We start from the raw sequence: 144,179 nt of genomic DNA on the forward strand, positions 1-144,179 counted from the left end.
TGCCCACACCCTACCCTGACTTTCCCAGAAAACAGGCAAGCAAGCAAGGGGCAAATGTCACGGCCAAGCCTCCCGCCTACGGCTTCCAGCCTCCTCAGATCCCAGCACACAGCCCCGCCGGACTTCCCCCGGAGCGGTCTCCAAGAGTGGGCACTGCGTGATCTGATTCACTCCAAATCTGGCTGTCCCCCAGGAGTGGGGTTTGGCCGCAGGGGCTCCCCGGCAGCGCCAGGCAGAGGCTGAGCAGCAGCAGCCGCCTGCACGCAGAGTTAGGAGCCAGCCTCCGCCACCGCCTCCTCCTGCCGGATCAGAGTAGGCAGCACAGCCAGTCCCTATCGCTGTCACGCAGCCAGCAGCGGGCCCCCGCCCCCCCGCGCGGCCCCGGCCCTCACACTGTTATTTGCGTGACTGACCCGAGCCGCGCGGGAGGGGAGGGAGGGCCCGGAGAGGCGCTGGTGGAGAGGGGGAGGCCGGGCCCGCCCGCTCCTTCCCCTCTGGCCGGCTGCGGAAGCCCTCTCCTCCCCATTGGCCACACGCTCGCGTCCATCACTCCCGCGAGGCGCTCGGATTGGCAAAAGGCGCACTTCTGGAGCGAGGAGGGCCGAGTGACTCCGCGGGTCTCCGGCACCTCCTCCTTCCCTCCACCCCACACTTGAACATCCACCCACCTCTCCCCACCCCCCACTCCACTGCCCCCGCCCCGCTAGCGGCAGTGTCCTTAGAAGACTCATTGGGCCAGGGGTGCAGCCAGCCGCTTAACGAGCCGCGCCGCCATAGGTCGAGGTCCACGCCCGTCGGAACGACGGGCCTCGCCATTGGGTAGCTCCGCTCCGCTCCGCCCCTCAGCTCCTCACCCTCCCGTCGCCGCCTCCCAGCCCAGCTCTCTCTCGGCCCCCTAACCCCGCCCGTCCCCGCCGCATCTCCCCTGTCCAGCTGGGCGGGGATTGCTGTACGACTCTGTAAAGTCTGTGAGTCACTGCACAACCCATCAATCCAATTAAATGTCTTGAGCGAGCCGAGCAGGCGGTGCTGCCGCCCGCCGCCGCTCGCCCCGCCGCGGCCGCCCCTGCTCCTGCTTGCAGCGCCCCTCTGATCCATGGCTGTCTGTCTGTACTTGTTACGGTGTAACATCCTCCTCCTCCTTCTCCTCCTCCTCCTCCTCCTCGGGAGCCGCTGCAACTTCCCCTCAGCCAGCCTCCTCCTTTGCCTGGGGACTGCAAAGGCATGGGATAGACCCAGAGCCTCTTCCCTCTGTCTCCCCTCCAGCCCTCGCTCAATTTTCCCCACTTTAAATTAAAGTCTGTTCCTCGCTCCTCGTCGTTTTAGAGATTTATTGGTCGGTCTGTTATTTCCTCTGATTTTATTTTCCCTCTCTGGGGCAGAGATCGTAGGGGCCGGTGGGTTTATTTTAGGGAGGGGGCGCTCCATCACCCCACCCCTCCGTTTCTCCTCCCTTTTCGGCCGTGACTTGATTTCCCCGCTCTTCTGCGCTCCCACCCCTCGAACTCACCGTCCTGTACTCGAGTGACGCACAGACACCCCCCGCCCACAGCCCAGACGTCCCCTCCCTCGCTGCCACCCCGACTCGTCTCGGAGCTGGACCGGGTGCCGACTTCTTCGCAGAAGGGTGAGTGCTGTGCTGGGTTGGGTGGGGAGGATCTGAAAAAATGTGGTAGCCGGTCCACTGTTGGGGAGGGCAGGGATCAGGTTGTGGGCTGCAGGTTCCCGGTCCGGCGTGGATTTAAGGTGGCGACTCCCTCCTTTCCTCCCTCCCTCGCTCCCGCTTCCCCCGCCCCTCAGCTCCTTATTCACCAGCCTTGCTGTATATCTAGGTATTGCCAGACTTCCACCATCGGGGCATTATAACGCTTATAAAACATTTGGTAATGGCATGCTTTCTGTCTTTAGGATGCTTAGAGAGCAGTGATAGCCACCAATGTGATCTGATAGATTCTATCACCTGCAAAAAGTGTAAAAGGGACGATGGGTATGTTTTCTTCTAATTCAAAGTTAAACTTTTATTCAATAAAGGCATGGCAGGAAGGTATTTTTAATTTTAATGCGTGGCGGTAGGGCAGCGATAAAGCAGAGAAAGTCAGATTGTCTAGTGGCGTTGCTTAGTGTTTTTATTTGAAAATAGTTTTATGGGTTCCCTATTGAAAAAATATCAAGTCCGTATCAAAGGTTATGAAGTCTTTGAACCTGTTGGAGGAAAGCAAGGTAAGATGGAAATCCAGCTTGACACTTCCATCTTTAGCTCACCTCTGTTCCAGGGAGGCATTACAACACAGAGTTTTAAATTTCTCAGTCACTGGACACAATGGGGCATGTTAAGGATATGAGAGAAATATGGATTATTTCTCTTTTGATATCCATCTTTTATGTACTTGATTGCTTGTTCAGTAGTGTCATACTACAGAATTTTGTAAAATTTTAACTTGGTTTCTTGGTTGTCCATAGCTCAGAAGTACAAATACCTGTCTATATATGCTTTATGAGGATGTTGCCATATGCATCTTTCATATTTTGTTTGAAATAAAAGTAAAAATTATGAGAAATAGTTGCTCAGAGTTGGCTTCTGAGGTTGCTTTTTAGAATTCAGCCGTTTTAAAATGGTATTACTCTTTTTGAGTCAAGTTCTGGACTAGTTGTCCACAAGATTCAAATGAGGCCAAACCAAACATGTTTTGGAATATTAAAGTACAGGAAAGGCCTCTTAATAGTTCATTCTCTCCTTCTCTTTCAGAGTAACCAGAATAAGTTGTTACTAAATTTAATTTTAAAGAATAGACTGTTCCTGTACCGAAATCTGCCAAGTTGCTACAGAAAGATTTCTTTTTAAAGAGCAGAAATGTGTTTATGATCAGCCCAAAGTAGTAAAGATGAAAAGTGACTTAAATGTAAATGCTGTCTTAAAGAAATGCTTGTCATAAGCCCCATAACCTTCCAGAGTGTTTCAGGAAGACTTATACAAAGCCTTTTTGAATTGTTTAGTAAATTTTATCATGTGACCTTTTTTATGAGTGTAAGACTGAATTATTGAAAGACCTCATAGCACAAGGGAGCCATGCTGCTAGAGTTTGAATCTTACCACCATCCCTCACTGGCTGTGTGACCTTGGGGACGTTTCTAACCTGGCTTTTGTGGGTTTTGTCCTGTAGATGGAAAGAATGACTTCTCAAGGGGTTGTTGTAAGGTTGCATGAGAGTACATGTCACAGAGCACACCAGGTTAGCTACCCCATCATCACCAGCCGTCTTAGAGAGGTGTCTAGTGTAGTGGTTAAGAGTAGGACCTCACGCTGGTTCATGCCTGTAATCCCAGCACTTTGGGAGGCTGAGGTGGGAGGATGGCTTGAGCTCAGGAATTTGAGACCAACCTGGTCAAGATGGTGAGATCCGGTCTCTACAAAATAATTAAAAAAAAAAAAAAAAAAAAAAAAGAGTGGGACTTCCAGAACCAGATTTCGTAAGTTTAAACCCCAGCTTTTCCTCATTATCTTTGTGACCTTGGCCAAGTTAGCCTCAGTTTTCTCATCTGTAAAATGGAAATAATAGCACCTACTTCATAGGGTTATTGTGATCGCATAGAATGAGTTAATATATGCGAAGATCTTGAGTAGTCTTTGGTGCATCTTTGCAAGTTTAACTTTTATGTGCTTTGCATATCTTGAAATATGAATATGTTTTTTAGACAATTTTTTGTAAAGATAAAATTATTGTTATCAATAAAATAATCAAAATTTTTATCAATATGCCTAATGTTTTATGGGATTTATACTTTTAATCTAGAGTTTGTATGACCCTTTAAGAAATAGAGCTACTGGACCAGGCACAGTGGCTCATGCCTGTAATCCCAGCACTTAGGGAGGCTGAGGTGGACTTTGAGCCCAGGACTTTGAGACTAGCCTGGGCAACACAGCAAAACCCCGTCTCTACAAAAAATACAAAAATCAGCTGAATGTGGTGGCACATGATTGTAGTCCCAGCTACTGAGCCCTGGAGGTGGAGGCTGCAGTGAGCTGTGATTACTCCACTGCATGCACTCCAGCTTGGGTGACAGAGATCCTGTTTTTTTTTCTTTTTTCTTTTTTTTTTTTGAGACGGAGTCTCACTCTGTCACCCAGGCTGGAGTGCGGTGGCACAGTCTTGGCTCATTGCAACCTCTGCCTCCCAGATTCAAGCAATTCTCCTGCCTCAGCCTCCCGAGTAGCTGGGATTACAGGTGCGCGGCACCACGCCCAGCTAATTTTTGTATTTTTAGTAGAGACACAGTTTCACCATGTTGGCCAGGCTGGTCTTGAACTCCTGACCTCAAGTGATCCACCCCTCTTGGCCTCCCAAAGTGCTGGGATTACAGGCATGAGCCACTGTGCTTGGTAAGACCCTGTTTCAAAAAAAAAAAAAAAAGAAATTTAGCTATTGAATGAATTGAGTTGATCCCCTTTCATTTAAACTTGCATAATAGAATGTACATACCTCTATTATAAGTGTAATACATACCACACATTTGCTGTTATCTGTGGTTTTCCCTCCTGTTAAACAGAAAGCTCTTTGAGGGTAAGAATAGTATTTCATTTATAATTTAATCTCCAGTGCCCAATACCTTGTATTTAAATAAGCTTAATTAATGCATGTGAAATTAATTAAATAACGCTACTCTCATGTTTATAGTAGTTGAGTGACATTATAAGTGATATTGTAGAGAATACTATTATTTGTATTATTGAATCGAATTTTCACTTTCTCAATTTGCAAATAGAGAATAAATGAGAGGAATTACAGTATAATTTACTTTTCATTATGGAAGTATTTTTTATTTCCAAGGTTAAACAGAAAATAGTCTGAAAAGTATGCCTGTCGTATCCTTCTTTGATACCTGACATGTCCAGTTTTTATCATAATATCTGACTCCCACACTTTCTGTCATTAAGTTGGATGTTGTTAATAATTAATATGAATTATATGAATTAGATTTGGAATGTCCCAAAAATGATGACATGATGTTATTATCTGTTACAGATTAATAATAATAATGTATCAGCCTAATCCTGTGAAATTTAAAATGGCATCATTTCCTTAGGGACCACATCCTTCTCTTTCCATTCAAGAATGAAACTTTCTCTTGAGCAGTCTTAATAAATAATTAGCTATTGAAATAGCTGCACTAAATAGTGTGGCAGGAATCATAAAGGAAGCATATGTAATTAGTAAATAAAACACACTTTAAACTTTACCATACGCTTAATATGGTTACTCAGTTGGGGAATATATTTTTCAAAATAAGCAAAGTTCATGGGGCATATCACCTGCCTCATTTATAGAATCATTCTAGTTTACTTGTCAATAAAATCCAGTCTAATTACTGAGCCCTCTGAAGTTATAAAAAGCCAGAATTATCTTTCATTAGAGATCCTTAGTAATAAAATCTGAATACTAATCTACTCAGAATTGTTACAGTGTTCCATCACATTGTTAAAACTTTTCAAACACATATATGGAATATCTATTACAATGTGGGCAATTTTGTGTATATAAATCTTCGTTTAACCAAATCATCAGTTACCCAGTTTAGTTGAATATATTACATTTTCATTGGCTAAAACAATTAATTTAGAAAACTTGCCCTTTTTTGTTTTGATACATTTAAAGCAGCTAATCTACAGTGAAACTTCAAAAAATAATAATTTATAAGCACTTAGAAACTGTGCTTAAGTGTTTGGTATGCAAGATCGAAAGTCTCTTTATTTTTCACTTGACACATTTTAGCATGCCATTTATTCTATAGGTCACACCTCTTTCTTTCAGCTTTTTTTTTGAGGACATTTGGGTATTTATTAGTATTTTACAGACATATGCAATTTCTGCAGGTTTTTTTTTTAAACAATGTTTGTTGTGTACAATTATTTGGAAAGAAGAGCAAGGAAGGGTAGAAATAACCTTTGAGGCTTGCGATTTCTATCCTTGTCTTCTAACATTAGGAACATGGATAACTATCTATACACTTTGTCAGTAATCAAAAGGAGAAGAAAATAACGTATGCATTATCTTATGGCATAAACTCAGAATTAAGGTCCATGAAGTTCTATACTGAGTGATGCTACTGATTGGCGTGTGACCTTGAGCATTACACTTAACCTTTACCACTCTCCATGAGTGAAGGCAGTTACCCTTTGCTCACTCACAGAGGAAGTTGTAGGGGTCAGTTGTAAGTGCTTTTTAAAAGCATTTGAGAAGGACACAATGCAAGCAAATACAAAGTAAACATTAGCATTTATAAATGAATGTTTGTTCATCATTATTTAAAAATTGTGACCTTTCAGATTTTTTACCTAATGGGCATTTTTCCTTTTAATTTTATATGTGAAGAGACTTCTTACTAGTATGTTCACAAAAATATATATATGGTACCTTTTAAAGAAGCAATGAAATTTGGTTTAGCTGAATGGGGTTTTAAATGTTAACACTGAGATTTTGGTACATCCTGGGTTATAACAGATGTTGATATTTTTGAGAACAAACTTCAGGTATCTGAGAGTTAATACATTTTATTAAGTTAAAGTTTATAAAACTTATATTTGCATTGCAGGAAAACATGTTCAGACTTAGATTCCATTAGCAGTGTATTCAAATAGAAAAATTAATCATATTATTTACTTTTAAATTTCAAAAGGATTACTTGGCTGTAGGACCCATCTTGTTTTATTATTTATTTTTATTTTTTTGAGAAGAATGGAATCCCTGGAAAGGACCCTTCTTTATACTAATTTTTTTTTTTTACCTTGAATGCAGTGAAATATGCATTATTTCAAAATATACTGGCTTGGAGGATTTAATTTATTTCAGCTAATTTTGTATTTAGGAAAGCTAGGGAAGGCCCGTGTGGAAAGGCTGCATTTTAAGAAACTGTGTCCCTAACAATGAGTTAGGAATTACTAAAATTTAAAAGTCAATGTATATAATTAGCATTATATACATTCCTTTGAATTCAGTTTTATGTCTCTGTGATTATTAGCAGAATTGTCACAACCTCATGATGTTACTCACTTTTTTAAAGCGAAAATGAAATTCTAGTGTACTCAGAATAACAACTATCAAAACAAATAAGGCATGTAAAGAAATATTTGTTCTAACTGACTTTAAGAAGAGTGAATAGTGATCCTCAAATGTGAGGTTTCTAAGCAGAAAGCAACTTTAAAAAACATATTGTCCTTACTGTTCAGTAGCCAACCCACTGAAACTTAGAATGATCAGTTTTCTTTTTGAATTTAAAGTTCATATTGATGTTTATAATATGTTGTGTGTTGGTATGTATAACTCTGTGGTATTGAATATTTACCTTTAACATATTAAATAAAATGGTCAAACTAGTCTACCTTTTATTTAAATTTCATCTGTTTTTCACACCCTTCTTTTTATTCTTACATTGTATTTCAGTTTTCTTAATATTTCCACATTTGTCTTTTCTTTTTATGCAGCATCTTCATTTTACTCTATCCTGTCTGCCTCCCAAGAATCATAGGAATTCTTTTTCCTTGATCATAGCAGATTTTTTTCTGTTAGCTCCCTTTGCATTTGCCTCTATATAAGGTATGGAGTAGGAGTTTTTATTTATTTCAGTCTGCTTTATGAGACTGATGGAAAGACTTTCTCTATAGAACATTTGTTTTGCCTTGTTTCGGAAGATGAGCTCTCTAATCATCTTATCTACACAAACTTAAGGGACCACGTCATAAACCTAAGACCAAGTTTTAGCTTGTGTGAGGTGGTAACAAGGGAAAACTGTAATATGTTTATTATTTACTGATTTTCTATTAATCTATTTTATGTGGAGGAGCCCAAAGATTTTTTTCTTTTCACATTATCTTGAAATGTTTCATCCAAGCTTTCTTTTTCATTCCATGTCTGGTGCCCTGGTGAGCTTTGGAGATGGTTTCTGCCATGATCATCGCCACCTGACAACGAGGAGGGTGGCTTGCCTAAGAACATCACATTAGCCGGGATGAGCAGCTCCTTTTGTTTTGTTTTGTTTTGTTGTTGGCTCCTTAAAGCCAGGCAGAACATCAGACCATGTCCACTGTGACATTTTCCAAGGTTCACCATTGTGGAATGATTAATGGTCCCTGGTGAAGTAACCATCGGCTTCATTGTCTTCTATGGCTTCAACTCAGATGAAATGTATCCCTTTGAGTTAACTTTAGTTTTGATTTTAAGGGTTCTTTTTATCCAGAAAATCAGAGTATTAAAAAAATGTATTTTTAAACATAAAAGATTTACATAAAAATCCTGTAAGAGTTTTCGTAAGGACCAAACTTCATTGATCTGGAGAAAATACTTAATAGTTTCTCAAAATATCTGACATTATTTAGACATCGGTAGTAGAAAAGCTTTAAATTTGATTAAACAAAAATAAATCCTCCTTTTGATTTAAAAAGCAAGGTCTATTTTTACTTTTTAAACAATTTGAATACAAAATTAGATAAACTGAGTTTTGGAGTTGATTAAATAAGATATTTCCCAGAAATGGTACTTTATAAAATCTATGCCTCATGGAAGAAGTTTGATCTTTTTTTATATATATACGTCCTATTTTGGGCTTCTATTCATTTACTCATTCAATTAATTCAACAGATATTTATTGGGCACTTACTATGGGTCAGCTACTCTTATTAAACACGTATGATATAGCGGGGAAGAAGAGGGATAAATATGCTTGCCTTTATGGAAATTCCAAACTATTTTGGGGGTATTTACAGCTTGTTATCTACTATTTGGAGTAGTTATAATGAAACATTGTACAATAATGACCTGAAAAAAATAAGGATTCTTTACATGGATTTTATGCATGCTGACTTGGTATAAAAGGAATCCTAAATCTGAAAACACAATTTCACTTAAATGGAAGTGAATTAAAAAAAATTAAATTTTTATTTGAATTTGAGTGGAAATATTAAAAACAATAATGTCAGTAGTTTCCAACAGAAATCATGAATCATCCTCATTTCTGAACCCTGGAAAACCTTACAGTGGACAGAATCTGAAATTTCTCCTAGGTTTTCTTTATACTTTTGTTTTATCCTATTGCTTTGTTTTCTTTGTAATAGAGCCTGAGAAAAAGGGTAACACTGAAAATTGCACGATGGAAATGGAGTCGTCTCTGCTATATTGCACAATTAGCAAGAAAATTTTAAGTTTTCTTTGTCTAGTATACATTAAGAACTAATTTTTTGTTTCTATGATTGTACTATGTAATTTCCTAAACAAACAAATAAATAAAACCCTTAGGGTTCATTTCCACCTCAAATATTAAAGTAGATATACCTAAGTATCTATGCAGTGCAAGTAGCACTAATACAGTATAACATATAATGATTTTCATTAATTGTTTCATTTTTATTAATATTTAATACATGTCCCAAGTGCTTGGGGCTATCAGAGACTAACAATAAGACATGGCATCTGCCTATAATGGTATTCACAGTCCAGTTAGAGACAAAAGAGCTCCATATGAAAATTAAATCATTTATATTAGGCAATATGTAATTTAGCTTAATGGGAAGTCTAGGGTGGACCACTACAGTAAGCCTAGTCTTGCATCAAGTGAACTTACCTTCTAGAAGAAGTTCTAAGTGGCCTTCCTGGGAATCCATCCTTCCTTTTAAGTCTGGGCAAAAATGGTTAGCAGGCTTTCTTTTTGTCCTTGGACACCTAAGGGTACAATAGTCCCTGCGCTAGCTGTTGCAGTGGCTCAGCAAGAGAGGGGAGGAAAAGGGAATGGAGCACACATTCTACCCATTTATTACATTCACTAGCTATCACCTTGGGAAGCAAAAAGTGCTCCTGAGAATAGAATATATGGACACAGTATGGACATATTTTAGTTTCTTGAGAATAAAAATTATTCAAGACTGGGCACAGCAGCTCACACTTGTAATCCTCGTGCTTTGGGAGGCTGAGTTGAGAAGATTGCTTGAGGCCTGGAGTATGAGACCAGTCTGGCAACATAGCGAGAACCCTGTCTCTGCACAAAAAAGATTAGCTATAGGTGGTGGTGCACACCTGTGGTCCCAGCTAGCTTCTTGAGGGGCTGAGGCAGAAGGATGGCTTGAGCCCAAGAGGTCAAGGCTGCAGTGAGATGATTGAGCCACTGCACTCAAGCCTGGGTGACAGAGTGAGAAACTGTTTAAAAAAAATTATTTCATAGCTTTGAGAAGCCTGATACATCAATATGGGCCCCATGGACAAGGGAAGTTCCTAAAAAAAATGGAAGAATCACTGGAAGGGGAATAAAACGTGGGTTGGAGGCTTTTGACAGTTACTGAAGACGCTTTCTTCCTCGGTTTTCCCTAGAGCAGCCCTGCCTACAAGATGGGTGTCCTCCAGACCTAATATAACAAATTTAGGAAGTTTGCATATATTGCTATGATTTATAGATATAATCTCTCTAAATTGTTTTGCTTTGGAATTAGCTGAAGTTCCTGATGTCTGTGTGTATTTAAATTCTCAAATGAAATATTATGTGACTGTGGCTTTTGTTTTCGTTTTCTTGGATATTTGAAAATAGTAAGAATCTCTGTTTTTATAGTACAGGTGTTTGTTCATTTGAAGCTAAATCTAAGATAGTATAATACAATGTATGCTTATCTCTTATATTTAAATTAGGGGAAAAAGGCTGGGCGCGTTGGCGCATGCCTGTAATCCCAGCACTTTGGGAGGCCGAGGCGTGTGGATCACCTGAGGTCAGGAGTTCGAGACCAGTCTGGCCAACATGGTGAAACCGCATCTCTACTAAAAATACAAAAATTGCTAGGCGTGATGGTGCGTGCCTGTAATACCAGCTACTCGGGAGGCTGAGGCAGGGGAATTGCTTGAACCCGGGAGGCAGAGGTTGCAGTGGGCCAAGATCGTGCCACTAGACTCCATCCTGGGAGACAGAGCGAAATGCCGTCTCAAAATAAATAAATAAATAAATAAATTAGCGGAAAAAAACCCCGGAGTTTCAATGTTTATCTGTTAATAACAGTATTCGGATACTTATGTGGATACTTCTTTTTAAAAAAAAAAAAAAAAGATTATCTGTATGAAAAGTTTCTTTTCCTGAAAACTATTTCTCCTAGAACCATCAATCCATATGATTCAAAAAGCCACCAAAGGTGTTAATTTTGTTAATTATCTAGAAAGTTGTGATGGTTTTGAGGGTGTATACGTATGTCACAGCTTATTAAATTGTACATTTTAAATATATGCACTTATTATATATCAATAAAACTTTTTTAAAAGCCAACCAGATTGTAAGGTATATTTTCAGGATAAAATACTTATTATCTTTGGGAGGCCGAGGCAGGCACATCACCTGGGGTCAGGAGTTCAAGACCAGGCTGGCCAACATGGTGAAACCCCGTCTCTACTAAAAATACAAACAATTAGCCGAGTGTGGTGGCGGGCACCTGTAATCCCAGCTACTTGGGAGGCTGAGGCAGGAGAATTGCTTGAACCCAGGAGGCGGAGGTTGCAGTGAGCCGAGACTGTGCCACTGTGCTTTAGCCTGGGCCACTGAGTGAAACTCCGTCTCAGAAAAAAAAATACATATATATATATAAAATATGTATTTTTATATTATATATTATATAATATACAATTATATAATATATATTTTATATGTTATATATATACACACACATTTCTTAAAATAGGTATTTTCTTTTTTTTGAAACGGAGTTTCGCTCTTGTTGCCCAGACTGCAGTAAAATGGCGCGATCTTGGCTCACTGCAACCTCCGCCTCCTGGGTTCAAATGATTCTTCTGCCTCAGCCTCCCGAGTAGCTGGGTTTACAGACACCCGCCATCACTCCTGGCTAATTTTTTGTATTTTTAGTAGAGACGGGTTTTCACCATGTTGGCCAGGCTAGTCTCGAACTCCTGGCCTCAGCCTCCCAAAGTGCTGGGATTACAGGCGTGAGCCACCATGCCTGGCCAAGAATTATATTTTTAAAGTTTGTTATTTATGTTTTATTTCTTTATTTCATCCACCCTTTATTCACCTGTATCTCATACCCCAGAAACACATATTTCAAGTAAGAAAGACAAATAGAATTAAGGAGGTCTTTGTGCCCATTGAAACTTAGATATAGGACCTTAGAGAGCTTTTTACCATATGTAAGACTCACTGGAGTATCTTTAAGTAATTTGCCCAAATTTGAATTTGGAGAATTGGAGTTGTGTATTCTTCAAGGATTCCTTTTCTTATAGTTTAACAGATTGTGACTTTGGCAGGGAGTAAAGAGCATGATTTTAGTGAGTCTTTTTCCTCCTCTTTTCTTTCTTTTTTTTTTTTTGGAAGAGGTTAAATGGCTTAATGCTTTTTAAATATTCCTTTGTCTCCCCTGCATGTTATACATTAAATTTTGGCATGTTGGGCCATAGAATCTGTGAATAGATTTGTTTAGGGAAGAACCAGGTTTGTTCCATTATTCTTGCCTGTATTGTCTTCAGCACAGTACAGATACCTTAATATAAGTTTGTTAATTGGTGGCTTAATGTTAATCAAACATTCCTTATGTTGCCCAGTATATATATCAGGCAAATTTCTGTATGTATAATATCAGGAATTTTTTTTTTTTTTTTTTTTTGAGATAAGGTCTTGGTGTGTTGCCCAGACTGGAATGCAGTGGTGTGGTCACTGCCTACTGCAGACTCAACCTCCCAGGCTCAAGCAGTCCTCCCACCTCAGCCTCTCGAGTAGCTGGGACTACAAGGTGTGCACCATCACTCTTGGATAATTTTTATTTTATTTTATTTTTTGAGATGGAATTTCATTCTTGTTGCCCAGGCTGGAGTGCAATGGCACAATCTCAGCTCACTGCAACCTCCACCTCCCAGGTTCAAGCGATTCTCCTGCCTCAGCCTCCTGAGTAGCTGGGATTACAGGCACCCACCAGCACACCCGGCTAATATTTTGTATTTTTAGTAGAGATAGGGTTTCACCGTGTTGGCCAGGCTGTTCTGGAACTCCTGACCTTCAGGTGATCCACCTGCCTCGGCCTCCCAAAGTGCTGGGATTACAGGCGTAAGCCACCACGCCCAACCAGTTTTTAATTTTTTCTTGTAGAGATGGAGTCTCACCAGGTTGTTTAAGCTTTTCTTGAACTCCTGGCCTCAAGCAATCCTCTTGCCTCAGCCTCCTGGAGTGCTGGGATTACAGGTGTGAGCCACAGTGCCGGGATGAAGCTTCTTTATTGTTGGAATTAATGCCTATGTTAAATTTAGAACATTAGCAAATTTTCATGAATTAAAAAATAATCTAGAAAAATGATCAGAGTTGTGTTTCTGGGGTTGGGGCTATCAGGGCATTAATGAGTGATTTGAAAGCTCTAGCTCTTTTTACAACACTAGCAGGACACGTTGGAATCACCTATGTCCAGGTCACAACCCAGAGGTGAGGCCCTGAGTTATTGTAATGTATAGCCACACTGTGCTTTATGATGCTGTCTCTCATACCATATTCCCCCATACCCAAGCTTTCTATCATAGAACTTTTCAGACATGTAGAAAACCTAACAGAATAATTCAACAAACACCCATATTCTCTCTACCCAGATTCAGTAGTTATTAACCTTTTGCTGTATTGGCTTTATGAGTCCGTCCCTCTTTCTCTGTATGAGAACTTTTTTCCTGTACCATGTGAAAGTAAGTTTCAGACATCATGAGTCCTTACCATTAAATACTTCAGAATATATGTTCTGAGAATAAGGACATTTTCTACATAACCACAATGCCATTATCACCCCTAGGAAAATTGGTAATAACTTGGAATGCTTTTCAAAAATTCAGTTCATTAAAGACATATGAATTTATATCCTACTAAAAATTAAATGCATATAAAGTGAGAAGTTTCACAGAATATGGAATTCTGGAAATTTTCTGGTAAAGATATGCATTTCTTCTCTGTGTTTGCAAGTGAGGCCACTACTTCAAACATTTTTATGAGGTAAACACATTTTCTATGTTTAGTGAGATAAAATCTTTTCTAGCTCTCCCAACTCATGATCATAGCAATGAGAAGAAAGAAACATTTCTCAAAGTTCATGCCACAATGTGGTTTAGTGGAAGAAGTTCAGTCTTGAGTCAGAAGGAACAGTGTTGGTTCAAATAGTTGCTCTGCCCGTTCACTGGAGGTGACCTTGCAGAAGTGAAGTTCTTTTATCAGTTAAGATGCTTTTAGAAACTGCCCTCGAGCTCACTGGAATCGTCAGGAAATGTATTCTTTCACAAAAAAAAATTCAGAGGCAGGGCAGGCTTCAGGGTTGGTCAGTTCTGGAGCTCAAGTTCTGAGTGTCTTTCTGCCTTGCCAGGCTCCTTGTTGGCTCTGACTTTGTTTCAGCTCCTTTCTCCAGCTGGTTTATAGCCATACATCACCATATTCAGAAGTCAGAAACCTGTCCACAGGGATGGACTGTCAGTTTTCCTGTCTGGGCATCTCTGCCCACTTCTGGATCAGTAACTGTCTTCAGAGAGCATTCTGCCCTGGATGGCTTGGACTAACCTGTAACCCTACACCTAAAGCCAGGATGGCGTTCACTTAGGGAGAGGAAGGGAGGAATGGATGTTGGGTATGTCTCTAAGACTTCATTTTCTTTGCTGTAAAATGGGAACAATGGTATCTACCTCTATGCTTATTACTGACATAAAATAAGTAAAGCAACAAACACAAAGTTGATATTTAATAAATGTTAATTCCTATTCTTTCTTCTCTCCTTTCAATCTTATATAAAATCCTATCTTCCACTGATGCTGCCACCCTCCATACTGGTAAGCATTTGTAAGTGACTCTCCCTTGGCTGGTCTCCTACCTGACCTCTCACCTCACTATCTAGGGCATAGCATTTTATGTGAGCTTTGCAAATTGGTCAGACCTTCCATTAACCTATCTTGCCCATCTTATTTTTTTCTTATATATTTCTTTTAAATTTTTTCTATAATATATCCCTAGAAACATGTTACATAATTCAACTTCACTTGATATTTTTCCAAAACCAAGGAAGGGAAATTGTTAACAATGTGTAGAAGGCCAGGCATGGCAGCATGCACCTGTAGTCCCAGCTACTCTAGAGGCCAAGGCAGGAGGATCACTTGAACCCAGGAGTGTGACGTCAACATGGGCAACATAGCAAGACCCCATATTTTAAAAATAACACTTAAAAAAACAGTGTGTTGTACATATTTATCAAATGTGAAAAAAAAATCTCTTCAGCTTTGCTGTCCATAAACACAGAGTTGAAATAGATTTCCCCCTTTATGAAAAGAAAACCATGATGACCCATGAAAAGGTAAGCAAAATAAAATGCTATTTGAAATATAGTAACTTGTTTGTCCAGGATAGACCAGGTCTTTGATATTTTAGGAAAATCTAGACTCACCACAGTAGTGTAGCTGCTCCAGTTTCACAGAATTTCCTTTAGAAAAAAAATCGTGTCTAATTCCAGCCTGGCCAAGATGGTAAAACCTCGTCTTTACTAAAAATACAAAAATTAGCCAGGCATGGTGGCGGGTGCCTGTAATCTCAGCTACTCGGGAGGCTGAGGCAGAAGAATCCCTTGAACCTGGGAGGTGGAGGTTGCGGTGAGCCGAGATTGCACCACTGCACACTTGCCTGGGTGATAGAGCGAGACTGTGTCTCAAAAAAAAAAAAAAACTTTGTGTCCAATTTACCAATAAATCTTTTTTGGATTCTTTGGTCTTGAACCCTCTCATACCTACTGCAAGAGAGAGCCATCTTCCAAAGACATGTTTTCCAATACTCTGTGCAGGAACAATGGAGGGTCTTTGTTCAGGCATGCCCTTTTCAAAATAGAGAAGGACTATCATATTTTTCTTGCTATGGTATTTCTAAAGCACTTCTGAAACACCTGTGACTTCCTGCAAAATTGCCACAACCCAATTACATGGGATGTTCTTCCCTTTTGAATTTTCTTCCAAAATGACAGGATCACTCTTGAAGGAAAGTTATTAATCCCTGTTGACCCCTGTAAGTAGAACATTTAACTCTGCCGTCCTCCAATGCAAGAGAATGGAAGAAGGGTGAAAAGTCTGGTCTCTCTCTTGACTTGGAAGATGCCGAACCCTGGCCTGTTCCTTTCTGTTACTTTTTTTCAGTGTCTTTAATTTTTAGATTTAGTGTTGAGGTAGCTATTGATCTGTTAGGCTCTGTGAATACTGAAAATACTCAGATTTTGGATGGTTCAATCCATAATTCAGAGCTTCTGCTGGCATGAATCTTTTCAGCCAGAGAGATGTTTTTTAAAGGAACTCTTTAAGTGTGTGTTGATGATTCTAACACATCTCAGATTAGGTTCTATAATTGTAATGCTGCACAATGAAAGCAAAACTCTGAGATAAATTATAATTTTATTAAAGAAGCCAGAGAATGGGACATTGTGGCTATAATTTTGTTTAAAAGTGCTGAGTTTTGAGAATATAAAAATTTGAAATTCATATTGCATTCCTTGAAGTGCTATTGGTTATTTTTAAGAAGGATGAAATATGATTATAACTTACGAAGCTTGGTTTCATTTGAGCACATTTTAAATGTTAGTGCCTTGCAGAAAAGTTTTGTGGACAAGATTCCTTTTGCTGTGTAACAAATGCTTTTACTGTTTAGCCAAGGTTTGTAACTAATGGCTCAGAGGCTGAAATGAAAAGTGAAATGTCTGTTGTTTCCCATCTAATAGCTTGATTTTATTTTTATTTCCACTACCCAGTGTTAAAAAAAGAAAGCCAAGATCAAGATCCAAAAGCTCAAACAAACTAACATTTAATTTCCCAACTAGAATAAGACTGGCCTTGCCGTGATGTGAAGGTCTTGTATGGGAAACGTTTATTCATGGCTGTGCAGTTGACCATACTCAGTGCTGGATCAGGGTGTATTCTTGTCTTCAGATAATCAAGCAGGTAAAAACCAATCGAGACTAAGCAGTTGGACTGACTCAATTTCTCTTTTTCCTGTCTGTTGAGAAATGTTTTAACTGTGTTTCTTGCCCCTACTTCTTGGTCTACCTGAGAGAATGGAACAAAAGTCTAATTCAGTGGATTGGAAAGCAATGAAGAGTCCAGAGTGTATTATCTGCCACTTATTACTGAAGGTTTATACTCCAATGATAGAGCAATCACTAGCGCTTTGTCTTTGTGTTTGCTTCTTTCTTGATTCTGTCATTCCTGTGTACTTTCTTGGAGCTTCTCATGGGCAAGATCTACAACTTCAAGTTGTGTGCGATGGATTTTAAGGGCAAACTGCCATAGTTCCAGGTCATTTATTGTTTTCATTTTTCTCGAGGAATTCTTATTCTGACTGAAAACTGCAGGATGACCAGTGAAAAACTGTTGACCAGCTGAGGAAAATGTATTTACAATAGTAAACTATTTGGAAAAGAGATTATACTTGGAGAAAATTTGTCTGTACTTTGGCCAAGTCCCTAGACGTAAGCTTTATTGTGTACCAGGTCATGGATCCATCTTTCCTACCTTAGCATGAAATCCACGTGGTACAAAGACACTCTTGGCTTCTCAGCACTGTTGTGTTCCACTGCCACTAATTTCACGTTACCACTAGTGTAGTGATTACTGAATGGTAAGTACACTAGGTTGACATGGGTCATGAATATTTGGTTTTATTTTTTGCAGTACTTATGCATCTTAAGAACAATATGTTAAAAATGGAAACTTTTTCCATGTGGACTAATTTAGGGTTATTAATAGAGTTATACAGGCATTTGACCACTCGTTTTTCTGTTTTGATCTTACATGATGATTGGACAGGGAGATGGACAAAGAAGCATTGCATAAAAGAGATCACTTTCATGATGGAGGAGAGGTGCTTGTTACCACTACCTTTTGTTTATCTGTGCAATCTACAAATCAGCTCATATGGCCTCTGACAACTGTTCTGGTGACCTAGGTTCATGTATTTTGGAGAAACTGTGACTTTTATTACTGAATAATTATGTGAATGAGGAGTTTTTTTAAAACGGATTTCCCATTTCCTAAAATAGAGGCCTTTTCTTTAAGATTCTTTTGCTTCACTTTATGTTAGTTATTCGTACACTTATTGACATTGTTGGTGTGAGAATTACTCTTTTAAATTGTTCTTCAGTTCAAGTTGTTGACATTCCAGCTAGCAGTATCCCTACCTCTCACCTTAGGAATACAAAATGAGATGCACTATGGAATATTTAAATCTTAACTTTTGAATGCTAGATGCAGGTATCAGTTAAAACTCATTACACCATTATATGATGAGGGAAAAAAATAGGCATTTTTAATGACTAGGAAAAAGTTCTTGGCAAAGAAAAGTTCTGTTTTGTTTAGTCAGTTACTGAAATGGAACTGAGTCTTTTTTTTTTTTTTTTTTTTGAGATGGAGTTTCACTCTTGTTGCCCAGGCTGGAGTGCAATGGCGCTATCTCGGATCACTGCACAGTCTCGGCTCACTGCAACCTCCGCCTCCTGGGTTCAAGCGATTCTCCTGCCACAGCCTCCCAAGTAGCTGGGATTACAGGCATGCACCACCACGCCTGGCTAATTTTATATTTTTAGTAGAGACAGGGTTTCTCCATGTTGGTCAGGCTGGTCTCAAACTCCCGACCTCAGGTGATCCGCCCGCTTTTTATTAGGTGTGTCTTTGAAGCTAAAGTGATTCAGTGCTTACAGTCACCTATGAGCGTTCATGTAGTGAGTTCTCGGAACCCTTTGTGCTCCTGGAGAGGCAGTTTATGTAGCAAATGTGTAGTAAGCAAGTGTATTATGACTTTTCTAACTATCACACCATTGAGCACATGATGCTTTGATGTACTGGAGTGCAGCAAGCAGTTTCGCCATGGGGTGTCAAGTGGAAACTCGGGCCCTTGGTCAACCCAGTTATAAATGTCTATTCTTCACATGTCCTCCTATTTTCTTTGTGTGCATTTATAATTGGTTTTAGTCATCCTGTCAATTTGACAAACAGAAAAGGTTACAAAAGTAAAGTCCAAATAGCCAGTTTCAGAATTTTAAGTAAAAGTTGGATGGGGCAAATATTAAGAATAAGGGTTCCCGTCAATTCAGTTTCTCTTACTATTCCTCTTACTGATTGCCTTGACTGACAAGTTGACTGCTTTACTTTATGTGAGATTTTATTCTTTTAAAGATAGAGTTCATGAACTTTGTACTGGCTCCAAATGTGTGAAGCTCTGCTCTAATCATTGCTTTGTTCAGTCGATAAAATTCCTGCTCATTTAGAGCATTCCTAACTGAGACTATTAATGCTCCTGCCTGCCGCCTTTTTGCTATCATTGTTTCACATCATCATTGATTCGTGTATTCAGGTGTCTTTTACCACTTAAAGGAATGAAGCTGATGACAGCCATTTTCAAGTATAATCTGAAACTACTTCCACATTTTTCTACAAAGGTGTTTGGCATCTGGGTTAGCACTTATGTTGGGGAGGAACCCTGGGATAGATGGCCCTTTAGGTTTCTTGATGTGTTTAGGATATGTGGCCAATGTTACTTGCTGGCACCAACCCTGAAAAAGTTGAACTGGTGTCATACTTTTTATGCTCCTGTTACGTCTAACTATAAAATGAAGGAAGTGCTCATGGCACTTCCCCCTTATTTAGTGAGTTCTCCTCCGCAGCTCTCGGAGGAGTTGGCCAGGGTCCGGCTGGATGCGCAGTCCACGTTTCTGTTCTTTTCTAGTTCCTGTAATGTAATGTTGCATAAAACTTTCACTTGTTATCTTCTTCTTTTTTTCTTATGTCCTCCTAAAAATTGAAAAGTAGTATTTGCTATTATCATCACCATTTCTCAGACACTGAGAATAAGGCCCATCTTGGCTAAGTGTTTGACCTAGGATTATATGTAATGAACTGCAGAGCCAAAAACAGAACTTGGGATTCTTTCTGGGCTTCATTTTATTCCTGAGCCATCGTTTCTCCTTTTTTCAGCTACACTTACAACAGGACCAAAGAAACTAATTTCCAGGGACCAAGAATATTTCCCACATCTCTTCTTCAGTGTTCCAGTGTTAGGATTTACACGAGATTTATTGTCTGAGGTAAAGTTTCATTGCCGGTTATAAACACGATCTGCTCCCATATTATTCCTGATTTGACTGCTATCCCAGAAGGTGATGGATAGTTGAAGAAAGATTATAATGAATGCAGCCCCTATTTTCTTTTTTGCCCTTCTAAATTTGATTTAACAGGCTGCTTTCTGCCAGGAAATTTCATGAATGGGCAAATGTTAATAAGCCAGATTTTTTTCCCGTTTATAGTAATAAACGTAACAAAATATCTCCCCAAAGTGGATTCAGTTAGACTATGTTAGTACTTGAGTGAGTACTTCCTGAACTTATAGGAGGAAGCAACTGCAACCACTCTGAAAATGAAGTGGTTCCTATAAAACTTGGTTACTGCAGTCTGAATATATTTCATGCTTTGAAATATTTTGTCTGTAGTTCTTTTTGTTAGTGAATGTAGAGCTTGAGGAGAGTTCTGTAAAAACTGGAATCAACTGTTTTGCTTTCAAAATGCTTTTTAAAAATCAAACTGAGGATAAATTTGCTGAATGACAGGTTTTCCCCACTTTCAGAGTAACAAAAGTGAAAGTTGCATTTTGATCAATTTTGCTTAGTCTTCTTAGTGAAATCGTAAGATCCAAAGTACATGCTGTTGTGCACACACCAAGCAGTTAAGCAGTTTTGTTGTTTTAGTGCCGCTGAACGTGAACTGGTGCATGTCCACGCATGCCACACATAAAGAGTCCATTCTTGCTCACGTGCAGCCCAAGAAGCCTGGCCATAGAGGTCTTGGGCTCAGTGGAAATTGGCAGCCTCTCTTCTCCTGTAAACAACAGCCTGACGTCACCCCATGCAGTGGTGATAGCAGACCCACTTCAGAGATTCCCAATTGACAGAGCTGTGGAAGGGCTGCCTTTGATCATCTTCAGTCATGCTTGAGTGAATGCAATGCAGAGAAATTTGTTAATGTCAGAAATACTGGAGTAGCCCTTTAAAACTGTTTTTAAAGTACTTATCTGTGAATTTTCACATGTAATCCCAACAACAAATCTATGTGATCAGCAAGAGAATTGTGGCTGTTCCCATGTTAGAAATGTGCCAATTCAAGTCCAGAGAATAAAAAAGTTAGTAAGTGGTGGTGGAGTGACTGAAATTCAGGCCTTCTAAACCCTGCCTTGTCTCTCTTTCCACTATATTAAATAATTTCTGTAGAATAGTAATTGTTAATTGTTCCATTCTGTTACTTCCTCTCCCATCTAAAACGTGTGGGGTGATGATTTATGACTTTTCTTTTTTTTCCCCAGTCAAGACATCTGTGCATTAACATCAGATACACTCTTTCTGCATTTGGGAACTCCTAGACAATAAAGTAACCCACTCCTCTGCTTCTGAGAGAGCCTTTGAAAAATCTAACATAAGCCTACACTCACAGCTTAATTGGAAAGATTTATTAACAAGATGATCCTGTTGCTCATTTGGCTTCTGAAAGCTACATAAAATTGAGAGGATGAATGGTCGTAATTCTTTTGTGTTGTTAACTGGAAGAGACAAAACCAACATGAAAGGACTGCTCTATTAGTTAGAAATCAGAATTTTATTGGGGGAGGAGGAGAAAGTTGAATAGCCACTGGTGAAAATATAACTTATTTGTTATATAAAATAGTTGTCTTTTCTCATGTGCCCACTTCTGGTTTATTTTCAGGCAGTTACAAAAAGTAGAAAAAGAACTATTACCTTCCATGATTTATATAGTTGCATATATGATTTGGGAATACTTCAGGTTGTAGGTAGCTCTTGGTTTTCTGTTTGTGACTGAGTTAGTTTTTCAGGGTGACATTAAGAATAGGCAGGAAGAGTGCTTAGATATGTGTGGATTATCCATAGTGAAGTATGTGGACCTTCTCTGCTGAATGCCCAGAACTTGGAGCAGCTCACCTGGGAGGTGTATGTTTAGGGAATACACATTTATGTTGATTTTAGTTTACCCTAGACTGAAAATGTATTAACATCCTATACATTAAAGCAAATGTAGTTTTAAAAAATAAAAGGCTTTTTAAAATGTACTTTGGCAGATAGCAGGCACTCAAAAAATGAGTTTTAAATAAAGCTGTGATAATCAGAAGTTAATTATTTAGCAACCTCAGTAAGCTAGCATCTATACAATAGTTGACTAAAATATACCCAAGAGAAAAAGTACATTTGGGCTGGGCGCGGTGGCTCATGCCTGTAATCCTAGCACTTCGGGAGGCCGAAGTGGGAGGATCACCTGAGGTCAGGAGTTCGACACCAGCCTGGCCAACATGGTGAAACCCCGCTTCTACTAAAAATACAAAAATTTGCTGGGCGTGGTGGCATGTGTCTGTAGTCCCAGCTACTCGGGAGGCTGAGGCAGGAGAATCACTTGAACCTGGGAGGCAGAGGTTGCAGTGAGCCAAGATTGTATCATTGCGCTCCAGCCTAGGCGACTGAGCAAGACTTCATCTCAAAAAAAAAAAAAAAAAAAAAAAAAAAATTGGGGTGAAAGAAATGTATCTTACTGAATAAAGTAAAACAATCTAAAAGGGCTATTTATTTTGCATTTTATTGCATTAAATGGAAAAAATGTTTTGCCTTCAAACGATAATACTAAAATTACAGCAGGCTGAAGGAATAAAGTGTATAGAACATTCTTAAAGCCTCCATTTATGAAGAAACAAAGAAAACAAGTCACTGCCTTCTTACCATCTTTCTCTTTTTTCTGTGAGTGACAAAGAATAAGGAGCAACTAACAGCTGCCAGCCAAAGTCTCTCACTTCTGTTCTGCAGTTAAAGTCTCAAAGTCTGGGGCTGCTGTGAGCATGGAGTGATGCGTGCAGGGAGCGGCCCGTGCAATGCATTGTGCTGGCCTTGCTGGAGCTGCCCATGCAGGGAGCAGGCGTGCCATAAGCTACTCACGCAGGGAGTAGCCATGTAGGAGCTCAAGCAGAGGGCAGCCCTTGCAGTGCTGTGGGCACCTTGTGGAATGCAGTGCAGAAATCAGCCAGTGCAGCATGCATGCAAGTCCGGGTCTTCCCCAACACTGCCCTTGGGGAAACCCACACCTGTTCTTACAGGAATGGCAGTAGGGGGTCTGCCCAAACCAGCTTTAAGTTAAAAACAAAACAAAGCAAAACAATTCCTAAAGTGCCCCAGCTTATCATTTAACAGGCAGTGGAGTTTCTCAGCGCTGCCTGAGGTTGTTTGTAATTGTAAACTAATAGTAGTAAGGGCAGAGGCCAGATGTTAGATAACCGAAGTCAGTGGTAGACCAGCTGGAGAGCCACGCTGGGCTTAGATTTTAACTCTTAAGTTGTCTTGCTGTCCACTCCACACATAGATATAATATGAGCAGAAAACAAAGAATTTCAATTTTAATTCTTCGGGAAAACATTAGCTTTTTATTTTAATAATTCAGAGTTTGTTCAAAAAACCATTTTGGCAGGTTGGTACAAGGAATAATACCATCTGTATTTGTATGGTGCCTTGAAGTTTGTAAGTGCTCTCATGAACATTATCCTATTTGACACCCACAGCCACAACCACCTTGTGAGGTATTGTCTCCCATTTTACAAATGAGGAAACAGACTTCTGAGAGTTTACAGCTTGTCCAGGGGCATACAGCTAGTAGTCATTAGAGCCATCCTGCTCCAGTATTCCCTCCACCATGCAGCCAGCACTTTGATAGCATCTAGCTTCCTGGTCTTCCCAATCTGTCACTCTCATATTTACACAGATAATCACCATCTAAAAATCTTCCTTAGTGGCCATTCCATGTTACTCACAATAAGAACATATATACCATCGAAGGGTAGCTTCTTGATTGACTTTGAAGTCAATAACGGAATAAAAGAGGAGGCTTGTTATTTCTTACTTAGAACCATGCTGAATGAACCTTAGGGACCATTTGGTTCAAATATATATGTATATCTAAATCTAGAGTAAAGCCCTTCATAAGGAAAGTGAAACTCCAGTTAATTGCAAAGACTAGGGCCCACTTCCTCAAACTCAGACCATTGTGTTCTTTCTTTTAAAGTACACCTCCTTCAACAGAGGTACAGTTCTTGTCTCAAGAGCTAATTTGACTTGAGATTCTAGCAGATATTCCTGAGTATCTACTCTGTGCAAAGCCCTGTGTGGAACCAGCTCTGGAGGAGTTTTGGATCTAGTGGGAGAGACTTAATCGAGGAGAAAATGCACCTAGTGCTAAGTCTTCAGCCATTTAAAAGACTAAGAATGTCATAGATAATCCAAATTTGGTCTTGGTCATCTGGAAACATTTATGAAGAAGCCCTTTCTTATATGTTCTTATATGACCTCCTATTTGTAGAAAAATAGCAACTGTGGCCACTTTGGAACTTTTGGAATAATGCCACCCATCCCTGAGAAGCTGAAGTATAAGATTAAAAGCAAATCAAACTGTGACTGTTAGCACCAAGTTTCTCTTTAGGTCTTGTCACTAAAAGTTTTAACTTAGAAAATCACATATTACTCATATCTTATTATGAAAGCTCTGCTAACAACTTTGAACTCCTTAAAATACATTTTCAAAGAGCTGATGGTGAGCAAGCCACATGTTTCACGGCCTTCCCTGAGCACTGATCAGCCGAGAACCTGGAGAGCCTTTCTGCATGCACCCCTGATAATTTGGGCTGTCTCCAAGTCAAGCTGAATTGATAGGGAATGCAAAATTGATCAGAATAATTACAAGTGCCATTATATGAAAGAGATCACTTTGCCAATGAACACTCACAGAATGCCTTTATAGACCTAATTTGCACCAGAATTAAGTTTGTCTTTCTCAATAGTTGCTTCCCAAACTGAACAAACTGCATTGTGTAAGTGGGTCAGTTTTCACAGTACTCTGCTTGAAATATTCAGATATACACAAAGGCAGTTGGATTGTAAATTTCAAGGGCAAACTAGTCTCCAATAAAGCAGGTATGGGAGGAAGCTGTGTTACATTCTTAGAGGAATGAGTTTCTCTTTAACTTATAAAAACGCAATCAGTATCCTGCTTGCTTTGCGTGGATCATACTCAGCTTCCATTTTTTGTTTTTTAGCCAACCTCTTTTCATTTACTCATGTTTCTGCCTCTCAGTCAGCAGTATTTGGCTATAATCAGGTGATTTTGCCCTCAGTTAGTTCTCCAGGGCCTAAGAACTCAATAGTATCGAATGGTTTTGGGTTAGGTTTTTTTTTTTTTTTTTGAGACGGAGTTTCACTCTTGTTGCCCAGGCTGGCGTGCAATGGTGTGATCTCAGCTCACTGCAAACTACACCTCCCAGGATCAAGAGATTCTTCTGCCTCAGCCTCCCGGGAAGCTGGGATTATAGGCACCCACCACCACGCCCAGCTAATTTTTGTATTTTTACTAGAGACAGCGTTTCACCATGTTGGCCAGGCTGGTCTCGAACTCCTGACCTCAGGTGATCTGCCCACATGGGCCTCCCAAAGTGCTAGGATTACAGGCGTGAACCACGAGCCTGGCCAATTTTGGGTCAGTTTTTAAAAAATAAAGACACTCTATTGATAAAGGATTGTGCAGTACCTAACTACCGTAATGTGTCTCACTGGCTTTAAATCAGGCCAGAGACAGAAGTAAAATATTATAAATAATGCATACATGAACTTTGCCAAAGAAGGTTTGAGGATTCCACCTTCACTTACCATGTTTACCCCAAAATGTTCTTTATTTCATTATAGTAGTAAAGATGACAGTTGAATTTCAGCAATAATTTTTTTTTTTTTTTTTGACGGAGTCTTGCTCTGTCGCCAGGCTGGAGTGCAGTGGCACGATCTTGGCTCACTGCAACGTCTGCCTCCCAGGTTCAAGTGATTCTCCTGCCTCAGCCTCCCGAGTGTCTGGGACTACAGGCACGTGCCACCACGCCCAGCTAATTTTTATATTTTTAGTAGCGACGGAGTTTCGCCATGTTGGCCAGGATGGTCTAGATCTCGATCTTGTGATCCGCCCACCTTGGCCTCCCAAAGTGCTAGGATTACAGGCGTGAGCCACCGCGCCCAGCCAGCAATAATCTTTTTATATTTGTAGCTTTTAATGAATTGTTCCAGTTTTCCCTTTTCCATGATAAATGGAGTGTGGTGAGGACAGGGAGGTTCATGAATTTTAGGACAATAATGTGTTTATTATTTATTGGGATTGAAAATTTCAGTTCATCACTTCAGCCCCCAAGTCTTTAGGACAAAAACAGGCATTGCATATATATTTGATTGAAAGTGTCAGAAACCTATGAAAGTAACTTAGCGGAAAATGGGGACTTACTGGCTTACAGGATCTGAGAAAGAATTGGGCAACCAAACTGTGGGAAGAGCAGTAATGCAACTGGCCTCAGTAGGGCCAGAACTCTCTCCATCTTTCATCTCTGCCTCTTTCTGCATGTTTATTCCATTCCTTCTCAGAGCAGACATTTCTCCGTATGGCTGGAAACATGGCCACCAGCAATTTATCCTATAGCTTCTGTTACTGAAAAGTTCTGTGACTGCCAAGTTAAAAAATTGTAAGCAAGTAACTCATGAGGTGAGGGTCACATAGAAATATGGTGACATGTGTGTTTGCCTGTATGACTATAAGTGTCTGGGTGGCTATTTTCCTGGCTAAGAGATAGTTGCTGGGCAGAAAATTACCCAGCATGTATGCTCAGTACAGTGTGCCCAACTAGTGCCTTTCAAATGTTTGGACAGAAACCCACAGTAAGAAATGTATTTTACATTGAGACACACATATAGACACACATATAGACACAGGTTTGATTGAGGAAAATTTTCTTGAAACAATACTCATCCTCACTATGTACAAGGCATTCTGCTATTTTCTATTATATTCAAAGGTAGTTAGTTCATTTTTAAAAAATTCTGACTGCAACTCATCTAAATGATCTCATGACTCAGTGGATAATGATCTGTAGTTTGAAAAATACTGTGCTAGACATTGAAAGTATCAGGTAAGTTCATGTGTCAGTAGATATTTGGGTATAGATATTTGTTGAGTCTTGAAGGAATAACTTACATTCTAGAAAGATACTAGGGACTCAAGGGTGACAAATATGTGATGTGAATGTCCTTTCCAGTTCCCATGGTGGAGATGGCAGCAGCTTTCCTACTAAGGAATATTCTGGAGCCTCTCCTCAGCCCTTTGTAAAGTCAAGCAAGTTAAAACAAGTGCCCTGTGCTATCAGCTTCCCTCCTCTTTGTTTTGGATTTACCTTTTGCTGAGAAATACTGAAATTCTGTGAACCTAGAAAATGTCCCAAAGTGCTTTCAGTTCTCTCTTAAAACAAAACATCAACACAGCTTTCTTGAAAGCTTTATTGTGGCAGCAGGAAGGGCAGCTTTCCTGATCATTGTGGTACTATAAAAGGATGGATGATATCTTTACCTATCCGGGAATCAGTTGAAAAACTCTGGCCAGGCGCGGTGGCTCACACGTGTAATCCCAGCACTTGGGAGGCTGAGGTGGGCATATCACGAGGTCAGGAGATCGAGATCATCCTGGCTAACACGGTGAAACCCCGTCTCTACTAAAAAATAGAAAAAATTAGCTGGGCGTCATGGCGGGCGCCTGTAGTCCCAGGTACTTGAGAGGCTGAGGCAGGAGAATGACGTGAACCTGGGAGATGGAGCCTGCAGTGAGCTGAGATCGCGCCACTGCACTCCAGCCTGGGCGACAGAGTGAGACTCCGTCTCAAAAAAAAAAAAAAAAAAAGGGCGGGGGGTGGGGGCGGAAACTCTAAGGTCTCCAGTTTTTAATTTTCTGTTGAAACATTTGAACCTATAGACCTTCTATCTCTTAAAGATTCAGATGGAAACTTAGTAACAGTAGTACAGAATGACTTCTGAACGTGACATGAAAATGCAGAGAAGAGTGGCGGAGTTCCTTGCCATAGTTGGAAGCCCAAAGAGATCCTTAATAACTAATAAGTAAGTAGTAGCAGGGAACTAACTATGAAATGCAAAGCAATACATTTCCTTGAAACGATACTCATCCTTACTATGTGCAAAGCATTCTGCTATTTTCTGTTATATTCAAAGGTAGTTTATATTTTAAAAATGCTGATTGTAGCCCACCTAAATGATTCCATGACTCATTCTTCTAAAATAAAACTTTTAGAAAAATGTATTAGGAATATGGAGTTAGGGATAGAGAAAGATTTCATAAACAAGACACAAAAAATACTGACCATTAAGGAAAAGACTGATAAGTTTGACTTCTGTTGATGAGCTCCTATTCACTCAAAGACAGATTGGGAAAAGTATGTAGAACACAAGAGACAAACGACCCATATTCAGAATATATAAATAACTACTGGTGGGAGTATAGACTGGAACAACCATGTTTACCAGTGTCTCATACAGCTGGAGATAAGATACCCTGTGATCCAGCGGTTTCACTCCTAGGTTTATACCCTAAAGCAGCAGTTCCTCATACCTTTGATCTCACTTGACACTTGATCCTCCTCTACACTTTTAAAAATTATTGAGGACCTCAAAGAACTTTTGTTTATATGGATGATATCTGTTGATATCTACCATAGTACAAAATGGAGACATTTAAAACTATTATTCATTTAAAAACCTATTATGTGTTAATATAAATAATGATTTTTGAAAGAAAAATACCATTTTACCAAAACATAAAAAAATTAGTAGAAAGAGTGGCATTGTTTTACAGTTTTGTAAATCAGTTTACTGTCTGGCTTAATAAAAGACAGCTGGATTCTCACATCTGCTTTTGCATTCAAGCAGTTGTGATGTTTTGTTTGAAGCATATAAAGAAAATGTGGCTTCACACAGCTATGTAGTTTGGAAAAAGGAGGAGTATTTTTCATAACCTTTTAAATAATTGTAGATATTCCTTTTTGATACTTAATTAAAACTTTGACAAATGGTAGTTTGAAAGGTTGGTGGCAGTGTGAAACCTGAATCCATATCAGTGAACTTTTAATATTTATTACATTAAAATATTTGGTTTACCATGCTTGCTGAGTAGGTTTTTACTTATGTATCATTTTGTAATATCATATATTGATTATTTGGAAACATTAGTTTACTGAGTTATGTAGATCTTTCCATTGTTGACACATTTCATTATACATTATACAATATTAAAATATCACATTCTGTAACTTTACCACTGATCTCATTAGGAAAGTGTTTAGTAAAGCTATACTTTCAGGGATCATTTCTATAGTTTTTTACTAGAAAAGTGTTTAAGTATTAGGAAAACTGTTAAGCTCGTAGTGGCAGACATGTTTTCCAAAATTAATTTTCACTTGAAAGCCTGAATTTTGTCACTGGCACCAACTGTCAATTGGTTTCCAGCTTTATTTTTTTATTTAACTTTTTAATTTTTTAGATACAGGGACTTGCTCTGTCACCTAGGCTGGAGTGCAGTGGTGTGATCGTAGCTCACTGTAAACCTCAAACTCCTGGGCTCAGCCATCCTTCTGTCTCAGCCTCCTGAGTAGCTGGGACTACAGGCACACGCCATCACATTGAGCTAATTAAAGAAAAATTTTTTTGTAGAGACAGGGTCTCACTGTGTTGCCAGGCTGGTCCTGTGCTTCTGACATCAAGCGATCCTTCTGTGTCAGCCTCCCAAAACACTGAGATTACAAGTGTGAGACACCACATCCAGTCTGTCGGTTATTTTTCTTCAAGTGATAGGTTCCCTTGTCTGCCATATACTCACATTGGAATAACCATAGTTTGTCTGACTGTCATTCCTTCAGGTGGAAATGGTGTTCTGTGATAAAAGCAACTATGTCAGCTCAAAAGCAAACAACCGCCCCAGTGCTTTTTTCCTCCAGGCAACCTTCCTACCTCGGTGTGCGGCAGAAGGGCTTTGTGTGTGCTCTCCCATTTTGTCACACAGAATATTAAAAAGACATATTCACGGGTAGAGATTTAATAAAAGTAATATTTCTTCTGCCTCACCAAGGACATTTTAAAGTGAAACTGGCATATTTTCTTTAGTGTGTAGAGGAGAGGAATACAATGACTGCTAGTACTGCCTTTGTTCATGCCAAGGCACCAGCAGTTCTTCCAGCCCAGATGTCAACAGCGACAGAGGCAAAGAATATCTTAGAACTAGAATGAAAATAGTTTTAACTTTGTGGACTCTCTGAAAGGGTCTGGAGATTCCCAGGGATCCTCCTCCCCTCCCCACAAGACCACACTTTGGAAGCCCTAGGGCATACCCAGCTCTTGTACACCGGGAGTATATGCACTCCAACGGGATGGGAAGCGGGGGCCCTGATCAAGGAGGGTGCGTGGCTGGGAGGGAGGGAGTTTTGCAGTACTGACCTGGGTAGGGGCATTTGTTCTAGACAATGTCGATCAGTCGTTTATATTTGTATACTTTTCTAAAAGTCTGTTATACTTTTAAGGTTTTTTAAAAATTAATTTTCTCACACAGCCTTGACTCTTAAGTTTTGTAAACTGCATTGTTAGCTTCTGGTTTTGTGATGCAGATGGTGTTGAGACGGAAAGAACCATTTCTGATACTTCCCTCTTTATGCTGCATGCAGGATTTATTTGTTGAACCTTTTCTGCTTTTTGGGCTGTGTTTCCTTTGGTTATATTATAAGTGAGGTAGGAATTTAAGTACTCTCATGTGCAGTTTCCCCCTCATAGTTACTGTCATGATTAAGGCAGTGAAAATTATGTAGAGTACTTTTTTTTTTTTTAAGACAGAGTCTTGCTCTGTTTGCCCAGGCTGTAGTGCAGCAGTATAATCTTGACTCACTGCAACCCCCGCCTCCTGGGTTCAAGCAGTTCTCCTGCCTCAGCCTCCCTAGTAGCTAGGATTACAGGTGCCTGCCACCACTCCCAGCTAATTTTTGTATTTTAGTAGGGACAGGGTTTCACCATGTTGGCCAGGCTGGTCTCGAACTCCTGACCTCAAGCAATCCACCTGCCTCGGCCTCTCAAAGTGCTGGGATTACAGGCGTGAGCCACCGCACCCGACTGGAGTACATTTTTTAAAAATCCACAGCTTTATATTGTGCTTAGTTACTTGAGATTTAGCAACTTTACCATAGAAGCAATTCCCACTATCATTATTTTCTGGAAGGGGAACAAAATGAAGAGTGACAAGTAAGAACGCAAAGTGTAGAATAAAACCATTTCTAACTTCCTTAATAACTTTGCTGTTACTAAATCATAAAACTATGGTGGCTTTGTAAGTGAAATAAAATATAGTAAGATTTTGGCCCTGCTGTGTTAAATGGCTTATGGTCATGCCTTTAGAATTTTAGGAACACATTCGCTTCAGTTGTTTCATTTGCTCTCTTTAACGCTATGAATTAGGCATAACAGGTACTAATACTTCCATTTTATAGATAAGAAGATTGAGGCATAGAAAATATCAGTGACTTACATATAACTAATTCAGTAGCAAAGCCAGAACTAGTCTAGTTCATGACTCTTAGAATTTGCTTTTCCCACAAAGCTGGTTTAATTGTAAGCAATTCAGGATAGCCATCAAAATCAGGACCTTTTTGTCCCTGCCTCGTGGGTCATCGTGCAGCAAGCCAAGCTCTCCTGCCTTCGGTCTGCCCTATATATGTGTTGGCATCATCTGCTGTGCTTCTTTACATTCTGAGACTTGAAATGAGAACATTTAGGGGACCACAAAGACTAAATTAAATTTCAGTTTTGTCTGTTAGAAATGGCGTCCTTTGAGGTGTGCATTCTCTGCTACTAAGCATAGTTGTCAGCATGAACCCCGGTGCTATAAGTGAGAGGCATGTTAATTCTCCATTTATCAGCTGTCAAGATGAATGGAAAGCGGTGTAGTTGGGCTGTGGATAAAAGCGATTAACTTTGAGATGTACCTTATCTCCCAACAGGAATATCTTCCTGTTCCTTGGCATTGGTTCACCCACTCGGGGTCTGGGTGGTATGCAAGAGTGTATGCAGTAAGAGGAAAGAATTATTCTAGCTTGGTTGCAACAGATTAGCAAAGATTGCCCGGGCTCTGTTGTGTATGTGGGGTGGCGTCCTCACAGAACTCACTCTGATTTAAATGGACATGTAAAATCCTCGCAAAAGCAGCTAAGAATATCTGGCAAAAGAGTGAGGTAATTAGAAAATAAATTGAGGCTCTTTATATAGTTTGTCCAGGCTAATCTTTTTAAAAAAATAAGATTTACTTTTGTTGATGTTGGTGTCTCTGAATAAATAAAAACGTTTTTGAACATTATAGGCCCTGTATTTCACAATACAGGATCCAGATTCAGTAAATACTTTTCTCCCTAAATCCTGGCAGGATATTATTTGTAAGGCATAAGGTCTTAATCCAAGTGTTTCACAAGTGAAATATAACAGAAATCTAATAAATGAATCTGCTAATTGCAATTTTCCTGATGCATTTCAAATAGGGCAGTCTCTAATTATAAGCATCCCCTACATACAAATGGCTGCTGCTCTTGCCCCAGTTTTCCCCATCTAACCAGGCCCAGATGCTGCTGCCACAGAAGGCATTGTCAGTGCTTGTGGAGAATGAGAGGGTCAGAGCAGAGGAAGGAGGAAAAGTTATGGAAACAGTAACCAGGGGAGCAGACCCCAGGAACAGAGCCCATCTGGACCTATTGTGGTGCTTTCCTGCCCTCTTGTTTGCTGTTGGAGTTTTTCTTATTTATCCTTGTCAAGTGCCACTGAACAGAATAACAAGTTTAGGGTAACAAGCGTCTTCTTTAACATATGTCAAAAAGGTTAAGAGCATGAGCTTTGGAGTCTGACACTTCAGACTTGAAATTGGGCGTTACTACCTCCCAGTGGTGTGACCTTTGGGCAGGTTGGTTCACCTCGCCTGTCAAGTCTATTTTGTCGTCTGTGAAGGGGGATAATTGTACCTACCTCCCAGGGTTACTCTAAGGATTAAATGAAGATCTGTATACATACAGTGTACATGATCCCATGCCAAAGACGTACTAAGTGCTTACTAGACAGTAGCTCTTAATGTATATGCAAACAACTGAAAGTTTTTAAATGATCTATATATCATAAATTATTTTTATGATTTATGTGCTTTATTTCAAATATCAACTTGAACTTTACTCCCTGGAGGCACTGACATTTTGAGAGGAGTGGGACAGTTGGAAACTTTTAGCATGGAGATGTTAGGGAAAAAGGCAGGTCAGGATGGGGAACTCAGGAGATTTATAACATCATATGGACCTGGGAAATGGGGAGGAGAATTCTAAAAAGTGGGAGTGGGTGTATTCTTCCTGCAGTTGAACCACTTACTCATTGTTAGAACCCTAAATTCAGGCCTCAACTATTAATACTGTATCTTCCCTCTCTGTGCATTCAATCACCTGTAGAGCTTAAAACAAATATTCATGCTTGGGCCCTGCCCTAGTCCCTCAAATGTGAATCTCTAAGGGGTGAGACTCAGAAGCACCTCAGGTAACTGATACACAGCCAGGGTGAGAAGCACTTGAACTATGTTTGAGTTAAGTATACTTGTGAAGGCTAGCCTGGAAACCTGCCCATTCAGTCTTCTTTTTTTTTTTTTTGAGACGGAGTCTCACTCTGTCACCCAGGCTGGAGTGCAGTGGCACGATCTTGGCTCACTGCATGCTGTGCCTCCCGGGTTCACGCCATTCTCCTGCCTCAGCCGCCTGAGTAGCTGGGAATACAGGCGCCCGCCACCATGCCCGGCTAATTTTTTTGTATTTTTAGTAGAGACGGGGTTTCACTGTGTTAGCCAGGATGGTCTTGATCTCCTGACCTCGTGATCCGCCTGCCTCGGCCTCCCAAAGTGCTGGGATTACAGGCGTGAGCCACCACGCCCGGCCCCATTCTATCTTCTAAACAAGTGGGAACTATACACAGACACACACAGACACATAGACACCCACCCACCCACACACACACACACGAACGTGCATATGCAGTTTTAACTTCACCAGAACAGTCTTTCTTTGATTCAACAATCATAAGGAGTGCAGAATAAATGCTATTGTCAATGGAGGGGTAAAATTTATTCACAATTAAGTATAAAATTTCCGAGATATTATGAATGCCAAATAGAGGTACAAATTAGGATGACAGTTCAGAGGAAGGACAAAGCATTTCAGTGCTAGCAGGGAAGGCTTTTTGAAGGAAGTAGCATTTGAACTGGATCCTAAAGGACAGCTAGGGTTTTGGACCGTAGGGGTGAAGCAGGGGAGAGATATTTCAGAGAGAGGGAATTGCAGGGAAAGACTTGGAAATGGCAAAGCCCAAGCCATATAGACAGGAAGTAGTTCCTTGTGCTGGGTGATTGAAGCAGAGAGAATGTTAAGGAAAGAAATTCTAACTAAAAAGCGGGGACAATAGATGGACCAGATGGGAGAGACGTGAAGTTCATGCTAAGGAATATGGCAAGTTAACGTAGGTCTTGAGGAGGGTGATGGGGACAGAGCTGTCTTTTAGGAAGCTGAATGACAGTAAACTGAGGGGAGAGGACTGGAAGCGGATATGTTCTCATGGACATATGTCTTTTCTGAAGAAAAGGGGCTGTGTGAAGGAGTGAGGGAACAGTGTGTGTTAAACAATGAACAATGGTGGTTGGGCTGACATGATGAGAATGGGAAACAGGAGGGGAGGCGGCTGGATCCGAGGGGGAGCTCATTCTTTTACTCCACCCGCTGTTGCATACTGTCTACATTTTATTCTGCAAGATCTATGTTGGCCCATTTCAAAGCACTGTTTGGGTTATTTCTAGAGATGCAAAGGCACAGAAAAAAAGCTAGAATATTTTTTGAAAACCACCTTTTTTTTTTGGCTGAGAATTTTTTTCTGGAACTGAGTCTAGAATATTGGAAAAATTGTTTAAGAGAAGATGTTTCAGTTGCAGCCTTCTTCTCATAACTGCTGATTCCTCCCAGATTACTTCTAAAAACCCAGCAACAGGAAAGACTTCCCTGGAAAATCATCCACAGCTCTTATTTCCCCGAATCTCATTCTCCCTTTGTCAGGCATTCTTTATCTAATGGCCTAGATAAAATGAACTCTTCAGGAGAGTATAGGTGCCTTTCCACTAATAAGCACAGAGAAATACTCTGTTTAGAAATAGGAAGAGATTCATCGGAAGCCAATCCATGTGGCTGCAGGACTCTCATATCCAGAAAGTAAGGAAGGCGTGTAGGTGTAGAAGCACCCTGGCTTAGCCCTGGACAGACTCAGAGTCTTGGAAAGGGACAGCGATTTGTGTTATTTCCAGTTAATATAAATGTTAAAAGTGAGAAGAATGGCTACTGTTAGTGCTGCTTTAGAAATGAGACTAATAAGGCAAAACTGTGCATGATAGAAGTCATAATCAGTCAGATTAGGGGGTAGGAAGGTGGCTTTCCCTTAAGAAGTTTCCTCTGCTTTAATGAAGTTGAAAAATTAATATAGATATGAAGACAATAGAAAAACATTAGACATTTTTAATTTGATAAAGGATACCCAATCACAGCCATTGAACTATTTTTATATTTGTCATTTGCCTTATTCCATGTATGTATGTTTTTATGCAGTTGTAAATAATATACATACAATGCTGTATCCCAGAATAAGCACTTAAAATATAAGTGATACTTTTGTATGTTGATCTCATTTTTAGAAAAAAAATTTAATATTATAAATATTTTATTACATGTATTCATAATTTATCAAGCAGTTCTCTAATACTTGATTATTATTTCTTATTTTTAGGTACTAGAGAAACAATGCATTGTTTATCTTCTACATATGCCTTTTTGCTTTCCTTCCATTATTTCCCTACAATAGATTCCTAGGAGCATATTTATTGAGTCAAGGGTATAATATCTTTATGATGCTTGTCCCAGTTCCTTTCTGAAAATGAGTACTTTATCTGCTCAACACTCTAATGATAATAAACCTAGAAACTGTGGAGGTTTCTTATTTTACCACAGTTTTGATTATAGTTTTTAAATCCCAAATCGATAAAAACTATTATTCCCTTAAATTTAGCATCACATAAATACATTTACATCATTTAAAAATAAATTCACTTCATGAATGTATAATTATCTAAATAAGCTATATCATATTTTTTCATAAAATATGATTATAAAAGCTATATCTTTATATCTAAATAAGCTATATCTTTAATTTTTTTATATATTTATTTTATTTTAGATTTATTTTATATATATATATTTGAAACAAGATCTCCTCCATCACTCAGGTTGGAGTACAGTATTGTGATCATGGCTCACTGTAGCCTCCACCTCCCTGGCCCAAGCGATCCTCCCACCTCAGCTCCCCAAGTAGTTGAGACCACATGTGCGTGCCACCATGCCAGGCTAATTTTGTTCATTTTTTGTAGAGATGAGGTCTCACTATGTTGCCCGGGCTGGTCTTAAACTCCTGGGCTCAAGTGATCCTCCTGCCGTGGCCTCCCATTTTATTATATATTTTAAAACTCCACACATTATCTTAGATTCATTATTTCCAGAAAGCTTATATCACTAGTTTGTTAAACCTATAAATCACTATACAATTCTAATTTTCTTTTCTGTATAATATTTTAGGTCAGTCAACCATATTTACATATCTAGTATGTCTCAGAATTTACTTTATAAAATTTGATGTTTGTACGTACACACACGTTTCTTTTGTTAATTTTTTTTTTTTTTTTAAGACAGAGTCTTACTCTGTCACCCAGGCTGGAGTACAGTGGCCCGATCTCGGCTCACTGCAACCTCTGCCTCCGAGGTTCAAGTGATTCTCATGCCTCAGCCTCCCAAGTAGCTGGGATTACAAGTGTGTGCCACCACGCCTAGCTAATTTTTGTATTTTTACTAGAGACAGGGTTTAGACACATTGGCCAGGCTGGCCTTGAACTCCTGGCCTCAAGTTATCCACCTGCCTTGGCCTCCCAAAGTGCTAGGATTATAGGCGTGAGCCGCTGTGCCCGTCTCTTTTGTTAATTTTTAAAAAGGAACAACCTGATTTTTACTTCCGCCAGTATATGTAGATCTGGAATACTGAAGTACATTTTTCTCCCAGCTGCAAATCTTTCTATGTTTAGATGGGTCTTTCCCAAGGATTCATTTTTCTGTGTGTCTGATACATAGGTTTATTAAGACTAAAAGAAACTTTGTGGCCTAGAATAGCTTTCTAACCAGTCGGTCTTTGCCGCACTTTTCTTTCCCCTCTAGTCCATCCTATTCATTACTCCTAGATTAATTTTTCTAAAACACTGGTTATTGAAAAACCTCACTGAAAAACCTTAATTGACTCCCCGTTTCTAGATGTATTGAGCAGAAGCTTTTCACCTTGGCATTTAACACCTACAACACGACATACTTTTGCAGTCTCATGAGAACCACTGGCGAGGAGACAAAGTGGGTGGCCAAGGCCCCTGGCCCAGAGCCACCTGCTCAGAAACCTCTAGGTGTAGGACCCTCTGGAATCTCTTGTTTTTTAAAGCTCCACAGCTGAAGCACCACTAGCCAGGGGTGGCGAGCTCTGGCACTGGGAACAGGCAGATGTAGACTCCTATCTTGCCTTTACCACTTACTTACAACTCAGTGATTTCCAGCATGGGTGCAGGCCTCTCGAAGCATAGGCTGCTGCTTTCTGTAAAATGGGGTCAAATGATATCTTGTGAGAAAAATTGCAATTATATGTACAATAATAATTGGTATAGAGTAAGCACTAGACAAATGTTAGGTGCTATTGTTTCACAGTAATAGTAGTAATAAAAGTCCCAGGCTTCGTGTTCAGGCAGATGGCGGCTCAAATCACAACTCTGTTCCCTCTCTCTCTAGATCTTACCCAAAATTGCCTAATTCTCTGATTCTCAGTTTTCTCATCTATAAATAGGATGAATAATGCCTACCTTATTTGATATAAGATAGAAAACATTGGCTGGGCGTGGTGGCTGACGCCTGTAATCCCAGCACTTTGGAAGGCCAAGGCAGCAGATCGCTTGAGCTCAGGAGTTCAAGACCAGCCTGGGCAATATGGCAAAACCTTGTTTCTCTACCAAAAAAATACAAAAAATTAGCCGGGCATGGTGGCACACACCTGTGGTCCCAGCTACTTAGAAAGCTGAGGTGGGGGAATCACTTGAGCCCGGGAGGCAGGGATTGCAGTGAGCCGAGATTGCATCACTGCACTCCAGCAGACCCTGTCTCAAAAAAACAAAAAAGAAAGAAAGAAAATATTAGCACATCACTACATAGTAGGCACAAAATCATAGCAAATGTGGTTTGTTTGTTTGTTTGTTTGTTTTTTGAGACAGAGTTTTCACTCTTGTTGCCCAGGGTGGAGGGTAATGGCGCAATCTCGGCTCACTGCAACCTCCACCTCCCAGGTACAAGCAATTCTCCTGTCTCAGCCTCCCAAGTAGCTCGGATTACAGGCATGTGCCACCATACCCAGCTAATTTTTTTGTATTTAGTAGAGATGGGGTTTCACCATGTTAGTCAGGCTGGTCTCGAACTCCTGACCTCAGGTGATCCACCCTCCTCGGCTGCACAAAGTGCTGGGATTACAAGCGTGAGCCACTGAGCCCAGCCAGCAAGTGTTTTAATATATGCCAGGGACTGTCCTAAGCTCTTCATGTTTTCACCAACCCTTCCCTTCAACCCTATGAGGTAATATTGCTATTATTTTACAGGTGAAGAATCTAAGACAGAGAAGTTAAGTGACTTGCTCGAGGTCACACAGCTGAAAAGCTTCAGACTCTAGAGCCCACTCTTACCTGCCATGCTGTGCTACTTCTCATTATTATAATGCATTACTATTGACTTACTTTCTTTCCCTACTTCCACCCCTATCAACACTAGCTCCCATAAGGCTGTGAGTAATTCTTTATATCCCCTATAGCACCTAGCAAGCACTTCATATGGAGAAGACACTGTTAACTCTGTAGACCTTATCATTTGAGAGAGATGCTGGATTCATTTCCCAAAAAGTATGCTGTTTTTAAGGGGTCGTTTCTGAGCTACTTGTCTTCTCTGACCTCTTCTTTATTCTCTCTGCATCATTAGAGTGTCAGTTACCTTCCCTTTTCATGCTGTTACACTTATTTTTGTGGATTTCACACTTAGTCCTTAAAAGACCGTTTTATTCCGGCTTTCTCCAAAGGAGAAATTTAGGTGTACATCTTCCTGTATTTTATTACTCATATTCTGAAAATTTGGAGATTTAATCAGAATTCCTATCTTCCTGAGTTGTCTGAAATTCTGCATTACAGTTGTGATTATTTTCCTTTGATATTACAATTTTGATTTATGCTTTTTATAACACTTGTATTTTTCCTTATTACCACATCAGTATATATTCATTGTGGAAAACTATGTAAAAATGCAGAAAAGAATACATTAAAAAATAAAAACTGCTGCATTTTACTCCTTCCTGATACTCAATTTTAAGATTTTGATAAATGTCCTTCTTGTTTTTTCAATGAACACACACACACCTTTCATAAAATTAGGATCTAACTGTACATACTATAGCTTAATTTTCTTTTATTGTGTGATTTACAAGTATTGTTCTTTGACTTATTTAACAAATAATGGAAATGAATGAAAAGGAGATTTTGTATACATTGCTGGCTACCAACAATAGGCATTTATTACTAATGTGTTTCTTAGGACCTAGACAGCTTTTTGTCTGGGATCCATTAAAAAGCCTGTCTTAGCAGTAAGAGTGACTAAAAGAAAATTAGCTCAACAGGGAATTTTGAGGAGGTTCCCACTGTCGACGGCAGGCGCTGGCCTTCACTCTGCCATTTGAGTCCTGCTACTGAAAACAAAGCTGGCTTTGGGCTGCGCACTACTGTATGTGGTATTTGATTCTATATGCCTTGGTTTTCCACATACCTTGCCAAATTGGTTTCCTGACCATGACCTTGTAGTTCAGCATTTCCTCTTCCCTCCACCCGTTTCCTGCCTTTACGTTTGATCGTCAGAATCTTTTTTTCACACGAATCCCATGGTAGTAATGTAGTAGTCATATCTCTAGTCAGGAGACCCCACCCTTGGTCTCCTGAAATTCTTTTGGAAAAGTACACTTTACATGTCTGTACTCCATAACTGTAATATGAAACCACCACACAATATAAAAATGTATTTTCTGTCTTTTTTTTTAATTTTAATTTTTGAGACAGAATATCGCTCTGTCTCCCAGGCCAGAGTGCAGTGGCGTGATGTTGGCCCACTGCAACCTCCATCTACCGGGTTCAAGCGAGTCTCCTGCCTCAGCCTCCTGGGTAGCTGGGATTACAGGCTCCCACCACCATGCCTGGCTAAGTTTTATATTTTTAGTAGAGAAGGGGTTTTGCCATGTTGGCCAGGCTGGTCTCAAACTCCTAACCTTAGGTTAGCACTTCCCAAAGTGCTGGGATTACAGATGTGAGCCACTGCGCCCGGCCTCTATTTTTAATAGAAGATTTTAGAATAGAAGAACATTTTTTCTTCATTAATCCTGGCATGACATTGCCTTAAGGAATATTTTCACCTCTTACCTGTATGCGTGTGACTCCTACATCTTGTCCAGCCCACACCTCTCCCCTCTGCTTCAGTTCTCTATTTCTGTATACTTTCATGACATCTTCAGCTAAATATAATATTGTCACTTTAAACCCAGTCTTTCTTAAATGGACTTCATTATTTTGCCTACAAACCTGCTTCAACTGTTGTCTTCTTCTTTCCTGTGGAACCCAATACTCTTTCAGTCTCCTGGAGTACTAATAAAACAGTAAGGTGGCCAGATACAAAGTAAGTATACAGAAGTCAACACCTCTCCGGTACATCACCAGTGATCAATTTAAAGAAATAAAACTCCAATCACCATAGCAATTAAAATTATAAAATACCCAAGAAAAAAATTAATAGTTCTGTAAGACACATATTGCAAAAAATAATTATTGAAGAATTAAATTCATGGAGAAACATATTCCTAGAAGAGAAAATGTTAGTTTTCCCTGAAGGGATCTGTAGATTCAGTGTAATTCCAACCAAAAGTCCCAGTGGAATTTTAATTTGATAAACTTAGTCTGAGGTTCCTCACAATTTGAATGAAGAAGATTGAGAGGAATAGTCCTACCAGGTATAAAAGTATATCTTAAATTTAAACATGGCATTAGCACAAGAAGAGACAAACAGATCATTGAAACAGAATAGAATCCAGGAAAAAAAAAAAGTTCTTATAACCAAATTTTTTTCTTCTTTTTTCTCTTTTTCTTCTTATAAACCCTGCTCTAGAAAGAACCAAATTTAACATATGATAAATACAGCATTTAAAATCAGAGGGAGGCCGGGCGCCGTGGCTCACGTTTATAATCCCAGCACTTCGGGAGGCCGAGGCAGGTGGGTTACCTGAGGTCAGGAGTTTGAGACCGGCCTGACCAACATGGTGAAAACCCATCTCTACTAAAAATACAAAATTAGCCGGGTGTGGTGGCGCATGCCTGTAATCCCAGCTACTCAGGAGGCTGAGGCAGGAGAATTGCTTGAACCTGGGAGGTGGAGGTTGCAGTGAGCCGAGATTGTGCCATTGCAATCCAGCCTAGGCAACACGAACAAAACTCCGTCTCAAAAAAAATAAAATAAAATAAAGTAAAATAAAACAAAATAATAAAATCAGAGCGAACAGGAGGGACAGCTGAGTAAATTGGAGAGGACAAAAAGAATATTGCAAAGGCCTTCAGGTGAGAGAGCATATGTGGTGCATCTCTTGGACCAAGAAATTCCTGGGACCTGAGAGCAGGAGTAGGGGCAGTGGAGAGAGAGGATGTTAAAGAGCAGGCAAGGCTAACACCGTATGTGTCCTTCTGAAGAGTATAGACTTTTATTAAGTGTCTTATTCATCCCCAGCAGCTGAGTGACATGATCAGATCCACATTTGTAGAGGGATTGCGCTGGCTAGCTGGAGTTCTGTTCCAGTGAAATTCAAGCAAGAGAGCATCTCAGCCTGAACTGAACTGAAGCAGTTAGGGTGGAATGGGCAGACCTTGGTGCTTGCAATGTGGTGGGCTTGGAAAGAGGAGGAGAGAAGGATTGTGCCCCGGTTTCAGAGTTGGGAGATTGGATGGATGATGATGATGCCTTTCAGTGAGAGAGAGAAATTGGACCAGGTTTCAGGAGAGGCATGGAGAAGAGAATGAGTTCTGTTTTGGACATGTTGAATTTAAAATACCCATAAGACATCTCAGAAGAGAAGTAGAATTAGGGATTTGACGTTGTAAATCTGAATGTCATCAAAGATCTGGCTGGAGATAAACTTATGAGGCATCAGGACATAGCTCACAGTTGACATCACGGGAGCAGATGAGAGTGTACAGGAAGATCATATAAGCGAACAAGTGAGGACAGCATCGTGAGGAATACCTGAGGGAAAGGGGCCTCCAAAAGAGACTGAGAAGGGGAAAAAGTGGATGGAGACAGCTTATTAGGAATTTTGACTGCAAAGAAAAGAAAGACGGTGGTACTTACGAGAATATGTGGAGTTGAACAGTTTTCTGAGTTTCTTTTTTGAAAATGGGGAAGGACATCGACGTGTTTAGATATTGATGGGAAGGATCCAGAAGAGAGAAGGGAAATAATTGATAGGTCCTGGTCTCCAGTGAGGCTGAAAACAAAAGCCCCAGATGGGTTGGGTGCAGAGAAAGTGCATGTGTAGGTGACTGCATTGGGTTGGGATCAAGTTAAGAGGCTAATGGCTTCTGTTTTCTCTGTGAAGTAGGAGCAGAGTTTTCTGCTGCAAACAAAGCAGGAGAATGAGGAGTCTGAAGAAAATGCAAAAAGTTTGAAATAGCTACTGTGGAGAAGGGAGAGAGAGGCAATTAACACAGTACGATAATTTTGGACATATGGAATTTGAATTCCAGAGAGATAACATCTATGTGAGGTGAGGGTTTGGAGCTGAGGCTTGAGTTCAAGATTAGATATGGAGATTTGGGATTGTTAGAAAATTTAAATTAATGGTTGAATAGAAAATGAACAATTGGCAGGGCAAAGGGAATCAGAGAAAGAAACTCCAGATAAGGAGGAATAGTAGGAGAAAGCTGAAGGGGAACAGCAGGAGAAATAGAAATACCCGGCAAGTATGATATCATGGCAACCAAGATAAGGTCATTATCCTTAGCAAACTAACACAGGAACAGAAAACCAAATACTGCATGTTCTCACTTATAAGTGGGAGCTAAATAATGAGAAGACATGAACAGAAAGAGGAGAACAAGAGACACTGGGGCCTACTTAAGGGAGGATGTTGGGAGGAGAGAAAGGTTCAAGTAGAAGGGGTGAGTTAATGAGTGGGGTCACTTTTGTAGAGTAGTGATTCTTGACCTTGGCTTACGTTGGAATCACTTGGGGATCTTTAAGCAAATACCCATGCCTCTGCCAATCCAAGACCAATTAAATTGGAATCTGTGGGTGGGGCCCTGGCATCACTATTTTTCTTTGTACTGCAAACTTATTCTTAAAAAATATTTTAACTTTTATTTTAGGTTTAAGGGTACATGTGCAGGTTTGTAATATAGGTAAACTTGTGACTTGGGGGCTTAGTATACATGTTATTTCATCACTCCAGTACTAAGCATAGTACCCAATAGGTTTTTTTTTTTTCTGAACCTCTTTTTCCTCCAAACCTGCTCCCTCAAGTAGGCCCCAGTGTCTCTTGTTCTCCTATTTCTGTTCATGTCTTCTCATTATTTAGTTCCCACTTATAAGTGAGAACATGCAGTATTTGGTTTTCTGTTCCTGTGTTCGTTTGCTAAGGATAATGACCTCCATGGAACTGGAGGCCATTTTTTTAATGACTGCATAGTATTTCTTTTTTATGGCTGCATGGTATTCCATCGTGTATATATAGCACATTTTCTTTATCCAGTCTACTGTGCATGGGCATTTAGTTTGATTCCATTTCTTTGATATTGTGAATAGTGCTGCAATGAGCATACGCATGCATGTGTCTTTATGGTAAAATGATTTATATTCCTTTGGGTATATACCCATTAGTGGGATTGCTGGGTCAAATGGTAGTTCTGTTTTTAGTTCTTTGAGGAATCTCCACACTGCTTTCCACAATGACTGAACTAATTTACACTCCCACCAGCAGTGTATAAGCATTCCCCTTTCTCTGTAACCTCACCAGCATCTGGTTTTTTGTTTGTTTTTACTTTTTTATAATAGCCATTCTGACTGGTGTGAGATGATATATCATTGTGGTTTTGATTTGCATTTCTCTAATGACTAGTAATATTGAGCATTTTTTCATATGCTTGTTGGAACATATATGTCTTTTGAAAAGTGTCTGTTCATGTTATTTGCCCACTTTTTAATGGGGTTGTTTTTTGCTTGTACGTTTCCCTAAGTTCCTTGCAGATTCTGTGTATCAGACCTTTGTCAGATGTATCATTTGCAAATATTATCTCCCATTCTGTAGGCTGCTTCTACTCTGTTGATAGTTTATTTTGCTGTGCAGGAGTTCTTTAGTTTAATTAGGTCCCATTTATTGACTTTTGCTTTCATCGCAATTGCTTTTGGCATTTTCATCATGAATTCTTTGCCAGTTCCTATGTCCAAAATGGTATTTCCCAGGTTATCTTCCAGGGCTTTTATAGTTTTAGGTTTTACATATAGGTCTTTAATCCATCTTGAGTTGATTTTTTTGTAATACAAACTTGTAATTCGTAGCCAGGGTTGAGAATCCCTGCCAGAAAGAGAGAGAGAGAGAGTCCAATGAAGACTAAGAAGTGATTGGATCTGGCAAGCAGGACATCAGTGGCTTTTGAGGGAGCAGTTTCAGTAAAGTGATGAGACTAGATTCCAATTTATAGCAGGAAGGGCTGGATAAGGATACAGGGTTTTGTGGTCAATGTAAAGTACATGGAGAGAGTTGATGCTGCATGGCCCCGATCTTATGAGGTATTATTGTTAACTGCTATGAGTTGGATCTTTTTGAGTTGTGGAACTTTCTGAGACTCGTGGAGAGTGGGGAAGCACGGAAGAGTTGCTATTAGGAATATAAGAAGAGTCTGCAAGGCCACAGTGATGGCCTGGAAGAGTATGACTTTCATTCTGTAATTATGTGGCCCCTATTGCCGACTGTTAATGATGTAACGCATACAGTGCCGATGCATGTAGTGGAGTTGCTTCTAAGGCCTGAGATAGATTTTGAAGTTAGCATGTAAGGCAAAAATGGCATTGGTCAAAATTGTTCTTATAAATCTCTTAGGAAGGTGCACAGTGGGGACTGCCTTTCCATCTCCACAGAGAGCCAGCTCTCCCTGGAAGCAGCAGAATATTCTTCACTTGAGCACCAGATGAAATAGTTGACTTGTATACAACTAATGTTGTATGAAAAAATGTGACTCTTTACACCAAAGCCATGCTAAGTTTAATTAAATACTCTCATTAAGAAGAAGTACTTGGGTCATTAATGAGGGATATTTAAGTACGGAAATTAACTGAGGGTACAAAAGAATTGGTTCCCCGTCTCTCTGCTTGTAGGTATGTGATGAATAAAATGAGGAATTGTGTACACTAAATTGTAATTTTCAGTTTTCTTTTTCTTTTTAAATATCCTATGATCAGTTGACAATCAGTTTTCATTTTTAATTGAGCACATATAATTGAATTTGAGTAAATTAAACGCATGATGATGCAGCTCGCATCACTGCATTTTTTATTTCTCACTTGCCCAAGATTGAGAGAGTATAACACGGTCATTAAGAGGATGGGCCCTGGCTCAGACCACCTGGGTTTAAATCATGTCAACATCACTCACAATATGTGTAACTTTGGTTATGTTACTTAATCTCGCTTTTCCTCCAATTTTTCATCTATCAAGTCAGCATGAAAACAGTATCTACCTCATCTGTTTGTTGTGAGGACCAAGTAAGTTAATACAGGTAAAACACTCAATACTGTCAGAAATTATTATTGTTATAGTAATGGTGTATGCTGATGCATAAGTGTGATTTGATGTTAGGCTACAACTTATATCACAAGGTCAGGCTTTTACTGGAGCTTAGGCTGTGGCTCAGTATATTATCTTGCCTTTCAAATCAAGGGCCAGATGAAAGAGCTGCTGACAAAGCTCAGATGTTTTACTGCAAAAAGCTGGGGGCGGGGAGGCTTATTTATGACTTTAAAAAAATTAAGCCTGCCCAAATGGAGGTCTCTTTCAAAACTCAGAAAATAACAAATACACCAATTAAGACACAAAATCATGGTCTTTGGACTAAGATAAATGGTAAATACATTGGGATGTAGTAGATTCTTAGTTAATTAAAGCTTTTTAGATTGTTTCTACCAAAACCTGTGGTGCTCTGTGTGTTAAAGGCAGACTCTTTTGGTGATGTGATATGATAAATTCACCAGATTTTAGGTCTCATGATTTTTTGCAAAGAGAGAGAGAGACGTTTATTTCAAAAGAGCATCCCTATTGAAAAGGGACAATTAAATGAAGTCTAATGATGTGTTAATCATCATTGAAGTTAAAGGATGGTGGCCAGGTGCGGTGGCTCATGCCTGTAATCCCAGCACTTTGGGAGGCCGAGGCAGGTGGATCACTTGAGGTCAGCAGTTCCAGACCAGCCTGGCCAACATAGTAAAACCCCGTCTCTACTGAAAATACAAAAATTAGCCAGGTGTGGTGGTGTGCACCTGTGGTCCCAGCTGCTTGGGAGGCTGAGGCATGAGAATCGTTTGAACCTGGGAGACAGAGGTTGCAGTGAGCTGAGATCACACCACTGCATTCCAGCCTGGGCAACAGAGTGAGACGTGGTCTAAAAAAAAAAAAAAAGGCTAAAAATGCAATGGCGAACTGGGGGGAAAAAAGAAGCTTCATTTTGATAGTGTGGGGGGATAAAACAATACATCTAAGATTAGGTCAGTTTTGAGTACGAAGCTTCTCATGTTTGGATTTTGCAATAGTCCCATTCAAATTTTTAGTAATAACTGGCATAAACTTCCCATTACCATTTCTTTGAAGTATACCTGTCATGTTTGTAAAGATTTCTTTTTCAGAATAAAGCTGGCCGCCACGATAAACATGTTCACATTTAGAAATTGTCTATTTGAAAAAAAATTACTACAGTTTTGGTTCAGAAAATAATTAAATTAAGCTTCTTAGTGCTTTGAGACTATGGTACTGTGTAAACTTATGAATAACATTTAGTTACCACTGAGCTTAATAGTGCCTTGAAGAATTAAAGTTCATTATTCACTACTTTTTTAAAAAGTCAGAACCATAATGAGTTGAATAATAAATGTCTTAAAAGTTAAATTTAGTTTGGTTAGTTCTATGGCTGTACCATAGCATTAGAGTACTAGAATAATTTATGCCTCATAATCATACAGTAGCTAATATTTATTGAGCATTTTTTTTGCCAGAAACAATTCTAAGGGTTTTACATATATTAACTTATTTAATCATTACACCTCTGTGAAGCAGGTCTTGTTGTTACCCCTTTTTTATAGATGAAGAAACTGAGGCATAGAGAGGTTAAGTCACTTGCCAAAGACTTCATAGCTAGTGTACGGCAGCACCAAGATTTGTATTCATATCAGCCACTGCCAGGGCCTTAACCACCAGGCTAGACTGCCTCTACTTGAATACATAAATTCTGAGTTAGAGTTTAACATCCTTGAATTCTCATATATCTTAATTTTTAAAGAAGTAGGGCAAATTTACAAAATTAACTTGGGTTTATTGTACTAGTTATGCCACCCTGTAGAGAGGTTTCTGTTTCAAAGGTAGAATTCTTGAGAATTTAAATACTTCAGAATATTATGGGCCATTGAAACAAGACTTTGAGATGTGCTGGTTGTACTATTCAGTGTAGTAGACTGACAGGTTGTGTTACATTACCTCTTCTTGTTATCAATCTTGCCTTTGATAATACATGCCAAGTATTTTACTTACTACTTTTCAAATTGATTCTATGTCTGAGGATTTGGAGATAAGCAGTGGGTATGTTTGAGTTTGTAGCAAAGAAGAGATACTGGGTGGTTTTGGACAAAATAATTCCCTTGCGTTTTGGATGCTTTTTCAAGTAGTTTTTCTGACTGGTCAAAATTGACACAACACCATCTGAACAAGTCTTTATGGCCTTCATTTGTTCCCTCATAGTTCCTCATATACCTTTGCTTTTTGTGCAAATTCAGAAGAGCATTATTTACAAGATACCATTATTTGAGCGGTAGCAAGTTCAGGGATGGGGAAGGTTCCGAAGAGCATCGTTCATTTATTCAGAAGATAAATTATTTCCTCAGGATGCTTCAGTTGGTTGCTGGTCTAGCCTAGGCCTTTCCCTTAGGTCTTATATCTCTAGAATGAAAAGAGAGGGGAGTTATTCCTATTAGGTCAATTTTATAAATTTTTAGGCTTACATTGCCATATGAAAAGATTAAAATTCTCTTATGTCTTAACCGACTCCAGAGTAAATTTAATTCCTTTGGAAATTATACTGATTTTATGTATGTGCATGTGTGTGGTTTGCATTATGATTTTGTGTGATTATAAAGATAAGTTTGTGCAAGAGATTCAAACCATAAAGGCATAACCCCCACTCCCGCAAGCCCTCCACCCAGAATCAACTGGCATCATTTTAATGAATGAGCTTCTAGACCCCACCCTCCCCCAGGGTATATATAGAGAGAGACAGATAACTTTATATAAATAAAATCATACTATAGATGCTGTTTTGCTTTCTGTTACTTTCAGTCATGGGGATCTTTCCATGTCAATATAGACTGTCTTTTTAAATGGCAGCATAGTATTTCGATGTGAATGTGTAATAATTTATTCAACAAACCAGTATTTCCAGGCATCTGTCTTGTTTTTCATTGTACTCTTGTAGGCATTGTGCTGCTGGGAACATCATTTAAACCTAACATCTTCTCACATTTTTTTCATTTTTCTCCATGGGGTACATTTGTAGGTATGGGCTTGCTGAGTCTAGCAGAACATACATTACAATATTTTATGATGTTGCCAGTTTGTCCCCCAATGTCTGATTGTTATGTAGTCAGATGTATCTTTCTAGGCAGGCCTTCTCCACCCTAAAATTATAAAAGTGTTCACTCATTGGAGTAGCCAGGGTTCTTGGTTGTAAAAACAGAAACTGGGCCGGGCGCGGTGGCTCACGCCTGTAATCCCAGCACTTTGGGAGGCCGAGGCGGGCAGATCACGAGGTCAGGAGATCGAGACCATCCTGGCTAACACGGTGAAACCCCGTCTCTACTAAAAATACATAAAAAATGAGCCGGGCACGGTGGCGGATGCCTGTAGTCCCAGCTACTAGGGAGGCTGAGGCAGGAGAATGGCGTGAACCCGGGAGGCGGAGCTTGCAGTGAGCCGAGATAGCGCCACTGCACTCCGGCCTGGGCGAAAGAGGAGCGAGACTCTGTCTCAAAAACAAAGCAAAACAAAACAAAACAAAAACCAGAAACTGATTGTGGTCTATTTAAAAAAACAAAAACAAAAATGGTATCCGGTGCTCCTAGCATTGGCAGGAAGACTAGAAGTAAGGTGTTAAGGGAGCTGGGTGCCCTGCATCACAGTAAGGCCACATAGCAGGGATAGGCTGGTGAGACCAACCTTCCCCATCCCTGAACTTGCTGCCGCTCAAATAATATCAGGAATATGTTGTTTTCCCACTTTTCTTCATTGGTTTCCCCTGTAGTGTCTTCATTCTTAAATGCATTGTTCCCATGTGGTAGTAAAGACAGCAAGAATCCATAGTCTTACCGTTTTAGCATCCCAGAAAGAAAGAAGGCACTTCCCAATATTTTGTGTGGAAATCTTGGTGTGAAATCTCATTGGCCTGTCTTGGGATATGTATGCATCTGTGAAGCAACCACTGTGGCAAAAGGGATGAAATGCACTGACTGGCCAGGCCTAGGCCATGTGCCCATCCCTGGTGCCGAGAATTAAATCATCCAGACTGAGAAAAAAGGGAGAGGTGGTTCTCAAAGAAAAGAAGGGTGCGGTTGTGAAAGAAGGGGAATAGATGCAACAAGAGAAATAAATATCCCCTGTGATTATGGTATATATTTTTAATATTTGACTGTATTCTTTTAGGAGAACAAAGTGCCATTTTACAATTTATCGTTTCAGAAAATTAAACTATCTTTTTATAAAATCTGTTCTTCATTGTACATGAGATTATTAAAATACCGGTAAGGATTTATTAAAATACCAATAAGGAAAGTAAGCTTCATTCTTTATTTTTCAGTCAATTATCTTGAATTAAAGAAGGCTGTGGGGCCGGGCGCGGTGGCTCAAGCCTGTAATCCCAGCACTTTGGGAGGCCGAGGTGGGAGAATCACCTGAGATCAGGAGTTCGAGACCAGCCTGGCTAACATAGTGAAACCTCGTCTTTACTAAAAAATACAAAAATTAACCGGGCATGGTGGCAGGTGCCTGTAATCCCAGCTACTCGAGAGGCTGAGGCAGGAGAATCACTTGAACCCGGGAAGCAGAGGTTGCAGTGAGCTGAGATCACGCCATTGCACTCCAGCCTGGGGGACGAGAGAGACTTCGTCTCAAAAAAAAAAAAAAAAAAAAAAACCAGAAAGAAAGAAAGAAAGCTGTAAAAATGAGTAAAGATTTGCTTATTTTTCATTGTATATGTGGAATATGGGTTCTTAAATATGCAGGATTCACACATGGTGAGGGTATACATTTTACTAAAGGACTGTATATTAGTGAAATTTGATATAGTATTCTAGACATGTCTAGAGGGATACATAACAGGCATACACTAGGAAAGCCAAAACTAAAACTGAAAAAAAAAACCTCAATCACATGGCATAAAAAGTCATTGCTGTGTTTTACAAGACAGTCCTGTAGTCATTCAAAACTGTTTCCCCATTTGAGTCACTACTTGCTCAATATATTTTCTCCCATGAATGTCTGTAATATGTATTTTGGCAAACAGAAAAGTATCAAGAAACAATGTAGTGTAGTGAAACAAACATGGGTTTTGAAGTTAGACAAACTTGGGTTTCAATCTGATGTTTGTTTGTTTGTTTTTTTGATATGAGATGAGATCTGTATTGGTCCATTCTCAACACTGCTAATAAAGACATACCTGAGACTGGGTAGTTTATAAAGGAAAGAGGCTTAATTGACTCACAGTTGAGCATGGCTGAGGAGGCCTCCGGAAACTTACAATTATGGCAGAAGAGGATGCAAACTCGTCCTTCTTAACATGGTGGCAGCAAGGAGAAGTGCGAGCAAAGTGGGAAAAACCCCTTATAAAACCATCAGATCTCGTGAGAACTCACTCGCTATCATGAGAACAGCATGGGGGGACTGCCCCCATCATCTAGTCACCTCCTACGAGGTCCCTCCCCCAGTGCATGGGGATTACAATTCAGATTACAATTCAAGGTGAGATTTGTGTGGGGACCCAGAGCGAGACCTTATCAGAGTCTTACTGTGTTGCCTCTCTGGGCTCAAACGATCCTGGTACCTCAGCCTCCTGAGTAGTTGGAATTTCAGGGGCACACCACTGTGCCTGGCTTCCAGTCTGATCTTAAAGGATATGACCTTGCATATGTCTCCCCATCTGAAACCTGCCTCATGAATTTAGGGATCAAATGATGTTTTTACATAACAGTAGTAACTATTATCATTATTATAATAATTTGGAGTTATTACTTGAGGGAAAAGTAACATTTTTAAAGAAAATCAATTGTTCCAATTAGCATATTCAGAGACAGTTGTATATGTAAGAGAATTACGATACATTTCCAAATGTGTACTGGGTTTTTTTTTTTTAATATCTGCAGTTTTGGTATAGCTGTGGTAAGTAAGCCTTTGGGGTGAAAAGGCTGATTTACTAGAGACAGGCTGTGATGTGCCAGCTAGTATTACTCTACAGTGTTCAAGGATCTGTGAGAAGCGGTACTTCCTGTACATTTTCAGGAGTAGAAAGGAGCAGTGGTGGCCCAAAGTTCGTGGCCGCTGCACAGTGGTCATGCCCCCTAAAAATTGAATGAGTCTGCAGAGTGAGCCCAATCTAGCCCAGGAATGTTTGAACTGTGGGTCACACTTTAATTTGATTAACACTTTCACTTATTGATGGTCTTGATTTGTCTTGGCACTTTGCAATTGAATGATCTATACAAAGGCTTTCTCCTTTGGACACAGCATATATTTGTCGTCTAACTACAGAGTTTAGCATCAAATAATTTTATGACAGACCACATTTGGCATGCCTAGTTATTCAGGGAATTTTCAAAGAACCATAGAGGGACTTTTTAGTCACACATCCTCTCTGTTCTTAGTCATCTACTCCTTTTATGGTAGTCATTAGCCAGTATCTCTCAACCTCTTCTACAATGTTTAACAGTTAGTGTACACTCTCTGTAGCACTGGCTTTTTTTGAGCTCTGTGTACTTAATAATGAGACAGTCAGCATATACTTGTGGAAACATAAACTAAATGTTGGTATATTCTCTGCATGGTTTCTTTTTATAAAACCACAGTTGTGAATACACACATTAACTATTTCAAAATCACTAATTAAAACATTTTCTCATCTGTATTTTGGGGGTATTATCTTTTCTCTCCTCCAGTTGTACCACTTAAGTATCATTGGTTACATTCAGAATTAAGGGACAAGAGAAATGAAAGTGTGATTTAGAAGTTTTGCTTTAATGCTTAGGAAAACAGACGTTTTCATATTCTAGGTAATCAGAAGTACCTTCTACATTTAACAACTTGACCCTAATGGCCTGGTCAAATTCCAGTGTTGCACAATTGCATTCTACCTTCCCTAATACCTAGTGAATTTAATTGTTTGGCTACAAACTATTCCCCTTAACTTTTTAGAACTGTTTTGTAGGCTGTGCTCTTGTAAAGATATATCAAAAGCCGCACTTGTCACCTTTTCTAAAAATGCAAGTCATTTTCACTCCCTCTCCTTCTAATCCTTCTACTTTCTCCCCATATTTATAGACACATTTCCCAAAAAATATTCAGTCTTCTTTTTCATGGATCTAAAAGACATTGGACATATGGCTTGAACACAACACTGGGGTAATAATTAATTAAGGTAAGAAAGCAAGGATTTTGGAAAGTGTGAGTTGATGAGTCAGATAAAGGTAGGATTTTTCTCCTGATCTCCGTGAAGGTATTACAAAGTTCTCTCCTAATTGTCTTGCAGGCCCCTGACAGCATATCCTGAATTAAACTTGTTCTGTTTCCCCAGCTTACCCTCCTAAATTCTCTATCTCCTGTCCCGGCATCTCTCTCCATCCCTTAATCATCTAAACTGGAATCCCAGCTCTCTATTTCACACCGCATATCCAATCCCCTCAGCCCTTAGGGGAGAGCGGGCAATAGATCCTGGCTGCGCCGGTCACCTGTGGGCTCCAGCAGCAAACAGGTGGGTTCATTTCCTGCAGTATGCTGTACAAATGTTTTATTTTTGTATGCCCTGATGTGAAACAGTTTGGAAAGTATTCAGGATAGAATTTACACTCCTATGAAGGCTGTGCCAGAAATGACCCCAACTGACTTCTGGCTTCATCCTCTCCCTCTCTCCTCAAGTACATTTTATGTTATAACCTCATCAAAAAAAAAAAAAAGTCTCAGTATCCTAAATACACACACTTTGCCATTTTATTTCCCCATCCTTAATTACATCATTCTGTGGTTGCTTCTCTCTGTTTCTGCATGGTGAAATTTTATTCCTCCTTTAAGCACAACCCAAATGTTATCTCTTCTTGGCCTTAGTAGGGAGAATTAATGGTGTTTTTTTCTGTGATTCCAGAGCTTATCCTTTTAACCATTATGCTATGGTGAGCCAGTAAATCTCTATTCCTCTGGAATTAGACTACCTGGGTTTAGATCCCAGCTATATAGCAGCTGAATGACTTTGGGTAATTGTGTAAACCTTCAAGTACTCAGTTTTGTTATTTGTAACCTGGATATAACAGTATTCTCTAACTGTGTCACTAGGATTAAGTGACAGAGAAAGTTATTTAGTGCACAGTAAATGTTTTCTTACAATGATTATCTGAATCAAATATTTGGAAAAAAAAAACGTTCTTGTTGTGTGCCCTGTACTGGGTTATAAACCCATTGAGGGAAGGGGCTGTATTTTATTCATTTTTGTCCAACATTTATGATAGTGCTTGGCACTATTATTAGTATCAGTATTAAGCATTCTATAGATCTTCCTCTCCACCAGGAAGTATCTCCTTCAAATACCCTCGCAACAACTCTATGAAGGAGATATTGTTTCGTCCATTTAACTAAGGCATAGAAAGGTTAAGTACCTTGTCTAAGGCCACAAGCTAGTAAGAATTTGGACCCCAGGCAGCCTGGAACAAATTCCAAGCTATTAATCACCACACTAGGCTACCTCCTAGTAGGTGCTTAGTAAATCTCCATTGGAACAAATAGATGAATGAGATTCAGATAAATAGGCATGTGGGATGGAGTGCTAGGAAATGGTCCTATTGAAAACGATGTGGGTAAGAAGTAAAGAAAAAATTATCAAGAGCTAGACTAAGTGAGTAAGAGGAAACATTGATAATAGTACTATAGTAACACCAGGGGGTAATCAGTATTAGTGTCCTTTGCAGATACATAAAACTTTATTTTCTGAGTTGGAAAGCTTCTGGATTGCAGAAAGTAGCTTTATGCCTCAAATGAGCTCAGTTTATACCCCAATTAAAATATATTACAATGAGAATTTATTTTTCCACCATGATAGAGTTAACTGGTACTGGTCCTCCCTCCTATTTCAAGTAACAAGAAAACTGGACGCAATGCATGAAAGAACTGTTTCCAACACTGAACAACAGGCAGTGCATACAGGGATCTCTGAGAGAGGGGAACAGAGTCAGTCTTGGGATCACCACAGGTTTCTGAGTGCAGGCACTGTGCATCCACCATGTAGCAGAGCTGAGGGAGGACAGAGATTGGAGGTCAGTGAAGCTGAAAAGACTGGGACTTGTGAGGCAAAGTGCCAGAGAGGAGGGAGCTATGCAGAAAAAGAACTTCACACATCTGCATAGGATCCCTTGAGTTTGTTGCCAGATACTCAGCTATGCATGCCTACAGTTAAACTCCCCATGGCCAGATGTGTTGGTGGTTCCCAGATCACCCTCTGTTTGATGACTTTCTAGGAGGACCCACAGGGCTCAGGATGTACTCCTGGCTAAGATTTGCTACAGTGAAAGGCTACAAAGCAAAAAAACAACAAAGGGAAAAGATGCATGAGATGAAGTTTGGAGGAAGCCAGGCACAACAAGCTTCGAAGAGTCCTCTTCTGGTGGAGCCACACAGGATGCACCTAATTTCCTTAGCAATGAGTTGTGACAACACATGTGAAATGTTGTCTACCAGGGAAGCTCATTAGAGACTCAGTGCCAGGATTTTTATTAGGGGTAGTCACATTCTGCCTGCCACATACCAAAATTCCAGACTTTCACAAAGAAATCAGGTGTTCAGCACAAACCATATTGTTTACACAAATAATTTAGGCACTGTGAGCCACTCTTAACAGGGTGTTAAGAATGATCCTAAAATCCAAGTTCCCAGATGTTAGCTAGGGGCCAACCTTGTAAGCAGGGCTTTCAAAAGGCAGCATTTACATCTGCTATGTTACCTTTTTAATACACTTTGGGCAGAGAACTGTAAGAGATCCCAGAGGACATTTGACAATTTCTGGAGACATTTCTGTTGTCATAACTGGGAGGTCCACAGACAAACGTTGGATAGAAACCAGGAATGCTGCTAAACGCTATGCAATCCACAGAACAGCCCCCACCCCCTCAACCAAAAATTATGTGGCCCAAAATGTCAGTAGTGTCAAGGTGGAGAAACTCTGGTCTAGACCTACCCTAACAGAATTTAACAACAAGCCTGGAAGAGATCAAGTTGATTTGCAAGTAACTTAAATGCTAGTCAAAATAAAATCGGTGGCCGGGCATGGTGGCTCATGCCTGTAATCCCAGCACTTTGGGAGGCCAAGGTGAGTGGATCACCTGAGGTCAGGAGTTCAAGACCAGCCTGGCCAACATGGCGAAACCTCATCTCTACTAAAAAATACAAAAAATTAGCCAGGCGTGGTGGTGGGCACCTGTAATCCCAGCAACTTGGGAGGCTGAGCCAGGAGAATTGCTTGAACCCGGGAGGCAGAGGTTGAAGTGAGCCAAGATCACGCCACTGCACTCCAGCCTAGGCAACAGAGCAAGACTCTGTCTCAAAATAATAAATAAATAAATAAAATAAATAAATTATATACCAGGTGAAAATACCCTTCAAAAATGAAGACAAAACAAAGACATTTTCAAATCAAAAGCTGTGAGAATACATGGCCAGCAGACCTGCACACCAAGAAATGTAATGGGAAAATGTTCAGGCTGAAGAAAAAGAGATCTCAGATGGAAATTTAGAAATACACAAAACAATAAAGAGCACTGGAGGTGGCAAATATATGGGTAAATACAGGAGACTTCTTTCCCCATTAAAATTTTATAAAAAATCCTTTTAAACAACAATTGACTGTTTAAAGCAAACATGAGAATGTTGTATTGTGGGTCTTATAACCTATGTAGAAGTAAATGTATGAACCAATATAGTACCAAGAATGGCTTTTACAATATATATGAAGTGATCTAATATTATTTGAAAGTACAGGTTGAATATCCCTTATCCAAATTGCTTGGAACCAGAGATGTTTTAGATTTTGGATTTTGGAATGTTTGCAGTATACTTACTGATTGAGCATCCCTAATCTGAAATCCCAAATGCTCCAATGAACAATTTTTTTGAGCATCATGTCAGGGCTAAAAACTTTTCCAGTTACAGAGCATTTTGGATTTCAGATTTTTGGGTCAGGGATGCTAATTCTGTGAAATTAAAAATGCACAGTGTAGTGCCGGGCACAGTGGCTCACGCCTGTAATCCCAGCACTTTAGGAGGCTGAGGTGGGTGGATCACAAGGTCAGGAGTTCAAGGCCAACCTGGCCAACATGGTGAAACCCTGTCTCTACTAAAAATACAAAAATTAGCTGAGCATGGTGGTATGCACCTGTATTCCCAGCTACTCGAGAGGCTGAGGCAGGAGAATCGCTTGAACCCAGGAGGCGGAGGTTGCAGTGAGCCGAGATCGCTACACTGCACTTGAGCCTGGCAACAGAGCAAGACTCAGTCCCAATTAAAAAAAAAAAAAAAAAGCATAGTGTAAATACTAATAAAGAAATAAAGAGAAATAGCTAATGTATAAATGGAAAAGATAAAATGAAATAGTAAAATACTCAAAAGAAGAGAGGAAAATGTAGTCAAGAACAGATGGTGGAGATAAGGAGTAGAATGAAGGTTACCAGAGGCAGGAAAAGGTATGAGGGTGTGTGTGGCGGGGGGAGTTGGGGATGGTTAATGGGTACAAAAATATAGTTAGGTAGAATGAATAAGATCTATTATTTGATAGGACAACAGGTAACAATATATTATACATTTTAAAATAACTAAAAGAATATAATTGAAATGTTCATGACACAAAGAAATGATAAATGCTTGAGGTGATAGATACTCCATTTACCCTGATGTGATTATTACACATTGTATGCTTATGTCAAAATATCTCATGTACCGCATATATATATCCACCTATGTACCCATAAAAATTAAAAGTTAAAACAAAGAACAGATGGGACAAATAGAAAACAAGTACCAAGATGCTAGACTTGAGCAAATCCATATCAATAATTACATTAAGTATAAATGGTTTAAACAATCCATGTAAGGGACTCAGAGTGGGGAAAAAAATGATTCAACTATATATGCTATCTATAAGCAGGGCCTAACTATATGCCATCTATAATTCTATGTTATCTGCACTTAAAATATAAAGACACAGATAGGTTAAAAGTAAAAGGATAAGGAAAAATAAACCATGCAAACACTAATCAGAAGGAAGCTGTAGTAGCTATATCGATATCAAAGTAGATTCAGAACAAGAAATATTGGCCAGGCATGGTGGCTCACACCTGTAATCCCAGCACTTTGGGAGGCCGAGGCGGGTGGATCACCTGAGGTCAGGAGTTTGAGACCAGCCTGGCCAACATGGTGAAACCCCGTCTCTACTAAAAATACAAAAATTAGCCAGGTGTGGTGGCGGGTGCCTGTAATCCTAGCTACTCAGGAGGCTGAGGCATGAAAATCGCTTGAACCTGGGAGGCAGAGGTTGCAGTGAGCCAAGATCGCACCACTGCACTCCAGCCTGGGCAACAGAGTGAGACTTTGTCTTAAAACAAACAAACAAACAAACAAAAAAAAACAAGAAATATTACCAGGGATAAAGAAGACATTTTATAATGATTGTGGTGATTTTAAAATATGTCTTCATATTGTTAGATATACTTTAAGAGGTAGAGCCTAATTCTCCTCTTGAATGTTGATTGGACTTTGTGACTCATGAATAGAATATGGTAGAAGAGCTAAAAGATATTGTGGCTTCCAACTTAGTTGCTCTCTACTTAGTCATTTGCTCTGAGAGAGGTCAGAGGCTATGGATGAAGAGAGGTTCACATAGTGAGCAACTAAGACCTCCAACCAAGAGCCATGTGTGTGAGCCATCTTGGGAGCATATCCAACAACCCCAGTCAAGCCTTCAGATAACTGCAGCCCCAGCCAACCTGTTAACGGCTACCTCATGGGAGACCCCACACCAGAACCACCCAACTAAGCTGCCCCTGAATTTCTGAATTTCTGACCGGCAGAACCAGTGTTTGTTATTTTAATAAATGTTTATTATTTTAAGCTGCAAAGTTTTAGAATAATTTGTTACCCAGCTTTAGATATCCAATAGAATGATAAAAGGATTGATTCATCAAGAAGATATTCAAATCATGAATCTGTATGCAGTTGACACCTTCAAAATATACTATATAAAACCTGAGAAAACTAAAACCAGAAATAGATCATTCTGTAATTAAGTTGGAAATTTCATCACTCCCAGCCCAGTAATTGATAGTACAAAAATAGACAAAAAATTGGAAAGGAATGGGAAGACTTGAAAAACACTATCAACCAACCTGATTGAATTGATTTTTACAGAATACACTACCCAGTAGTAGCAGAATACGTATTCTTTTCCAGTGCATATGGAGTGTTCACCAAAATAGACCATATTCTGGCCTATAGAAAAGGTCTCAGTAAATTTTAAAAGATAGAAATCATGGAGAGTGTTTTCTGATCACAAGATAAACTAGAAATCAGTAACAGAAATGTACCTGAGAAATTCTCCAAATATGTAGAAATTAAACTTTATAGTTTATTTTATTTATTTTTTTATTTCTGAAAATTTTCTTTTTTTAAAATTTTATTATTATTATACTTCAAGTTTTAGGGTACATCTGCCCAATGTGCAGGTTAGTTACATATGTATACGTGTGCCATGCTGGTGTGCTACACCCATTAACTCGTCGTTTAGCATTAGGTATATCTCCTAATGCTATTCCTCCCCCCTCCCCCCACCCCACAACAGTCCCCAGAGTGTGATGTTCCCCTTCCGGTGTCCATGTGTTCTCATTGTTCAATTCCCACCTATGAGTGAGAACATGCAGTGTTTGGTTTTTTGTCCTTGCGATAGTTTACTGAGAATGATGATTTTCCAGTTTCATCCATGTCCCTACAAAGGACATGAACTCATCATTTTTTATGGCTGCATAGTATTCTATGGTGTATATGTGCCACATTTTCTTAATCCAGTCTATCATTGTTGGACATTTTGGTTGGTTCCAAGTCTTTGCTATTGTGAATAGTGCCGCAATAAACATACGTGTGCATGTGTCTTTATAGCAGCATGATTTATAGTCCTTAATTAAATCCAAAGTGAGTAGAAGAAAGAAACTAATAAAGAGAAATCTATAAAATAGAAAAAGGGCAGCTAATACTCCCCCAAAAATCTATGAAACAAAAAAATTGGTTCTTTACAAAGAATAATAAAATTGATTAAATGAGTCTGATTCATTTTTGCATCCTTAAAATACAATACACCGTTGACATGACTTTTTGAAAGCCAAAATGCTGAATTCCTAATTGTTCTTTATTTGAGATATGTGGCCTTGTTCTGAGTATTCAGCCAAAATAAAACTTACTTAAGCAAGTGTCAGTTACAAGTTTAGTTATGATAAATTGTATTTATTTTTGTCCAAACATTTCAGAAAGTTTCCTCTGAAAGATAGTTATGGAGAAATAGTATTTGGGAAAAAACCTTACAATCTATGTGTTCTCTATTTTGTCTTTAATTTTGAACAAAAAAGGTATGTAAAGCGGGTGATGAAAAGTTTGAGATCAAGACCAAAAATATGTGTTCCAGAAAAAGCCAGTTAAAGAGTTGAAAGACACATATTGGACATTCGGAGATTCCATTCGCAAGAAGTGTATTTTCATAATATACAACATTTATGGCAACATGTTATTCAGATACTATAGATTATTTTTAAAAATTTTCCAAAAGAAAGAAAACTGTGCAAAGACCAAACTGTCAACATGTCAATGATCATGTGCAATTTTAATAGTTTATCTCTTCAGTTACTAAACCCATTGATAAGTAATCTGTGCCACTATTTGTAGTTATTCACAGTGACAGAATCTTATATTAAAGATGAAGTAAATATGTATGTATGAGGAGTAATTTTGTTCTTAATGAAAATGATTTCAACTATTTGGTTTTCTTCAATTTGTAAGATAATAAACTGCTTGATTGTTCAGCAAATACTGAGTACAAGCCCAAGGAAAACGTAAAATTAATTAAAATTCTCATAACCACTAGGATATTTAGTAAATTTATATTCTTTCTTGATGATTCACTCTCTGATTATTTAGTTCATAGACTATATGGATTTTCTGTTTGCTTATAAAATCTTAGAATCAAATAATATAGTCCAGCCCCTCATTCAGTTTCCTTTTACTTTTCATCTTTTGAGTACTTCATTGATCACGAGCCTCCCAGATACAGGAAGAAATACTTAAAATTGACCCAGTCAGTTCTGCTATATTCTAATGGTGCTTTTAAGAGATTTCTTCATGTTGTAGTGGATGAGAAGTGGGGTGGAGGATGGATATACAATGATAAAACAACTAAGTAACTAATCCTCAATTTTAGGATTATTGGTAGAATTGAATTTCAAATTCTAATTTTTAGCTTCATTTAACCTCTTAGTTTGTAATATGCTTGCCCACCTGCTTCTCAAGAATAGTTTGTTTCTGTTTTTGATTATCTTCCTTCTGAAGTATGAATTTTCACCCCAGGCAAAAGATGAGAGTTAATAGACTAATAGGGCAGACAAAAGGGAAAACTTTATAAAGATTCATTTTTTCTAAGAGAATTTTGATGGTTTGATTAGATAGGGAACAATGCTAGAAACAAAAGGAGACTTTTGACTGGCCCAGAGGAGAACCAGTTTTAAGGATAGAGGACTATCATTCTTTCTGCCTATTGTACAGTTTTCAGCTACCAGGAATTCTTGAAGTGCTGTGAATCCCAGGGATTAAGTAAAGACAGAGTAATCATTACACCCATTATTGTTGGGAATTGTTTGCACTCTTGTTTCTTTTATGCATGTCTTCCTTCCACATTTTTAGAGTTTGCTTTATTTGACAGCTGTGCTATTTGACAGTAGTATTTTTATAGTTCAACATAACTGAATGTAATATAGATGTAACTATTTTCTGTAATTTTCTCTTTTTTATTTATTTATTTTGTTTTTATTTATTTGGAGCTGTGTTTATGAAGTAAGAGGAAATAAAACACCAGCCAAATTTGAATTCTAAGATTTATTGTTGCAGAGGGTAAGATCTAATGCCATCATAAATAGATATAAAATGAATTGTGACCATCTGCACTCACTCTGCCTTTCTTTTTGATTTGTTTTAATGAGTGTTTCCCTTTTCTGAATTCAACTTCTCAACTTATTCTTTCCCTCTTTCTTCTTCTTATTCCTAGATGTCTCTTCCTGGGCTAAAGCAGTTCTTAGTTACTTCTTCTCAGAACTAGATCTTCCCTGTTTCATTAAAAAAAAAAAAAAAAATGACCTGTCTAGAAACTCACTTTTCTTACACGGTTTATTTGGCAGATAACATTTTTTAAAATGAATATTGTGAAATCTGTAAATTTTCTAGTAAAATAATAACTTTCCATCATGGTGGGCACTAAATAAATATATGTTGACTTAATTAAAATGAATTCTTGTACTTAGATTTAATGCAGAATTGAGAAATACCCAGATTATCAGAGTCCGCAGAAAGGGATCAATTAATCCCAGCAGACTAAAGCCAAAGGTCACCATGTTCCCAGTGGTTTTGTAATTCTGTAGAGACTGGCAAAAGTGAACCCTTGGTTACTAGGTCACGTTGCATAAGAAGAGGAGTGTGAACTCTATTCATTCAACAAAATGTGTCTAATACCTGGAATAATCTAGGCATTGTGTGGTGTTGGGATATGGTGGTAAATAAGGTAGAAGTTTTCCCTGCCTTCATGAGGTTTGCATTCCAGGTTCCCTGAGAAATCTGTTCCTTAGCTAGAGGTAGCCATTTCTCATCTGCTGCCTGATTTCTCTTCTCTTTGTTTCTCAAACCAGGTCCAGGGGTTTTCTCTGTTAACATTCTGTTATACCATTACCTGGGTACTCCTATCACAATGTCTTATACTTACTTAGATGTCTATTTTTCCAGATTATGAGGGACTATCTTTTTATTTATATTGCCCCAACACCTAACAGAATAATTGGAACATGGTTGGTTTCAAGATATGTTTGTTTACCAAGTTAGTCAAACTAGAACAGTGCTTCACAGCTTTTTCTGTGTTATGACACATGAAAAATATTGAAGAGAGCGAGCCCTCCTGAGGCACTGGCTTGAGGGTTTCCATTGCTCTGGGCCCTCGGTGTCTGCCTTGCAGATGGAAGGATTAGCATCTCAGTGTACCTGCCGCCCATTCATGGTACTTTGCACGCCGTGCAGAAGCTCTGCACTGGAGAGTACCATGTGCTATTGGAGGTCTGTGGATCTGGAGGTTATAGTTGGAGGAAATGGAGAAAGAGCAGTGGCCAAGAGCAAGTGTATGGCAATGGGGCTGGAGGGCAGAGTCATTTAAGAATAAGAGTTGAAAAGTAATCTAGGGATTGTAGCCAGTTGTGGAGGAGAATACGTTGTTTTTTTGTTTTTTTTTGAGACAGAGTCTCGCTTCCTTGCCCAGGTTGGAGTGCAGTGGCGCATTCTTGGCTCACTGCAGCCTCCCAGGCTCAAGCAGCCCTCCCACCTCAGCCTTGTTTTATTTTTTGTAGAAATGAGGTTTCGCCATCTTGCCCAGGTTGCTCTAGAAGTCCTGAGCTCAAAAGATCTGCCTGCCTCAGCCTCCCAAAGTACGGGGATTACAGATGTGAGCCACTGGACCCAGCTGAGAATAAGCTTTGAAAAAAATTCCTGCAGGTTAGCTTTGGAAGATAGGCCTTAGTCTTTGAAAAGAGTGGTAATTTATGGAAAATTTCCTCCTTTCTACTTTCTTATCATCCTGCCCTCTCAAAACACCATGTGCAAAATGCAGCTGGTTTTACAACTCTGTGAATATACTAAAAGCTGTTGAATTGTACACTTTAAATGGATGAGTTGTATGGTATGTGAATTCTAACTCAATAGATCTGTTATATTTTCCTCCACTGTATTTGAGTTTTTAAAAAATAAATCTGAAGGGAAACAAAAGAAAAAATGGTTTCTCTATGCAAGAGAGAGTCTACTTAGAGGGTTGGAATTACCAAGATGTGAATATTTAAATTATCAATACTTAAACATTTCTAAATCTGAATATTTAGAAATTTGCTTGTTTTTATTGATACCTCATGAGTTTTATAACATTTTATAAATCTCACAGATAGAATTTCATCCTGAGTTATAATCAAGATTGTATTTTATCTTGGTGGAAAAGAGTAAGAGATCTTTATGGCTATAATATAGATTATTACTTTGATATGAAATCATTAGCCTTAAAATATTTAAACAAAATTAATTATTTGAGTACTTTCAAAGGCTGTTTTGCTAGTGTTAAAATTGTAGCTATAAACAAAGTTATTTTAATACTCCAAATGATGTATTCCCTTTATTTTCATATAAATACTACCAACAAGATTGTAGTATATGTAAAAGCAGCAAAATCATGAAATGAAATGCATGTATGCCTTTTAAAAATTACCAATTTTTTTTTTTTTTTTTTTTTGAGACAGAGTTTTGCTCTTGTTACCCAGGCTAGAGTGCAATGGTGTGATCTCGGCTCACTGCAACCTCTGCCTCCGGGTTCAAGTAATTCTCCTGCCTCAGCCTCCCAAGTAGCTGGGATTACAGGCATGCGCCATCAAGCCCGGCTGATTTTGTATTTTTAGTAGAGACAGGGTTTCTCCATGCTGGTCAGGCTGGTCTCGAACTCCTGACCTCAGGTGATCTGCCCGCCTCGGCCTCCCAAAGTGCTGGGATTACAGGCATGAGCCACTGTGCCCAGCCCTCAAAAATTACCTCTTATCATTGATATTTCTATTTTGTACATCTGTATCAGTTATCTATTTATTGCTACATAACAAATTACCTCAAATTTAGCAGCTTACAACAGCAAGCATTTATTATCTCAGTTTTTCCATGAGTCAAAAATCCAACTGCAGCGTAGTTGGGTGCCTCTGCCCCACAGTGTCTCAGTGTCAGGCAGGGTCACAGTCGCATATGAAGGCTCAAATAAGGAAAGATTTACTTCCAGGCTCACTCACATGGTTGGGGGAAGGATTCAGTTCCTTACAGGCTGTTGGAATGAGGACCTCACTCCCTCATGGGCTGTTGGATGGTGTCCTTATCATATGAATTTCTGTCTAGAGTAGCTCACAGCATGGCAGCTGGCTTTCACCAGAGCAAGCAAGCAAGAGAGCAAGAAAGGATAAGGAAGATGGCAGCCACAGTCCTTTTGTAAACCTAACCTTGATAGTGACATCCCATGACCTTTACTGCCTCTGTTTGTTAGAAGTGAGTCACTAGGCCAGCCTACTCTCAAGGAAAAGGGAATTTCCCAAGGGTGCGAATACCTGGAGGCAGGAATCACTGGAGGCCATCTTAGAGGCTGCCTACCACAACGTGTCTCTCACAAGGTTCTACATAATATATATTTCAACTTAGAATTCATTTTTTACTAAGAATTTTGTGGTATCTCCTGAAAATATTAGTGATACTCAAAGATATAAAGAAAGATTAGGGAACAATGCACTAGCACTATGATCATATAACTTTCTATATTCACTTGCTTCACCATCCCTGGAGCATTGCCTTTGTCCAAGATGGCTGAACACCCATTAAATCAGCCATTGGAAAGGGAGGGGGGATGGGCACAACCCAAAAGTGACAGCTGTCACTTTAGCTCACTTCAGCTCAAATCCTGTTTGCCAATCACATGGCCACACCCAGCTACGAAAGAGGCTAGGAAATTTAGTCTTTGGTTGGGTAGTCATGGACTCAACTAAAAATTAATTATTGTGGAGGAAAGGGGAGAATATATATAGAAAGCTAGAAGTCTCTGCCCAAGGCTGTCAACAACATCAAAATGGATATCACACAGCCATGCATTAATGCATTTTACCCAGAGGTGACTAAAATCATGTCCCCAATTCAGAGCCTCTTAGTCTTATTTAGACAGAATTCTTACTAGCTTGGTTATACGGCTTCCTAAATCGTTACAGATTAAAAGGAAGTGTAGTGAGTGGCAGGCATCTTGACAGCTGCAAAAATTGAGAGCAGAATGCCCCAAAACAAATAAGGATGTACAGAAGGCTGAGGCAAAAGTTAAACTGGCAATTCAGAGGAATCTGATACGGGGGCAAATAGTCCTATGAACTTTAGTGGCCCCGAGGCATTGCCCATTTAACAACATTGCCACATAGTAAAATACTTAGGTTAAGTAATCATGATCCAGAGTCTTCCACTGTGGTTAAAAGAAAAAACATTTTGACACTCTAAAAGAAGGTAAGCTTCATCAGTTATCTGGAATTTTCATTTATGTATAATGTTCTATGAAAGTGATTCTGTCAAATAAAGGAGAGGCCCCTCTGCTTGCCATTCTTTTCACCTTCATCTAATTAACACCACATTGTTTTTGTAGGAAAATGCCTTCTGAATTCCATTTTTGGAGTCTAGGATTATATATTATCTCAGAGGGTTTGGCACTAGTACTTTTCCTTGTTTTTGAAGAAAGTACTTATTATATTCACCAATCCCCAAATATTTCAAATTGTAGACACAGAGCAGTTACTCTCCATCCCCACCTCCTTATCCTATAAAGAGCATAGGACTTTCTGGCTGCACAGAAAGTATTATTGTAGGTATAGGATTGTCAAAAATTTCCCATGTTCTCATGTTTTTTAAGCCAACTGGCATACTAGGTAGTATTGCAATCCTGATACATTATCCTTGAATGTTCTTTCCCATTTCTCTATCTGGCAAACCTTTATTTGCTTAAGACCAAGTCCCATTGTAAAATGAGTTGTATTATACATGTAAAGCACTATCAATAAAAGGAAAAATTGACAAATTAGACAGTCAAAGTTTAAAAGTTTGCTCTAGGAAAGACCATGTTAAGAGGATGAAAAGACAAACTACAGACTTGGGGAAAAAATATTTGCAAACCATGTATCTGACAACTAAGATATATAAAGAACACTGGAAACTCAACTGTAAAAAAATCATAGAATCAAATTTAAAAATGGGTAAAAGGCATGAAGAAACATTTCACCAAAGAGGATATACAAGTGCAAAAAGATGTTCAACATTATTAGGGGAATGCATTTTAAAACCACAAGATACAAACACACCTTGGAAAGACTAAAATAAAAAATAGTGAAAACACCAAGTACTGATGAGGATATGGAGAATCTAGTTCACAGGCACATTTGCTGGTGGGAATGTAAAATATTGCAGGCACTCTGGAAAACAGCTCGGCGGTTTCTTTAAAAACTGTGCATGTCACTACCACATGACCCAGCAATTGCACACTTGGGCATTTATTCCAGAGAAATGAAAACTTAAATTCATACAAAAACCTATATACACAAGTGTTAGTAGCAACTTTATTTATAATAGCCCCAAACTGTAAACAACCCAGATGTCCTTCAGTGAGTAGGTGGTTAAACAAACTATGGTACTTTCAGCACTACTCAGCAATGAAAAGGAACGGGCTAATGATTCATTCTACCACTTGGACGAATTATGCTGAGTGAAAAAAAGCCAATCCCAAAAGTTTCACACTGTATGATTCCATGTATGTAACATTTTTGAAATGACAAAAATCGTAGAAATGGTGAACAGATTAGTGGTTTCCAGGAGGTAAGGAAGGTGGGGAGTGGGGAGTGCAAGGGAGGGAAGTGGATATGGCTATAAAAAGGCAACACAAGGGATTTGTGTGATGGCAATGTTCTGTATCTTGTCTCTATCAGTGGCAACATCTTGTGCCATACTTTTGCAAGATAGCACCCTTGGGGGAAACCGGATAAAGGGGACATAGTGTCTCTCAGGATTGTGTCTTCCAACTGCATATGAAAATACAATTATCTCGAAAACAAAGTTTACTTAAAACATCATGAGCCCTTAAAACTCCACTGGACTGTGAACTCCTTGAGGGAAAGTATTTTATTTATTCAGCAGCTGATACAGTGCTGACTTGTAGAAGATGTTTGAAAAGTGTCTGTGGGTTGCCTTAGGTGAGAGAGGCTAACCATTTGAATGTAGCCATATTAAGCACCCATAACTGACAGTACATCTCCAAATGAAGGGCAACTCTCTGCTGACCCATTCATTTAAAAACTGTCTACTGAGCATCTACTTTATAGTAGGCATTGTTCTGAGTGCTGGTGTCTTAATTCAGGCTGCTATAACAAATTAGCACAGACTGGATGGCTTAAACAGCAAATATTTCTTATGGTTCTGGAGGCTGGAAGTCTGGGATCAGGGTGCCAACATGGTTGGGCTCTTGGTGAAGGCCCTCTTCATGGTTATATCTTTATATGGCCTTTCCTTGGTTTGAGCATATACACAGAGAGGGAGAGATCCCCTGTCTCTCTTTTTCTCCAAGGGCACTAACCTCTGTCATGGGGACCCCACTCTATGACCTCATCTAAACCTAATTACCTGCCAAAGGCCCCACCTCCAAATACCATCACACTGGGGATTAAGGCTTCAACGATGAATTTGAGAACATAAACATTGAGACCATAGCAGCTAAAAATATAGTAGTGAACAAAATCAGGGGGAAATGCCCTGGCTTTCAGGGACCTTACAGTTTAACTAAGCAGAAGACAATGAATATAATACATAAATGATGCAATATGTTAGGAAGTAATAAGTGCTATGGAAAAAAATTTTAATGCAGTGTTTACGGGTTAAGGATATAGAAAGGCATGCAAGAGTGGGTGGTTGCAATTTTAAACAGTTTGAAGAATATCATTTGAACAAAGGCTTGAAGAAAGTGAGAGAGAAAACCATGCGGATATACGGGGGAAGAAAGTTCCAGGCAGAAGGAATAACCATTGTAAAGCTTTGAGGCAGAAGTGTGTCTAGCATGTTCAAAGACTAGTGAGCAGGTAAAGCCAGTGTTGGTGAAACAAGATGTATGACGGAGAATAGTTTGGTGAGAGGTTAGAGGGACAGTGAGAATATAGAACATTGAGAGCCTTTTGGCTTCTCCTTTAAGTGGAATGATGGGGGCCATTGGAGGATTGGAGGAGTGGAGAGGTGGCATGATCTGACTTCCATTTGGAAAAGAATCACTCTATAGCCGGGCGTGGTGGTGGGCACCTGTAATCCCAGCTAACTGGGAGGCTGAGACAGGAGAATTGCTTGAATCCGGGAGGTGGAGGTTGCAGTGAGTCAAGATCACGCCACTGCACTCCAGCCTGGGCAAAAACAATGAAACTCCCATCTCAAAAAAAAAAGAAAGAAAACAATCACTCTGACTGCTGTGTTGAGAACAGACAGTAGGAGAACAAAGGTGGAAGTAAGGAAGTGTACTTCAGAAACTATTTCAGTATTCAAGGTCCAAGAGGTGATGGTGATTGGGACTGGGGTAGTAGCACTAGAGTTGTGAGAATTTCCTGACAGATTAGATGTAAGAAATCAATGATGGGTCCAAGGCTTTGCAGCTGAGGACTTGGACAAATCGTGTTGCCATTAACTGAGTTGGAAAAAAAATGCAGGGGGATGGCTTTGAGGGGAAGTTGAGGAGTGCATATTGTTGAGACATCTATATGGAGATGTTGAATAGGCAGTTGGAGATTTGAGACTGGACTTCAGAGGCGAGGAATACAGGCAGGAGATACAAATTTGGAAGTTGACAATATTTATATGGTATGTAAAGCCATAAAACTAGATTAGATCTCCAAGGGAGGAGCATGTTGAAGAAGCCCAAGGGTTGAGCCCCAGGTACCCTTTAGAGTTTTAAAGGCCAAGGAGAGGGAGAAGAACTTACTAAGAGAAACTGAGAGGCGTGGCCAGTGAAAGAGGAAGAAAAATCAGGAGTGTAGGGTCCTGGAAGCCAAGTAAACAGAGTGTTTCCTGGAGGAGGGAGTGGTCACCTGATCAACTGTGTAGGTCATCTCAGGTAAGGTGTGAGAAATGATCATTGAATTTAGCAATGTAGAGACAACTGGGACCTCCACACATCAGAGGGAAAGAATTTTAGCCATTAAATGAATGTATGGCTCATTACAAGAACATTAATTACGTTTTAAAAGATTTGTTTTAAAAAGCTACTTTTCACTTCCTCAAAAAGGTAAGCATAGAATTACAATATGATCCAGCAATTCCACTTCTAGGTATATACCCCAAAGAATTGAAAGCAGAAACTCAGATAATCATATGCCAGTGTTCACAGCAGCATTATTCACAATAGCCAAAAGGTGGAAACAACCTAAATGTCCATCAACAGAGACTGGATAAACAACATGTGGTATGTACATACAATAGAATATTAGCCTTAAAAAAGAATGAAATTCTGATACTGGGTACACCATGTGTGAACCTGGAAAATAAACTAAGTGAAATAAATCATGCACAAAATAACAGAATTCTACTCACGTCAGGTGCCTAAAATAGTCAAATTCATAAAGACAACATAGAATAGCTGAGGAATAGAATAGCCTCCTTACCAGAGGCTGAGGGTAGGAGAGAATGGAGAATCATCGTTTAACAGGTATACCATTTCTTCTTGGGGCAATGAAAAAGTTCTGGAAATGGATAATGGTGATGGTTGTGCAATATTGTGAAGGAACTTAATTGTGCACTTTAAAAAGGTTAGAATGGTAAATGTAAGTGCCACAATTAATTTTTGTTTTGTTTTGTTTTTTTGAGACGGAGTCTCGCTCTGTCGCCCAGGCTGGAGTGCAGTGGCATGATCTCGGCTCACTGCAACTTCCGCCTCCCGGGTTCAGGCGATTCTCCTGCCTCAGCCTCCTGAGTAGCTGGGATTACAGACGCACACCGCCACACCCTGCTAATTTTTTTGTATTTTAGTAGAGACGGGGTTTCACAGTGTTGCCCAGGCTGGTCTCGAACTCCTGAGCTCAGGCAATCTGCCTGCCTCGGCCTCCCAAAGTGCACAATATTTTTTAAATAAAGCATAGGACGCAGGTAAAACACTATCTCAAGGGAAATTTATAACATATATTAGAATTAAAATCAACAAATAAGCAAAAGCAAAGCTATCTTTTACGTATTGCTGACCTGAAAACTAAGTTTGCTTTAGGCATCATCTATGACTTGGCTTTCCTTGTAGATCCTTTTGTACATGTTTGTTATACTCATTTCTTAAAGGCTCAAGCTTTAGCCATCACAGTTAAAGAAAACGGTATCCCCTTATACAGGTCATCATCAGAAGGGCAGGAGAAAAGTCAGCTACTGCAGAGTGATCCAACTACTTACAATTTTAATAAGAGTGTATCTTTTAAATAACATATTTTATTTATCTGTATACTCTCATTCAGGAAAACTGTTCTCTCTCTCATATAATGGTTTTTGAAAAGAATGTTCCCTGAATGCACATGTAAATAATTTCTTTGCTAAAACCAGCATTTCTGATAATTCCACAGAACTCATAGTGAGAAAACCTTGAGTACTGGAAGGTTTTGTGGTGCAGCATATTTAATAACCGTGACAACTCAAGAATTTTAAGCAGACTCGCCTCCTTGTCTGGGATCTGTCGGCAGCATTGTGTCTCTACTGGCAAGCCCCTCAATGTACTGTTTCAGCCAAAACCGTGCTAATGATGGTCTACCAAATTTTTACTTGGTATTTTAAAGTCTCAATATTCTCAGGATTTAGAAAATACTTTCCCTCATCCTTTCAAAAGCTGCCACTCTGAAATACATAGCATTTTTTTTAAAAAAGTCTAAAATTGCTTTACAGCCTTGATAAAACAAAGACCGGTGTGTTGATGTGGCTGCTTTTGTATGATTTCCGAGGTGAATTTAGATGACTGGAAGATAGATGGGTGCCAGATGCAGTTTGACATAGATTCAGGCAGCTGCTCCTGGGCTAGGTTTCATTAGCTGGTAAGTGCTCCAGCAGAAGCAGCAGAGCGAGGCCCCAAATGCCAAAATGACAGTGAGAACAGTGGAACAATACAATATTCACCAAGTGATTTTAATCTCGAAGATTAAATGTCACCCAATCAGTTTCCAGGTCTTAAAAAACCAACTTGTATGAAACCATTAGAGGGCCCAAGTCTTTGTTCACCAGAAGAAACAAGTTTTACTGTTTTTGAAGGGGGAGGGTGGTTAGTTTTAAAACACCAAAAAAAAAAAGTTTTAAACCCATGTTGGTAATATACAAATAAAAATCTTGTCAACCCCCAACACCCACACCACAGTAAAAGAAGTTCATTCACTATTGCAACCGGGCAGATAGGCAGATTCCTCAATAAAAGGAACCAATGTTTGTTTGTTTATCTATCTTTCTTAAAATGAAAGTCTTGGATGGGCTTCACAAGCCTCTTCCAGCTTAAATGCCCTCCCTCCCCCACCACGACCACACCCATTCTTCTCCAAAGAAAGACAGAAGTCTTAACACAGAGAGAGCATACTTCTTTGTTTTTGAGACCTTATGGTCTGCATAGCTATTGGTGGGTAAATAAGTACCCAACCACATAATTGTGAACTTAAAAAAAAAGTTCCTATAAAGGATTTTTGCTCTCACTACTTGTGGTGTCATAAGTAATTATGAAACTGATTCCAGAATTCTCCATACTTGATTTCAACTCACGTGTTTTCTCAACTGAGAAAGGGGACCTTTATTTAGTGTATTATTTACACTTACTAAACTTATCTTTGCTTTTCTGAAGAGAGTGTAATGATCTAACCTGTAAGTGATGCAACCATTTCATGTGAGGTAATTGTTTTTCACTAAAATTAACCCAAAATAAATAATTGATTGGACACGTACCTATTTGAAAACTGTAAATCTAACCAGTCTCTGCTTTTCTTCTTTAGTTTTAGGAAGCCAGTGCATCACAGTAGCTCTGAAGCATTACAGAGTATTTTTTCTCTCTAAATGTGTGTGTGCTCAGCTCTCTTAATAACAATGGGAGTTGTATATGTACTCAAAGAACAGTTTCCATTGCATTTTAGTATTTTGCTTAGTAATAATATCGTAATGCTACTTTTTTTTTGGTCTGCAGAATGATTAAAGATTTGGAAATAAGCTCTGGTTGAATTAGAAACACTCTATGTTCAAAAGCAAATTATAATGTTAACTAATGGCCATGTGATGCCCTACCAAGTTTGAATATATTCTGGGCTTGAAGATATTGCATACATGCTCTCCGAAAGTTGAATTTCCTTGGGGCAGAGCTACCCATCTCTGAATTTACATTTGAATTACAGGGAATAACATCTTAGGTGCCATGGTTTGACTTCATCTAAATCTTTGAGAAATGTTTCATAGTAATCAAAGCTTCTCCTTCTCTTCATTTTTCCCTTCCTTCCTTTATGGGTCTAGCACTGACAACTTGACCACGTTGACCTAAATATTAAGACCTTTTTTTTGTTTCACTGTACCCACTACTCACAAGGGCTATGCTAGCAAACCTCGTTGATGAGAGGTGAGTATTGCGTTAATGAAGAGTCATTAGGTTCAGCACACTCAGTTTGGGTGAACCTAATTAGACTCAGATTGTATTTCTCTTGAACAGCTTTTAAAAGCCTTTTTTTCTTTTTTTGAGACAGAATCTCGCTCTGTTGCCCATGCTGGAGTACAGTGGCACAATTTCGGCTCACTGCAACCCCCATCTCCCAGGTTCAGGTGATTTTCCTGCCTCAGCCTCCCGAGTAGCTGGGATTATAGGCGCCCGCCACCACACTTGGCTAAATTTTGTATTTTTAGTAGAAATTAGGTTTCACCATGTTGGCCACGCCGGTCTCGAACTCCTGTCCTCAAGTGGTCCGTCCGCCTCGGCCTCCCAAAGTGCTGGAATTACAGCCGTGAGCCACCCCGCCCAGCCCCTTTCTAGCCTTTCTTTATCCCTGAATTTACATAATTCCTCTGCTCCATTTTGCTTCATTTCTACCAGGTATCTGGTCCTTCTTTATCTTCAAGAGATGTTGTGAGAAGACAGTGAAAAAGGAAAAGGTGGTGAAAAGAGCATTGGGTTCCAAGTCCAAAGTCCAGAAGGTTGCCTCCCTGCCAGTGAGAGCCGGAGCCCTGTCTTCCTCACAGGGTGGCTGGGAGGGGTAAAGGAGCATATGGAGATTCTTGGAGAAAAGCGCTATATGCAGAAGTCCAAGATGCCATTGTGGTTATTACTATTAATTACCAACCAAATCCAAAGCCATTTCAATTGCTAATCATTTGATATTTTAATTCATTTTTTTCTACCTTAAAGTTATAAATGTAAGCCACAGTCTCTTACCACTTATGGACTACTTACCACTCTATTAACTCTCAGTGCTGTATCTATTCCCCCAGTTCTCCCATCCTGTTTTATTTTTTGTTGTTGTTGTTGTTTTGTTTGTTTGTTTGTTTTTTGAGATGAGATCTTGCTATGCTGCCCAGGCTGCTCTCAAACCTCCCTCCTCAGCCTCCCAAATAGCTGGGATTACAGGTGTGCACCACTGCACCCAGCTCATTACTGGCATTTTTTAATGTAGAAAAAAAAAGTGCTGTAACCCAGTTATAGCAATGAAAGTAGGAAGAAGCATGCTGATTGCTCCTGTTACTTGAGTTATAAAGCCATTGAAGAAAGTAGCTGGTCTTTCCTAGACTTTATTATGTTTTCCCATCAGAATATAACTAAAGCAAAGGGACAAGAGGAGGGAATCTCAGAAAATTAACAATCCAGAGGTTTGACACTCTTAGTAATTTGTGAGAGAGTCTTTTCTTAAGCTTAGCCTAAAGCCTGGCACAGTGGACATTCGGTAAATGTTAGATGAAGAAAAAAACAGGGGTATTGGTTTTATATTAAATTGCAGTGGCAGAGGTACATTTTGAATGCTAGTCAGATGATGAGATTCATTCAATAAAAATATATTTCTCCTATACTCCAGTCTGACCTAATGCCTTAAATGAGTGGAGCTTCATCTGATCTCTCGTGTACAGTGCGCACCACAAAGCCTCTGTAGGATTTGTCCCAGTTGGCAGCAGTGACGAGGCCTGCTGGGGACAAACCAGGGAGCTCTCCATCCAGCGCCAGTGACCACCAGCACAGTATTGAATTTGATGAGCATTATGTTATTAAATAATTATTAGCAAAAATAGCTACTGTTGTTTATCATTTTCAGAGGCTGCACTAACCTTTCTACATACATTATCTCATTTAATTCTCACAGTAACACCACACTGCAGGTTCTGGGTCTACCCCCTTTTTACAGATGAGGAAATTGAAGCTTAAGCAAGTTGCTGAAAGTCAACCAACCAACACATGGTCAAGCTAGAAGTTGAAACCCTGTCTATCCCAGGACTGTTTGACTCCACAGTCAGTGTTTGCAGGCATGTCAGAAAATGTTGCCCATAGTTTGCTAAGTTACATGTTAAGTAGTCTCAAAATACTCTTTGTTTTGCTTCTCTGGTTTCTCTGCAAAAGAACTGACAGGTTCTAATGGTATAAAATGGTATAAAAGCGGCCAAACTCATAATGGAGACTTTTTTTTTTTTTTTTTTTTTTTTTTTTTTTTTTTTACTGTTAATGTAGAAAAGATGATTTCTGATGAAGGGTGCCTTTACTTCAGTCTCGTAGCACAGGCTCTCCCTCAGGTGGGAGGGTGAGTCAGAGGTGGATGACTCTGCTTTGCTGGAGTTATTTGCAGTGTGTGACAGGGACAGAAAGTGTGAATGCATGCAGCCTCACATCTGATGGGTACATCCCTAAGCTGCACAACTGTGGCAGCCTCAGATGAATCATGGCATTTTAGGATCCGCATGTGTCGTCAACATACGTGGGTTGAATTAGCATGGAAGCATAGTAGTACTCTAGAAACACAAATAAAAGTAAAACACGCCATTGAAATACCTGCAGTTTTTCACATAGAAACCAAATGCTTGTGAAATCACTATATTTTGAGCTTTTTGTTTTTAGAGCTAATGCTTTTGTTTACTAGATAAGACCATCTTAGCATTTTCTATTTAAGTGTTTAAAATTCAGTCATAAAATTTCACTCTAAGCTAAAGCTGTTTATAGTAACTTAGGCTGTATGTGGGTGTATTAAGAAGGAAAAATAGAATATATTTCTAAAAAGATATATTAAAGTTTTTCTGGTTCATGCTGCTTGATTGATGATAGATAGATGATTGATTGCTAGGTAGATAGATAGATAGATAGATCACCATAAGTTTGTTTCCATCTGAGTTTGTTTTTAGAAATGTGCCTTGGCAAAGAATCTTCTTTAGACAGTTAAGTGATATTTACAGTAATATAAATTAGAAAATGAAAACCAGATCTTGAAGTAGAAGATATGGATTCCAGTCTGGGCTTTGCTGCTTGGTGGTTGTGGCATCTTGAGAAAGTTTTCTCTGAGCCTCGCTCAGTTCCTCAGGTGTAAAACAGAATAGTAGCTGGTGCTTAGGGTCTTGGGGATGGGGAACAAATAAGATGATGATGTCAACGTGCTTTATAATCTGTAAATGCTATACAGTTTTTTAAAGTACTGTAATTATCCAAGTTTAAAATTATCCACAGCCAGCAGATGGACTGATCTGTCACCATTCTTCATCCATGAAGGTGATAATGTTTATTTTGGTCTCCTAAACAACACAGGTTTTTTTGGGTTTTTTTTGTTTGTTTTTTTACACATTTATTGAGCTCTTATGATTTGTGAGGACTTCCTTCACATCAGCAGAATTTATATGTAGATTTGTAATGCCTTTGTTTACACAGACTTGTTATTTATATAGCATACCAACTTTCTGTACATGTGAATTTTATAGACACTTGAAGTTTATCTCTTTAAGTACCTAAACTTGTTTAACATAAGCTTGTTCAATAAAAATCTTTCTTTATGTCATTTTTGTTGTTGATGTTATTATTATATTTTTTCCATAGACAGCATTGAGCAATGCTACATTTTCATCATGATTCAGGATCATTTAGATTGCTAAAATATTCTGTGAAATAGATTCCTTTAGGGTGGAGCTAGTAAGGGACATGGTGCTATTTACCCTTACTTTAGATGGTCCTAGATCAGTAAATTTTTTGAATTATTGAATCAGTTTTGGTTTTTGTTTTTAATTAAAAGAGATAGGGTCTTGCTATGTTGCCCAGGAATGGTCTCGAACCCCTGGGCTCAAGCAGTCCACCCACCTGTGCCTCCCAAAGTGCTAGGATTACAGGCGTGAGCCACCATGCCCAGCCAAATCAATGTTTTTATAATCCCTCCCTTCTATTCTAGTTGTTAGCTGTCTTTTTCTTTTTTCTACTCTAATGCACTTGCCTCTTTTAATTCTTTCTCCCTTCTAAATTTCTAAATTTTCATTTACAATCTGTGGTTTGGTAAAAAGGCCAGATATATTTTAATCTTTAAGATTAAATAGGCACTTAGGTAATACATGTTAATGTATGAGGTTTGGTATATGTGCTTTGTTATATCTTATTTTTGTTGAAGGATTTATTTTTGCTTATTTTGTAAGTTCCAAGTAACGAGCTTTCTCTGGATGAATTGTTTTACACACCAACATTTACAACCTGCATCAGTTTCACCAGTTATACTTTTTTTTTTTTTGAGGCGGAGTCTCGCTCTGTCGCCCAGGCTGGAGTGCAGTGGCGTGATCTCAGCTCACTGCAACCTCCACCTCCCAGGTTCAAGTGATTTTCCTGCCTCACCCTCCCAAGTAGCTGGGACTACAGGTGCATGCCACCATGCCCAACTAATTATGTGTATTTTTAGTAGAGATGGGGTTTCACCATGTTGGCCAGGCTGGCCTCGAACTCCTGACCTCAAGTGATCCACCGCCTTGGCCTCCTGAAGTGCTGGATTACAAGCATGAGCCACCACACCTGGCCAATCACCAGTTATACTTATATAGCTCTTTATTAATTTCAAAGTGCTTGTGTATACTTTGCCTACCTTGATCTCCACAAAATCATGAGACGGGCAAGACATATTTCAATATTTTACAGATAAGAAAGCTAAGGCATAGTTGGAGGTTATTCAGAAGATCTTAACTAGGGATTGCAGCTGAATCTCCCAGGGAAGTTTGTTCACCTGTACATACCAGGGTATCCCAATTCCATGGGTCTGGGGCAGAACTCAGGTACGTCTATTTTGGAAAAAGATCCCAAATGATTCTAATGTGCATAGCTTTCCCAGACCTTTTTCTCTGTCCCCTCATCCCCCACCTCTGCTTCCACTGAGAACTGCTAGGTTAAAGTTTTTATCACCAGTAAGTGGTTTATTAAGATGCTTTCACCTGCAGGTTACAGAAAAGCCAACAAACAGTGGCTTAAATCTGATTTTCAGTGGTTCCACAATCAGCTGGTGTGGTGGTCAGAGTAATGCTCCCTGTATGTTACTTTACGTGGTAAAAGAGACTTTGCAAATGTAATTAAGGTTCTTGAAATGGGGAGATCATCATTATCTGGCTGGGCTCCGTGTAATTACAGAGGTCCTTATAAGAGTGGGGCAGGAGCATCAAATGCAGAAGAAGAAGGTGGGATGACAGAAGCAAGGGTTGGAATTATGTGCTCTGAAGATGCAGGAAGGGGTTATGAGCCAAGGAATGAATGCAAGGCAGCCTGTAGAAGCTGGAAAAGACAATGAAGGAGGGCCTCCCCTGAAGCCTCTGGAAGAATGCAGCCCTCTCAAAACCTTGATTTTTAGACTTCTGACCTCCAGAACTATATGAGAATAAATTTGTGTCATTTTCACCCACTAAGGTTATAATTTGTTACAGCAACAATAGGAAACCAGCACAACTGGGAAGTATAAAATGCAGATTCTTAAGCCCCTCCCACAGAGATAAAGTTTGAGTAGAGTGGGTGAGGTTTGGGGAGCTGTGTTTAAACTAGTCCTTAGGTGATTTAGTGGACTGTGGTTTCTGGCCCGTTGGCCCGCATCTACAGAGTTACAAAATAACCACAAGGCCATTTACTGTTTCCCTCAGATGTCTAGAGCCTCCCAGCATGGCAGGGGTGGGAGTGGGGGTGTCATCAAGGACCCAGGCCCCACCTGGACCTCTGCTCTACTCCCCTCAATGTGTTGGGCTTTTACCTTATCCCTTATTTTTGTTTTGGGTTTTTTGTTCTTTTGAGACAAGTTCTCGCTCTGTCACCTACCCTATCCCCTTTTTTTGTTTGTTTTTGGGTTTTTTTTTTTTTTTTTTGAGACGAAGTCTCACTTTGTCACCCAGGTTGGAGGGCAGTGGTGTGATGATAGCTTACTGCAGCCCCAACCTCCTGGGCTTCCCACCTCAACCTCCCAAGTAGCTGGGACTACAGGTGCACACCACCACACCTGGCTAATTTTTTAAAGTTATTTTTAGTAGAGATGAGGTCTTGCTATATTGCCCAGGCTGGTCTTGAACTCCTGGGCTCAAGTGATCCTCCTGCCCTTGGCCTCCCAAAGCGCTGGGATTATGGGCGTGAGCCACCGCCCCCAGCCTTACACTTATTCTTGTTATATCATGGTCACAGACGGCTACCAGAAAGAAGATTCCTTCCCAGAACTTCCAGAAGACTTCCCCTTACACCTGACTAGCCAGAACTGCAGCACCTGGCCATCTCCAGCTGCACAGGAGGCTGGACAGCAAGAAACCTCACATGGTATCTCAAAACATTATTCTGTCTCCCTTCTCCTCCTGGGAAACACGTGCACCCCTCCAACATCACTTACCTTTCATCTGTCTGTTGTCTCCCTCCTCCAACATGGCTGTTCAGTGTCAGGTTCTTGTACCTTTTAAAATTATCTCAGGCTGGTGGCTCACTCCTGTAATCCCAGCACTTTGGGAGTCCTAAGGCAGGAAGATCGCTTAAAACCAGGAGTTTGAGACCAGTCTGGGCAACAAAGCGAGACCCCTGTCTCTATAAAAAATTAAAATAATAAAATGGCTCCTGTCATTTTGGAAAAAAGAAAGCACTTAATTTACTTAATCTTTACAACTCCATGGGACGATCAATTTCCTTTTTTTTTTTTTTTTTTTTTGAGATAGATTCTCACTCTGTTGCCCAGGCTGGAGTGCTGCAACCTCCGCCTCCTGGTTTCAAGTGATTCTCGTGTCTCAGCCTCCCGAGTAGCTGGGATTACAGGCACTTGCCCCCACGCCCAGCTAATTTTTTGTATTTTTAGTAAAGACGGGGTTTCACTGTGTTAGCTAAGATGGTCTCAATCTCCTGATCGCGTGATCCGCCTGCCTTAGCTTCCCTAAGTGCTGGGATTACAGGCGTGAGCCACTGCACCCGGCCTCAAATGTCATTTTCTTATCAAGGTACATTCAACCACCTCTTTAAAATTGCAGCCCTGCCCCACACATACACACTCAAGCACACATTACCCATCCTTTTTTCCTGCTTTATTTTTCCTATAACACTTAATCTCTAATATACCATATAATTTACAAATTTATTCCACTTTCTCCCACCATCCTGAATGTAAGATCCGGGAAAACAGGGATTTTGTGTTTTGTTTGCAGCCATATTCCAGCTCCTAAAACTAGGATATGGTTAGGCTGGGTGCAGTGGCTCATGGCTCTAATCGTAGCACTTTGGAAGGCTGAGGAGGGCGGATCACCTGAGGTCAGGAGTTCGAGACTAGCTTGGCCAACATGGTGAAACTCCGTCCCTACTAAAAATACAAAAATTTGCCTGGCACGATGGTGCATGCCTGTAATCCCAGCTACTCGGAAGGTTGAGGCAGGAGGATTGCCTGAACCCGGGAGGCAGAGGCTACAGTGAGCCAAGATTGTGCCATTGCACTCCAGCCTGGATGACAAGAGTGAAACTCCGTCTCAAAAAAAAAAAAAAACCACTAGGACATAGTAAGCATTCAATAAATTTTTGTTGGGCTGGACGTGATGGCTCACACCTGTAATCCTGGCACTTTGGGAGGCCGAAGCAAGCAGATCGCTTGAACCCAGGAGACTGAGGCTTCAGTGAGCTTGATCATGCCACTGCACTCCAGCCTGAGAGTTAGAATAAGACCCTGTCTCAAATAAATAAATAAATAAATAAATAAATAAATAGATAGATAGATAGATAGATAGATAGATAATTGTTGAATGAACACATTCTTTATGCATGGTTCCGATTAGGTCTATGGGGCAAATTTCTAGAAATGACCACATTACAGGATATAGAAATTTTAGAAGGTTCTTGATACACATCTCCAAAACCCTGTCTTTCCCAAGGTTAAATCAATTTATACTCACATCAGTAGCTGTGACACAACCTGTCCACTGTACCCTCACATTGTTATCAGCTTTAAAACAACTTTAGCTAGTTTAGTATATAAAAATTACAGTTCTTTTAAATTTGCATTGCTTTTTCATGCATTGCTTCCCTTGATAATGATTAGTTTGGGTCCTTTGCTCATTTATAAAATTTTGTTTTAGTGTTTTCTAATTTAGTATTGATGGTTTTCTAATTGATTCATAAGACCTCTTTAGATTATAAAGTTACAAGTCTTTGTTACCTGTGTTGCAGTTATTTTTCCTAGTTTGTCATTTAAAAAAAATTTTTGCTTATGGTGCTTTTTGTTATATAGTTTTTGTTAATGTAGTCAGTTTTATCTTCATGGCCCTTTTGGTTTATGTTTGGAAAGGTCTTATCTACCTCTAAGATAAATTATTCATCTGTAATTTCTTTTAGTTCTCTTATGTTTTTTAATGTTATTCTTTAATCTCTGGTGTTTTATCATATTGTATGAGGCAAGGACTTAATGTTTGTTTTTCCTCCCTAAATAATAAACCGTTCATTGCACATGCCTCCCTTACCTCACTTATAAGAATGTGTCTTTAGTGTATACTAAATCTTTTTACTGAAGTCTGTTTCAAGTGTTTCAATTCAGATTCATTTATATTTTTCTTTTGCCAGAATCCAACTCTTATTGTTTTTAAATATATTTTAATATCCTTTTTTAAATTTTTATTTCATTTTTTCCTCATTTGTTGGTTTGTCTAAGTAAATGTTCGAATCATTCAGTAAAGTTCAAGAATAAATGGGGAGTTAACTTCCTAAAGTGAAAACCACGTCATGCCATTCTCCCATGGAAGATCTCTTAATGACTTCAGAATATAAAGGCCACACTCAGTGTTGCCTCCAAGACCTTCCTAGACGTGCCCCAGCCAAACTCTCTAGTGTTATGTATTGCTACTCCCTGCCTGAAATTTACACTTCAGATCTGTACCCACATCACATGCTATTTCTCACCTCCCTATCTTTGTTCATCCTGTTCCATCTGCCTTTAATGACCTTGACTAATGACCTTGACTAATTCCTGTTTACCCTAAAATCCACTTCCTGGCCTCATCCCACACTGGCCAGGCTCTGTGGCCACTCCTGCATGTCCATTGTCATCCTGTGCATGTCTCTTACACCCACCACATAACCCATTGCATCACAATGATGAGTTAATCTTCCACCTGAACTGGGTGGGAGCATCTCTTGTTCATTTTGTATTTCTAGGACCTACCATGCTACCTGTCATACAGTAAGTCATGTGGATGGATTAGAGGAGAATATTCGAGACTGGAAATTGGGAGACAGATTGTTGCCATAATCAAAGTGAAAGATAACTAGAGTATTGACTAGGGCCGCAGTGGGAGAAATGGGACATATATGGAAAATAAGAGAGAAGATTGACAGGGCTTTGTGTCTGAATGAATGTGAGGATAAGAGAGATGGAAGATGCTTTGAATCTGAGATTTCCAACGGAGACTCCAGGTGGATGTTGTGCCTTAACCATATTTAGGCATTTGGGAAGTAGGGGGCAATTTAAGGAGAATATGATTAGGACAACTTTAGATGTGCTGTGAGTTGGAGATGCCTTTACGATACCAAGTGGAGATGTCTGATAGGCAACGGGACATGAATAGGTTAATTATATGCTTTTATCATTCAGACCAGGACCTTTTCAAAATTGACACAGGGTGCTATTAATAATTATGCCAGGATAACAAGATGAACCAGGAATGACCCTTATAAACTGGGTTGCATAGTCTTCCTATATAAAAAGGTCACATCTGGAGCTCAGAGAGAAAGGTCTGGAATGTAGTTAATGATTTGTGAGTCATTAGCATGTAGGTGCTCTGAGAATGGGTGAGATTGCCTAGGGAGAGTTTCTAGGATAAGAAGAGAAAAGGGGCAAGACAAAACCATAGGGAATACTAATATTTACATAGTTAATTAGGTAACTGGGATTATTAACTGGGAAATTGTTTTTCAAAACACTTATATTCCTAAATTTTTCTGAGGATTTTAATATCCTAATCAACCATTCCCGTGTCTGCTCCCAACCTGGTCATGAACCATGGCCATCTCCATCCTGCCCCCACCACAGTACTTTACCCTTCTCTGGCCCTCTCTGCAGCCGGAAGTTGTTGTTGCTTTTTAAGTTTAAAACTACAGGTTTATAGGGAGGGCAGAGGAAGAGGAGCCAACAAAGGAAACTACAAGTGGCCAAGGAGACAAGAACCAGGAGACTACAGTTCAACTTGAAGGAAACCTTTTGAGGTGGTCAGTAATGTCAGATGCTACAGAAAGGCTAAGCAGTATGAGGAGCTGCGAAGTGTCCATTGGCCATGCCATTTAGGGGTCACTGTTGCCCGTTTGTGGGATGGTCAATAGAGTTGTCCTGCAGTAGGCAGAGGAAGCAGGAAGAAAAATAAAGCTGTAGATAGACAGAAGTAGCTACCAGCGGCATTCCTGCAGCATTAAACATGGGGAGGATTGATTCCTGTTTTAAAAGTGAAGATGGAATACAGTGAATCTGTAATTTATTGATTGCAACAAGGAGCCAGTAGCAAGGGCAAGGCTGAATGTACAAGAGAGGGAAGAAATACTAATCTTCAGTCATATTGAAGCTTTTTTGCTCAGTCTCATTCCCTTGTGAGTAGTACCTGTGCTGTGTTATAGTTGAATGCCACCAGTCTGTTCTAATAGATGTCACTTTGACTTTAAAGACTACCATCTAAATGTCTTTCTGTTTGGTTGGCTTGGGATCTAGATTGTTCTTCCTCTTTTTCTGAAGACTCAAGATGGGAACCTTTGAAGAGAATATAAATTTGTCTTCTAGTTGCATTGATTTGCTGACCACTGGTAAAGTGCTGATAACCCATTAATCTAGATATACGGGTTAATGTGATGTATCCTTGTTGATAGATTTAGAAACATATACTGCATGTGAACCTACTCCTTTAGTACATATATGTGTGTCTCTCCATGGTGTCATGTGTATTAGGTGGAAAAGTGAGTTTTTACACCAAAACTTGTTTTTATCTTGAGAGGTTCCATTAAGAAAAAAGATGTTAAAATACAAACTGTTCTGTTTTCTGATTTGCTATCTCATAGTAAGCAGTTAGTTGTAAGATTAACTTCCTCAGAGGAAAGAAGGCAAGGACACCAGCAAAAGGAAAAGAAATGTTTAATTGCTCTGCGAAGGCCCCAACATGCTCTGAAAAGTAAAGATTTCAGGCTTAATGTGCATGGAACAAAAGGCCGTTGTGAGCTGTGTACAAGAGTTGGTGAGAGTTTGTGTTCTGCCCCTTTTTTCTGTGGGAGTTATTTCCTGTTGTTGACTAAAGTTCTTTATTTAGAACCACCTAGCTTCAGAATGCCTGCTAGCTTGCAGAAAAGTGTGTACTTAAAACATAGGCTTATTTCATGACAATCTCTTTGAAAAAAAAGTCACACTACACATGCACTGAAACATCATGTTCCCAAAGGTCAAGATCCCAATAAGAAGAGACATAAGAAGGAGCTGCAATGCGTTTGGTGTAGCACTTGGTGGTCACCTGAACACCTAGTGAAGGATATTTTATGGGGAAACTGTGTTTCTATTTTTTGCTTAAAAAGAAAAAAAAGCCAAAACCAAGATTTCACTTTTTAGTGCTGAGTTCTTTGTCATTTTAAGGAAGTAACAAGAAGCCTTCCATATTTTGTGAGGAAGATTTATCCTTGTTAGCATGATAGAAGTTCGCCTGGCAGGTAAGAAATACACCCAAAACAGGCTTTAAACCACTTATTCTCTTATACTTGAGTGATGAGCTGGGCTTCCTATTGAAGAACTTTAGGTTGATTTAGCATTATCATTGGATTTTACAGTCTAATATTGAGAGCGAGAAGGATAATATATCAGAACGAATGAGAAGAATAAATTGTTTATTACTGAAATAATGGGGAATAAATGAATATTTGCAAACAAATATTGTCCAATATTAACAGGTGCTAGAAGTTGTAGGAAAAAAAATCTTACATGGTTCTACTTCATGGGAACCATAAGGAAGAAAGAAGAGAAAATGTATTTCTTTAACTTACTATATTCTGAAACAATGAAATAATTAGAATACATTTATTTGCTTTTGATACTTTGATACTTTTTAAAAAGACATCTCCTGTGTGTCTCTCCCTGATTCTATTACCCTCCTCCTGTTACCAGAGGTAACTACTTTCTTGAATTTTTAAATCTATTTTCTATAATTGCATACATATATATATGTAAACTATATATACAGTGTTTTGCATGTTTAAAAATATGTTATATAAGTGGTGTTGTATATATTTTATAACTTGCTTTATTTTAGTCAATATTTGTTTTTGAGATAAAGCTTTATATTTTGAGATCAACACACAATACATGGTACCTTTAGTTCTTTTTTTTTTTTATTTTAAGTTTTTTTGGCTGTAAGTTTATTCAATGTAAAATAATCCTCTCCAATTTTACTGAGGTGGCTGACCACGTCCACGACCAAACCCACCTCTAAACTGGAATTCAGTTGCTGACCCAGCCCCAGCCTTGGCTTTCTTGTTGGCATCAGGGGGCACAGCACTCCGCCTCTGTCTGCCTCCCTTCTTGTGAGTCTTGCAGGTTGCTCACCCCCGAGACCTTTAGGCTGAGGCCTGCCAGCCTCTGGATGGCTGTGGCGTAGGGTGGCAGGCACAATCTCTGGGGGCAGATGAAGGTACCAGTAGAAATGTCTCCAGGCAAACTGTTCCTTCATGCAGCCTCAGGACTTGAGAGACTGCATGGCTTTCATGACATGAAGATTGGGCACATTCTTGTCTGCCAGCTCTGGGTGCTTAAGCATGTGGACATCCTTCTTTGCCACCATGACTCCCTTCTCAAAAAGGAGTTCATAAACGGCAATCTGGTTCTTCTTAGGCATCAACATCTCCGTGGCTGTAGGGTCTGGGGCCAGGCCTGGAAAGACCTTTAGTTCTTTTTAACCACTGTAGTTTTCAAAGGTATCGTCTTGATCTTTCGGGTTACTTACAATATTTTGCTATTACAAGCAATACTGCCACAAAGATTCTTCTCCTATGTCTCCATGGGGATAAAAACAAGAGTCTCTCTAGATTCTAGACTTAGCCCTTCTCATCCAGAATTCCTCGAGGGAATTAAGCCCCAATCTCTTAAGGTATCTTTGTAGGGTAATGAATTAACTTCTGTAAGTCTGGAATCATTCAAGTGTTGAGCTGGAGCTGGAGATTGATAGCCACTCCTAAGAATGAATGTGCTAATCTCTTCCTAATTCTTGAGTTCAGTTGGGAGGCTCGAAATCAGCCATGGTGTGGGTATTTATACCACAGAAATCAGCAAATGCTACAAATAAAAGCTTCCTTCCCTATCCCCCTAGCTGGTTGTTAAACATTTGCTAGCACATCACAGATTTTAACTTTATACCATCCTTGGGAGAACTGAGGAAACAGTCACTTGAATCCTTTTCTGTAGAGCTTATTTTTCGATATGAGAAAGACTGTATGTGGCAGGGTGTGTGCATCTCCAACTTTACTAGACAGTGCCTAATTAGGCTGGGCATGGTGGCTCAGGCTTATAATCCCAGCACTTTGGGAGGCTGAGGCAGGAGGATTATTTGAGCCTAGGAGTTCGAGACCAGCCTGGGCAACATAGTGAGACCCCATCTCTACAAAAACCCATAAAAATTAGCTGGGCATGATGATGTGCACCTGTGGTCCTAGCTATTTGGGAGTCTCAGAGGATCGCTTGAGCCCGGGACGACAAGGCTGCAGTGAGCCGTGTTGGCACCATTGCACTCCAGCCTGGGCAACAGAGCAAGACTGTCACAGAAACAACAAACAAAGAAAGAAAATGCCTAATTATCTCCAAAGTGGTCATACCAAATTATATACCCACAAGTTTTATGAGAGTTCCTTTTTATCTGCCTTCTCATCAGTATTTGATATTGGTATACATACAAAACTTTGATTTTTATCAATTTGATAGCTATGAAATATCTCTTTATAATTTGCATTTTTCTTTTTTTGTAGAAATGAGGGTCTAGCTGTGTTGCCCAGGCTGGTCTTGAACTCCTGGCCTCAACTGTCCTGCCACCTCAGCCTCCCAAAGTGCTGGGATTAGTGGCATGTCCACTGACACAACCTGATTTGCATTTTTCTTTTTACTGATGAAGTTGAGTGCCTATTCCTGTGTTCATTGGACATTTTAGTTTCCTCACCCATTTTTCTATTGGATTTATATGTCTTTTAAAAGATTGATTCAGAGGAGTTCTTTGTTAATTCTGAATACTAATCTTTTGTTGATTCTATTTCTATGAATCACATATATCATTTGACAATCTTTAGCTTGCCTTTAACTTGTTTGTAGTGTATTTTATGTAAGAGATGTTTAATTTTAGTGTAATCAAAGCTATTGATATTTTTCTTTATGGTTTGTTCATTGGGTGTTTTGTTTCTTAAATAGTCAGAGTCCCTGCAGGAAACAGAATTCCACTGAAATGATTCAACTAAAGAGACACTAGTGAAGGGACATTTTACAGAGGTATGACAAAAGTTGACGCACAGAAGACAAATAACTGTAGGAAGCTGTTACTATCCTTAAGCCTAAAGGGGAAAGGGGAGGAAATGGTGTTGCTAGAACCTAGTGGGAGTTGGCATCCTGGAGAAGGGGCCACCTGGCAGAAGCTGTAGTTGTGGAGGGATGTGTACTTGCAGGTGAGGGCCCAAAGCAGGAAGGAGCAGGGAAGAAGTACCCCAGCTTCTCCACCTTCTGACCCATTGATCTCCTTCTGGTACCTTCTTTGTCTGAATCCAGTAGGAAGCTAGTGAGCAAAGGAACTTGGGTGAGGTGGTCCCTAGATGTCAACATTTCAAGGCATGGAGCCAAGCAGAGGCAAGTGGAGAATGAATCTCAGATGAACTATAATCAGCACACTTTCCTTATCCTAAAGCCATAAACATATTTTCATATATTATATTCTCTCCCAAAAGTTTGAAATTTTGTTTTACCTATTTAGATTTTAGTCTACCTGAAATATATTTTTTTGTAAATATTAGGCACCTAATTTATTTTTCATACGGGTAATCAGGTGGCCCTGAGCTATTTATTTATAATTTTTTTGAGACAGTCTCGCTCTGTCACCCAGGCTGGAGTGCAGTGGTACCAACATAGCTCACTGCAGCCTCGACCTCCTGGACTCAAGTGATCCTCCACCTCAGCCTCCTGAGAAGCTGGGACCACTATGCTCAGCTAAATTGTGGGTTTGGTTTTGTTTTGTTTCTTTTTGAGATGGAGTCTCGCTCTGTTGCCCAGGCTGGAGTGCAGTGGTGCAATCTTGGCTCACTGCAACCTATGCCTCCCAGGTTCAAGTGATTCTCCTGCCTCAGCCTCCCAAGTAGTTAGGATTACAGGAGCCCGCCAGCACGCCTGGCTAATTTTTTTTGTATGTTTAGTAGAGATTGGGTTTCACTATGTTGGCCAGGCTGGTCTCGAACTCCTGACCCCGTTATCCGCCTGCCTCGGCCTCCCAGAGTGCTGGGATTATAGGCATGAGCCACTGCGCCTGGCCTGCTCATCTAATTTTTAAAATTTTTGTAGAGACAGGGTCTCTTCATGTTGCCCAGGCAGGGTTCAGGCGATCCTTCTGCCTCAGCCTCCTGAAGTGCTGCGATTATAGGCGTGAGCCATCGTGCCCGGCCCTGAGCTACTTATTGAATTCTTTCCTTACTGATCTGTAATTTCACTTCAGTCATGTATTACACTTCCATATATATGTGGTTCTGAACTCTCAATTCTGTTCCATTGATCTATTTATCTGTATCTATGTCAACTCTACTCTGTTCTAATTACTAGAACTTTATAATAAGCTCTGATAGGACATGTCCCCCATCTTGTTCCTTAAGCTTATTACAACTGTGTTTGGCCCTTTTCCATTTCAGATTAATTTTAGGATTCATTTGCCAAGTTCCATTGAAGGAAAATATGGGATTTAAATTGCATGTAATTTGTTGATAAGTTTGGGGGAGAATCTGTATGTATATAGTATTGAGTATTCTTGTCCATTAAATGGTATGGCCCCCCATTAATTTTTATCTTTTCATCTAATAAACTTTTGGAAAGGTGTTTGTTTTCTCACTTTTCATTTTTGACTGTAATGAGAACATAGTAATTCTGGAATCTTTATTCTCATTGCTGTTAATTTTTATTAAAACTAAAAGCATGATGTCTCACAGTTTTAAAGGGGCAACAAATCAGAATGGATTGAAAATCAGTATCTGATTAATTAAAAATTTTTTCTACCTTTTTGTAATTTGGGCTTTAGTTTCTTAAAGGAAGCTAAACAGAAATTATGTTGAAATTATCAATATGATTCCCACAAAAACGATTTTTCTGTAGCCCTGTACTGGATTGTGCTGCACTCTGTGTAAAGAGGCCAAATGAATAGCTCTGCACTCATAGTGAGGGAATCTGGCACTTTTTAAGTGAGATTTTTGACTTGTTGTGACTCTTTCAGATGTATGTTTTCTTTTAAATGAATCATCTTTAAATATATGCATTGTCTGAGCAAGTTCAGGATTGTAAAGTGTACATTTAATTGTAACAGAACAGAACAGCAGTGGGCGTCTGTGCTACAGATGATATTCTTAGGGTATTTGCTGCCATCCACTCTCCTTTCTAAATTTGGTGTTACAGATTCAACTTCTGTTTTTAAAAAGGGAAGTTGCAGATAGATCATTCACACTATTATTTTCTCCTTAAAGCCAGCTTCTCCGCCCATGTAAGGAGTTTCCTATAACCTAAACAAGACTTCTCCAAGAAAACCACTTTGAAACAAATATTACTTAGCAAGATTAAATCTTTTGTTCAATATTTAAAGTATATTTTTGAAAAAACAATTGACTGCTTACACAAGTGTACCTAATGTGGTGTTGGTGTCTGAGCTGCTTGCTTTATTTTCTTCCTACTTGAATTTACTCTGCATTTCTGAAATTTTAGATATAAAAATTTAAAAACTAAAAACAAAAACAAAAGAGAAAGAAAACAAAAATTATGCATTTTATTTTATTTTCATTCATTCTTTAATTTGTTTTGAGTCAGCTCTGTTGCCTAGGCTGGAGTGCAGTGGTGCGATCTCAGCTCACTGCAACCTCTGCCTCCTGGACTCAAGCAATTCTCATGCCTCAGCCTCCCGAGTAGCTGGGAATACAGACATGTGCCACCATGCCCAGCTAATTTTTTTGTATTTTTAGTAGAGATGGGGTTTTTTCCATGTTTGCCAGGCTGGTCTCGAACTCCTGGCCTCAAGTGACCTGCCCACCTCAGCCTCCCAAGGTGCTGGGGTTACAAGCATGAACTACCATGCCTGGCTATAAATTTTAAATTGTGTGTGTGTGTGTATATATATATATATATATTCCAATTTAAAGCAAAAGACTAGTATTATTAGACAGGTTGGATAATTTTGAAAACGTCTTGTTTATTCTGGCAACAGGTCTTTAAAAGACAATTCTACATTAGCAACTAAAAGGTAAAGCCTACGCAGTCTTAGCAAGTGTTACCTCTCCCCTAGAAAACTAATAAAAATTCATGTGGCAAAGGGCCGATTCATTTTTAGTTGTATATTGTGTTTACACTTAAACTGTATCCTCTGTTCACGTTTATTTTCTAATGATGCCTCATAGCCTAAACTTGGAGGCATTTGCTGGGCACCTATTCACATTAAAGTCTTGATTTTTTTTTTTAACTTCTCTAAGTAGAATTTTTATAGCTGAGACTTCAAAAAATGGTTTAAATATATTATTTACATTACAAAATTCACCATACTTAGAAGTCCTCTTTACTTATGAGGCTTAAAGTTACTCAATCCTAGATAGTTTCTACAATAGATTATAAGAATATGTAAACCAAAAGATAGAATTTAGTCTAGCCAATCATATAAATTTGCTTGATTTTAAAACATAAAAACATTTAGCATTAGAGTAATACTTTGGAAAAAAAATATTTTTCTTGTCATCACTTTGCAATTTTTTCCTCAGAATTAATATAAAATTCTTAACTACTGTCATATTTTTGTATTCCATGAACAAAAGGGCGTGAAGGTGACAGTGTTGAATGCTCATTTGAACCATTCAGGTAGCCATTGGACAATTTGGATAGATAAGTCTTTTTTTTTTTTTTTTTTTTTTTTTTTTTGAGACAGAGTTTAACTCTTGTTGCCCAGGCTGGAGTGCAATGGCGCGATCTCGGCTCACTGCAACCTCTGCCTCCCGGGTTCAAGAGATTCTCCTGTCTCAGCCTCCTGAGCAGCAGGGATTACAGGCACCCACCACTATGCCTGGCTAATTTTTACTATTTTTAGTAGAGATGGTTTTTTTTTTTTATTTATCTTCAGGTTGATGGCCTAAGCATATATTTTGGTTTTCTTCAACCCCTATCTGGCTTTTTTATTTAACCTAAAAATCAAATGCTGCTGTGTTTTAAAATGTTATTTGACTGATACTTTTCATTCTTAAAGTAAGTAGGCAGAGAAGAATCTTCATTAAAAAGTACAGAATGGTGAGATTCTGGCAATAATTTGGTGTTTATCTGCAAGGTTGTTCCCCATGTAATGATCCTGTTAAAATTAACTCTTAACAGTACATACTTCATGAGGGAAATTTTAGCAGGAAAGATTAACCTCTTGAGTTTATGAAGCTGCTGTAAGTGCTTCAGCATTCCTCATTGGTCCACTTATCGAGTGATCCTTATTGAATGCCTCCTGTGTCAGGCAGTGCTGTAGAGGCTAGAGACAGGGTGGTAAACAAGAATGACCGTGTTATGAACCTTACTGGAAATGAGTGAGGGGCTAGAGGATATGATGAGTTTTATTTCTTTTTTGTTGTGGTGGTTGTGGATTGTTAATTCTGTGGGATAAAATATGGTGCTAACAAGGCTAAGGATAGGCAGGGTTGGAGTTTTTTGTATAAGAAATAGAATTGTTATTCCATGACCCGTGTAGAGAGATGGAGCTAAGCAGCACGCAGTTCCTGGCCCAGCACTACCCTCCTGTTCATCTCTGCACGTTGACTCTGTATTTCCTGGCTCTGCACCATCTGCTGTTTCTGAGGAGTATATGGTCTTCTCAAGACGCTCAGCACTCCTGGCTTCCACAGAATGCTTCAATGAATGTTAGATCCAGACTTTCTTTGACCCTGGGGTCAGCTTGATAAAGAGTTCCATTGGTAGGTCCTTCTCAGATCCTTTGTTTAGTCCTCTATGAGATGTGGGTAGTAGTACCTGCCCTGCCTATGGCACAGGGAAGGTATTATGAAGAGCAAACAAGTGGATCCATATGAAAGCACCTTGTGGCCGGGCGCGGTGGCTCATGCCTCTAATCCCAGCACTTTGGGAGGGCGAGACAGGCAGATCACCTGAAGTTGGGAGTTCGAGACCAGCCTGACCAACATGGAGCAACCCCGTCTCTACTAGAAATACAAAATTAACCAGGTGTGGTGGTGCATGCCTGTAATCCCAGCTACTTGGGAGGCTGAGGCAGGAGAATCACTTGAACCCAGGAGGCGGAGGTTGCAGTGAGCTGAGATTGTGCCATTGCACTCCAGCCTGGGCAACAAGAGCAAGACTCCGTCTCAAAAAAAAAAAAAAAAAAAGAAAGCCCCTTGTAAATTGCCCTGCTGCTATACAAACTTAGGGGGTAGGGGTATTCCCAATCTCACAGCTGGGTGACTTGAACCCTAAGGGGTAACAAATCTAGAAGAATATGGATAGAACTGCTCAAGTCCATCTTCTGGACTTAAAAAATTAATTCAAAGAACATATTGAAGAGAGCACATTATCATTATTTGTATTTCTAGTCCTTTCATTTAGAAATATGTGGACATGAACTTGGTTTTATATTCTTCCAGACAAACTGAGCAGCTTCCAAAGCATTTTATCTCATTTTAGCCCTAAAACTCCTCCATGAGGATATTGACAGACAGTGTAATCACTGTTTCATAGACTCTTAGCTCTAGGGAGGGGCTCTTGAAATCTTTGAGTCCAAGTTCCTTTTTTTGCCAGGTGTCGAAGCAGGCCCAGTGCAGAGGGTCTGATTCGGCCTCCCTGCTCGCTGTGGCTGACGAGCTAGCCCTGAAATCACCTGACTCAACAACCCTGTGCTCTTTTGACCAGAACTGGTGCTGATCCTAAATCTGTGACCAGTCAATTAAGAAACTAAAAAGTCATAGATTTATCATGGTTAAGTAATTAATGTGTACAAGATCTTCCAACTCCTAGTCCAGGACTTTTCCTCTCACCAAGCTGGTTCCTGGGGGCAAGAAAGGTCTGTGCAATTTCTAACATTCATTGAAATTTTCTATGGAAGCTAGAAGTGCTCAGTGCCTTGAGAAGACTGGAAACTTCTCAAGAATGATGGATGGCTTATAGACAGGAAGAAATACAGAGTCGAAGCGTAGAGGCGATGTGTGTTGTGTAGGGAGCTGGGGATGGGAGATGTTTCTGAGAAGTGACCACCAGTCTTAGTGGAGTAGTGTCCCTGCAGGAGGGAACCCTGGAGTTGTCAGAGTCACCAAGAAAGTTCTTTGCATTTTGATAGACTGCACAAGGCTTTTGAAGATTCAGTGGAAAATGGAATAGGAAGGAAGCTGATGCCTAACAGAAGCCATCTTCTCCAGTAATAGTTAGAAGGGACTGATCCCAAGTGCTAGAAAAAAAGGAAATGGTTTTAAAAGCATTTTCTTTAAATATTGCCATGAAGATTGTGTTTCAGGTTTAGATTTACATATTGTCAGATTTTTAGAAGAGAAAAAGGTGTATCTTTAACAGACAAGTGAAACCTCCCTCAGAAGGTAAGAAGCAGTCGTTGCAAAGCAGTTCAACATAACAACATGGAAAGCTTTGCAAAGGGGCCTTCACTGGAGCTGTAGTTCTGCTTTTATGAATTGTGACTTCAGGGAGGAGCAGAAAAAAACCATGAGAAAAGCAGGTGGAAGAAGAGATGGAGAAAAGTTTGCAGAAGTAGAGGAGTTCACTTGCTGCTTCAATAGAATTGTTTTAAATTGTTAGTGGCTGAAAAGGACTGAATCTGCCTGTGCCATCTTTGTGAGTGTATTTACTTTTCCAAATCACTGTATCCTCTATTGACTCCTTGATAATCAGTTAGGTGATGTGACTTCCAGAACTTTATTTTGAAGATTTATTCCAATATTCAGTTATCCGAATGATGAGTCCACAGTTAGGATCTCCGTATTGTCCATGAAAAGCTTATTTAGCCTACCTGGCTCTATACAATTCATTTAATAACTGAAACATTTATCTTTTTTTGCCATAAAACCAAGACCATATTTGCAAGGTATATAGATGGATGATCATTACTGGTATTTCAGGTGGAACCTGAAAGATAAAAATTTAATAAAAGCAAAGGAAAAAATGAAATTAAGTTCAAAACCTGTTGTAAAGTCTTTGTTTCTCAGTTTATATATCCAGTTTGCCCCTTGTGTTTTTGGTGCGTGCTAATTAAATGCCAAAAGTGGCCTTCAGTCACTGCACTAGTGTACTAGTCTATCAGATGTGAGGGCACAGAAACTTTCAAAAGAGAAGCAGTGAAGTGTAAACTAGTACCCAGAACTACAAAATGATGCCGAGAAGTACTTCTCTGAAATTAAACTCAGGAGCATTTTTAAAATTTACCATCACAGTTCTATACTTATAAAAGGAATGTTTCTTTTCTCCCTAAACAGATATGTTCCTGGTAGTTAAATGTGGATGACTAGCCTAATTTCTTATAACTGTTCTAAAGTTATGTTATATGAAAGTGAGGGGCAGATCTTCCAAATTCTGGATGAGGCCCCCAGAGTAGGATTATTTTAAATGGGATTTTGTTTTGAGACAAGATCTCACCTACGTTGGAATGCAGTGGTGTGGTCATTGCTCACTGCAACCTTGAACTCCTGGACTCAAACAATCCTCCCACCTCAGCCTCATTAGTAACTAAGACTATAGGCATGCATCACCATGCAGGGCTAATTTTTTCATTTTTTGTGGCGATGGGGGTGTCGCTGTGTTGGCCAGAATGGTCTCTAACTCCTGGCCTCAAGTGATCCATCTATCTAGGCCTCCCAAATTGCTGGGATTACAGGTGTGAGCCACTGCACCCAGCCCTTAAATGGGCTTTTAAATCTCCCAAAGAGTGAGAACGAAATTTACATATTCACTAAACACTTCTTATTCAATGACATGATTTGAAATAAATAATATTTCATTGAATAAATATTTCAAATCATGTCATTGCATACTGAAGGGAGCTGACTTCAGACTTCAGAAGTGCGGGAAGTGCCTTTCCTTATCCTCATAGACTTGAATTTCTAGGGCTAGGTACAGATTGCTGTCCTGGCCTATGTGTGACTCAGCCTTGGGGTAGGGGGTTGCATAAGGGGAGGGAGAGGGTTAACCAGCTGGTGTTAACCACATTGGCAGCTGTTGAAGCTGCCAGCTCACTTTAACTTCTTGGTCAAAGATGCCAGATTCTAAAAGTGGGGGAAGTGGGAGCTATTTGTAATGTTTGCATTGATAAGATGTTACAGCCTTCAGAGGTATAAAGAGACGGAAACCATTTCACTCCAAAAAACGCAGGTTGCTGGTCTCGTAAGAGCGCAAACCTTTGTTTGAGCAGGTACAGAATACAGACCTTATGGACTTCAGCAGAATCCTGTCTATCCTAGTGACACAAAATTGTCACTTTGACTTAAGTCCTGTTATTTTATACAGAAACACTGCATTTGGTGTAATCTATTTGCTAGAAAATATCCAAGTGTCACAAAAGTTCTGCAAGTGTAACTTCCTGCTTACTTTAATTCATGAATAGCAGTTTAAATTCACGAATAGCCGTTTAAATTTACTTTAAACAGAGCTAATGCCCCTGGCCTCCTCTACAAAGATGTCACAGGAAGAGATTATTGCAGCTTCTATTTCAATGGCTTTTCCTTAAAGTGAGCACTGAAAGTATAAGTGAGTGGGTGGTTAGAAAACTGTTAGTAGTTAATGTTCTCTCTAAACTGCAGAACTCTGGAAATGAAAAATATCTTGGCTTCACAGCAAAATGTTTGAATGTTATGCCACTCAGGCGCAAACTGAGCAAGACCTGCAGAGGGCCGGTGAGCACAGCTTCCATAATATCTCATTTTGAACGCCATTATAATGAGACTCTAAAAAGATATCCACAAATAATTAGCTTTTGGCTTAGGTTATACTGTATAAGACTTTAATTATACTGAGGGTCCAGTAAAAAACTTTTCCATCCTCCTTAAAGATAAAACAAGAAGCGTTGTCTTCTCTATCAACATTTTAGCACAAGTTTAATTTCGATGAGATCATCAATTTGATTGATAACAAATCATTACAGAACAGTTTAAACAAGTCTAAATTTCTCTTGATGCTAACGACTTACAATCACCTTTATGTTAGGTCTTAAAGCTTTATTATTCTTAAATACAACTAGTATAGTGGACCATTAAACTCCAAAATGACCTGAAATGATATCGATTGGGGTGGCAGCCAAAATTTTAAGGTGCCTGCCTGCATTGCTTTTTACATCTTGATACTGAATGCACGTGTAATTTTTAAAATAATCATTAATTTTCCAGTGGAACCATCTATCTGGCCTCTTTCCCTAGTGCTCTTAAATTCTCACCATTTGGGCATACACACATTCTCTTCCAACTAGTATAAGTTTTCCTGGTAAATTTAAGTAGTTCCAAGCATAAGCTTACTCCACGGGAGGGAAAGGCTATCAACGTGAAACTTGTGGACAGAGGACCGCGCCTCCGACCTGGTTGCGTCTCCTAGCCTGGCTTCCCTCCTGCCAGGTCTGCACCGCGGCCCGGCCGGCCCCGAAGGATGCAACTCGTTCGGTCCGGCTCCCAAAGTGCCGTGGACTTGGTGACCCACTTCTCGCGTCGGGCTGAGGCCACGCGGGCAAGGGACTTTTTCTGTCCCCAGCTCACGGCTGGAGCCCCCATCCTGCCGTTCGGACCAGTGCGGGCCTCGGAGGAGTGTCCCGCAGCGGACCCCCGCCCAGGAACCCCGCAGGCAGCGAGACGGGCGCCCAGGCCAGCTCTCTGCCCCTCGCCCCCCGCGGGGACCCTGCCCGCCCCGCTGACCGGCCCCACGTTGCCAAATAGCTCAAATGCTTGTCATATTTGCGGTCGCGCGGCTCCGCGGGCTGTGCACGCGCTGCACTCGCCGCCGCCTTTGTCACCAGCCGCTTCGTCATTCGCCTGAGCACTTCTAGAGTGTGTGGGGGGCGTTACTAGTGGCAGTGGTGGTCCTCGGGCCGGAGTGTCTCCTTCTGTCTCCCCTCCTCTTTCAGCCCGTCCTTACGAGAAAATCAGGGGCGCGCCGGCCCGGGAGGGAGCTGGGGGCGGCGCTGCCACCCGGCGCCCACTGCGCTCCGCCGCCCCTTCCTGCTCCTCCGGCGGCCACGGCCGGCCTCGGCCTTTATCGCGCCTCCCGGGACCGCCGGGGAGAGGCGGGCCGGGGCGGGGCCGGCGGGGGCGGGGGCGGGCGGCGAGGGGCGGGGCCTGCGGCGCCGGGGCCCGGAGCTCGCGGGAGGCTCGCGGGCCGCACGTCACTCCTGCACGGCGAGTGCTGGAGCACGAGCTGCCGCTCGCTCGGTCAGGGCGCCCCCTCCGCCCGCCTCCTGCTTCCTCCTCCGCTGCCTGCCGCCGCCGCCTCCACCATTGTATAATGCTCCGAGCGCGCAGGCAGAGGACGGCGGAGTCTTAGCTTCAACCTCGCCTGCTGCCCGCTCCCCGGCGCCACCCTCGGGCCCCTGGAGCGGGGCACTCCGCATGGAGCGGGAGTAGCTGAGGAGTGGGCGGAAACCCCTCCTGATGCGTTAGTTCCCAGGTGGAGCTGCATGTGGTAAGTTCTCCCGGCGTCGGGCTGGAGGGGATCCGCGGGCGCGGGGGGCTCCGGGTGGATGGGGGGCGGTGTTGGGACTCTGCCAGGGCTGGGAGAGCCCGGAGGGCGGAGGAGGGGCCGGGCGCCGCCGCGGGAGGGAGCCGGGGACGGAGCAGGTACGGGAGGAGCGCTCCCTCCCGCGGCCCCGGCCCCGGCCCCGGCCCCGGCCCCGCGCTCTCGGACACCCGGCGCCTGCGGGCTGAGCCGCTGGGGGCAGGGCCGGGGTCAGGAGGGGGTCGGGAGCTCGGAGAGCCGAGCGGCGGGCGGGGGCGCCTGGAGCTGTCGCCTCTACAGCTGGGATGTGTGTGCGCGTTGTGGCGGTTGTGTTGTTGTGAACGTGCGAGACTTTTTTTAAGGCTCGGATTGCTGGCGCGAAGGCTGCTTCACTTTTGAGTTCCGTGGCCGGGTTTGCATCCAACTTGCTGTAGTGCGTTTTTGTGAATTTCCCGGTGTTTTTTTTATAATGTTAAAAACGTCCCTCTCCACCCTCTTTTCGTCCATGCCCAAATGAATTGATTTGGGATCTACGTGTATATTAAACTTAACGTCTCGTTGGCTTTTAAGTTAGAAATCTACAAGTCATCTTCGTGGTAACCGCCTATGACTGAAAGGGAGGGGGCTGAGGGGAGCCAGCTGTCCCAAGCCCTAGACTTTGTACCAGTAAGACAGGGGGTGTCGTCACAGGGCCACTGCATGGAGAGAAAATCGTGTTTTGTTTTGTTTTCTTGGCTATAAGTTATCTTACCTTTAGCAGAAGTGGTAGTAAAATAGATTGAGATGGGAGTCGAGTTTTAGGTTTAGTTTCTAAGTTTCACGAAAAGATCAGGTATAGTGTGCATTGGAATAACTTTTTGCTTGCAAGCTGAGTTGTTTCAGGAGGTAGAAAGTAAGTTTTCACAGACACTGAATGGGGAGGACAGTCAGCAGAGTGAGACAGCCAGCCTCAGACCACAGCAGTTTTTATTTGAATCGAATTGGGCAGCCCCAGTTGGTCTTAGGGTAGAGAGTACATGTTTTCAAGCTTTGTTCATGAAATACGCTTTTTGATTTCCCAATATATGTTAAGAAATATCCATAATGTGTGTAAAGAGCCTAGAAGTTGTAGTCACCAGGATTCCTGAGGCCCTAAGTGTTCACAGTAGCTTTTTGTAATTAGAGACTAGTCCCTGACAAGAGTGAAGTGGGCTTTTGGCTTCGCTCCGCCCCTGAAGGACCGTCCACCTGAGAGCGTCTGGGCTGCTTGGCCGATGGGGGTTGGGGGTAGTTGCTCAGCTCAGCAGAAGGCATGTCTCACCCTGGCAGCTCCCATCCCTCCCCCTTTTTATAGCAGTCTATTCTGATATGAGTGTGCTAGGGTGTGCTGTGAAGATGAAAATATCCATCCTAAGATCCCAACTTCTGGAGTGAACAAGAATAGTTTGTTTGTGGATCTCTGCTTTTCTGTTAATTTTTTCAGGGTTTTTTTTCTTTTTATTTAAAAGAGACAAATGTTTAAAAGTTTTCCTTTAGCTTCATTGACTTCTTTAGAGGTGTATTATATGTTAATATAAAATTGTTTATGTCGTTCATTAAGTTTGGAATCCTTTAACAATTTTTTTTTTTTTTTTTTTTTTTACTTATTTCACCCCCTAATTAAAATGTACATAACCATGTTGTTCTCAGATGAGAAATCTTATTTTGGATTTGACATCCCCCAACCCCCTTTTTCCTTAACACCCGGCCCTTTTCCTTACTTCATTCAGACAGGTAGGGGAGAGGACTCACATTTTGTAATGCCAACCAAGTGTATGTATGACAGGAGGTGTCCTAGGGAACGGTTTTATTGTCAGGCGAATGTCACAGCGTCTTAGGTAACAGCTGCTCAAGCTTGTTTCCCTTGAAGAACTAAGAGAAGGATATTAATTCAGATTTAGAAAATCTTTACACTTCTATTTGCTGAATTGTCCCTCTTTAAAGCTTTTCTATTTAATTGAGAAGCTAAAATATGAATTTTGCCCAGTTGCTACACACTGAATTATTACTGATGATGAGCCTAGTAAAATAGCACATATTTTGATATTTTAAAACTCATTCAAATATGTGTGGCGACTGATAGCTTATGGCATCTGCTATTTTAAACAGGGTTCCAATGGCAGAATAAGTTACAACACTACTTTAGAAAGGCACACACTTGCATCACACAAAAAAAAACATTACAAAACGTATGAAGGCAGTTTGAAGATGTTCGAATGCAAATACATAAAAATTTCTATCAACTTGCAGCATGCTACTTTTATTATCAGTGTCCAATTGTACTACAAGTTTACCCTCAGACAAAATATTTTACATTTTAGTAACTAAGAAAGGTGAAAGCTGGAACAGAAACTTTGAGAGGTTTCTTTTGCTGTGGTTTCTTGTTAAAAAGCACAGAAAAAAAGGATAAAGCTTCATTTTATATTTCACATATATCAACAGAATCAAGACCACTTTGTCAATATTACCTACGGAAAAAGCTATGTATAGATAGGAGTATTTGGGGCCATGAACTTTAATTCACTCAGAATTTTTAAAGCTTCTTGGCAACAGAAATTTTGTATTCACTGTCATGGCATATCCTATAGGAGATAGCTCTAGTTGCAATAGTTACTTGGTGCGTGAGAGAGAGAGCAAGCACAGGCACTGTCTCTGATTACTGAGTCCAAAGATCAGGTGTGTACTGAAGGCACCAGAAGGCAAGCTCCAGTTGACATGAAAATGGCCTCACAATAAGGGTGACACCAGCTCTCATAGGTCTTTCTGTTAATTAATACTGACTAGCAAAACATGAAAATCTAAAAGTGCCATGGCCACTTTATATGCACAACTCATATATTTTGTACATATTGTTAATAATTATTCATTAAGCAATTGGTAGAAACCCACAAGCCAGGACTCCTGTTTAAGAAATGTGTGGCTATTTCATTTAGTTTTAGTATGTTTGAAGGAAATGGCTACTAATCTAGAAAAAATGATTGTCTCAAATGGCCGGTGCAGTTGATATTAAAGGCAAACTTATGCCCTGTGTGCGGATGCTGGGAAACCCTTATGAACAGAACTGTCCCCTGGAGCGTCCGTCACTCATTGTGTGGAGCAGTGTCTTTCTCCATTAGCACTGTGTGGCAGTTCATTCTTTGTATGAATCTGTGAATGGCATATGTCAGCTCAATAAGACGACATTCCTATTCTGAGTAATAAATAGACTCCTTGTTTTTTTTTTCTTGGAGATCACGAGACAAACAAAACATGATTGGCTGTCTAAAAATTTTCTTTGAAATACAAATGAAAATTTCAAAGTAAAATCATTAGAATATATTTTATAATATATGATTTCTAATAGGACAGAACAGATCCTGCCAGTTTCAACAAGCACCACATATAGACGGCACAAACTCTCTTTTGAAAATTCTGCCCTCTTTGTGGTCTGAGGGATGGATCCCAAAGCTGGAAAGATCCATTTGTCTTTTCTCAGAATCCTCTGTCCCTCATCTGAACTTAATGCTAGGATTCTCTGAAGTAAACCCCACAATTTGATTGATCTATTTTGGAAACCCAAGATCACCTAAGCTGTATTCTGCACCCATTGCAGTTTTCAGCTCAGAATGGAGTTGGCATCCGTGCTCCTGGCGGGCCTATTCTTACACTTGCACACTGTCTGGCCAGAGCTGGCCCTGCCTCCCCACAGGGACAGCAGATCAAGGGGTGAGTGTGCCCGGCCCACCTCCACCCTGAGTAGAGAGTGGACTGAGCTATGCAGAGGCGTGGGGTGGGGGCTGGAGGGAGAAGAGCAGAGGACAGATCTGGAGCTGACTGTGCAACTGCTATAGCAGGTCTGACTAGTTTGAGGTGCCCAAAGGCAGCTTTGTTTCTCTAGTAACTCCAGGTAGCAGCAAACTTCAGTTCTTAAAACTCATTCATGTCTGCCTTACTATCTTTTTTGTCACTTTACAAAAACCTGTAGCTTTGCAGAGTTACTAATTAATTCTAAGCTTTTTTCCTTTAAAAACCTTCCTAGGCAGTTAACTGAAAAAAAAGGTAAGCATTTTCTAAGGACTTTCCCATAGAATAGTAAAGGGGAAGGGATTCTGGTTCTTACAGACATGATCTATGTCTATATATTCTATATATCCATATGCACACACACTGATGTTTAACAGTGGGCTGAGTGAACCTGTTGAAGAAAAGTAAAATGTACACTTGAATAGACCATGGTCAAAAACACTAAATGATCAAAAGTCTCTTGCTCCAGATCAGCCTTTAGCTCTTTGCTTGCCTCTGCTCCGGCCGGCTGCTTATCATTCCACGCCATGCACTGCAGCTCCTGGGGTTTGGAGCAGGCCTGCTGGTGTACCCCACCCTTGTGTTTAGAAGTATTGCCCAAGTTAAACTCAGAGAATCTGAAAGTCCCAAGGTCATCTCTACACCAGAACAGGTTTGCATAAAATCCTAGTCACGCTAATGAGCTATCGAGCTGGCAGCTGCTTTAAACTGATCTTCCCTGTATGGTTATCCCATTTTATAATAGGTGATACAGATTTGCTTTTCAGATTTCTTTCCTTCTTTGAGGGGACATCTACCTGTCCATCTGTACCTCTCCTGTGTCTTCCATGCTATCAGAGAAAACCAATCTGCCTGAGGAATTTGGGTGCTATGATCCAGAGTGGAATTTTTGCTCTGCCTCTCTGCTTGTCAGGAACTTGGTGGTCTTTTCTGAACTTTTTAAGGCAAACTAATTTTTTAAAATAGTTTTACTATGTCCAGAAATATAAAATAAAATACATTTCACTGGCAGTGATTCTTAGCTCTCTAACAAGTAGTTGGTTTACACATTAAAAATTCGATTCTTCAGGTGGTTCCTGCCTTCTTCTAAAGCTCCAGAAGACAGGTAGGATGAATAGAGTGGCAGGCTGGGGAGGTTGAGGAAGGCTTTCCATGAAGACCATTGAAGGTAATTGAAGAATTATGAAGTATTTTCCTTAGAAAATAAATAGTTATTACATTTAGTGTGGTACTCTTGATTATTTTTATTGTATTTAAGTGACATAGCTTAAAGTTCAATGAGCCATTCATTATCAATGCACAGAAGTCCTTGGGAAGACAAACATTTTATCTCAAAATAGTCCCAAAGTAGTGATTCTTTAATGGCTGCCATATTTACAAAGTATCATTAACTCCCCTCAAGTTTAGTTGTATCCTCATTGCCATTTTCTTTCTAAAATTATTTTCTGTGTGTGAATTATTCAAGTATATGATACAAAGTTTAAATTGTCTTTGTAAAACCTTATTAGCCTACCTAATTCTTAGAGGCAACCAAATTGAACATTCGGAACATGTAGGTTACTTACATGGGACAGGTATTACATAGAATAGTTATTTCCTGCCATTTGCATGTCTCAAGTATATTTCTATTATCCTGCACCTCAAATTTTTGTACACGTCATGTTGTAGAAATGTGATATTGTTCTCTAGGGAATCCAGGTTTAGGTCGTACAATACAATGTTCAGTTTTACACAGTAAAAGAAACAATATTTCTCTGGTTTTCCTCTTTGGACTGCACGGATAAGTTATAAGATGAAATATGTTCTGTATTTGTAAGGAATATTTTAAGTGATTCTTTCATAGTAATGAAGCATCCAAATTTGAAGGCATGGCTAGTTTTTAATTTTTAACTTTTAAGAAAAGCTTCCATTGAAGCATCTCTTGAAGTAGCATACTTTATTTTTATTCCTTAGTTTTATTCAGTGGCAAATAGTTGTCTAATAAAATCTAGAAGGCCACCTTTGGTTTTAACTAAGATGTAATTTTATCTTTCACAGAATTGTTCTAAAACCTTATATTTCCCTGTTTTAGTAAGACTTACATATATATCTTGAGTTTTTTTTTAACACAAAAACTGTCACATACTTTTGGCAAAGCTTTTCCTTTCTACTCTAAGTCCCCCACCCCCTTGACATTGTTTATTAAGGGTCTCTAGTGTGAGGGAGAAAAACAGTGTACCTTTAGGGAAAAGATGCTACAGGAGGATTGAAACAGAATCCCATCCAAGCAATTATAAATACAGGAGAAAAAAATATTTTCATTATGCCCGAGAATTGGGGGTTGGGCAATGCTGGCTAGTCTTTACTAGTAAAGCACATAGTCTTATGGGAAAAATTGTCAAATCTGAGAATTCCTTACCGTAATGTTAATGAGGCCTGAGATTCAAAATGCTAAAAACATATTCTGACACCAAATTATTATGAAGTAGTATCACAATTCAAATGATTATAATATATAGATATGTTTATAGTTTCCAATTTTCAAATGCGGAGACTCATTATAACATTTCATCTATTATGAGCATTATTATTGAACATACAACATCATATAACCTGAACTCATAATTTAAATAGAAAGAATTCCAGCAAGTAGTTACACATAATGATCTGGCTTCATCATCTCCCTAAGGTTAACTGTGTTACATTTTATAATTAAATGGCCCCTCCCCAATGTCCTTTATGAAGGGTTTTCCCAAATAACTGCCTGAAGCGGTATCTGTTCAGTATGGAGATAATTTATAGTTATTAAGAAGTAGTAAATAGGCTTAGTAAAGGTGTCTGTCTATACTGGTAAAAGCTTAGTGCCGAATTTATTGAGACTCATTGTTTTATTGGGAGTCCATGTTGGAAGCCCCACTGGAAATTCTGAACTGTTGGTTTCTCCACATTCACATCTCATGACTTGGGTGTGTGTTTGTTGTTGTGTGTTTGTTCTCATTTCAGGAATCCTCCAGGGATTTTAACCATGGTTTTTGAAATACCAGTGTTAACTTTTATATACAGAGAAACAACCTTTCCTATACACAGTACTTCCAGAGTTTGAACCGTACCATAATTTAATTTATTTTGGCCTTGGCAAAGCTCCCAGCTTGCTTAGCAGTGTCCTGTGGATACCTGAATTTGGAAACAATCTTGAAAATGTGTATACTTTGAGAGAGCTGTAGGTAGAAATTGCAGTGAAGAATGAGACTTCTGCGCTCCTTGCTGCTCGGCTGCGCCCCCTCGTGGCTGGATGTGATGTGCTGTCTTCCAGAATTTAAAGAGTTCCAACTTGAATTGGGCGTGCTTGTTTACATGGAGCACTAATAGCTTTCTTCTGTGTGGAAAAAAAAAAAAAAACAAACCCTATCAAATTAATATAATAGTTTTCACTGGGGGTGTGAGTAATTTATTGTGCTTATTTTATATGTTTTAATTTAGAAATATGTGTTGGCATGTTGTGGTTTTTAACTTTTTATTATGGAAAATTCCAAACACATTCAAAAGTAAAAGGAAGAGTACAATGCACCGCCTTGTACTTATCAGCCAGCCTCAGCAGGTATCAACATTTTGTCAAATCTTGTTTCATCTACATGGCCAGGTTTTGGGTTTTTTGTTTGTTTGTTTGTTTTGTAGTATTTTAAAGCAAATTCCAGGCATCAGAGCATATTATGTTTTTGTTAAGATTAGAAACTGTATAATTCTACTCAACCTTTTACTTGAATTAAGTGTGCCATTCCCAAGTAATCCTTTTTCTTTATAAATTAAAAAAAATTCCTTAAAACTGAGAAAACAAATAAAGCATTTTTCTTTCTAATTTTTTTTTAAATCAAGTGTACCATACTTTTAGCCAGAATCCTTAGGTAAAATAAAACAATTGGCAGCATTCTCATTGTCCTTGGAAGAAGGTGATTGGTGTCCATAGCTTCCTAAGAGTTGGGATTAAAACTTAAAATTCCCAGCTGGCAGAGGAACCACTAAGACAGGATATAAGAAACATTTTATACCACTTGACATTTATATTCTAAAAAGCCTATTTTCTTTCCAGATGTGTATTAACAAGGCCATAATTTATTCTAAAGAAATATTTACTTGAAACATTCCCTCCCAGAATTTGACTATATTTTGCTTACTAAATGCAGCTGTCAACATTTTAAAAAATTATTTTACTAGGAGAAAAGTTTATATTTGACAAACCTCCAGTATTGGAAATTGCCTTCAATTTAATAGAAGCATGTAAAAATCTGAGAGGAGAAACTAGAATTTTAAAAATTTGGACTTTAGAAAACAACCCTAAACAGTAAAAGTTGTTTCTTAAATTTACTTAGGGCTTGACTTCCTGTTCGAATTTCAGTGTATCGTCGGGCTTTTTTTTTCTTCTTCTTCTTCACTGTCAAGAAAGCCGGGAGGATTGCTCCTGCAGGTCTTCGTCAAATGCAGGGTCTCATCTTGCACAAACAGCCTAGGCTGCGTTGCCCTGCGGGCCCCCGCGCGGCCGGTGCGCAGCGGGAGAGCCCGGAGGAGGCGCCGGCAGCAAACAGTGGTATCGGGTTACAGGTTCAGAATATCGCTGGAGCACTGGAGACTGGCTTGATCTAGTGACTGGCTTTATAATTACATTGCTGATTTGTTAGGGGAGGCTTTGTCTTACTTACCAATTAGCATGGATGTTACTGCAGGGACCTCAGACATTCTGGATGAGCCTTGGTGTTTTTTTGGTTTTTTTTGTTTTTTTTTTTTAAAGCATCCCGATCCATAGAGTTTCGTGGGTTCTATTACTAATACTCCCTCTTGTCTTTGGGCATCCTTACCCTGTCTGTAAATAAGCCAGAGACGGTCTCTCCCTGTTGGAATTTTTGCCCACTCCCCTGGGCCAGACGCAGTTGTTTTGGGGTCTCAGGTTTACTTTTGCTGTTTGGATACCCCAGCACCTTCCCGCACCGTGCTGGAGGGGACAGCCCCACATCCCGTGCCTGCTGCAGTGTCAGGACACGCGAGGCCCGGCTGAGGACGCGCGTGTTTCTCTTAGCTTCCTTTCTGATTCTGCCAGTATCATCCACCACTGCAACCTTTTCAGGGCAGCCTCTTTGTTTTCGCTGGTGTGTTTTATTGTTCCTTGGGGGAGGAGGGTGTTAAAAGCCTGGACATGATCAGATTTCTTAGTCCGGTGTGTTATTTAAGGTATAATATTTGAAGTGTAGAAAGTTGTCTAAGCAAACAGCTTCCCCCAATTAGGATCGGGCTTCTCCTTCCTGCTCGGAAGTTGCTGTGTCACACTACGACAGCAGCCTGGAGGCAGGGCTCTGGGGTCCTCAGCGTCCCGCCCTCAGGCTGGTGGGAGGTTCCCTTTTGTCATGAACAGAGGCTCTCCCACTTGGATGCCTCAAAAGCAGGGTCCTAAACGCATTGGGAGGCCAGCCTGTGGAGTTAGGAGAAGGGAAACAGCATATTCTGTGTCTCAGAAGTTGTCTCAAAACAATCCTGGCCCTACTTTGAACCTCTTTTCGGCTCAGAAGTCTGCCACATGCCCAGCTAATTTTACTAGGGGCACCCCTTTCTTCTACCACCACCACCATCAAAAGACACCGGGAGAATGAATGTGTTTCCACACTTAGGGCTGTGGGCTTTGGTGGCACAGTATGTCAGGGGAAGGGAAGGACGGCTGCCAGCCTTCTCATAAGACAATCGCCACACATCTTCTCTCAGCTTCTTTTTTCTTCCAAGGAGGTGGGTACATGAGGGCAGATCACTACTTTGAGTGTTGGCATTGGGTTAAAGGCCTCATCTTTCTGGTTTTAGCGTTAGCATTGGCACCTCTGGACTCATCAGCAACCAGTGGTCACACCAGCAGCCATATGGGACAGTGTGTCTGATGAGGTTAGGGATACAGCTTGGTGTTTTTTTTGTTTTGTTTTGTTTTGTTTTTTTGGAGACAGAGTTTTACTCTGTCACCCAGGCTGGAGTGCAGTGGTGCGATCTCGGCTCACTGCAAACTCTGCCTCCCGGGTTCATGCCATTCTCCTGCCTCAGCCTCCTGAGTAGCTGGGACTACAGGCGCCCGCCACCGCCCGGCTAATTTTTTGTATTTTTAGTAGAGACGGGGTTTCACCGTGTTAGCAAGGGTGGTCTCGATCTCCTGACCTCGTGATCCACCCGCCTCGGCCTTCCAAAGTGCTGGGATTACAGGCGTGAGCCACCTCGCCCTGCCAAGGGATACAGCTTGTTAAAGCTCCCCTTTGAATTAGGAGCCTTTTTCCTAAGAGCTGTTAGCTAGCGTTTTGAAAACGTTCCTGTTGAAGTATAGCGTGCATGTGGAGCCGTGCAGGATCCCGCGTGTGCAGGCCGGTGACTCATCATGAGGCAGGCCCCAGCTGTGCTTTCCACCCAGGTGAGCAGCAGAGCATGGCCAGCTTGCCCCACTAGCCGCGCGTACACCACGGCAGACACTGTAGTTCAGTGTTGCCTTGTTACCTGACTTTTAAAACAACATACCACTTAATTGTGAAGCCTGCTGCTCTCCTGAGAAGGGAGCATACAGAATGTGTAGTTGTTGCTGTTTCCCAAAAGGTAATTGGAAAAAGCTCTTGAAAACGTACAAAAGGTACAAACCAGTTGGGCTTTTAAGGCGATGCTTTCCTGAGTTCCCCGTCTGTCCCCGCACCAGGTCAGGGTGGTGCTGAGCTGCACAAGCCCCAGGGGTGCAGGACCAGGTGTCTCCACTCAATCTTTGATTCCTTTTTGGTCACAAGATCAGTCACACCTTCCCCAATTATTTCCTCTCTTAAGAATTTAGAACTAAGCTGTCAATTTGACCCCCTTTTAAAGTCATTTTGTGGCATGAATTCTCTTTCTCCAGAAACTGAGTAGAAAAGTCTATCAGTGAGAGTTTTCCTTCCGCACGGGCTAATGACAATCATTTGGGATGAATCAAGTTAAAACATAATGCAGAGTTTTACATCTGTGAAGACTTTTGCATCTTTTTTTGACTGGCACAGAGAAACCCAGCAAGCCAGTCTTCGTGGGCTGAGGAGGGCTCCCTGTGCAGGCCTCCTACAGCCCCTGCACTGCCCCCACCCCCCAAGCCAGAGTCTGTGGAGGGAGCCACTGGGATGCTGTGATGTTGCAGAGGCTGGGGTGAGCCTGCAGGTTAAAGCAGTGGTTTTTGTTGGTGGTGGTAGGATGACAGAAGTGGAAGTTTGGAAAAGTCGATTTAATACTCTCACTTTAAAAAAATCCTAACATTTATTTTGACAGTTCAAATAACATTAAAGGACGGTAATTTTTTTAAAAAAAGATTTTAAAGAGGTATAGCTTTTAAATAGTTGGAAAACATTGAGCTAAAGATAACCTTTTCTGGTTCATCTTTAAAAAAATTGTTTGCATTTTTTTTCCAAAATGCAAAATGTAGTAGTGGGAGATGTTACTTTTTTAAACGTAAGTACTGTTTCAGTTCCTTTCTGGGCTTTGGATAAGATCCCACTGCCATCACTTTAAGACCCCAGCAAGGAGAATCTGGTCCCCACTGGGCCAGTAGGATCTGACACATCAGTTTGAGACCCTGAGTTTTGTCATTAAAATTGAGTATAAGACATCTTAACTCTGCATGCAGTATTTTGTTTTCTAATGTCAGTTGTCAGTTGCTATCACAAAAATGCTGTTCAGTCCTTTTTGCCCTGCTAAATTAGAAACAAATAAGGAAGGCCTTGGGAATCAAGATTAACTGAATAAAGATATCCTCCGGCCTAAACTTGAAATGGCCTGATGAGGAAAAGAAGAAATGGTAGTTCTCAAAGTGAGGTTCCCAGACCAGCATCACCCGAAAGTTTGTTGGAAATGCTGATTCGAGGTCCCCTCCCCAGACATGCTGAAAGAGAAATATGGGAGGTGGGGCCCAGTGGCCTGTGCTTATCAGGCCTCCGGGTGAGCCTAAGGCTTGCCCGTGGTTGAGAAGTGAAGGATGGGAGAGCCGCTCACAGAAGAGCTTCTCAGCTGGAGCTTTCCTGCCTGCTCTGTATGGCTGCTGGTGCATTGCGCGACCCTGATCCCGCCCTGTAAAACCGTTCAACTCTGAGGTCTGTGCAACCCTCCCGTTCCTCAGACCCTCCCTCCCAGATGCAGTTCACACTCAGGGACACACACACACACACCTGGCTCTGTTTTTACAGTGCTGCCCTGGCTGCCCCTTGGTGTCTTTCCTCATTATTTCCACTTACTGTTCGTGTATTCAGTGACCATCTACGGAGCATCTTGTGTTGGAGACTGCCTTATGCTGAGGGTACAGAAGTGAACAAAACACACACTGTCTGTGCCCTGGGGGGCTCACTATCTTGAGATGGGAAACAGATATGAAGAGACAATCCCACCTTAAATGTAACTTTCAAATAGGCTACAAATCTATTTCCAGCAGGTCTCCTGGCTGCCCCCAGCCCACAGTAATCTCTCAGATTTGCTTACTGTGGGAGTCACTCAGATTCTGGAGTTGGAAAACCCCAAAAAGTCAAGTCATTCAGGCTCCTGGTCCTCTGGTCCTTTGACTTCTGAGGACACTTCTAGTGACATTTGTTACTTTTGAGCATCTACCCAGATTATAGCTTTTGAGGGCAGGGTCCTTCCTAATGAAAAGTTGCACAGTTGAAAACTAGTTTTCGTGTACAGAGTTGTGTTTAGTATGAAATTTCCTGGAAAACTCCAGAAGTTTTCATTTCTGTCGCTACCAATGAGTTTTGTTCTTTATGTTTGAAACTTAGTTTGCTGCAGTTAATAGTTGCTAAAATTAATGTTTAGAAAACCAGAATGCTAGGAATTTGCTTCTAAAAAGTTTATTGGGGAGGGAGGTCGTTTGATCTCAAACCTCATGTTAAGAGCCAATGACTATTCAGTAGAAAAGTGGCTGGGGTTAGTTTTAGGCCCCTTAGGGTGGGCAGAAGAAGGAGGAGCACCCACATGATGCCTCCACGTGGGAGTCTCCAACCCCGCCCTGGAGCTCAGGGTCACTTTGGGTCTTTGTCTGGAAAAATTGGGTAGAAGGCATGGGTTTTTTAGGCTTTGGTCTTCACCAGTCAAGGGAGGAGATAAAGTGGAGTGTCAAAGCCCCGGGGTGACCTAGGAAGCCAGTGGGTCACAGACCCCCCTTTCGTGAACTCCAGGGCCACCCTCCGCATGAACCACAGCACCCCCTCCCTAGAGTTACCTACGCGTCCTTAGCCAGCTCCTGCTACTGCTTCATCTTCAAGTTGCAGCCCAGTGAGGCCTTTTTGAAGGGTCCCTTGCCTCTCCAAAGGGTGGTTAAAGAGGTATTGTTATTTTCTTAGAGTGCCTGAGGAAAGAGAGGCTTCTGAGGAGCTAGGAGCTGGGCCGACCCTGACCTTGGCCAGCCTGAGCCAGGCCCAGAGAGGCCTGGAGGGGCTGATGCGCCTGGCTTCTTGCACTCCGGTTCTTGAGGGCATGTTGTGTCTTTTCTCCTTTAAATTGGGCCCTGCTTAAGGAGGTGGTTGTTACACAAAGCCCTGAGAGTGAGAGTTCCCACTGCCCTCCCCCTCTAGGAGTTGAAGGCCTCTTCTGAATATGCTCATTGTAATGTTACTGCAGTGTGTCAGGCAAACTTAAGGAAAATGACTTCACTTTTTATTATGTTGCATTGTATTCCTTTCTGTAACAGCTTAGATAGAATTAGGATTAAAAATCAAGATTATATGCATTTTACAATCTTACTGGGTGTGTAGAGTCAGTTTTGCCTTATAATACAAAATAGAGAAATGGTGGCAAAACTGCCTTGAGGTACACTCCATCAGGGGTCCGTGTTCATACCTCTGAAGTGCATCCAAGATTTGGTGTGTGTGTCTGTTCCTGCTTACAGGTTTTGCTTACCGAGCTCTCTGCCCTCCCCCTTCCAGGCAGCATTACAGATGTCTTATCAGGCTTTCTCTAAATCATTAGGATTAGCACACAGCTCTGGCCAGCTGGATCATTCTAATTGGAAATTAGGTGCTTCTCACATTGAAATCCTTCCGAAAATATCTCCAAAGATCTCTTTCAGCTATGGGAATTCTACTAAATGCCTATAGTATTTTGCATGGCTTGTATACTTTTTAAATAGGTGAATTCTGTAGATTCAGTGATTATTTTTAGAAAAATGCAGTATTTAAAAAGCCCTGTTGTTTGTTCTAGTAACAAGTCTTAAAAAGACAATTCTGCATTGATGACTATAAGAAGAGTCTACACCATCTTCCCTAAATGTTACCTCTCCTCCAGAAAACCAATAAAAATCCACAGTGGCAATAAGCTACTTTGTTTTCGGTTGTATTTTGTTTTACACTTACGGACAGTGCTTCTCAAGCTTTCTGTGACGAGGGGCTCTCTTGGTTCCCTGGCCCCCCAATCTTTCATAGACTTTAGTAAGATACAATAAAAATAATTACCATAAAATGAAATAAAAATACAAAGTTATGGAAAATAGAAGCCCCATTTAAAAATTCCAGGTACAGACATAACAGTTACTGTGTAAATTTGCTGTAGAAGTTTCTAAATAATAAAATGTCTCTCTCTATATATACCTCATCATGGACCAGTAACAGTTCGCAGACAGGCACCATCTGTGGCCACACTTTGAGAAACACTGTTTTAGAGTGTGTATGTATCTGTGTACTCACACATTTAAGTATGTTGCCATGATCACATTATAACATAACATAGATCTTAGAACTGTATATGAGAATTAAATGCACTTAGTAAGCTTTTTAGCAAAAGTGAAATTTTTCTATAAGTATTTAAATGCTTAAATTATAAGCAAATACCAATAGTATACTTGTGAATACAGTTATGTTTCAAAACCCAGTTGTCCAGTAGTACTTCTGATGCATGAAGTAGAAAATGTTTTGCAATGTGAGATGAAACCACCTCCACTCTGATTCACCTTCAAGTTTAAACAGATAACTTTAGATAGGAAATGTTCTATGCAAAGTAAATACACAAATGAGACTTTTCGCACTAAACAGTAGGAAATATGTCTATCACGTGAAGTATTAGACAAACCAACTGTTACTATCATAACCTTTATTGCCCTAAAGAACAGTTAATTACTGGACTGGTCATTGTGATTGACAGCCATTTTTTAAATGTTAACAAAACGAGGGGAAATGTTTCTTGCAAGTAACTCCACATTCTTCATAAGCATTAACAAATCTCAAGCCGATTCTGATGTTGATAGGTCGCAGCTTGTTCATCTGTCTCTTCTGGAGACCTCATGAGACATGAGGTAAGACGGTTACCCCAAGTGGCAGGCTCCATGTCTACCTGTATACTGGCCTTGAGGGCAGCATGGCCTGCTTTCTGACAAAGTATGAGAAAGAAGTTCTGTGAAGTTTATATTCCGTTTAGCCTTATTTCTTTAGGTCGAGTCTTGAAATTCAAAATGGTGATCAGGTGTAGGAGGGGATATTTAGCCTCTTGAAGGCTGGGGTATTCACGTGGGACTCCCCACTGGGCCTGGCCAAGTGCCTATGACAGTGTAGACGTGGATAAGTTAATAAAGGATTGAATGAGGTGTGATCAATCAGCTGAAGCAGTTCATTAAAAGGTAAGTGGCATTTAGAAGAGAAATTGGATAACTACAAAGCAGTTGCCTGTATATGAAGACATGAGAGTGAGTCACACTGAGGACAGGATTAGCAGGAGTCCCTGAGAGTGCTGTAGCTGGAGGCGGGGACGGTGAGGGAGCAAGCATGGGCCTGGCTTCATTCGAACCATGATCCTGGTCTCAACACCAAAAGACAGGTTTCTTGTTAAATGGTTAGAAAGTGAGATCTTTGAGGCAAAGGCTAATGGACTTGAGATTGTTCTGTTTAGACAGCAGAAGTTCTGAAAGGAGGTTGTGACGATGTCACATGAGCTTGGAGAGTTGGAAGGACCACTCCCCAGAAGGTGACAACCAGATGATAAAATGTATTCACTAAGGCCAGAGCAAGAGAGGACACAGCCTGGCCTCTGAGATGGGATCTGCAAGATGGGGCAGGAGTTCCTCGCTGCAGTTTTAAAATTCAACCCATTACCAGATTCTCAGGGTCTGAGATACGAGGTCATGGTTTCCTCAAAATATGCATGTATCTCTGGAATCACAGGAGGTAGTTTGTTAGGAAATGTCTCAAGTACCCAAACAGCAATGCTTATAATCAGAGCTAATTACTTTAAAATTAATCCAGTTGTCTTCAAACAAAACTGTGCACGGATGAAGTTGAGCCAGGGAAAAACTTAGGCTGGGAAATACGCATTTCTCCACTTGATTCTAGAATGAAAAGTGGTGGCGGCTCAGTCACTGTGGTCATTTAACACAGGCGCAGTGCTTTACCACATGTCACCAACCAGGCAGAAAGACTCTATGCTTAATGAGGAAGGAAAAGCATTTTGAAAGCACACACAGTTCTACCCAAATTATACATGTTCCCTTTCTTTAACTTGGTTCTTTTAATCCTTTAAGAAGTGCTCAAGCTGTAATCTATGACACCTATATCTGTTTAGGTCATAGCATTGTAAGTGTTTTCTTGGGCTTTAAAAATAAATCTACTTGGGGGAGGGAAATTGAACCTGCATGATAATCTTAGGCATGCGAACACAAGCACATGAGCTGAGAAAGTCAAAATCATGGTTTCCATGGTAACTCAACTTGTCTGTGTCGTACACATTTCTCAAGAAATACACTCACCAGACTACCTAGTGATAAAAATTGCTCCACATGCATAGAAAGGTGGATTTTCTAACTCTCTCTTATTGTAAAAGGTCTTCCTTCCTCCCACCCCTAATTAATCCACGTGTACTTGTAAATAACGCTGGGCAGGAAACTGAGGTCCAAGTCCTGCCCTGTAAATCAATCTCTTTTTTTATGGTAGAAATCAGCTTTCATGTGATTAATGCCATTTCCTCTCTCTCCCCTCTGCAGATATATGTTGGGTAAAGGAGGAAAACGGAAGTTTGATGAGCATGAAGATGGGCTGGAAGGCAAAATCGTGTCTCCCTGTGACGGTCCATCCAAGGTGTCTTACACCTTACAGCGCCAGACTATCTTCAACATTTCCCTTATGAAACTCTATAACCACAGGCCCCTGACAGAGCCCAGCTTGCAAAAGACCGTTTTAATTAACAACATGTTGAGGCGGATCCAGGAGGAACTCAAACAGGAAGGCAGCCTGAGGCCCATGTTCACCCCCTCCTCCCAGCCCACCACCGAGCCCAGTGACAGCTACCGAGAGGCCCCGCCGGCCTTCAGCCACCTGGCGTCCCCGTCCTCTCACCCCTGCGACCTCGGAAGCACTACACCCCTGGAGGCCTGCCTCACCCCAGCCTCGCTGCTCGAGGACGACGATGACACGTTTTGCACCTCCCAGGCCATGCAGCCCACGGCTCCCACCAAACTGTCACCTCCAGCCCTCTCGCCAGAAAAGGACAGTTTCTCCTCTGCCTTGGACGAGATCGAGGAGCTCTGTCCCACATCTACCTCCACAGAGGCGGCCGCGGCTGCGACTGACAGTGTGAAAGGGACCTCCAGCGAGGCTGGCACCCAGAAACCCGACAGTCCTCAAGAGAGCCGTGCAGATGACTCGAAACTGATGGACTCTCTGCCTGGGAATTTTGAAATAACGACATCCACGGGTTTCCTGACAGACTTGACCCTGGATGACATCCTGTTTGCTGACATTGATACGTCCATGTATGATTTTGACCCCTGCACTTCCTCATCAGGGACAGCCTCAAAAATGGCCCCTGTGTCTGCCGACGACCTCCTCAAAACTCTGGCTCCTTACAGCAGTCAGCCTGTCGCCCCAAGTCAGCCTTTCAAAATGGACCTCACAGAGCTGGACCACATCATGGAGGTGCTTGTTGGGTCCTAAGACCCAGGGACCCAGCAACTGTGCCCACCCAGACAGACCCCAGAGCGTTCCCATAACCCTGACAGTTCTCCACACTGTGCATGCACCCTTGCTTGCCTTTTTCAGAGAAAAAGAAAATTTTACAACAGGATCACACTAGTTTTTGCTTTGAGCAGAGTTGGAGTGCCTTCATCCAAGTATGACCACTTTTAATACACTTTTTTGAGTGGTTCCTCAGAGACCTACTACCCTGGTATAGGAAAGAATCCATTCGAAGACAATGTTGCAATGTTGAATGACAAAAATAAACAGTTCAAGTGAAGCACAAGGATTAAGTTGGAAAAGCTGTAAATTGCATGTGCATATTTGTCTATTTTTTCTATAAGTTTTATTGCAAGAGGTAAAGAAGAAAACTATATATATATATCTTATTTAGATAATCTCAGTACCTTTTCTGGCATTTTCGCCCTGTATAGGTTGACTTGGCAATTCGGCCTTTTTAGAGGCATTAACTACTCCTTGTAAGTGTTGCATTTACATGGCTGTTTAGAAAACTGCTGCCCAAATTTATTTTATATTTTTGTACAGATTCTGCAGTTTATGATATTGTTTTTCTAAAAACAAATGCTGTTTATACATATGAGATAGCTATTTTGATAGGATTTGCTCACATAGTTCCTGCAAACTTCAGATGTACAAGTTGCACTTGTACTTTTATAGAGTTGTAATGTTTTATATGTGTATGGTGCAAGAGAAAATTGGATCAAATCAATCTGCAGTTGATGTCCCCAAATGCAAACACAGGCACACACATGCACACACACATACACACACACAGTGCTTTAAGAAAGGGCCAGGTGATATCACACCCAAATTTCACAAGCACTGACCCCCTGGCACCAACACCCGCCAGTACTGTGACTTCCAAAGCCAGAGCCACATGTGCTCATCAAACTTGCATTAAGCAGTTGGCGGGAGATGGCTGTGGAGCTGGGGGTTTAAGTGATGGTTCTCTTTTGCTCCCTCTTTTGAGGGTAAAGCTACCGTCTTTCTTAAGAGTGTATTTATGCCAAGTTTGCGCTTTTAATTGTTTTTATTTTGTTTTTTAATGAAAACCCAGATCTTTCCTTTTTGGCATAATTTTTATGATGACCTGAAATTTTACATCTGAACAAAATTTTATGAAAAGCAACCAACTTATTCATGGAACTCAGCCCTGTTGCAATGCTTAGGGCCCTTAAAGAAGAAAATCTCCCCAGAAGGCATCCATCATGTTGCTAAATTGTCTTCTGCAGCTTCCTTTCCCTAGAGCTTTCCCTGTGTTGCTAAGAGCTGAAAATGGCATCTTCGTGATCACCACAGTGAGCTTGGCTCACCTCGGCCGGCCCGGGATGCACTCTTACAACATGTGTGACTCTTGAACCTGGAGTTCATCACATTACGTCACAGCTTCCCATCTGGTTGCTTTCCTAAATCAGCTACTTTATACTTGTCAAGGCTGTTTTACCCCAAAACTCAGACAGGACTTTCTATGCATGTTTTCCCTCCTCCCCCCAATTCTCCCCCATCACCTTATCTCCCAGGACACACTTGAGAAGTAGCTTTTTATTCCTAGTGGTGTACATTTAATTTTAAAAAGTTTGCAATGTATCATGCTTGTTGCCGAAACTGTTTATGGCCTTCTTGTTTCAGTTTTTTCTTTTCTTCCAATGGTACTTTAGCTGTTGAGTGCAGGTTACAACCTATATTGTTATGCAGATGGCTTCTTTAGGAATAACTTTTATATTTATTTAAAAATTTTTAAATTATGGGATTTTGTTTTGTTGTTGTTGTTGTCTTTGTTGTTGGTCATTTGTCAATATTCAGTCACCAATTCTGCTCACTTCTTGCCATGGATAAAATTGGGTCTCTCTGGCTAATTAAAAAAGACAACTTTATAAAATGGCACTTTAAGCAAGCCATAGTTTTATTTTTGTAATGCACATGGCAAAGCAAAGATGTTTGTGATGAAGGAACTGCTCATCTAAGCAAAAGATTTGAGTATGATATGATAAAGGCTTTCTACATTCTAATTTACTTTTTCCCCCACTTGAATGTGTTTTAAAGGCTAATTATCAACTCAGTAGAGCAGTGAGAAACTGATCAAATTACACTTGTTCTCCTACAAGCAACCTCCACGCAGACACCTCGTACTGCTACAGGTGTGTCATTTCCTTTAATAGGACCAGGGACCATGTAACTGAGATGAGGGTTGTAGTAGATGCTTCCAGTGTCAGTGTGCCTGTTAATTTTAAGAGCTTCCCTTTCTTGCAGAGAACAAGTCTGCCCAGATTCCATGCTTTCTATAACTGGAGGACCTGGCAAACCTGCCGCATGTTGCACACATCTACCTACATACACATATACAATAGTATTGATGATTCTGAACAATAACAGGGTAAAACAGTTGGTTTGCCATTGTTAAAAACTGATTTACAGTAACTTACAACAACTGTACTTTTGTTGGATTAGCAAATCATGTGTTTAAACAAATCCCATATGTTGGGCAACAGTTCAAATAAGCACGGAGAAGTGTTGCCCAAACTTGGTTCTCTGACTCTCATGTATTTGTAAGGCTGGGCTTCAAAATCAAAACAAAAACCCCAACAACAGCAGGCAAATGCTTTTTAACTCTGACACCGTTGCCATAAATCCCTGATACTCAAAGTCTAACAAGAAAGACATGGAAAATTAGCAGACCATTTTCAGAAAGATCAAAATGATCTAGGGTTCTAATTGCTTTTGCATCCTATTCTTACAAAGTGATGTCCCAACAGGGAACAGTAGGAGCTGGAGTGGGATCTCCAAGTCCCAGTTTGAGTGTGGGGTGTGCTTCCAGCAGTGCCTTCCCTTTATGAAAGACATCACATGGCATCCAGGGCCAGGCAGGCAGCTTGAGGTGCCTTCACGAGAAAACTGAGCTGGGGCTGGGAGAGGACAGTTATTGACAGTGATGTGCAATGAAGTGACAAGATGAGAGCAGAATCGTAAGAGCTTTGAATTTGAAGTGAGTTTTTTTTTTTTCCCATAAGTTATTTATTCCTTTTTTCTGTGTAAATATATTTATTTTACTGAGGAGCGCTAACATCTGGATCGTAACATGTGCAGAATGTATGGTAGGAATGTATTCTCTTGTAGGAATGTAAATCTGTATTAAAAGGGGGTCCAAGCCAGGCCCCCAGGTCTTCTCATTGTATGCACAGTCCGCATTCATTTTTACTCTTCTCTAATATGGGTCTATTTGAAATATGCAAAAGGTATGAGGAATGTTTTAATACCTCCAAATTTTTAAGAAAAGCATCAAAGGGTTGATATTTTTTAAAGTTTTTTTAGTAGCACTTTCTCTGGATGACAGAAGGGGCAACCACATGGGCACCCTTGTTGATACCAAAGGGTGAGCAGTGGCCAGAGCCTCCTCTGCACCTCTCGAGTGTCTTTACCAGTTGAGCTTTTTATCGCCATAGCCCCTTGGAGTGCCCCAGCTGCCCTGAGGTCAATCAAGGAAAATTTCTTAATGAAATAAGCTCCAAAGAGCCAAAGTATCAACTTACAGATCGTTTTTAAAGCTTAAATTTATTAACCACCTTTGCGGTAAACAATGAATTATGAATACCGCAGGGCAGCCTTCTTAAATGACAAATGTAAAAAAAAAAATAAGAGACTCTACTTTGTGCAGCGATTGCTACTCTACTCTGTATGAATTGTCTTAATTTGAAAACCTTGCTGTTACAAATTGGACCTTTATACATTTTCTGAAAACAATGAAAAGAACATATTTAACCTTTTCTGGCTGTAAATGGTTACCTTCCTGTAACTGCCCCGCACCTGGAGGCATGGAGTTGTGTGCATCCTGCTTATGTACAATTGTTTTCAGTGTTTCTAAGAATGAGCCTGAATGGTTCTTGAAAATTAGCCAGGATCAAATGCTATTGCAGACAAAGCCAGTAAAAAGTTGGACTTCTTTTGGGGATAACAAGTTTTGGAAGAGAAATGCAGGCCATATGTGCGCATGACCGAGATTTTGAAAAAAGATGTACATAGTGACATGTTTGGTGCATGGTTTTTGAGGAGGGCTTTTGTCAAAAAGGAGGTATAACCTTTCCCCCACAGACCTGAGAGCTGTGCCTTTTCTATGCAATATTACAGACGTTACATCGGAACCCAGATGGCTGTATTCACATGTAGGTTTGGGCTGTAATCTAAACAATTGGACAGATTAAATGTACATGGAAATGAGCAGTCTTACTTTTGTAGTTTTATATTATACAATAAACAGTTAAAAGATGAGAGAGGTATGCTTGCAGTTTTCTTTCGATGGGAGCTCAACCAGCTTATTTGTGACAATTTGCTCACATTAAGCAAAGTCCAGCAAGAAAGAGCAGCAGGGGGGCCCTGAAGGAGTGGGTGCTGTTGGTCTTCCTGAACCCTCCTGGTCTCAGGAACCACCCTTGTCTCCTGGTTCTCCTCCTGCTTGTTGGACCCTTCTGGACCTCCTTTTTCTCACATCTGTGCCCCAGCTCTCTTTAAAACATTGTCTTTTCCAGGGTTTGGCCCATGACTGCACTTCACTGAGCCTCCATTCCTGCTGCCACTTGCTTTCCCAAGGCGATCTAATCCACTCAGGACTCTCAAAACTGGTCTCCAGCCCCTGCCTCTCTCCTGAGCTCCAAACTTCAGTATCTACCAAGATTTGCTCCCTCACACTCGGCGCGCCTAAAGAGCTCTCATTTCCCCTGGGGGCTGATGCTTCTGTGCGCTGGTTGTCTTCAGCACTCTGTTCCACGCTTGGCTCAGTTGCCTACCCTTGCAGCCTGTTCCGCAGTCCCAGCCATGTCATTCCCTCTGCCACCACCTCTCCATCCTCACCATAGCGTCCCCAGCTGGGACCCTGCCTCCCTCCTTGCCTCTGACCGCCGTACCTGCTTCCTGACCAGTCTTCCTGCCGCGATCGTCTCTCTACCATCCCTAATGCTGGAGTTGACATTCTAAAATGCCAGTGGGTCACGTGGTGGTTGCACGTCCTCCAGGTGTACCCACTGATTATACCATCTGGACCCTGCCCCTGCTGTCTTCCAGTGGGGAGTGAGGGAGACCCTGTGCAACCTCCTTGGCCACTGGGCCGTCTTGGATGGAGTCACGGGATCTGGCCTCACCTGGCCTGGGCAGTTTTTTATTCTGGTGTGGTTGGGCCACCACACCACTGGTGAGGGAAAAGGGCTGGATGTGTGAGACCTGGGAAGTGAAGGTTCAGCTCAATCAGCAGTGGAATGTGGGGTGGGGCGTGAAGTGCTGGGGAGGTGTTAGGGGCTGAATCGTTTCCCCCAAAAAGATAGGTTTCAGTACCTCAGAATGTGACTTTAATTTGGAAGTGGGGTCTTTATAGAGGTAATTAGGTTAAAATGAGGTTATTAGTGTGGGCCCCAATTCAATGGCTAATGTCCTTGTAAAAAGATATTTGAACACATACATGCACACAGGGAGAAGGCCATGTGACAATGAAGGCAGAGACTTGGTTTGGATGTACAAAACAAGGAGTGCCAAAGATACCAGCAAACCACCAGAAGGCAGGAGAGAGGCGTGGGACGGACACTTTCTTACGGCCCTCAAAGCAACCAAGTCTGCTAGCACCTCAATCCTGGACTTCTAGCTCTAGAAAAATACATTTCTGTTGTCCCAGCCACCCAGTCTGGGACACTTTGTTTCAGCAGCCCTAGCACACTGATGCAGGGGCAGAAGAACAGGGCGAGCACTTTCCAGACACCCGGCGGAGATAAGCACCAGGCAAGTTCAGTAGAGTGGTTTGTATCTGGAATTAGGAGCATCTGCTATTAATTAATGATAAAACTTTGACAAATCATTCAATCTCTGTATTTATGAGGATGAGATAAAGCTGTGGCTCGCAGAGCTCTTTGAAAATGTTGACAGTACAATGAAAATGCAAATTATGAATGTCATATCTATCCTCATGCCTAGAGCTGTGCCCAGCATGTGGTAGGCACTCAAAATGTTTGTTGAATGAAAAAAAGAAAAAACAATCTTGTAGTTCACCTTTCTTTATAGAATGAGAGAAGCCCAGCACTCAACATCTTTCTTGTCTGGGTCCTAGGTTCACACCACCCTCGCCCTCAGGATGTGCTGCTTTGCCAGCACGCACCAGCAGCCTGCCTCCACGTGTCCTTGCTTGCACCTGCCCCTTCTGCTTGTGGAAATTCTGCCCGTCATTCCAAGGCCAAACTCAAATGCCTGTACATGAAACCTCTGCATGCCCGGAGTCAAAAGCAGCCTTTTCCTCTTCTGGGCTTTCCCAGGGCTCCATGCCTCTGCAAATGCACTTAGCAAGTCCTGCCGCGTCTTCGGATTAGCTGTGCAGTTTGTTGTCTCTACTCCCTGTATCCTTAAGAGCAGCAACCCTGTGTTGTTTATCTTTGACAGAGGTTGGCAGACTGCAGCTCACAGGCCAGATCCTGTCCACTGCCTGCTTTTGTAAGAAAAGTGTTGCTGGAACCTGGCCACGCTCGTGTATCTCTGTGTTGCCCTGTCTGCTGTCTTACTACGATGGCAGAGTTGAGTAGTTGCAAAAAGACCACATGGCCCTCAAAGTCTGAACTATTTGCTGTTTGGCCCTTTACAGAAAAAGTTTGCCAAATCCTGATCTTTGCAGCTCTCCCAATACTTAGAACAGCATCTGACCATAGATGGGATAGGCTCAGAGCTACATAGACTGGGGACACACACCCCTGGGAAGATGAATATGGTACAGGCGTCAGGGGAGTCCTAAGGGCGCAGAATGCTGGAGGTGGGGTTTCGAGGGCCAGACGGGGCAGAGTAGTCTGGAAAGTTACACAAGAGTGGACATATTCAGAGAGCTTAAGACTTGGGAGGGGCCGTAGAGCTAGATCTTCCCACCGAAGGGGCCTTTTTGACACATGTGCAAACTGAGGCCCAGAGAGGGAAGGGGATTATTGTCTGGGGCAAAATAGTTTATAGCATCAGAGTTCAGTTTGGCTCTGCAACCAGATCTCCCAAGCTTGAATCCTGGCACCTACAATCTTGGGCAAGTTCTGAGCCTCTCTGTGCCTCAGCTTTCTTAGCTATAAAATGGGGGAAATAATTGAGCTTGTCTCAGGGCATGGTGGGGATCAAATGAGTCGACGTGAAGCACGCTTGAGCATTTCTAGGGCACTGGAAAGTCCACAAATGTTAGTACAGCTAACATGACAGCAGACAAGGCTAAAATCCAGCTCTCCACTCTCAGCGTGGTGTTTTAGGTTAAGCCTCAAAGCACAACTGTGGTATCTTAATGCTGGAGGCATGTTTGCTGGGCAGAACCATGATTTCCTAATACTATGCATGTTGTGGTGGTCGGCCACTTACAGAGAACACTGTGCTCCGTGCTTGCATGGCAATATGTGGTCCCAGAGTCCCTATTGCCTCTTCCGTCTTTGTTTTAATGCCCTTTTGTTCCCCTTGGAGAGGAATATTTGACTGAATCAGGAGTAATAGTTTCCAGGGTTACCACTTACTGAGCACTCACATGTGCCAGACACTGCTATATACTGGTATGTGTGATCTCATGAACTCTTTCCAGCGCTTTGAGCTTTATCTTACTACCCCCACTTTACAGAGGTGGCAGCCGGCTCAGAGAGGTTAAGCAACTTGCCAAAGGTCACACAGCTGGCAAGTGGTAGAGCTGGGATTGGGTCTCGAGCACATGTCTTGTCTTCAGCCTCGACGCTGAGCAAGGTGTTCGAATCCGATCGTTACCTCTATAACTTCCCTGACCTTGGACCCCTCTTCTTCATGGGGTGTGGATTTCTCCTGGCACGTGCACAGCATTGCCCTGAGGAACAAGAGGAGGAAGATCTCCTGCTGGGGCCAGCAGTAGACCAGGAGTTACGATAGCTCTCCAGGGCTGAATGCCCCCTCGCTTCTCTTGTGCTGGCTCTGTGTGACCTTGGGCCAGTCACTTCCCCTCTCTGGGACTCAGGAGCAAAAGACAGAAGCAGGACATACATGCCTTCTGCAAGCTCTGGACTATGCTTCTCCCTACAGCACACTGGAAGCATGCAGGTCTCCGCCAGCATCCCTGGACATGCCATCCAGGCCTCGAGGATTTTACAAAAGCTCTTGGGTGGGAGGCGAGCGCTGTTCTATGGTGCCAGCCTTCGAGGCTTCTGGATAGTGCGGCCGTGTACATGATCCTGGAGGCACACATGCCCGCATTGTCCTTGGAACTGGAACTGGGAACCCCCACCACAGCAGGCTGGCTGCCCCAGCCCCACAGCCCGCCAGGCGGCCTCCCTCCCTCCCTCCCCTCTCAGGCAGGGCAGCCAAGCTGCCAGCTGCTAGCAAGGCCTATTGTTCAGCAGTGACAAGAAATGGCCGCAGAGCACAGCACCCTCCTGGAGAGAGGCTGGAGGCGGAAGGGGGAGGGTGGGGTGAGCTGGGAAAATGTCCCTGACACCGGCTTCCCTGGGGCGCTGGCCTGCGTGCCCAGGAGGAGTCAGGGACAAACACACCGCTTGTGCGGGGTCTGTCCCCTCCTTCCTTAGGGCCTCACAGACTTCTTTTTCATTTGTCTTCTCGGGACGTGATGATGGGTGGAAGTGTGTGGCCGTGTTCTCGTGGGTCAATGCAGGGAGTCAGGCCTCCTCTAGAAAAAGATTTATGGTCACTTACTTCCCAGCTGATGGCCTGCAAGTAGTGCCAGGTGGCCAAGTGCATTTGAAAGAGGCTGCTCCTGTCAGTCCAGCCCATGCTGAGTGGAATGCACTCCCTGGGCCTGGAGAGGCTCCTGTGGAGCTGAGGAGCCTGATGTTTGTGGGTAGCTTTGTGGCGTCTGAGCGCCTCACACACATTCGCTTTCTTTTTTTTTTTTTTTTTTTTTTTTTTTGAGACGAAGTCTCGCTCTGTAACCCAGGCTGGAGTGCAGTGGTGTGATCTCGGCTCACTGCAACCTCCGCCTCCCAGGTCCTGGTTCAAGCAATTCTCCTGCCTCAGCCTCCCGAGTAGCTGGGATTACAGGCATGCACCACCACGCCCAGCTAATTTTTGTATTTTTAGTAGAGACGGGGTTTTACCATGTTGGCCAAGCTGGTCTTGAACTCTTGACCTCGTGATCCGCCCACCTCAGCCTCCCAAAGTGCTAGGATTACAGGCTTGAGCCACCGTGCCTGGCCCATTCGCTTTCTTTGATTCTCATGGCAGTTCTGGAGGAGGTGGCAGGGGAGGGAGGCTCTGCAGACGTGGAGACACTGAGGAGCAGAGGGCATGGGCCACTGAGTACAGGAGTGGCACAGACAGAAGAGCAGGTCCCAGACCCAGGCCCCTCCCTTTATCACCCTCAGGTGGTGGCTTTTGGGCTTAGAAAAAACGGCCAGAGATTTACAAAAAAATCAAGATCTATAAGTGAGCCATGGAGCCAGAAGTCACATATTCTCCTGGGGCTTTGTAACAGGGGCAGGGTGGGAACTGAAACCACTCTGAGCTTTGATTCTGTCCTTTCTGTCCCTGAGACCCCCTCTCCTCCCGCTGCCCCAAACACACACACACTCAGCCATAGTGGAGGGGGCAGAAGTGATGCAGCTACGGGTGGCCACTGCCTTTCTCAAACATTCCATCTAAGAGTTAGGCACTTCCTGTGTTTCTTCTGCTTTTTTTTTTTTTGAGACAGGGTCTCATTCTGTCACCTGATGGCATGATCATAGCTCACTGTAGCCTCTAACTCCTGACCTCAGCCATCCTCCCACCTCAGCCTCCCAAAGTGCTAGGACTACAGGCATGAACCACAGCACCCAACCAGCACTTGTGTTAATCCAGCTCTGAGACAAACCCTGGGTCCCCTTCCAACCAGACTCTGCCTCTAAGCCTTGCCAATGCAGAAATTCTACAGCCCCCATGCTCACTGGCATACATGCTGTCTCCCCACAACCTCCCCATCCTCTCTTTCCTTCCTCTCTCCCTGTCTCCCAGTCTCTCTCCCACTCCTGCCCTCCATCTCTGACTCTGTGTCTCTGGCTCTTACTCCCATCCTCTCCCGTGCAGTGTCTGTCTCTGTCTCTCTTCTGCATTATTACTTGAAAGCAAGCTTTGCTGTCGCAGAGCAGCTGAGTCTGACCTTGGGACCTGGATCACACGGCCGGCCCCCTGCCCTCTTGAGGTCTGGGTTTTCTGGGTCTGACGTGCTGGGCTCCAACTTCTGGGCTTTGAGGCAGGTCTGGTGGGGCTGGGTGGCTCCAGGGCTCAGGTTTATTGAGGTCTGGGGTCCTCAGAGTCACCACAAGAGGGCCCCAGGACCCTTTGGGATGGAGGGGGGTGTCCAGGGCCTCAGTACTGCCCCGAGTACCTGGCTTCCCCATCTGGGGCTGCCTAGCTTGCAGGCTATGAGATCACTAGGGTTAGAAGTTTTCTATCTCTGTTTTCTGAGTTGCCCAAGAAGCTCTGATTGGACCGTGTCCTGCATGCATGGAAGGAGATGCTAGGCAGAGAGGCTGCCTGGGCTGGCTGAATCATTGGGGTGCTGGGCCCTTGGGAAGGTGGGCTCTGAGGAGGCATCCACTGCCTGAGAGGAGGATGGAAGCCGGTGGTACCAGCAGGGGTGGACAACAGAGTCCGTTTTTTGTTTTTTGTTTTTTTTAAAGAAATGGGGTCTCACTGCATTGCCCCGTCTGATCTTGACCTGCTGAACTCAAGCATTGCTTCTGCCTCAGCCTCCTGAGTCGCTGGGATTATAGGCGCCCTCCACTGCACTTCCACTGTCCCTTCTGCCCAGCTGGAAGGCAGCAGAGTCTTCAGTCATTTGTTCTAAGTGGTCTGTAAACAGACTGTGTGGCATGGGCAGGGGCTGCTTGGGGCCCCAAGTGAAGGCTGGGAGCCTGTGGTCAGGGAGATGGGGCCGGGGAGACCACCTGTGGAAAGCTCTTTGCCTTTACAGAAAGTGTGGGTGCTGGGCTGGGCCTTCTCTGGTCTCCCTTTCACAGATCCAAAAAGGAAAACCAAGGCCCTGAAAGGTGAGGCAAATTGTGCAAGGCAGCTGGAACCTGGGAGCTGGGGTCTGAGTGTGCCTGTGGGACTCTGCTCTGCCCTGCTGGACACATTTCCCCGCTGCCCGGGGGACCCGGGCCTCACTGTGGGTTATCGTGGAGATGCCACTATGCAGAAGGCTTAGACATGATCCTTGGCTTTCTCAAGGCTGGCCCAGAGGGGAATCAGGAACCAGGAATACTCTCTGGTCCCCAAACCCTAGTAGTCTGCTATTGTGGCCTGCCAGGCCCCTCAGCTTGGCTACAGGGAAGACAAGATGGTTAAGAGAGGATCTTTGGAAGAGAAAAGGGCTCACTCATACCCACTGAGGCCTATCCCCATGGGCCAAAACAGGCCAAAGGATAGAAAGAACTTGTCTGACGGCCGGTAGCCGCAGGAAGACTGGCTGGGGAGGCTGTGGGTCAGGAGCCCTGTGGCCCATTAGCTCATTTGCTGCTGCGCCCATCACAGCAGATGCACCACCACTTACCTAACTCATAATGCCCTTGGAGCCATTCTTGCCTTTCCCCTTTCCCACCCACACACACCCCATCAGCAAACCTGGTTTATTCTGCCTTCTGAATAGATGCAGGATCCACTGGCATCTCCCCATCCCCACTGCCAGTCACCTCTCACCAGGATGATCACCACAGCCTCCGCGCTGTCCTCTCTGCTCCTATCCTCGTTTGGATGTCTGTTCTCAAGACAGCACCCAGAGTGATCCTTTAGAAAATGAGTTAGCCGGCCAGGCGCGGTGGCTCACTCCTGTAATCCCAGCACTTTGGGAGGCTGAGGCGGGCAGATCACTTGAGGTCAGGAGTTCGAGACCAGCCTGGCCAACATGGTGAAACCCTGTCTGTACTAAAGATACAAAAATTAGCCAGGCATGGTGGAGAGCGCCTGTAATCCCAGCTACTTGGGAGGCTGAGGCAGGAGAATAGCTTGAACCCAGGAGGCAGAGATTGCAGTAAGCCGAGATCATGCCACTGCCCTCCAGCCTGGGACACAGAGCAAGACTCCACCCCAAGGGGAAAAAAAAAAAAAAGAAAAAGAAAAAGAAAATGAGTTAGCCGTGTGCTTCCAAATAGGAGCACCTGGGGATTTGTGAGGATGCAGAGTCTAATCAGCAGGTCTGGGAAGGGACCAAGAGCCTGTGTGTTTAACAAGCTCTGCGTGTCTGGCGGTGCTGGCCCAGCATCAGGTTATGCTCCCTCTGTGTTCCAAGCACTCCACGGGCTTTTTTGGAGTAAAATCCAAAGTTCTTCTCCTGGCCTCTGTGGCCTCAGCTGCTTGTCCAATCCCACTGCTCCTCTCTCCCCTACTCTTTGTTCCAGCCCCACCAATCTTCTTGCTGTTCCTCAAGCACATCTAGCACGTTCTTGCCTCTTGGCCTTTGCACACACTGTTCCCTCTGCCTGGCACCCTCTCCCTTCTCCCAGGCTGCCTCCCAGGCCTTTCCTGACCGCCCTGCCTAAGGTAGCAGCCTGTCACTCAGTAGCCCTTTCCTCGCCTTCTTTTTCTTCACAGCATACATCACTTCCTCGCAGTACACCTCTCCGTGTTTATTTGATGATCGTTTCTCCCTCACTGAATTGCAGAGTCTGGGAGGGCTGGAATGTGTGTGTGTATGTGTGTGGCTCTTTCCCCAGCCTGGCACAGGGCAGACCCTCAGTACTGCCTGCTGAGGAAATGCAAGATCCTGTTACTTGCTGGGGCTCCAGGACCGACACAGCAGATCCGGTGCCTGGCCTCTGCGTCATCTACAGCCTTGTTCCCCAGCAGGAGGACAGGCGTGGGGCTGATGAGCGGGAATAGTCATGGTGGATACTTCATGGCCGCTTCCTGTGTCTGCCCTATGCTGAGGGTTTTCCGTGAATTATCTCATTTAATCTTCATTACGGCCCAGCTAGGTAGGCACTGCCATCATCGCTACCCCCGACTGGAGGGTGGCCTCCTGCTTGCTGTCCCACAGCTCTTCAGGGCTCCCCTGTCTGCCCTGGGATCAGTGGCCTGACCTCCTTACCCTATCCTGCCCTGAGCCAAGGCGCGGGCAACCTGCAGGGAGGAGAAGCATCTAGCGCTTCCCCCTCCACTCCCCTGAGGCTGGGGCACCACAGCTGTCCCTGGGCACTGCACTAATCTGGCACCCCACCCAGGGACACTGGAGAGGGTTGGGAGGGTGGGAAGGGGATGTGGAGTACGGATGGCACCCCTGCAGGGAGAAGGTCTGGCGACATCATCCCAGGCCAGGTCATGGATTGAGATGATTTGTGTGCTAGTGTTGGGAGAGATTTTTCCCTTTCCCAGCTGAAGAAATGTGCTCTTGCCTGGCCCCGAGTGGTGCTTTGGGCTCCCTCATGAGCACTCCAGGCCTTTGGCTGGAGAGAAGTGAGAGTTTGCTGGCAGCTGGTGCTGAGGGAGAGGGGTTGCCTCGCTTTGCCCTGAAGGAGATGGAACTAGGCAGCAGGGTTTTTTTAAATTATTTTTTAAATGTTTATTAATAGGCTTTTAAGAAAGAGCATCTTTAGGTTTACAGAAATTTTTTTTAAGTACAGAATTCTCATATACCTCTTCCCCCAACCCCTCAAGTTTCCTCTGTTATGATTATTTTCGTTTGTTTGTTTGTTTTGAGATGGAGTCTTGCTCTGTCGCCCAGGCTGGAGTGCAATGGCACTATCTCCGTTCACTGCAACCTCCACCTCCTGGGTTCAAGTGATTCTCCTGCCTCAGCCTCCCAAGTAGCTGGGATTACAGACGTGCACTACTGTGCCTGGCTAATTTTTTGTATTTTTAGTAGAGATGGGGTTTCACCATGTTGGCCAGGTTGGTCTCAAACTCTTGACCTTGTGATCTGCCTGCCTGAATCGGCCTCCCAAAGTGCTGGGATTACAGGTGTGATCCCGCCTGGCCCCTAGTTTCCTCTGTTATTAACATTTTGTATTCATGTGTTACATTTGTTACAAGTGATGAGCTAATACTGATATATTATTATTATTGTTGTTGTTATTATTTTGAGACAAGGTCTCACTCTGTTGCCCAGGCGGGAGTGCAGTGGCATGATCACTGCTCACTGCAGCCTCCGTCCCCAGGTTCAAGTGATCCTCCAGCATCTTGAGTAGCTGCGACTACAGGTGCTCACAACCACGCCTGGCTAATTGTCTTATTTTCTGTAAAGCTGAGGGCCTGCTCTGTTGCCCACGCTAGTCTTGAACTCCTGGGCTCAAACTAGCCTCCTGGCTCGGCCTCCCAAAGTGCTTCATGTATTATTATTAGCTGAAGTTTATAGTTTATATCAGAGTTCACTTTTAGTGTTGTGAGTGCTATGGGTTTTGACAAACGTATAATGGCTACCATTATTATAGTGTCATCCAGAGTAGTTTCACTGCCCTAAATATCCCGTGTCCCCACAATTCATCCCTTGCCCCTCCCCAGGAACCCCGGCAACCTCTGATCTTTTCACTGTCTCCACAAGTTTGCCTTTTCCAGAATGTCATATACTGGAATCATATAGTATATAGCCTTTTCAGGCTGGCTTCTTTCACTTAGCATTACACATTTAAGGTTCCTTCATGACTTGATAGCTTGATCATTTTTTAACCGTGAATAATATTTCATTGTCTGGGTGAACCACTATTTATTTAACCTTTACCTGCTGAAGGATACCTTGGTTCAAGTTTTTGCAATTTTTTGAATAAAGGTGCTATAAACATTTATGTGCAGGGGGGACATAAGTTTTCAGTTCATTTGGGTAAATTCCTGAGGGTGATCGCTGGATTATATGTAAGAGTATGTTTAGCTTTGCAAGAAACTCCCAAACTGCCTTCCAATGTGTCTGTATCATTTTGCATTCCCACCAGCAATGAATGAGAATTCTATTGCTCTTCAGCCACTTCAGCATTTGGTGTTGCCAGTGTTTGGGACTTTAGCCATTATAATAGGTGTGTAGTGGTATCTCATTGTTATTCTAATTTGCAATTCCCTAATGACATATTATGTTGAGCATCTTTTCATATGTTTATTTGCCATCTGTATGCCTTTGGTGAGATGTCTGTTCTGATCTTTGCTCATTTTTAATTGAATTGTTTTCTTATTGTCAAAGCGTTCTTTGTGTACTTTGGATAGCAGTCCTTTATCAGATACGTGTTCTGCTAATATTTTCTCCTAGTCTGTGGCTTGTCTTTTCATTCTCTCAACAATGTCTTTTGCAGAGAAGTTTTAAATTTTAATGGAACTCAATTTGTCATTTTTTTTTCTTTTATGTATCATACTTTTGGTGTTATATTTAAAATGTCATCACCAAATCCAAGGTCACCTAGATTTTCTTCTGTGTTATCTTCTAGAATTTGTATAGTTTTGCCTTTATATTTAGATCTAGAATCTATTTTGAATTTTTTTTTAGGGGTGGAGCGTCACTCTGTGGCCCAGGCTAGAGTGCAGTGGTGCAATCATAACTCACTGCAACCTCGACCTTCTGGGCACAAGCAATCCTCCACCAAGTAACTGGGACTGCAGGTGATCACAATAGCTTTTATAGTACGTCTTGAAATGGGGTAGTGTCAGCCCTCTGACCTTGTTTTCTCCTTCAATATTGTGTTAACTGTTCTAGTCTTTTGCCTCTCTACATAAACTTAAGAATTGCTTTGCCAATTCCACAAAATAGACTACTGGGAGTTGATGATGATTATATTGAATCTATAGATCAAGTTGGAAAGAACCAATATCTGAACAATATTGAGTCTCACCATCCACGAACATGGAATGTCTCTATTTATTTAGATCTTTGATTTATTTTACCAGCATTTTATTGTTTTACTCATATAGATTTTATACATGTTTTGTTAGATTTATACTAGAGTATTTCTTATTTTGAGGTGCTAATGTAAATTTCAAATTGTAAAACATTCAACATTTCAACATTCCAAACATGAATCAGTTCACAATATGACCCTCGAGATTTATTTTTCCCACTGAACTTAGACTCTCAACTCCTTCTCTAGCCACGCCTGCCCTCCAAGCTCACTTTTTCCTATGTGTCCCTCACTCAGTGCCCTGTCATTACACCAGCTTTTCTGACCTGAGACTGCCACTCCAATCTCAGTCCTGCCTCCATTCCTTTGCATTAAATATGCTCAGCACCTCTATCTCTGTATTATGTTGAGCTCTCTGAAATTACTGTTTTTAGACCAAAAAGGGTTAAAAATCTAGACTAGATGAGATTCTACTATGTCTCACTCCTTCTCATCCTCCAGTCCTCAGCTGAAATGCTATCTCCTCAGAGTAGCCTTCTCTGAACACTCATCCCAGCCAGACATATCAATCTGTTCTTCTCCAGCATTTGTCACTATCTAAAGCAAGGTTGTCTAATCTTTTGGCTTCCCTGGGCCACATGGGAAGAAAGAGAATAGTCTTAGGCCACACATAAAATACACTAATACTAATGATAACTGATGAGCTAAAAACAAAAGAAAAAAAAGAAAAAAATTGCTAAAAAATCTCATAATGTTTGGCCAGGCATGGTGGCTCATGCCTATAATTGCAGCAATTTGGGAGGCCAAGGTGGGCGGATCGCCTGAGGTCAGGAGTTCGAGACCAGCCTGGCCAACATGGTGAAACCCCATCTCTACTAAAAATACAAAAAATTAGCTGGGTGTGGTGGCAGGTGCCTGTAATCCCAGCTACTCAGGAGTCTGAGGCAGGACAATAACTTGAACCTGGGAGGCAGAGGCTGCAGTGAGCCGAGATTGTGCCACTCCACTCCAGCCTGGGTGACAGAGCGAGACTCCGTCTCAGGAAAAAAAAAAATCTCATAATGTTTTAAGAAAGTTTACAGATTTGTGCTGGGCTGCATTCAAAGCTGTCCTGGGCTGCACGTGGCCTGCAGGCCACAGGTTGGGCAAACTTGATCTAAAGCCATCTCATTTATTCATTTGCTTCCTTGTTTCTTACTGTTTTCCCTCCTCTAGCATATAAAGCTCCTGCCACCAGGGGCCTTGTCTTGATCAACAAGCCCCTCAGAGACTAGCTGGGCTGGAGACCCCAGATGCTTGTCCCACCCTAGGGAAGGGGAAGCACCCCTTCACCCCAAACTTGACTGATGTCGTATTTCCAATGAGCTCTGTGTTTGGGAATGAAGCCTAATTTACCTGACATAGAACAATAGGGAAACATGATATTTCTGTCCCTAAATATTGAGGACCAAATTTGTAACTCCATGATTGTGTGGTTGAATAGTAGCATGGATTGTTCAAATAAGGGATTCTGTTGGATGCAGAGGGACTGAGTGAGAATGAGCTCTGGCCCAGCGACACCCATTTGTTTCCTTGGCTACCACCTCCTCCAGCCTGTTCTATGCCCAACAACAGAACAGGCTTCCTTACACCCATGGTGCTTCTCCAGCTCTGACTCTGATCTACAACTTCAGTGGCTCCCTATTGCCATAGGAAACATTCATTCCCCTTCCCATACCTTCAAGGCCCTGCTCTCTCCTGCCCCACTGACCCCTCCTGGAGTCCCTGCAAAGAAGTCCCCTTCTTTCCCCTCTGTCCATCCTTTGGAGCTCAGATTAAGCCCCAGCTCCTCCAGGAACATTCCCCATCCTCCTGCAGTATGACCCCGTGTACCTCCTGTCAGTGTCCCAGTTAGTCCACTCAGCTGTCAGGGTTTCTTTGAGAATTTCTGGGGCCTGTTTTAGAGCTCAGGCTCTGGAAGAACAGGAACTGAGTCCAGAGACTGAGTACCAGCTTGTGAGTGTGACTTGTTGCAGTCAAAGGAAGAGAGGCTGACAGGCCTCCCAGCCAGAGAAGAACTTTGTAGAGGAAGTTTCTCCTTCGTGGGGACCAGACCCCCAAGAACACACCAGCTCAGAGAAGTCGGGTGTGGTGCCCTAGAGGGGGAATCCATGCAGCAGTTCCTCCCCAGCTTCCTCCCCTCCCCACCCTCAAGTGTGGAGCCAGAGCCCAACTGACTCAAGTGGCAAGAAAAAAATGCCCCCCTCCCCCCGCTGCCAAGCTGCTGCACATCTGTGCCCAGACAAAGCCAGCTATTAATCCTTGCCTTTGTGTGAGTGTTTGGGTGTTGAATTCCACTTGGATCTGCTGGCTTTTGGAAGGGGAGATTGGAGGGGATTTAGTGAAGACAAAAGGAACCCACTATGGGGAATGATGGGGGGCAGGGGAGCTAAGAAACCCAAGCGCATTCACTCTTAGCCTGGTGAGGGTCCTGGGAGCCCAACTTTAGCTAGAGCTGAGTGGGGCACCCAAATTCCCAGGGTCTGAGTCCCGAAAAGGGGACACTCCCCGGAATAAAAATACCTGTTTCTCAGGCCTGACAGCAGCCTGCCTTTCACTCCAGATGCTGCCCAGCCTAACAGGGCCTGACCCTTTCAGACTGGAGCAGCCCATTGCCCAGGTGAGTCCAAGGGGGAGAGATGGGAGGAAATAGGGACTAGAAAGGAGTCCGGAGCCTCAGAGACTGAGTCCAGATGGAGAGAGAATCTCAAAGCCACCAGAAATCCCCAGCTGAGTCAACAACACAGCAATAAAGCCAGAGGGCCTGTGGCAACGTGGCTGCTCAAGGCCTGGGTTGGGCTCTCAGGAAGAGTTCTTGGGTGCCTGGTCCCAGGCAAAAGTTAAGTATTCAGGGAAAACAGTCCACACAAATTCTATCTTTGGCTCAAGCATCAAACACACAGAATAGCCCAGAACAGGATGAGTGTGTGTGTGTGTGTGTGTGTGTGTGTGTGTGTGTGTGTGTACAGGGTCTTAGAATGGTGGGCAAGTCTGTGGGCAGCACCGCCCCAGCAGGTGTTGTCTGATTAACTTACTTAGCAGAAGCTCTGGTCTAGTTACCAGATTGCTAGGAGAGCAGGCTGGGGTATGAATTGAAACACCCTGATCTGCCCCTCCTACTTTGTTAATTTCATTTAGAAAATGAGATTTCCCCATCTGTGGGTGCTTGATTCTAAAGCTCACTGAGCTGTCAAGTTACACCAAGTACAAGTGACTTCAACTCTATGTGGGTGCGGAGACACACCCCCCAAAGCTTCCTCCCCCTTTTCCCCCTTATCTGAAATGTGTGGTCATGTCATGTCATTCATTCATTAAATAGTTGGCCAAACTACTGCACTGCAGGGCCCAGTTCTGGTTTAGCTGCTGGGCAGCAAATGCAAAATGTGGTTGCCTATTGACACTTGTGTCCAACTAAGCTTCTGGGCTTGTTTAACTGTGTTCTAAATGGTGTTTGTACATCCACAGCTATTTTATTCTTTCTCTACCTTAACTCTAAAAATAAAAGAGTAAAGTAGAGGCATTCATTCATTCATGCATCCATTCCTTCAGGAGAGGAGAAGGCAAGGCTGGCTCCAGTGTTCTCCAAACTCTTTCTTGGTCTTTGGGGAAGGGAACTTGGGACTCACAGGTGCTCCACCTGCTGTTGTAAAGGCGCCCTCCTCCCATCACAGTTTCTGAGGACCTGGTCCCAGGCAACCCCACTCTGGAGGGCAGGGAAAGAATAGGAGGGGCCAGTTCCTGCCCCAGGGACTGTGGCCTCCTCTGAGTTAGGGAATGGGCCTAGCTTCTCCAGCTTCCAGATGGGGCTTTTTAGAAGCTCATACAGCCACTTCTGTTCCCAGTGTCGTCGGAGGGCCTCTGACTGTTGCTGAGCTGCCTCTGTGTGTCTGGGTGGCAGGCCCACTGCTGTGCTGACCAGGGAGTTCTGCACCTGGTGTAGACCCGGCTCTGCACTAAGGAGACAGAGACCTTGCGGGCAGCTTCCCCTCTGGGCTGACACAGACAGTCTTGGAGGCATGGAGATGGTCATGGGGATTGAGAGAATTGGTGAGTGTGGTGGTTTAGAATCCCCAAGTGCCACATTGTTGTAAGGCACAGAGGGTGACCAACAGTGGCAAGATGAGTTCAGTGCCTTGGGTGTGTCTGCCCTGACACCACAAGTGGACTATGATAAATGGAATGGGGGTGGGAGGAAGGGTCAAGAGGGGGGCAACAGGACATTTATGGGATGGTGTGACAGGGCAAATGGGGAAGAAGCTGGGGTCAGAAACCCTAATCAAGTAACAGGTCCAGGCACGGAGTCCATACCTTCATTCTGGAGTCCGTGGCTCTGAGGCTTGGCTTCACTCTCCACCTACCCTCTGAGGATGGCTGCAGGTGGGCTTGCTACCATCACAGCCCTTGGGTAGGTAAGGGTCTAGCTTCCCAAATTAAACATAGTCAGGGTGGCATTTACTGAGTGTTACGTGCCAGGCAATGTGCTAAGCCCTTGACATTGTACCATCTCAGTAAAGCCTCATAACCACCCACGAGGTCAATACTGTTATTACTCCCATTTGATAGCTGTGCACACAGAAGCTTAGAGAAGTCAAGAGCCTGAACTAAAGTCACATGGCTACACAGAGCTGGGGCCAGGACTTTGGAACCCAGGCTGCTCTCTACTCAGTTGAGGCTCTCTCAGACCTCTAGATCTTCATCTTCCTCCCCAGCTCCACCTCCTTCGGCCTTTCACAGCCCAGCAGTGTGGAGAAGGCCTGGAAAAGGAGGGAAAAGAAGTCCAGTTTGAGGCTATATTTTGGCTCCTTGGTCAAAGGTGGGGTGTGGAAATGAGGGTGGAGAGTCTGGGGATTTTCTGGAGATTTCACTGCACCAAGATGTTGAATGTCTCCTCCCAGAGGAAAACAGATGAGCAAACTGCTCATTTTTTTTTTAATTAAATTTTTAAATTTTCATTAATTGTTTTAATTAAAAATAATTTTTTCCTTTTGACAAACACAAATACAGTATATCCTTTGCAGGGAAAAGCTAGAAAATACAGAGAAGCAAAAATAAAAATATAAAATGCCTTTGTAGTACATAAAGGTGATGACTACCAAAACCTTCCTTTTTTTTTTTTTTTAGACCGGGTATTACTCTGTCACCCATGCTGGAGTGCAGTGGTACAATCATGGCTCACTGTGACCTTGAACTCCTGGGCTTAAGGATCTTCCTGCCTCAGCCTCCCAAGTAGCTGAGACTACAGGTGCGTGCTATCATGCCTGGCTAATTTACAAAAAAAAAGAAAAGAAAAGAAAAAAATAATTATAGAGACAGGGTCTGCCTATCTTGCCCAGGCTGGTCTTGAAGTCCTGGCGCCAAGCAATCTTCCCTCCTTAGCCTCCCGAGTCTTTCCAGGATTACAAGTATGAGCCACCACATCTGGCCTGCATATATTTTTGCAAGCTCTTTCCTAAGTACCGACACATACACGCATATACTTTTCATATTCTTCTAATTTTTTTACTTCTATTTCATGGAAGGACATTATTTTTTAAAAAAGCAAAAATGGTATTACTATTTGGAAACTGCTTCTTTTTTCACTCAATATCTGAACATCTTCCCAAATCAGGACATAGTCATCGACTCTATTACATTCAGTGACTGTGTGGCATCCTGTTTTATGGCAGCACGTAATTCATTGAACTCATCTCCTAATGGTAGATGTTTAGGAATTTCCAATTTTCTGTTCCTGCTAAGATTAACAGCTCTAGCTAAATCTCAGTGCGTCCTTATAGAATCTTAATGTGAAACTGATGGGTGTAACGGTGCATGTTGCCCAGCTGCCCTCAGGAGAGATTGTAGCTATTTATTCTTACAGTGTTTGAGACTCGCCACAGCCCCACCCCCAACACACACAAACATATTGTTGTTATTCCTGGGAATATTCTTTCATTAGAAAAAAAAAGGGTTGACAACTTGATACATGAAATGCTATCTCATTATTGTTTTATTTAGCATTTCTTTAATTATTAATTGGGATCAACAGGTTTTCATGTGCCCATTAGCCATTTTTATTTTGTCTTTGTGAATTGCCCATTCATGTCTTTTGTTCATTTCTCTATTGGATATTCTTTCTAACACAGTTGTCTTATTTTAGGTGAGTAATTCTTAGCTCTGGCATATTAGAATCACCTGGAAGACTTTTTAAAACACACACATCACACACACACGCACACATACACACACCCCACACACAAGGAAAGCAGGCAAGAAAGCATCCTATCTCAAGATAAATATTTGGTGGGGCCTGGGTATGAGTATTTTTTGAAGTGTTCTTGGGCTTCTAATTTGTAGCCGTGGTTGAAAACCACTGTTATAAATTAGATTTCTCCCACTGTCTGGCTCCAAATGCTTTCATTGCAGAATGTATTCTCATTTCATTGACACCCAGTTTTCTCTTGTGAAAAATGGGCAGCAGAACTGCAAAGCAACACAGCACCCCCTCCCAAATTCTGCAAATCCCATGGGGGAGACCGAAGTTTTGGGAAGGAGGGTGAGACAGACGCTGTGGTCAGGCTCTTTGCCAGGTGGATTGGAAAAAATTAAAAGAGGTTTCTCAAGCAATGAGACTTGCCCTGTAGACAGTGTGAGCTCTCAGCGGAGGAGGAGAGAGCTGGGGTCTTATGGGACATTTGCTTTTCTGTTGCACCCATCTTCAGATACATAGCAATCTTACCCTTCCGAGGACTTCGAGGCTGAAGATTAGCACTTTATCTGAGGCAGTTCATCTCCTTTCATGAGAGACTGGAGAAGTTTGGGCCCAAGGAACTGAGTCCTTCAGGAGAGAACCTGTCAAGGCATCAGAGGGATCACTTGGGGGTACAGGGGCTCCTCCACCACTTCTAGCCCTCTTGAGGGATTTATGACATTCTCAAACTTACTTGAATTCATTTCTATTAAAATGCACAGGAGCCGCTCCCCTTCCTCTTCACCTCTGTTCCACCTCAGGGCGTGGGGTCCCACCTGGGGGACAGGACGGAATGAAAGGGTCTTTCCAGTGTTCAGTCAGAAAGGTCCCTGGAAACCCCCAGGCTGGATCAGTGCCCTTCCATGTTGGAGACTGCTGAGGCCTCATGGAGGATGACAGCAAATTTGGGTCCTCCAGGTACTGTTGCTCCTGAAGTTGAAAGAATATGGTCAGTGGCCTGAATCCTAGTCCACTTGGTGTCAGTGTGTGGTCCTGGGCCTCAGTTTCTGCATCTGTAAAATGGAGATAGTAATGTTGATATTCAGGGTTATAACAGGACTAAAAACACAGCACATACAACACTGTAGATGCTTGATTAATGCCAGGGGTGCTCTGTGGAGGTCTCTTCATGCCCTCGCCCTCTCCAGTCAGGGCTAAGGGCTTTGAGTTTAGCTCCAGACTCTCCATCCTTTCTTTTTCTTCTGAGATGGAGTTTCACTCTTGTTGCCCAGGCTAGAGTGCAATGGCACGATCTCGGCTCACTGCAACCTCCTCTGCCTCCTGGGTTCAAGCAATTCTCCTGCCTCAGCCTCCCAAGTAGCTAGGATTACAGGCATGCTTACCATGCCCAGCTAATTTTGTTAGGGGTGGGGTTTCACCATATTGGTCAGGCTGGTCTCAAACTCCCGACCTCAGGTGATCCACTCGCCTTGGTTTCCCAAAGTGCTGGGATTACAGGCGTGAGCCACTGTGCCCGTTGACTCTCCATCCTTTCATCCGCAAGTCATCCTCCACTTATTCTGTTGCTCAGGGGGCACAGGAGGCAACCCCCAGCCAACTGGTCCCCCAGCCTCCAGCGCCGTGCAGCACCTATGCCAGAAGCTATGCCCCTTGGCTGGCATCCTCTCTCCTGTCTCCCACCCTTTCCCTGTGAACCCCAAGCAACCTCACCCAGTTCCTCGCTACCCTTGCACTTTCCTGCCCAGACTTGACTTTAGAAATTCTATTGCAAATTTAATTTTTATTGAGCACTTACTGTGTGCCAGGCACCATGTTTTGTATTCATTACCTTATTAATTGCTCACAAAAACCTTTCATTGTCCCATTTTACAGATGGGAAAGCCAGACTAGTTAGTGAAACCTGCCCAAAGCTACAGGGCATCAGAGAGCAGAGCTGGGACTCTGACCCCACCCTGCTCTGCTGACCTCCTAGGTGCCAGCTCCCAGGGAACTTAGATTTCAGGGGATTTCTTCTGTCCCTCCCCTGAGCTCCCACTGCATCCTGCCCCTCTCTCTCTTACGCACTTGTCCCACCCTGTCCCACACTGCCATTTTCTGGCTACCTGTCATCTCCGTTGACCATGATGAGTTCCTCCAAGGCAGAACATACGTCTTTGTAGCTTATTCATCTTTGAGTCTGGCACAATGCTTAGAACATTGCAGGTTCTTAAATTATTTTTCTAATTCAAAAGTAACACGTGCTCATTATGGAAAACATAAAAAATAAAGCAGAAACCAAATATCACCTATGAACACATCACCCAAAGAAAATCATTGTTAATATTTTGACAGACTTTCTTCCAGTCCTTTTTAAAAATATATTTTTCCTTAGGCAAATAATATGTGTTTTGCATAAAGTAGGTATCATACAATACCATTTTCTATGCTGCTTTTCACCACATATCATGAACAATTCTCCATGTCATTAGAACTGTTTTGAAAATGGGATTTTTTGATGGCTGCAGATTCTTCCCTCACGTGACTGAGCACTCTTCTTTAAACCCCTCCCACATTGTTAGGTTTTTCTGTTTGTTTGTTTGTTTTTGAGACGGAGTCTTGCTCCATCGCCCAGGCTGGATTGCAGTGGCTAGATCTTGCCTCACTGCAACCTCCGCCTCCTGGGTTCAAGTGATTCTCCTGCCTCAGCCTCACAAGTAGCTGGGATTACAGGTGCCACGCCGGGCTAATTTTTTGTATTTTGGGTAGAGACGGGGTTTTGCCATGTTGGCCAGGCTGGTCTCGAACTCCTGACCTCAGGTGATGGTCCGTCCAAAGGACCTCCTCCCACTTCCTTCCAAAGTGCTGGGATTACAGTTGTGAGCCACTGTGCCCGGCCTACTGTTGGTCATTTAAGGCCTCTCTGATTATTCCCATGGAAGAAATTCCTGAAGTAGAATTGTTGGGATAAAGAGGAGTATGTCCAGGCTCTTGACAGCACAATTGGCCCTGAACAAACCCCTGCTCTATCAAACCCTCTCCCATCCTCCCCAAGCAGACCAGCCAGAAAGCCCCATATTCTGGGGCCCTCCTCTCATCCCTAACCCCCAGCCCCCAACCTCCTACAACCCATTCAAAGGCTTAGAAGCAGGTGAGAGGGTCACCTGGAAGATGGGACTTGAGAGACCTGGCCAGCCTATCCCAAATCTCCCCTCGCTCTGATACATACTCCACCATCAGAATCATCCCCTTGAGTCAAGGGCAGGGTGATTCAAAGGTTGTTGGCTGCAAAATGGACTTCTGATGGGAGACATTGTGCAGTAAGCCAACATTCCTTAACACACCATGGCCTTAACCCTCCCTGTCACTAGGTTAACAGCAGAGACTTGGGTCTCAGGGGATGGGACACATTACAGAGTTATGAGTGTGTTAAATTTTATTGTAAATATTATGTAAATATATTTTAAAATATTCTGGAAAAAGACAAAAAGTTATGGTCACATCTTTTGAATTATTACACATTTTTCTAGGTGGAATAAGAAGGGAAGTAGTTCCTTCCTATGAAATGGGAATAATCTTTAGTGAAGGTTGGAAGTATCTTCAAATGTATCCCAAACCTTCTGGGGTAGATTTTCACTCAGCCTATAAATGACATCCATGAAGCAAGGGTCCACGTTCCTGGCAGAAGGCTGGATATGTGAGCCACGCCAGGTGCTGTGAGCCCCTCAGAGACCATTGACAATAGAGGGTCAGAGTGCTTTTCCAGCTCCATTGTCAACAACTTGGGATGTAATCGAAACAGATGCTAAATGGATCAATCCTTTGAGGAAATTTGTGTCAATTTCCAAGTCACTCCTGGTCATCATCCAGGAAAGACCATTTTTATTAAAGAACCCCAGGGCTGCCTGCAGGAACCATTTTCCCTGTCTCACCAGTCAATAATCAGCAGGACTCCCTGCTATTTGAGGGAACAAAGACAGGGTCGCTGTCCCCGAGGGGCTCAGTCCACCCTCCCGCTCTGTCCACCCTCCGGCGGGGTCTGGGCTCCAGAGCGGAGGTTCTCAAGCTTCCGCAGCGTGAAAACCGCTTGGAGGTCCATGACACCCAGTCTGCTGGTGCAGAGGTTCTGATCCAGAAGATCTCGGGTGGCTACAGGAGCCGCGTATTTTTCTACCAAGGTCCCTGGGGATGCGGCTCTTGGCCCCTGGACTGGGCCCAGGAGGTCAGAGGGAGTGACCGCCAGGCGCGGCGCCGCGGGGAGACGGCCCGGGCTCAGATCCCAGGGTGGAGGCGGGGGCGAGCGCCCGGCAGAGGGGGCGGGGGCGCCGAGGGGGCCTGGCGCGGCCTCCGGGCCTGGGGAGCGCGACGCGGAGGCCGCCGGAGGCCGGAAGCTGGGGCGCCCCCGAGCGGGCGGGCGGCGGCGCTGCGGCTCCGGGCGGTTCGGCAGCGCAGCGCAGCGCGGCGCGGCCGCCCGCAGGCTCCCAGGCTCGGGTCCAGCCGCCCCGACCGGCTTGCGTGGCTCCAGGAGAGCGGCCGAGAGTGAAGCGCGGAGAGGGCGCCTCGGAGGCTGCCGGGGCGGCGGCGTGGGTGTCCTCTGCAGAGGGAGCGGAGCTTCCCTCTGCCCCCAAGAGCACCGGCAGCCCCGGCCCCCCGCATCCTGGCATCCCGGGCCCAGCGGCCAGAGCCGGCCCGGCGCCCCCTCGGCTTTCCGGTCCTCGTGCGTCCCCCGGGGCAGAGGCGCGAGGAGGGACAGCCGGCTGAGGCGTCTCACGCCTTCGCTCCGGAGTGTACAGGCGGACGGGGTCCCTGCCTCTCCAACCCCTCCTCTCCCTTGGCTTCCCCCAGGGCACAGAGCGCTCCTCCTTGTCCACAGGAGACACAAGGCTTCAAACGCACACCCCCACACCCCAACCCTCTCCAAACACACTCAGGGTGCTGGCCACTGGTTCTCCTTCCTCCTTCCTTCCTTCTTCTGTCTTTTTTTTTTTTGACAGAGTCTTGCTCTGTCGCCCAGGCTGGACAGGTTGCTCACTGCAACCTTCGCCTCCTGGGTTCAAGCGATTCTCTTGCCTCAGTCTCCCGAGTAGCTGGGATTACAGGCATGCGCCACCACGCCAGGCTAATATTTTTGTATTTTTAGTAGAGACGGAGTTTCACCATGTTGGCCAGGCTGCTCTCAAACTCCTGACCTCAAGTGATCCGCCCTCCTTGGCCTCCCAAAGTGCTGAGATTACAGGCGTGAGCCACCTCGCCTGGCCCTTTTCTTCCTTTTTTTAAGAGAGGAAGATCTCGCCCCTTGCCCAGGCTGGATTCGAACTCCGGGGCTTAAGCGACCCTTCCGCCTCAGCCTCTCCAGCAGCCAGGACTGCAGGTGCGCGCTACCATGCCCGGAGTAGCCACCCGCGTTCTATCCCCAGCGCAGCTCCTTAGAGCTGGTGACCTTTAACAGCTCACTTCACCTCCCTGTTCTTAGTTTCTCCTTCTGGAAAGGAACTGGATTGGATGGGGATGGTTTCTGAGGCTCCTTCCAGCTCAGTTGTCCACTCTAAAGGTGTAAGTGGCAAGAGGGTGGAGCGGGTCTGGTTCAGGGAGGAGAGCTGGGAGTACAGGCAGGCCAGGGGCTGCGAGGTGGGTGGAGGAAAGGAAGACAGGAGGGAGGAAAGCAGGACATGGAGGATAGCTTTGCCAGCCTAGCCCACCAGTCCTGGCCTCTAAGAGCAGGCTGGCAGAGCCCCAAGAGCCTATACCACAGAAGGCCCCCATGGGAATCCCCTCACTCTCTGGGTGCCTGAGTTTGCAGATATCTGTTTGCCAAAGGATGAGGGAAGGAACAGGAAGGAACGTGCCGGCAGGACTGGAAAATCCAGCTGGGCAGGAGATAGCTGTGGCTGCACCTCACACTGGAGGCTGAAGCTTTGCTTGGCTCTGCCCCTGTCTCACGTGTTAGGTGAGGCTGCTGGACCCCTGGAAGCCCCGCCAAGGGAAGTGACTACCACCAGGCTGCAAGCTCCTGTGCAGAATGTCTAGCAGCCTTTAGCTTTGGGGCCACACACATGTGCTTCCAAGACTGTAGGCAGATGACGTTCAATTTAAATCCACTTTCCTATACATTTACTCAATGAGTTCAAAGATGCTTTTCATTTACAAGCTTGGCGGCAGCTTCCAACACATTAACCCAAAGGCCTTCATGTTCTCCCCAGCCTACCCTTTTGTCCCTCTGCAGAAAGGGAACCTCCTGCAAAATGTCCAGATGGTTCAGAGAAGTATATATGACAGGCTGGTTGCAAGTGGAAGGAACGCCCCTCTAAGTAGTTTAAAGACATATGTATGGGTGTGTGTGTGTGTGTGCATGCGTGTGCATGTATATAATTTATTTTTTGCTCAAATAATTTTGGTAAAGGTAATTAACTAAAGGTAAATAACTAACATTTACCAAGAACAGGGATGTGGCTGGGCCCAGAATGCAAGACTCTCCGATAGCAGCTCCCAAGCTTAACAAGTTAAAGACATCACTGCAGCTTTTCTCCAAAGTTCTAGTTAAAAGCTGAGGCCGTCACC

The 144,179-nt window shown here is 41.9% G+C and overlaps 1 protein-coding gene, 1 long non-coding RNA gene and 1 pseudogene across 7 annotated transcripts; 1 reads left to right on the top strand and 2 right to left on the bottom strand.

Moving 5' to 3' along the window:
* The first annotated feature begins 869 nt into the window (after window positions 1–869).
* Window positions 870–119,936, top strand: SERTAD2 (SERTA domain containing 2). Of its 6 annotated transcripts, none has more exons than XM_063648657.1 (3): window positions 870–1,627; window positions 19,974–20,083; window positions 114,683–119,936. In XM_063648657.1, the coding sequence occupies exon 3, from the start codon at window positions 114,687–114,689 to the stop codon at window positions 115,629–115,631; it is 945 nt and encodes a 314-aa protein (XP_063504727.1). In that variant the 5' UTR covers window positions 870–1,627; window positions 19,974–20,083; window positions 114,683–114,686; the 3' UTR covers window positions 115,632–119,936. The 6 variants fall into 6 exon arrangements, with proteins under 6 accessions (XP_063504727.1, XP_054331016.1, XP_054331013.1 ...); XM_054475042.1 differs by lacking the exons at window positions 870–1,627; window positions 19,974–20,083 and adding exons at window positions 82,189–82,218; window positions 84,616–84,713; XM_054475041.1 differs by lacking the exon at window positions 19,974–20,083.
* LOC129030123 (small ribosomal subunit protein eS10-like) lies at window positions 85,446–85,897 on the bottom strand (annotated as a pseudogene).
* Window positions 119,937–134,982: 15,046 nt separating the features above from the next.
* Window positions 134,983–144,158, bottom strand: LOC129024979 (uncharacterized). The gene is made up of 4 exons (XR_008497150.1): window positions 144,049–144,158; window positions 138,379–138,697; window positions 138,174–138,286; window positions 134,983–136,212 (listed from the first exon to the last, which is right to left on the bottom strand). It is a non-coding gene; the product is annotated as an uncharacterized LOC129024979 (long non-coding RNA).
* Window positions 144,159–144,179: the final 21 nt, after the last annotated feature.

This window comes from Pongo pygmaeus, chromosome 12, assembly GCF_028885625.2.
Source record: "Pongo pygmaeus isolate AG05252 chromosome 12, NHGRI_mPonPyg2-v2.0_pri, whole genome shotgun sequence".
In the NCBI taxonomy this organism is placed as follows: Eukaryota; Metazoa; Chordata; class Mammalia; order Primates; family Hominidae; genus Pongo; species Pongo pygmaeus.